This window comes from Chaetodon auriga, chromosome 2 (genome assembly GCF_051107435.1).
Source record: "Chaetodon auriga isolate fChaAug3 chromosome 2, fChaAug3.hap1, whole genome shotgun sequence".
Lineage (NCBI taxonomy): Eukaryota > Metazoa > Chordata > Actinopteri > Chaetodontiformes > Chaetodontidae > Chaetodon > Chaetodon auriga.
The window spans coordinates 8942146-9044097 of NC_135075.1; the positions used below are offsets into that span (position 1 = coordinate 8942146).

A 101952-nucleotide genomic window follows, 5' to 3' on the forward strand; every position below is an offset into this window, starting at 1 on the left:
AGCAGTGGAGAGCTCAGATCTGCAGGACTGCTTGAGGAGACCTGTGGTCAAGTAGGCAGCCTTGAAAGTTGGAGACAATCTGTCAGTCTAAGCATCAGGCCAGGTAAACTGTTGGTGCTGGGAAATAAAGCGCTCTCAGTGAGCTAAAAACATGTTTTTAGCTTTGCCATGGTGGTGGGCTTTAGTGAAACGAATGTGAGAGCAAATGCACGTGGCAAAAACAGAAAAAGCTCAATAGTGTGTCAGGCTGATGATGCTGATTTCAGTGGCTTGCTGTGGAGAGTGGTTTTCAGACAGCTGCTTAAGTGGCTAGCCTCAGGGTTTCAATTTGGCAGCATCATATTGCCAGTCCAGTTACTCTCATTTCTGCACTTCCATCTTCGCACGTCTTTCAGGACTGACAGTCCACTTCATCAGTCCCTCTATCTTTTAGGAGCCAGGCACTTTTAAACTCTTAACAGTCCAATTCTTTTGCAACATTTTTTTCCGACTGCTCCATCAAGCTCAATTAGTCTCCTCCTGCTACTACACACACACACGGGGAGAGAGAGAGTGAGAGAGAGAGAGAGAGAGAGATAGAGCGAGAGAGAGAGAGAGAGAGAGCGAGCGAGAGAGAGAGAGAGAGAGACTCTCCTTGCTGGGGGTTGGGGGGGTGCAGCCGATCAGAAGGCGATCAATCGAGGCATAACAGAGTATCATGTCGTAATGCTCGCACTACGCTCCAATCAATACACCAGCTGTGGTGAATGCTGAGGAGCCCCGGGCTGTTGATCCAGTATCTATTAGCTGCCTTGGATCTCTGGAGCCCAGGGCTCTTTCTACTTGCTGCCCTTGTGTGAGGCACCTACTTTCACCCACTGGAGCCCCCAGTGGGTGAAAGTTAAAGGGTGATACAGGAGTGAGATTTGTCTTCCCATGCTATCCCATCTTCATAACTGCCAACCCTGTTTCTATCAAACTGATCCCAATTCCACTTCAATCTAGAGTAATTACTTCCCTTGTTGAGCATTAAAGCACCTATTCATGGTACTTGGGTAAATCTAACTATGCTCTGCAATGCTTTTAAATGCTTAAGTGATTACATTGATAACTAATTAATTAGCAAGTGATGGTGCTGAGTTTATAGCACTGGACCTCATCACTTGTACTGACACCATTTTGTCAAAGCACGTTTATACACAGACACCTAAAAGGACTGATTTTCTACATTTACAGAGCAAATAATATACGCTATGACTCCATGCTGAATTGGCTGTGACATTTAAAACTAATTCTGCTCAGATAAATTCCTCCAGACTTGTGTACACTTCTGAGCCGTGGTTTCCCCTGCCCTGTCACTATCCCTATGACACAACATAGCCCTTCCCATGGGAATCTTGTGGATCCTTATAGTACCACTGGATTTCCACTCTGATGTCAACTAGTTGAAAATCATCAATTTGCTGCTGAGAAAGTGTGACAAAGAATTCAAGCTTTTGGGACACAGCTTCAACTACAAGAGAAAGCAGCAGCAAGGAAAGCTGCAATGATGACGTGTTCACCCACACATACCCCTTGTGAAAATATAAATCTAACCCACAGCCATGTGTAAACAGATTGTGAACACAAACAGCTTCCAACAGGACCAGAAATCACTTTGTCTGGCAGTGAGAGTTGTTAGCCAAGGAGGTGGTGAATGAGTGATTGATTGACTGATAAGCTGCACGCCTCTTTTGCCTGTTGCAGAGTTGGAGCTCTGGTCAGAGCCTGAGATTTGTGGTGGCAGAAGCAGCCCCGGTAGTTAAGTAGTGATTCAGTGCCAGCTGTAAGTCAGCCATGAGTTTTTGCTGGCATGATAGAGGCGCTGCTTTCTTTGCCACATTATTTATTTACTGACCACCCATCATGGTTTTGCACAGCAATGCTCTGTGGCTCGTCAACATGGCTGGAAATTCTGTATGACACTATATGTGTCACTTGCACATATTAAATAGTGGGGGTCCTGAAGAACTGGAAAAAGTCTGCCTCTGCTTAAAAATATGCTTCATATTTAAAATGAATTACAGTTCATATTTGAATAATCTGTCAGTGTTGTTGAGCATAGCATCCTAATTAAACTATGACATTGCTGAAAATGACTCTACATCTGAACCATATCAATTTGCAAACATCCAAATCAAATAAGAAACATCTAGATTTCGCAAGATGTACTGGAAATGATCCTGGGAGCACAACCAGGAGTGAACCCCAGGGTCCAATTGCAGAAATTGCTCCAACCTCCCACTGCTTCCAATATATTCCTGGGGAATCTGTATGTGTGTGTGTGTGTGTGTGACTGACTGAGTGTGTCAAGTGTGTAAAGCCTGCTGTCGAATCATGTCCCACTGTGAGGGCTCACAGCTTATTACCTCCCCTTCGCACAACAATAGGCCATGATTGACATCTCCTCCTATGCTTGCCCCTAAATTCCATCGTCTGGAGGAGGGAGGAGTGGGGAGACTCCCTCCACGGGATGCCCTGAAATAACTATCATCATGCTTAAAAGCTCCTAATTCAGTCAGACTGACACCCATAGTTAGACTGCTCCTCTCAGCCTGAACCATCTGAGACAGACACATCTCTGCTCAGCTGGTGCTCTCGCTGGCCAGGAGCAGCCGATACTGCAAGGGAAGAGCAAAGGCTGTAAATGCTGTTTCAGAGGGAACTCTTTCTAGAGAAAGCAAAAACAATGAGCCTGAGCATTTCATGGAGAGGCAGAGTAATGAAGGGAGTGAGCAAGCGATGGAGACTGTGATAGAGTGAGAGAGAGGCGCAGGAAAGCCCTCATTAACACAGCTCTTTTATTTGAAGTGCTGTGTGGAGGACAAGCAATTATTTCCTGCCAGGCTGAGTGAATGCTGTGGCGGACAGCTGAGCGAAGAGGAGAGAGAGAGTGAGACAGACAACAGTATTCTTCGACCATGGACAGCCCACTGAAGAGCTCAGACTATTTATCACCACCCACTCTCTCATTCAGACTTTGTTAATAACCACATCTACACAGCACGAACGGAACGTGGGCTCCTTGTCCTCAATGACGTACGAAGTTGCTGAGAAATATGAATCCTCAATTCATATGCATTCAGCAATGACCTGATTCCCCCCCCACACAGGACAGACAGACCATCACAGCCTCTGCCTGGAGCACCTCTCTCAGATGCAGCATGTGAGAATGCCGCAGGGCTTTAGTTTGATCACAGCACCTCCCTGTGACATGCTGGCAGCCATGTAATCAATGATCTACATGCACTCGTCTGTGTCAACACTTGCTGTATGCCTTGATCATTAGGTAGAAACACGTGATGCCCCCCTCCTTCTCCCCTACCAGTATGGTGGGTGGTGGAGCAGAGCCCAGAGCCGCCTGCCTGCGCTGCTACGAATTTGTGTACCAGCCAGTGGGTTCATATATCTGTATGCTCTATTGTTCTTTTGTTGAATATTGGACAATCTTTCACACAAAGACTTAAAGTATGTCTGGGAAGACCACCTCGTGGTCCCTGCCTAACCCAACTCACAGGTCTAACAACTGACAAAAGTTTTCCTGACTCGGCACAACAACAGACGTGTTCCCATCAATGTAGTTTATGAGCGTTTTGAAGTACAGCATTAGAAAAGTTTGATGGAAACAGTGAAAGTTGGAAAAAAAAGGAAAAAAACTGCCTCAACTTCCCAATGAGGGTTTTACACTCACTTGAGGTAGTTTTTACATTTTTTGGAGAAGAAGAAAAGGAAGAAGAAGAAGAAGAAGAAGAAGAAGAAGAAGAAGAAGAAGAAGAAGAAGAAGAAGATTTACAAGTTTGCTTCAGATTTGCTTGACAATTAGATGGAAACATAGCTAGTGCAAAAAAAAAAGTGTGACGGATGACTTCATGACTGCATCATTTTATCGTAAATTCACTATCAGTGTTGAATAGTAACACAACAAACAATTATTACATTTTAATCAATTTACAAAATTCCATCAGGAGCTTTTCGATAGCTGATAAGTCATTGTTTAACTGAAAGCTCTTATAACAAACAAAGTTTTTGGGTGGGTTTGGACTATAGGTCAGATAACAGCAATTTAAATGTGTCATCTTGGGCTTGGCAATATCAATTCATCTGTTAACTATTTTCTTCATTAATTGATTAGTCAAAAACAAGAAAATAATGTCAGAAAATAGTGAAAAATGTCCATCACAACTTCCCAGAGCCCAAGGTGACATCTTGAGATGTTTTGTTCAACCAACAGCCCAAAACCCCAAATATTGTGTTTATCATGATAATAAAACAGAGAAAAGCAGCAAATCTCCATATTCAGAAGTTGGGACCAGCAACTATTTTAATTTTGGTTTGATAAATGACTTGCTGACTCCTGCACAAATGAATCCAAATCCAGTCTAATTCTGTCATTTGCCTTTGGGCTCATCATGAGTTGCAGACCTCTATGTCTGGAGGCATAATCTTGTGATTCTTGTGATAACCATCCAAAGATTGAGACATCAATCTCAAACAAAATCTTTTCTAAACACACTCCCATCAGTGCACATGAACAAACCTATTCACTGTTTACTGGGATGTTAAATTGAAAAGTGACAAATACAAACACCACTGGAATGTGGGAGTTGTTCTTCCTGTGAGGAAGCTTGTGACCAGTCTGAGCCTGAAGTGACTGGAGCAGGGTTGTCTCCTCCAGCCATCGATGGGTTAAGTAATCTGTGTGAGTGTGTTGTGGAGGTTGAATAAGGATAGCACCTGAAGAGCACCCTGCAGCTATGGCGCTTCTCAATTCATTCCCACTGCCCACCAGAGGCACTGAGCATTCATCACGTCGCAAGTCCCTTCCAGTCAGGACTTTGAGGGCTTAATGTTGCTGTTACTGTTACTGTCACTGTCACCCCCCCCCCCCCCGACTCCTCTCCACCTTACACTCCATGTGGGGGTCTGCGGATCCCCAACATGGTCCAACATGGTTTCAATCATATTTCTTTAGGTGCTCTGTATGCACTGCAGGCTCCCAGAAAGCATCTACACCACACACATTTTCCTCAAACGGCAAAAGAGCTCAACAGTCAGGCATGACATTTAGTTCCCATGGTACAGAGTACTGACAATACTGGACAGAGAAAAGGAATTCAGGGAAATCTCTAAAAGATATCTTCTTTTCTGCAATAACTGTGAATCTTATGCACCATGCTGGCTGCCGGGGTGTCTGTTTTTCTGGCTCTCCTGACAGGCTAAAGGAGTCAGACAGTCTGACTTTCTGTGTTTTTGAGTGAGACAGGCATAAGCAAGAAGAAAAGGGGATCTATGACAGAAGAATTAAAAGAGGACACGTCTAAGTTTGTGCCTGCTCATGTGCAGAAGAGACTTCATCTTCACACTGACAAGTATTTCCATTCCATGACTGACCTTTCAGGCTATGAAGGACCTGGCATTGGGCAGACTGACAGCGAGTCATTGCAAAGGCACTAAGCACACATGAGCTTCTTCCATCAGCAGCAGCGTGTCACAATGCTTAGCATCACTCATCTGTTTTCCTCTTCTCCGTCATTCTCTCTTTGTTGTCTTCCCTGTTCTCTCTTCACTTTCTCCCTATGCATTCGGCCTGACCCCACCACCCACCCTTTTCCCCCCACTGGCTTTAAGTAGGTCTCTCTTCACACTTTTTCCTGCTTTTTGCTTATGGTGTGCGTAAGTGATCAGTAAGGCAGACCCAACCACCTCACCTTGCTGCTGTACCGACATCCTCTTCCCCATTTGCATTCGTATAAAGAAAGCGTGGTTTGAATTTGTTCAACAAATCATCAAGCAGAGCTGCCAAAAGAGACACTGCACCTTCACAGAGGGCTCTCATGTTCTATACAAGGGGAACAAAGTCAAGCAAGCAAACAAAACATCAAGTGAGGAAACCTGACACCAAGAGGTCAAACACGAAGCCTCCACTGTCTGCTGTAGCCACTATTCCAACCTAATAAAAACCATTTGATTTTGGGTATATAGCGTCTCAATAATGCTCAGACAAACCATGGCGTAACAGGATCAAAACCTTTGCCTCTAAGAATTCATTTTTCAAAAGTTACCTAGAGAAAGTGGTCAATTGTGATTTCACTCCTAATCTCATCTGTAGCGAATGTCAAACGCTCCTGTTCTTTCCCCATGCATGGATGGTGGCGCTGGTAGAAACAGAAGAGCCTGTCCAGTCTAGCTCTCTCCCTCCCTGGGTAATGATGTGCTTCGCTCTGCTGTAGCCCCTGGAGACTCTTGGTTGAGTGAGCACATCCCCCTTGCAGCCATCCATGCCCCCCTTCCTTCAACACACACAAATGTCCAGACGCTACACTCCTCTCTGTCCCTTCTCCGCCGTTTCTCCCCTTGTCCTCTCTTGCCCTCTTCTTCTCTTTACTCCTCAGTTTGATATGACTTCACAGTAACTCCCTCACTCCTTGTCCTCATATGCCTTTTTCCGAGACTCCTCACTCCCTCACTGTCACATTCATTTGCTCGCCTCATCTTTTTCCTGAGTGGGAGGAGCCCCGATTCAACAGCTCTCTCAACATTTCTGTTTTGTCAGATTGCCAAATTGGCTACTGTATTTAATCACTCACACTCTGCCAAATCCCATGAAGTAATTAAGAACTTTTAAATCCGGCAATTAACATGTAAAGATTAGGGCTACCCGCTCGTGTTGAGGGTTTTAGTGCAGATGCTGATAATGCTGGATAAGCAAAAGCAGTTTCCTCTTAGTGGGGGCTGCTGTGGGGGCATGGGGTGGGCGAGGAAGTGCAGATATAAATTGAGCGCCAGCATGTCCCTCTTATGTAATTCCATTGTCCTAGACAATTTGCCTTAATGTGACAGTGGTAGAATCCACGGATTATAATGAATCTTTTCCATCATTGTTAAAGACTGACACTCAACACACACAAACACACACTGCAATCATTTTCCAATAATTGTGCAGCCTCCGCACTTAAACAAAGACAGAAATGCATTTTTACTTTTTTAGCCCCACTACTCACTCATGGCTCTAGAGTCAGGCATCATTTAGAATTTATCCATTCTCATTCTACTTATCAGTCCTGCTTTATTTATCTATGTATTCCTGGGTTACCCATATGGTCTTTATGGCCACAGACTCAATGCAAAAACATTAACAATTAACATAAGTAAATATTTGCGAAGTCATGGACAAATGGCAGTAGGTGTCTATGGTGTACTCACACCAAAGTTTGCCAAAGTGATAAGGAAGATATCTTGTCACCTCAAAATCATTCACACCTGTGACAATATTTGCGGATGACATTAAATCAGTCATTACAAGTTACAGGTGACTGAAAAAAATGGACTTGTCATTTACAGCATGGTCCCACCTATCAACAGAGTACAATGTGGTTGCATACACACACAGAGAATATAAATTATGTGCAACAGATTGCCATGTGCTATATGATTTAGCCCAGATCAGCATTTTTTTTTTTAGGAGAAACACCTTTACGTCATATTTCAACTGCCAATCCACACATCTTTGATAGATCAGGCTTTGTCTCACTGACTAATCCGGACTCCACCCTTTGAGAACAGCTGGCAAAAAATGAAATCAGATCCATCCATTTTCTCTTTTAGCCCATCTACCTACATTCATTCTATCTTAAATCTAAAACTACACCACTGTGTGATCAAGTGGTAAATTATGTTTGCATAAACATTTATGAGTGGACATCCAAAACTGTAATATTGGCCTTATATCTGACAACTTTTATCTCACACTGCTGTATTCACAGTATGTCAGCTACAATGGTTCACGTTCTCTGTCCTTTCAGCAGCCTGTGCTTCAGATAAATTGGGAACCGTGTTAGTTTATTTCTAGTCAGAGCACTGAAATTTGCAATCAAGTGAGAGACACCCATGTGTTCTGTTTTATATAAAGCACAGATGGAAGCTACTTGAAATGGTTGACAACAGAGCAACAGTGCATAGATAACAGCACAGCAGTCAAAGACTGAGGTACCTCAAGACTTCCTGTGATCCCCACCATCAATCAACTTTAGAGGGCTCCTAATGGTTTCTCCCTAGGCCCCCGAGGCTGACAGAGGTGCATACCAAACACCACCACAAAGCAAACTGATGTACAGCAACACGGTGTCACGTTCACACAGCGATCAGGTTCAGATGCCAGAAACATTTAAATATGATAGCATTCCCCTAACAGGAGATGCTAATGCAAGTCCTTCTCCAATTACCAAAGAAGCAGCCACTGAATGCAGAGGCTGAACACTTGGGCTACTTGGACTTGTAGATTAGCGGTGAGGTCAGGTGCAAAAAGCGGAGTGCTCTCTTGTTTAAGAGTCAAGGTGGCAAAGGCTAGATTTAGCCTACTTGGGTATCATGTTACATCACTGAGCTGGACTGGGTCAACAGGTTCATTAGGCTGCGCTCAGATCGGGAGAACAGGCCTCTCCCTGCATGCTGATGCCACAGCCTCTTATTAACACACATTCTTGCCTCCATCTTCACAAATCAGAGATGCATGACACAAAGTTATCTGGGATACCCACTGTTGGCAGAGGACAAGGTGCAAGTCAAGCCTCACCAGAGTGTAAGCCACTATCTGTCAAGCAACATAGATCATGTTTATTGTGTATTCTTCATCAATACATGGAGAAACAGCTGGTGTCTCAATGACTCAGTGCAGACTGTGAGGGGTGGATGTAACACGCTCAAGGGGATGGAAACAGTCATGTGATCTTGAATTTCACTTTGGACAGGTAGGTATGACTCAAACTGCAGCTAGCAACCACTGCACTAATGCCTGCTGACTGGTACCTGTTGTACCAACAGCTTTTCAGGAATGGATGGACCTACGTGTGACTATATTTTAGCTGCATCCACCTTCTCTTTACTACACTGGAACACAGTCAATGCTGACTGACCTTTGTCTCAGGACACAGGGAAAGAAAGCTATATTTGGAGACTGTGACGACGAAGCGTGTGTAAAGCGGTAGCTTCCAGACATTCACACCACCTAAAACAAGCCATTTCAAACATAAAGAAAAATGCACACAATTATGTCACACCGATTGCACAAATCAGTACCTGAGTTCACTTCATCGGTAGTAACCGCAAGTTGAAGATCGAAATCGAGCTTCGACGTTGAGAAAAGAAGTGTTTTGACTCCTACCAGAAGTGAGGAACTATAATTAATGTCCTTCTGAATAAAAGCACATTCAAAGTAGAGCCCCAGATAAAAGCAACAAGACAAACATCCGCACATAGCCTTAAGTGTGAATCATTTAGCTAAGAGCATGTTGCTTCATCCCATGCTTTGCTGGAATACATCAAACGGTGAAGAAAAGACAGCTAATTAGTACTCATTAGAATAAGAGGCAGCCCCACAACTATACAACTGCATTAATCAAAGGTTAACTATTCAGATCAAACAGGAATGTGTGACAGCCACTCCTGTGATGTCATGTGCTCCCATTTACCAAATAGAGGCAACTGGGCTGTTGCCAAAGCACAGTGGCAGGATGGCTACAACACGCTTGTCTCTGCTTCCTGCATTTACACAGCAGGCTCAGTCTGCATCATCAGCTGTGGTCTTGAGCTACACGTTGCAAGGAAAAGATCATAGGGGGAGGGGAGCCAGACAATTAAGACTGAGCTCGATCTTTTGGATTCTCATCAAACCAGCGTCAGTGTGGTCTCCCCGTTTGTGGTGCGCCAGGGGTGTCAGCCGAGCCACTCATTGTAAAACCACAGCTGGAAAGGTTAGAGTGCAGGGGACTTGTCAACAAACCCACAAATGACTCATCTATCTCTCCATCTCATCATGCAACGGATGACACAAGTAAACAAACTCACACCGTGGCACACGGAACTTCTCATCAAAAACATTCCCCAGAACAGAAGGAGGAGGCGTCATCGTGCACAAAAGCGAAAGGGAATCCCGTCATGACACTGAAGTTACACTGTGATTTCATCTCCATTTCCTATAAGACACTGTCTTCTGCTGACATCACAAGATGTTTTCTGAATTAACCTCAGGGGAAATGTCTGGAACATACAAGCCTCTTACTATAAATGCTGCTGATGATGATTAATCTAGAGAAATTTTTCTGAGCGCAAACATGAGTGAATTCACTTGTCAACAGCTTCAGGAACAAAGCAAGTTTGTGGCAGGTTGAGTTTTGAAAATAATGTATCATAGATAAATGTGTGGACTGACATTTATAAAATTAAAACAAATGACTTCTTGAAAAACTGATGAATGTTCTCTTAACACAGTGTCACACCAGGTTGGGCATGAAACGACATTGGCTTAAACTACATTAAAGAAGGGAGGGGAGGGGGGTCTGATGGACAAAGAAATATGAAAATGCATCTCTGGGGATTTTCTCTAACCCTGATTACAACCACTTCTCTTAACCTAAGAAATATAACCATGTCCTTGCTGTACATCCACCTCGTGGACAATAAATCCGACTCGTTACAGCATTAAAGGAACCTCTGCAATCCTACAGGTAGGTGAAATGCACACACCTGTTTTGCTCCGTGGAAAAAAAAGCAGCCTTTTCGCTATTGCTCTGTTGATGCACTGTAGCTGTACAGCCATCGTGAAGTATGGTCCCTCTTCCCCACCCCATCCCCCCCTCTGGCTAGTGAAGCAGCCAGCCTACCTAGACGAATGCATAAAAGCAATGCAATGTCAGTCGCATAAAATGAGAAACCGCGGATAATCCAGACAACGGCAGGAGATGTTTGCGAGATTGTCCATCAACAAGTCCCCATTCGCTCACAGACAAATAGGCTGTCGATCAAAGTTGTCATTCCCATAAATTGCGATGCAATGCTGCTGCAGCCAGCCAAGCAGGGGAAAACGAGACGCTCAGACGAGAGGGAGAGAGAGAGGGAGCGCTACGTTACCTTGTGGATGTGCCCTTCCTCACATCGCAGATGCTGCATTTGAAAGCCTCGGCGGTGTTCCTGAAGGTGCAGACGCTACAGTCCCAGTAGCCGTCATCAGCGCTCTGTTTGGCTTGTCTTTTTGGCCTTACAAATTGGACAAATGTTAAGGTCAAGTTAGTTTTAGGAATACCACGAACACATTTCATCAATTAAGAAGAAAGGAGACCGTGACAAATGTAACACGGCGTGTAACACACAAGCTACTTAGTACGGCACAAATGGTGGTGGCGTTGTCATTAATATTGGGTTCGAATCCCGGCAAGTAGAGCTGCTTGATTAATCAATCCCCACAGTGGCGAAGCTCCACACCGTCCGATTGTATCGCCAGCTAACGCTCGGCTAGCAGGCAGGGAAGCATTGCTAAAAATTTCGGCATCGAAGCTTAGCATGTCGGCTAACAAAAGCAATATCAAACAATGTCCATTTCGACATTGACTCTCCAAAAGGCTTCATCGAGACGGAAGATCGTTTCGGGGAATGCCAGGCGTATCCTCTGAAAATTTTCCCTTTGTCTGTTAAGTGACTGGGTTATAGGGAGCGAGAAGCCGCCATAGTGACTGCACTATTCTAGCTAGCGGTGGCATACCAACTGAAAAAGGGAGAAACGATCCCTGTGTGAGGAAGACGCATCCAAATATCGAGCCCAAAACGCACAAAACAATTACAAATCGACAATGGGTGGTCGCATTACCTGGTAGGGCTCTTTTTGTCGCCCATGGTGAAGAATATTCCTCGGAAATAAGAAGAAAAAGGGGCCTCCTTTAATTGTCAGTGAGTGTAGTGGGTTCCAGATAGAGCCGCTGCTGAAGCTGTTGGCAGACAGGCTCCACTCAGCGCTGGCTCGAGGCACGGCACAGCGACTGACTGCACTACGCCACGTGACCGCCGCCGAGCCAATCAGAGCGCGAGTCGGTTTAAAAGTCTGGATGGATATTTGGAAGCTATTTTGATAACTACTAGGGAAATTTGACAGACCTCACCTCAACCCACGCACGTACATAAAGATTACGGTGCTGCGATATCGATATCATTCACAATGCCTGCAATAAAGCGTGTTATAGGATAGAAGAAGGAAAAAGAGTGAAAGAAAACAATAAACTAAAAGCAAAAAGAGTCAAATTAAGGAGGTAATAGAGAAAAATAAAAAAAAGAGGACAGGTTGTCAAAGGTCATTATATCAAAAAGAAAATCCTGTTACAAAAGTGGGAAAAGTACAAGGTCTTTAGACAAGTGAAGGCAGCACTCATGCTCATTTATGGTTAATAATAACACTATCATTAATAATAACAGTGTCACAGATGTATCCAGGATGGACCAACTGTTCTTGACTACAGTCGCCAGGAGTTACATTTGCACATGATGATCACAGGATGCATCATACTCTGCCTGTTGAGCCTCTCCCTGCATGCACTGGATGAAAGAGAGGGAAAATCTCTGGACAGTTCTCCACTCTATTACAGACTTTAAACGTGGCCAGACGGACACATTTGCACTCAATTTCACACATATGGGCAATTTAGAGTTCCAGGTTCACCAGAACTTGGAGAGGAAGTTAGAATAAACCCAGGAAACCTTGTGAGCATGCAAACCCCACACAATATACGTAGGCTGTGATCTAAACACGTATTCCTTTTATTGTGAATCAATGTTGAAGATCATTTAGGCAATGCATCCCACAGTTTAACTCCATATAAGAAGACCATGTTAATTTGTTGTGTACAAAAGTAGTGCACATTTGTACAGGATATCTATTGCGTTTCATTGTGAATAGTCCTACTCCAAATCATTAGCCATTAGACCTCAAGCAGTTTTTCCCCGCCAGTCTTCCGGGACATTGGGTTGAATGGGGAAGATACAGCCGTTCTGGACACACTGTTCTTCTCTGTTTACTGAAATAAATATTCAAGAGCCTTAATAAGACACAGAAGACCTTCATTCAGCCAGCATTGGCTAGAGAAACTTTTAATCGCCCCTTTTCCCTCCTGGCTCTGACAGGCTGCGTCATGGAATGTGTTGGAGCAAGCACTGCACCTCTTGCGCACCTCCGCTCTGCCCAGGACAAGGCTCTCAGTGGGGGAGACCAAGAGCGAATCGTGTAGGCTCATTAGCTGCTCTCCACGGCTCCAGGTCCTATTGTGAATCCCTCGCTTTTTCTGTTCAGAGTGAATATCCATGCCTCCACATAAGTCTGCCCTCCGCCCAGTGATTACCTCTGCTTAGCTCATAGCATGCTGCTCTAATTGAGCTTCATCACGGTGGCCTAGTGATAACTACAATTCAGTCAAAACAACATTAAGCCCTGCCTCGCTGGTTCTGTAATGAGTTCCTGGAAAACTGCTTTTTTTTTTTTTGTTTTAACTTGCAGTTCATACAGTATTGACATAGAATGTAGCGAGTGGAGCTCATTTGTATTCATAGCTAGGATGAGTCCTTGCAGCTACATATGTTTCTTTTTTTCTTTTATTTAGAAAGACCAAGATATCTGTGCAGACCCGGTTAATTCATTGATAAAACAGGGATGAACAATTGCTGAGAACAGCTGGCCTAAAGGCGAGAGGGGTGTACTTGTGGAGCAGATTCTCCACTCCCTCATCAACTACACCCTTGAGCAAGGCGCTTACGTTACTCGCAGACGACTTCACAAGACAAACAGTTAGCGCTCATTCATTATTTATGAGAGGTTCGTAGCCAGGTTTGAACAGCATGACACTAAGGTGGTGAAGCAAATCAAGGGTGAGGTATACTAAAAGAACTTTGAATAATTTCATCTGACACGAACGAGTATGACAGTCGTGCTTAATCATGTTTGTGCAAAAGTGCAAAAATTCATTCCAGTCGTAGAAAGCGAGAGTCACTGTCAGATTGTTGGTTTACCCACAACACAACACTGCTCAGACTGAATCTGACTGCATCCATTGTCTCAAACGGCACTTTGTCTGAAGTATGCAGCAGCCTTGAATTCCAATAACTCCAGAGGGCTGCTGAGAGCCTGACAGGAAAAGATTGAGGTTGTACTGCTTCTAACAACCGAGTAATGTCTCGTGTTTGGAGAAATCACCAATCTCTGCAGCAGCCACCGTGCCCATCAAACATCCTCATCGCAGTGTGACAGGACATAAGCAGACCAGTATCCCAGGCACTATGTCCATATTAGACAATTCCACACCTCTTGATTTACGTCCAATGCCAGCCTTGAGTGCCAATGCAGGAACAGGTGTGCGCTCTACGTACGCAGGGGGAATGTAAGGTTCAGGTTATGCTCGAAAAGAAGTAATTCAAAACGGCCACACTCAAAGGCAGCGTGAAAAGCCGGCCGTCATAGAGAGGGGAGGGGGAGGTGCTATATTGTTTAAATATGTGGATAATGCCCTGCAGAAAGCAAACTGAGTTCTGTAAGATGGAATATCTTAAATCGAGGCAATATGTGGTTGTTTTTTGCCAAACAAGATATATCTTCTTTAATAAATGTGGGTTGTTTCAGATATTTTAGATATTTTTACTTATTTTCAAAATCTTTGGAAGTTAATTTTTTTTGTTCTGCTATCAAAAATATTTGCTTATCTTCGGTAACATTTTGCCCATTTCATTGCTTGTTTCTCTTGTTTTTGCAGTGTGGTGCACAGTTCTCTCCGGGAGACATTCATTGTGCTGCATGATGGCAGTACTTGTGTAAAGAATTAAAAAAAGAGATCTTGAGAGAAAAGTTCACCCTTGCTCCTTTCCCACCTCTGCATGCCTGGCCAGTCACAGCTTGGGATGTGTGTGCATGTTGGATTGTCAGTTTCAGGAGGGGGTGTCCGAAGCCATTCTACCGCCCGACAAGCAGTTCTGATGAAGTATATTGGCAGCTTAAGGATGTGGAGGGCAGGATGGTGATTGGACGAGCAGCAATGTCAGGCTTTCATGCACAAGATCAGAGTTTGAATCCTGTCACAGACCTGCAGTTACTATTTACCTTTTATTAACCGTAACCTTTTATTAACCTGATGTTTCAGTGTGCTCAAACGGCACTACATGTTTATAGTTATTCAGGAACACTCACTGGCAAGATCTAAAGCCAGCAGTCAGTTCAGAATGTGTAGGGTGTAGCTTTAGGGTCAAGGTGGATGTGGCCCATGATGTAATGGTTGGAAGAAAGAAGCAAAAGCCAAGCTGTTGTGTCTTTGATCGTAGAATTTGATATAATGTGATTGAGACGAATTCATTCGATCCTAATGCTTTCTGTGCAGGGATCATAGTACATTTAAACGGGGATTAAAGTGTTCACAAGCAGGATCAAATTCTCGGCGCTGATGACTCTCTTGCAAACTTCACTGGCAGAACAAAAACACCATTTCCAAAAGGATCCTTTTCAAAGCTTGAGTAGTAAAAGATGAGAAACTCAAGAATGTGGCAAGTCAACTTTGTGAAGAATAAATCTGTTCAACATCTTAAACATAAGCCCTCTTGCTTCAAGTACTTTAGTTTGTATTGAGCATCCAACATTTGACCTGGATCTCAAAACTCCCCTGCAATTTCACCAGAAGAGCCCACTCTGTAATTTCAATATGCCACTGAATCATTTATGTGGGCACACAAAAAGATGCCGTGCCACGTATCTGCCTGGCGAGCACAACCACCCAGGAAAGGAGGCAAGACATCAGATTCTCAAATTCTCCATCTGGGCCATTTCACCGCGTTTACATTCAGAAACTGAGGAGTGGAGATAAGATGGAGAGAGCGTGGCAGAAGTGGGAGAATTGGCTGCTAAAAAGGCAGCAGGACAGGACAGGCTGAGGACACATCCTCTCTCTCTGGCACTGATCCATGCGCACAGAGGAGAAAAGTGACTTATGATTAATCATCTCTCACAGAATTCCCCAATAACATTCCCCAATCGATACGCCCCGCACACCAGCAGAGAAAGCATGGAGCTTCTAAACAAGATTTTAAATGATTTAAAGCGTTCTTTTCTCTGACTGAATTCCAAATTTTTGTTTGACTTTTGTTCAGAATAAGTCTCCCATGGTTTCTTCCCCGCCTTGCCTACTAATTACACAGCTGATTTTGTTCTCGCAGCGATGCTGCCTTTGTCATTAAGAGGACGAGTCATCTCTCAGCTCTGTCGTGACGACACCCCGGCTGCTGTTGCGTCTGTCCTAGTTCCACTTTGTTACCGTGATTAGACCTACTTGACCTTCCACCTGCAGATGATGCTCATGAGTGTGCCTCTGTGTTGTTCTGTCTTTCCGTATCTCACCACATTTATCAGAATTAACCGAGCCGCTTTGCCTCTCTTTTGGTAGATTTATCGCTTTTAGCCGGACCTGCCGTCTGGTTTCAGAGAGCCCCGCTGCAATGTTAAACAAATTTAGTCTTCTAACAGGCACATAACAGCCCTCCAGCTGCTCTCTTAGTACTCTTCACAGTGGTGTTTGCATTTCAACAAAAGCTTTCATGGATTTCCAAAGAAAAAAAAAAAAAGTACAGTAGAAGAACCTCTCCAACAACTTATGGACAAGTGTGGTGGATGAGCACACTAAAGAGAAGTCTTTCATTTCCGAGTTCCGCTCCAAAACCAAAATTTGGATGTGATGCCACATGATGATAAATGAGGTAGGATAAGCTGACGATAGATTTCTTTATAAGAGAAATGCTCAATTCTTTTTGTAGACTCTCCCTCTCTCTCTCATACATACCCATGCACACACACTCTGTCTCCCCCTCACACATAGTCACGCAAACACTCTTTCTCCCACTGTTGCTGTTTGTCTCTGTCTTTCTCACACACTCACAGCCTCACAGCTATCTTCATTTCCATGTCCATGGATGTGCTGAATGCCTGCAGTCTGTGCCCGCTCTTATGTGTCCGTGCATGTTTGCGTGTGTGTGTGTGTGCTGATTGTCCAGTGGTCAAGCCCCCGGAGGAGCTGTGTGGGATGTGTGGAAGCATCTAGGGGGGATTGGAAAAGAGGGGGAGGGCGGTTGAGGACACTGTTTCCTTCAGCGGTGGAATGTCTTCATGCGTGTTCCTGTTTGGAGAAGCTGCTCATGGCTCCCAGAAGTTGGCAGGAAACCACATGCTGCTTTACACTGGGGCCGATAAGGAGGAGGAGGAGGAGGAGGAGGGAGGAGAAGAAGTGGGGTTGTGGTGGGAAGGGAGGGAGGGAAGGGTGCTTTAGCAAACCTTCAGGAAGGTAGATTATCCCACGAAATGCTGGCAGAGCTTCAGTCTTTGTGCATGCCTGTGTGTGTGTGTGTGTGTGTGTGTGTGTGTGTGTGTGTGTGTGTGTGTGTGTGTGTGTGTGCGCATGTGCATGTGTGTGTTGAGTCAAGAATGAGGGTGTGTGACAAAAAGCAGCTCCTTCAGCTCTCTCAGCAGCGGAGAGTTTCAATGAATCCGGGGCAGGCTCCACAAAAGGCTGCAGAACAAAAGGCCCGCAAGCTGAGAATGTGCAGCGTAGAGGCACGGTCCAATCTCACGCTTTGTTAACTCTCAAACATAACACTGAATAAAGACTAAGACAATCATGCCTCACTTGTCAATTACCTGCCTGTTGATTACGAATCTGACAGCTCGACACCTCAGACTGCAGAATTCATACATGACTCCTGCTGCCCTGTCTTCCTGTACGCCGACTTTTCATTTTGGCTCCGATCCAATGGATAGGATGACCAGTCAGTAGGCAAACAGTTAAATGTATTCTGTATAGTTAGAGAGTATATAATCCGTCTTTGCTTGCTCAATTTAAATGATTCTTTGCCTGATAATAATATAAGAAAACAAAATACTTATGTTCTGGCAAAAAATACACAAATATAAGCACATAGACTTAAGCTTCTTGACTCATTATGATGCTATACTTTATTACACAGTTAATTACAGTGGATCAAATGAGATAATGAACCGAATCTTCATAACAGTCATGCATAAAGAGACGTGACAAATGGGATTGGATGAAAGGGTCATCACGGGTCGCCAAATTTGCTCTTCAAAACGTTGCTTTTAAGAGAGTGGATGGACCAAGAAAAATGGCAAAGACACACTGTTTAGTCCACTTTTGGATCATGGTTCTCTGAACGTATGAGCTTTTGTGCCCCACAACACAATTGCCTGGGCCGAGCCCAACATGTCAAACCACAGTCTATAGTAATTCCCCACACACACAATCCGGGGGATTATAAATCACAGGCTCTTGGGAAAGGTTTCAGATGACTACGGCTGGTGTTTATGGTTTTCTATGACTGAATCCAGCTGTTTGGAGCCGCACAGGGCTCCAAGAGGCGCAGTCAATTTGGCAGATTAGCGTATTGACAGATGGTGCGCCATCCATCCAGCAATCAATATGTTTTATTTTAATCCCTTCAAATTGTTTACGCAAGAATCTGGACTCAGAATGCCTCTGTCCCCAGGCTTCTGTGGCTATTATAAAGTATCTCTGTCCTCCCATTACACCACCTCCCTTCCCTCCTCCATCTTTTCTCTCCTGCTAGGAATGACTTTCGGACCATCCGCGCAAAAGCAACATTCTCCCCTCTCTCAGAAAGTGCAATGGGATATGCTCCCTCCTTCAAGTAGGGCAGCCAAATCGAGCAATCAGACAAGACATCCATCACTATCCTGTGGGGTGGAGTAAATGACCTTGATGCAGTCTTCACACTCAATTTCAGATACCCTTGGGCTCCATTATGAGGAGATTTAAGCAGCGAGAGCTCGGCCGGCCTTCACATTTGATTCTTATGATACTAGATGTGATAAGTGTGTGATGCCGCGCAGAGAAAGAGAGTAATACGGGAGGTGCAGGGGAGGAGGGTGGGAGATGGAGAGGGTGAGTCAGCAGGTGATGAAAGCGCAGAAGAAAATTAAGATGGAGTAAGAGGGCTCCGGGAGATGAGAAGCGGAGATGGTTGAAAAAATCTGGAAGATCGAGCAGCTAGAAGGTGGCTGTGGATGGAGGAGGATAGATTGCTTTTCAAGGATTTCTCTCACCCCCCCCCCCCCCCCCCCCGAAACAGAGCTCTACCTCAAAAACCAACAGTCCTCCAGGTAGAGTAGACACAATATAAGGGTCGTTTACAGACCGGAAAAAAAGATATGAAGAGTGATCCGTCACAGCGGCAGCACATGAGAGAATTTAAGCATCTGTGAATGTAAAAGGCTGGCGCTCTCTGTCTCTCTTCTCCAGCGGGTTGCAAAGAAAGCCTAGTCTATGAATGGGTAAGTGCTCCCCCTCCCCCACTGCTCAACTCTCACCGCTGGCTGGCGGGAGAAAAAAAACACACACACACACACACACACAGATGATGGCTCACAAATGAAAACATGTTTGCGTGTCAGCAATACACACAGGGATTTGGTGCAAGATATCAGATCCATTTTGACGAAGCAACGATAAAGTGACTCACCGAAAAAACAAAGCCAGCGCCCGCAGAGTATTGATGTCATTTGTATTTGAACAATGGTCTCCTTTTACTTTCACTTGTCTGATTGAGTGTGTGTTCTTCCTTTCCTACCAGTCAGGAGGAATGAGCTGCTTTCGCACAGCAGCGACGCACGGCGCTCCCCGGGGGTTTCATTTGAGAAACACCACCTGCAGGTTTGAGTGGCATCATTAACAAAGGTCAGATGTGCTCACTGTGAAATCATACACACATGAATTTCTCATTGACTTGTTAATACACCTGATTTCCCTGCCCAGGGTGACAGTTTGCCCTTTACTGCCTTCCGGAGAGTTGAATGAGAGTGCACCACATGGGCGCCATCCGTTTGATTTAATTAAGAGGCTGCTGATGACAGTTTACACTTGAGTTAAACAAGCATGTAAATAAAATCAACATCATTAACGAACCAAGCGGCAAAACAAATCAATATGGAGCATTTCGAATGTTCAGTGGAATGTGGCACCTTAATCTCTGTCTGAGGCTGCATGCTCTGTCCTTTCTGATCTGTCCTGAAATTAGGACAGTCAGTTGCTGTGCTTTGGAGTTCAGATCTTCAAATATAATCTCACAGTTTTGTTGTGATTTTTGTTCTAAGCCAAAAGGTGAAGTGATGCAAATTTTCTTTCTATAGCTGTTAAAACAGGGGTGTGTTCTTCAATGTGGATGAATTAACTCTGGTTTACAAGATATTTGTCGTGCCGTAGATTAACAGGTACATCATTCACCATGTTTTCCATCATAGTTTTCATAGCAGCCTAACAATGAACATCTGTACGAAATTTCATGGTAATCCATCAGGTAGTTGTCAAGACATTTCAATAAAACCCCAAAAATATCAACTTCATGGCAGGGCAGGAGGGAAAGTCGGGGGATCACCACCAAAGTCGTTAGGATTCATCCTCTGGGAACCATGAATGTCACTGCAAAGCATCATGGCAATCAATCCCAGAGCTATCGAGATATGATCATCTGAACCCAAATGTTGGACTGACTGACTGAACAATAAACCTACATCGCCAGATCATCCATAAAGCCTATAACTTGACTAAATAAACAGGTTTGTGTCAAATCAATAATCAAATCAAGTTAACTCTGGTAACCACATTCAAGGAACGGGACCCTGGATTCCTGCAGGGGCTGCTCCTGCTGATGTCATACAGGGTAAACACCAATAAAGTATTCACACATTTCTTATCACCAGAGAGGTCAAAGACACACTTCCAGCATCTCTCTAATGGCCCCACATAGCATGAACAGTTTGCGGTCATAACGCTGGGAGAAGGGCTGTCATGTGAGGAGAAACACACCATTAAGAGTCAAGCAGCTGTGTCAGATCAGACTTTTACACAGCCTGCTGCTTTGTCATGTCAGAGAGGGTTGCGGCTTGTCCTTGTCCACTGAAGCGAGTGTTTGCACAGTGGAAACAGGCCCAGGGCAGGTTGTGTGTGCTGCACTCATCCATGTAACTGTAACATATAAAACACTACACGGTGCTTCTTCTTTTCTGCCTTGTGAGTAAGTGTTACATGTGGAGGCTCGTGTGGGTGAGATGCAATCATGGTAACACAGTGGAACGGGGACAGATGCAACAGCGCTGCGTGCCATTGCAGCAAGCCTTGTGTTCAGCACATGAAATATGAGTTATCCTGCAATGACAAAGAGAGCACTGTCACAAAGGAGAAAAACTGCATCATTAGAAGATGTCATAACACTAGGAAAATATGGGCCATCATGTGAGAGCATTTAGGAACAGTGCTTTATTAATACAGGGTTTGGAGTCATCCCTGAAATCTCTGACCAGCTCGGTTGAGGGCATCGAGGAGTTACAGTTCAGGTCAGGTTAGGGTTCATTAGGGTCAGGATTATGGTCTGTCCACTCAGGTTTCCTGGAGGGCAGGATGTCTGTCCTGTAAACTGATCCAGTCTGAGCCCGACCAAATACGAAGCTTCCATACGTTACAACAGAATCAGAGAGCTTCGCATCCACCTTTCTAAAACTGGACATTCTGATCAGGAGTGGATTTACATTCTGTTTGTCTGTGGGTGTCACTGAGACCGGCAGTGTACCATGAACAAAAATGTGTTCACATAAGAGAAGGAAAGGGCTTGCAAACAGAATGATGTGTTGGCTTTGGCCTCACTTCTCTTAAATTACTTAAAAAAACGTTTGTTCATTATTGCAGTAATGTGATTGACTGTCTCAACAACTATTTCACGGACTGTACACGGACTCACTAAATTTTGTGCAGACATTCATGGTCCCCAGAGGACGAATCCCACTGACACTGGTCATCCCCTGATGTTTTTCCTCAAGTGCCTCCACAAAGTGCATTTGTGGTTTTCACTGTCATTTCTTGACACTTATTGGATAAATTGTCATTTGACACTGACAACATCCCCAGAATGAATTTTACTCACTTTGGAGGTCCCTCATTTTTTCCTCTTGCACCATCATCACGTCATAATGTTTCTTCTGCAATACTTTATGTGTTACTAATAAACTAATAACATCCCATCAGCCTCAGATGTACTTTGTGTTTACATTATATAAACACAGAACTGATTTGATGGATCAGTGAAGAAATCATCCGTTCCAAGTCAACAGACAGCTTCCAAATGTGTCATGTCTTACTAGATTCCTAATAAGAACCAGCCAAGTAGCCTGCCTAGTTACAGTATGTTACAAAGCTCCCACTGTGTCATTCTGACTCAACCTGCTATCACTTGTTGAAATCACTGAGAGGACTCAAATTCAGACACGCACGTCCATGATGAAAGTCTATAGAAAACATGGATATAAAGTAGGGCAGGGGACACAAATTGAGAGGCTTGAGCTATAGTTTGTGAGCTATAGTCACTGTGTGATTTTCAGTAAAACGTCCCTCGATTTGATTTAAGGTCACACAACATGAACAAACATGGAGCTTATATGTAGTAGTGATGCCGAACAGACATAACAATAGCTGACAAGTTGATAGCAGCGCAGCATTCTTTCCCAATTAGGTTCTAAATAGACATCATCTCATTGTTTGGAAGGTGACAAGATGCTCGTTTTCACTGGAAACTGCTGTACAGAATCGAAGTCTGTTCTCGATTAGAGCCTGTCACGACGCCTTCTGCCACATTCTTGCATCCTCCAACAGGCTGGATGGCTGTGAGACGGCCAAGCTGTACATTTCCAAGGATTAGGCTGTTGGCACTAGACTGTCTGCTAGGATATATGTTGTTCTCCATGTCTCTCTCTCTCCCTGAGATGAGCAGCGGGAATCATCAACTTTTTGATTTATTGACTGCAGCTTTCCTGACCCACCGAGAGAGGTGGAGTGTTTGAGTCAGTGTGAATACTGAGTGCTTGTCCAGCTCAAACCGTCTTGCCTGCTGTTGCAACTACACCCATTGAAGATTTTGGGAACTTTGCTTTGTTGCAGAGTGATAGATGAGTAGTTCAAGGCTCTAATGTCTGTACGCTCAACAGAAAGAATGCCAGCAGGGCAAACCACTGGCCCAACTGTTTAAACTTCAAAGAAAAAAACATCCGCCAATGCCACTCCCTCACTAGTTAGCATGCTATATCTTGGTTGTTTAATCCATAAGACCAAAATGTAAAAAAAAAAACCAAGTTGTGGTTTTATGGGGAGTTACACACTGTAGCTCTTTACACCCACTACAAGCTTTTATGCTAGGCTAAGCTAACCACCTGGAGGTTATAGCTGTAAAGTCAGCATACAGACATGACAGTGGTATCACCTAACTCTTGGCAAGAAGAGGAATAGGCCTAAAAGTTTTGGTGCTACTCACATGATACACTGAGAGGCACTTATTATGACTTCATTTGCATAAGTGGTTAATTTGTGGTATGTTGGACAGTTTCAGCTCAATGTGTTTTACTTGTCAACAACATAAAAGATTATCCCACTACACTACTTATTCTAATATATGAGGAGTAGTTTGTTCTGAATAAGAAGCATTTATAGTGAGCTACACTTGATCCTCTGAGGGCAAGTGATATATTATCTCATATTTCTGTACACTTGAGAAAGGTTCTGTTGTCTCCTGATAAGATTCATAACAGGACATGTAGACTAGTGTGTCCTGATGTTACCCTTGGGCTGAGGGGAGGTGTGAGGAAGCATGCTTTGTCGACACACGAGGAAATCCACAAGTAATGTTAACATCCCACAGATGTGCGCAGGCTGGAGTCTCCTGATTCAACCTCAGAGATGAACGTTGTGTGGGTGGGCGTGCGACTCATTGATTTTTGTGTTGGAGAGATTAGTGCGTGTAAGGGTTACGCACTCAGGGCTAGGACACATTAAAGATGAACATATGCTTTCAACCTGACTGCAAATTCCAGTCTTGTATCGATGCCGTTCTCTGTTCACTGAGATCAGAAGGTGGGCTGGACAAGGCTGAAAACCAATGTATTACCAAAATATGCATCTCAAGTGTTTTGATCGAAGAGTGGCTGTTTCCCTTTGTTCAAGGGAAAAAAATCTGGGATGAAATGAATGCATTATTCTGCAGAGTTTGGCAGGTTTGCACGCATTGCATGGGAACTCACCTCGCCCACAACTGTTGCACATGATCTCTTGAATCCATTTGATAGTGGAATGATCATCTACAGTATATTCTGCTTTGTTTCACAATATTGACACATGATTAGGAAACAGGTGGAAATAGAGTATGCGATCCCACAGGCACAAAACTCTCTAAGAAAAGCAAGATTTATGACAGAAGATGACATTGTATTGGAAGTTGGATGGGCATTTTCTGGGTGGTAATGTGTGCAATACTGACCTAAGAGGCAGCTTGAATCTGTGTAGAGTTAAGGGTTCAGTATGTTCCAAACAAAGTATTTCACACAAAGTGTTGTCAAGTGTTTATCTGTGAAGGGCAGAAATTGAACCCAAACGCAGCACAGCCGACACAGGAACTCCTCTTATGACAGGAAACCCAGACAGCAGTGTACCGTGCTCAGTTAGTTTGAAACCCAGACAGATTTACTCTGTCAGTGCAGGAACTTGACCAGAAGCCACTGAAAGACTTGGATCGAAGCGGACCAAACACTGTGTAAGAAATAAGCTCTTTAACTTGTGGTGGGTGCATTGATCTGTACACCGACAGACCGGAGAGAGTCTGCAGGACTTTAACAGACAGACAGAGTGTGGATGCAGGAGAGCAGAGCAGGTCAGGAACAGGTAAGGTTTAAACCAGGAGATCAGTCTGAAGGTGAGTGCTGGAAAGTCTTGCACAACCACAGAGAACAATCAGGCAAAGAGCCTGATATAAGCCAGAGCTTATATACTCACTTAAAGAGTGACAAGACACAGGTGTGCAGCTCAGGTGAAGGGAGGAGGGTGTGGCTAGGGAGAGCAGGTAGCAGGTAAGGTGTGGAGTGGGTGTGATGTTATGTGTTAAAAAATGTCCACAGCAAGGTAAGGTGAAAAAATTGTAGAAATGGGCATGAGGACACACACTTTCAGAAAGTCTGGGCTCAAAGGAGTTCATGGGGTTTCACTTGGACAGAAGTAGTTGTGTGATGATTGAAAAAAAGAGTGCTTGAGACAGAAGTTCACATCCTGCCTACTTCATCAGCTCTGCACAACTGGCCAAACACTGTGTGAGATGGGCATTATTGTCAGTTTTGTAAAGTTATAAATGTTGTCAGGTGCACCCCCCCCACACAGTTCTGATGTAGCATATGTGTGGAGCGATCAGCCCTTTGTTGAAGCATACTGATGCCTTTACAGTAGATGACAGTGATTGTTCATATCAGCATTCTGAGGCATATGAGCAGACACTGAAACCACCAAACAACCTGTTAAATAATACCTGACTAAATCATGTAGCATACCTTCAGAGAGATCAAAGTCCCCACTCAGCACACACAGGTATTCCATAATCATCACGTGCCATTTGGAGCAGCTAAAGGTCAGTTAAAGCCGCCACTCTGCCAGGGTTCAAAGGTCAACAGCCTCCTTGTGTACAAGTAACCGGATCCACCAACCTTATCAACACGTATCCAAGCGCAAGCTCATTATCTGATAGCTTCCTTTCTCTTCTAAAGTGCAGTCACTCAGCTCACAGCCAGCCAGCAGATTCCACATTTTATTCCACATTATCACTTCTTATCTGATCTGACACCGTTCCCACCGCTTGACACGGTATTAACATACGACATGTGTATTTCATTGCTCTGATGTCAGCAAAACCCACCGAGCTGCCAGTCATGTTACAGCAGATGTCGTCAGAGCTGAGGCCCCACACTCTGTAAACTTAATGACAGTAGTCATTTTCTGCTTTTTACCCCTTGTTAACGTGCTTGTTGGAATGTTTCTTTAGCCTCGAGTCTGGTTCTTTGATGAGAAGCAGCACAAGTCTTTCTATGAAACTAGAAATACACTGTGAGCAGCAAGTACAGACAGCCACCTTTGAAACGGTGTGCTACACTGACAGTGGTGTTCCTCTCTTCTCTCCCTCAGCCCCCGTTTTTTTACCCTCTCCGCTGATGCTGTGTGTCAGCTGGGAGGCACGGCGCTGTACCATGCAGATGTAATCTACACCTCTCCGTGCCAGAGAACAGCGATTGAATCGCGGCGGGTAGCAGATCCGTGACATGCTGACAGGATCGACATAGCGACATGTGTGGGTATCTGCTTTCATGCAACACATCCCGAGAGGGAGGAATATGGTCAGAGGCCAACTCTTGTGATGTGTGTAAGGGCGAAAATGAGAGTTACTGGAGGCGTTGCACGACATCTGGGTGGGACGTACGCGGGTTAGCTGACACGATGTTAAAGAGATCAGGAAAAAGAGTGAGTTTAAGCTGAGTGGAGATAAGAAAGAGGGCCGCGAGTGAGAGGGTGAGGGCGTGTGTGTGTGTGTGTAAGAGACAGAGCATGAAATAAAGAAAGCAGGTTAAAGGAAGTGCCAGGGAAGAAACATGGCAGTCGTGTTTTGCTCCAGCAGCTGTGATCAGGCTGGAAAGTCTGTGTGTTTGTTTGCTTAGCGAATGTCAATGGAAGCACCAGAACTGACACTGCTGAGCAAATTCAGAAGAGGAGAGGAGTGTGTTTCTGTGTTTATGCGCAAGCAGAAGCTTTTATCTGTGTCAAGATCCTGTGTTGGTAATGTCAGGGGAGCTTGTCTGCAGAGCGCTCGGGGAGTGCGAGCACGATAAACCTTTGTTCACTGTCTGGTTGCAACATACTAACATCCGTGAGGCATCATTAGTCTGAGGCTCAGCCTGCTCTACTCCAAGTCAAGAGGGGCAGAAACGTGGACTTCACATGAAAACTAAAGGGCACCGTCCCGTGGACATAACGCAGAGCAAACACAGACACTGCCTCGCAGCCTGAGCTCAGAGGCTTCCTCTGTTCCTCCTCTGACGAAGCTCTGATCCGCTTGCCTCTGAAAGGGAAATATCAAAGAGCACGCACGATGATTGTTCAATCTACCACGGCTTGAAATGAAGTGATACATCAACAGTTCGCTGACACCAACCAGGAGAGCCGTACCCAGTTTATTTTGATTTCCATCCTGCGCCGCTTTGTTTCAGAAGTCATAAAAGAGCTGCTCGGTTCCATGAAAGCAGGGCAGGATAGCGGCGAATATATACAGCAGACACAGCCGTAGAGGGAGAACGCCAGAAAGCAACAGTGTCGGTTTGTTGTTTCCAACTCCCGTAGCACTTAGAGGTTCCCTCCAGCACAGTCTCTCACTGAAATATTAATCGTGTTTGACAGCTGTTTTAGCTATGAAAACAAACACAAGACCGGAGCTTTTTTGGAAAGCGCAGAGACATACGCTCGAGCATGGACTGGCTCAGATAAGGAACAACTGTTGTGGACAAAAGGAGAACAGGCTAGAGACAGCACAATGTGGAAGCAGCCTCATTAGAAATGTGCTGTTGTTTAGCAGTGTGAAAATTTGACAAGCTGTACTGCATCTCAGCTGTCATGTCCTGAGGGGAAGAGCTGTAATGTACTAAGTGGAGGAGTGTAGAGTTTAAAATGTACATTCAGATAGAAGCAGGTCAGAATTTGAAGAAGTCGAGCCTCATTCGTGTCCATTCTTCGAGTTGACTCTCTTCTACCTTAACACTTACCAACATCCCTGCAACCCTAACGCACTTAACAAGGTGCTATAACGATGAGAAGCTTTCCCTGCTCACGCTCTTTCACACACACACACACACACACACACACACACACACACGGCTCTAGGATGGCAGAGGCAATTTGCAGCATTAAGCTGCCTGATAGCACATGTCCACAGAGAGTTAGGGAGTGATTTAACGGACATTGCTCACACCAATTAGAGTGAATCAGCCAGGCAACGCTACAGACGACAAGTGGATGCCGGCGCTGTCAACACGCAGCCACACACATATACGCTTCCACACGCTGCGGAAAGCGGGTATTTCACTGTTTCTTTTGTGATTAAGAGCATGAAAATAGCCCATTTAGATAATCCCTCCCTGTCAGCACTGTCAGCCCGAGAGACACTGACACATCCCATGCACTCATTCCCTCATTACCATATGCCAGTCATTTCAAGAGGACTGACTACAAAGCTCAAAGAATGAGCTGAGGGGAACGGCCACCTGCTTCTCCTTTCGTGAGCGCCGGAGCCGCTCCTCGTCTCTTCGGCGGCCAAGCCTGGAGCGACATGACACAGTACGAAGGCCACAAAAGGGAGAGCCACACCAGGCGACACAGCCGCCAGGGAAAGAAGGTGCACAAAAGGATTTCTATTTGCACGCCCATTGGAGGGGTCAGGCCCTGGAGAGCACCTGATTCATTTCTTCTTGAGGGCTATTAATCTTTTCAAGCACCAGAATCACTTTGCCTCTCAGGAACGGGAGAGGAGATTGAGTTTTCTATTACAATCAACCAGAGGCAGTGTGTCTCAGGGAGAGAGGGCAGTGACAACACTGCCCTTGCTGCTGCCTTTCCCATTTAAAACAAAAACAAGGGAGGGAATGCATTATCACATTAGTGAGATAATTTCTACTCAGGGTGCAAGCAAGGTCACAGTAAATGCAATGCTGTCATAGAGCTTCTTTATATCAAAGGGCCAGTAATTTCACTCAATATTCACAGACATAAAACCTGAAAATAAACACAATTTTTTCTCTATACATACAACAGATGACACTTTAAGTCTGAGGCCATCTCTGCATTCCTTGTGCAGAATGGCTAATGCAATTAAGCACATGGTTTCACGGATATTCTGTGCTTCATAAGAATTCCATATGTTGGAGGTTAACTTAAAAAAAACTGAAAAAAAAATAGCGAATGGAAGCAGATTTAAAGGACCAGTGTGTAGGACTTAGTGGCGTCTACCTATCCATCACGGTGAGGTTGACCAACTGAAAACCCCTCGCCTCACGTCTCCCTTTCCAAGCATGCAGCTTGGACATATGAGACTTGTGAAAGGTCTCCAGAGCCACTGTTGGTTCGTCTGCTCTCGGCTACATGCGAAACTCGTAACAAGCTCATATTCTGCCAATAGATGCCTTCAATCCACATGCTGGTCCATTGAAGGCATACTTTGAAAGAAAGCTTCTTTGCTTTCTTTCTTGATGAGAGATACATGGGAAGATTAATGCTATTCTCATATATGCCTCTAAAATATGATAATGAGATGCTTAGCTTAGCTTAGCATTAAGAGTCGAAACAAGGGAATCAGCTAGCCTAACTGTGTCCACTGTGTCCGGTTTAATGAAATCAATGAGTTTAGAAATATGAGTGATATTGATATATGCCAACAATTTGAATTACTCCTCCATAAGATTTTGTCAAACTACCATTTCCAAGGTCAACAATGAGTGTCCTAGTTTTTTTTTTTTATAGTTTTTTTTTAAATTGTGCATAATCAAAAATCCTGAGCTGCCCCCAAATGATTTGACTTTTTTATTCTCCAGGTAAATATAAAGTGTGCAGGTAAGCATATGAACACGCTGCAGTCATTTGTCTATGCGTATGCGCTGGTAAAAGCAAGTATATCACGAGCCTTAGAAGACTTACATTATGCGACATGTGCTGTTGCTAATGGGCTAATTACCACGATGGCCCACGAGTCCTGAATGCATTACTCCACTTTCTCAGACCCCCGACGGTCAAAGGGCACGTTCACTACACGAGTAAGGGGCTGATTTATCAAATCTAAGTCAAAACAGAGCATGGACATCACATTAATTACTGCCTTGTATAATTCATCAGCTACCGTCATTAAACCAGTCTCTTGAAAAATGTCCGTCGGCGAGGAGTAATAATTGCAGAAGAACCTACTGAAGTGCAGAGCTTGGCCACGGATCCCCCGGTCAGGCTCCGAGACGGCTGCACTAATGGGAGAATATGGAGGCCACTTTAAAATGAAAAACGGCAACAGAGCCTGGTGTCACTTAATCAATGTGAAACCCCTGTGGGGAGAGGGAACCACCGCCTGCAGGGGCCGCGCAGTCCCCGGACTCATGTCCCCAGAACGAAGGGGTTTTAAATGGGCCGACTTTCACAGCGTAACTCATCTCAGTCACAGAAATGATGGCACTCGCTCCCAATGGGGGTGTTGCAAGGAGGATGTCTCTTCTTGGGGGGTGCTTAACAACACCATCCATCTTGGTAACACAATACCACAGACACTGCCTACCTAAGGAGCTATCATCACCGGTGGCTCCAGAGCTGCCTTCATTCTTATACAGGATGAAATTCACCTTGAGAGAAGCTTGAGGCAACACTGTGTTTGTGCCCCATCAATCACTCCCTCAGCCAGTTATGACCCATCAGGATCACAAAACCTATTTAAAAAAAAAAGCTAATTTGGCTCCTCTCTGCATCCCATCTTTCTCTCTCAGTTACAGTAATCAACCCACTCAGGGGACATGAATTAAGCTGTATGTTCTTGCAGGGTAGGCGGATATGGTTGCTGCCATTTCATCCATTTCATGTGGACGCTTGAGCTGGCCAGACTGTCAGTTCATCTCTGCTGGCCCTCTGACGGCCCCCTGCTCCTCTATCTCGCGGCTGCCTCGGGCCCCGGGGTGCTCTTATCTCTCCAACAAACGGTTCCCGCGCCGCAGCCCCGCTCGCAGCTCTCATCTATCTGTCTGACATGTGCTTCCTTGTTTGTTTTCTCTCGCCTGCTAGACGCTGCCGATGATATTGAGCTGTGTTGACGGCGCTCCTCCATTCATGCCAGATGAATCAATCACTCCTGCCTGCTCTGCAGCCCTGTTTAGTGCCGGCAGAGTCTTTTCCACTTCCATCAGTGCTGGGGTTTTAGGAAGGGGTTAGCGCTTTTCCTACTATTTATCAGGAAGAGAACAGCTCTCTAAAAGAAGCTCTGCCAGGCACTTTGGCTGAGTGATTTACTACAACGAACAATGACAAATGTTTTGTCGCTTTCCTGGAATGACATTCTGATTTTGTTTATTTGAGTCCAACATAGATATACAGGTTGAATTTGTTAACACGGCTATGGAAATCTAAATTGACAGTAAAGAAGTTTGACACTATTAGCAGACGTCAGTGAATAAAATCAAACAGTGTTGAGTTACTTTCAGCAATTAAAAAGGAGCAGAAATAACGAAGCTACACTCAAACACAGTATGTGCAGAGAGAAAATACAAACATATATCTGCACAGCACACAGGGCGGCTTAGATGACAGAGCGGCAGTCACAGGAAAGTCAGATAACAAGGCAAGACAAAAGAAGAAGAAAGCTGAGCTGCGTCTTCATCCCTCCTTCCTTTGATGAAATGAATACGCGTGCTCATTAAAAACCACACAAATGTGAAATAAGGATTTTAATGGCTTAGCAAGTTGATAAATTAAGAAAATATCATTCTATGTAAAATAATAAAGCACTCCGAGTCAGATCTTGGTATTACAGCAGTAAAAATGAAATCGTTAAAAGCCAAATAATCAAAGGTACTTTCTTACATCACTTACACAGAGTTAACAGTTCAAAAAGTGGCTTTCATGTTCCACAATATGTCCTGTCAGCAGATCCAGTCACTCTCATCAGGATCTTCCTGCGTTTGGACGATGAGCAGAGGGTTTCTGCGAGGATTCTCTAACTCTAAGAGAATCCCACTGCTGCTTCTCCCAGATGTTCCTTCACTTTTTGCTGCAGCGCTGTTGGGCTGTGAACAGCTTCTCTCTGCTTTGTAGATGGAGTCTTGTGAGATTTTCAGCTCCTCTGTCACCCGCTCCCCCAGCTCCTGGATCAGCTGCCTGGAGCCTTCTGAGGCTGAGGGGAGGGCGTCTACGTTTCCCTCCGCTGAGGAGAGCGCGCTCATGGGCTCCTGGGGGATGGGAGAAGCAGCGGAGCTCGGTCGGGGCTGCAGAGGGTTGTCCTTAGACGTCTCTCCTCCTCCTCCCTCGGTGGAGTCGGTGCAGCCTTGCCCCTCAGCTTCAGATTCCTCACTCTCATCAGAGGAGTCACTGCTGCTGCTGCTGCTGCTGCTGTCACTGGAAGCGCTGCTGCTGTCACCGTGGGATATCGCAGCACTCGCTGAAGCTCCCTGCTCCTCTTCTTCTTCTTCTTCCTCTGCCACCATTGTCGCTGCCTCCTCTAGCTCCTCAAGTTCCAGCTCCAAGTCTTTTTTCTGCACAGAGGCTTTTTGTAATGTTGCTGCCAAGGCTGTCATCTTCTTGGACCTGTGAAGATGAAAGAGGGACACGAGTAAGAAAACAAAAAGTTGTCGGGCTCTCTTCCATAAACCTGCTGTATGACTATGCAAAGCGGAGAAAAAATTATATATCCAGCTACAACTTCATCAGTGGTACCCGAGAGAGAGAGAGGCACGACGGCTGACTGATCGACCGGCTCTGCGTACTAAAGACATAGCCACGGGATAACCATCTACAAATCTAATACCCATTAACCATATCCCATTCTCATCTGAATGCTAAGTAGACCACAATTTGCTGAGGCGTGGGGGGCTCAATGAAATATGGAAATATGGATGTTTAATAATGTAGGGAGATGAGCGGCACTGATACACGGAGCTCGGGCTCTTCTCCTCCCCCACTGCTGCTCTCCCTGCGTGAGGTGATAAGAGACTGAGAAGGATTACAGAGAAGCGGACCCCTCCTCCTCCTCCTCCACCTCGGCCCGCACATGCAAACACACGCACACTTTCACCTCCGCCTTCTGAGAGGCTACGCCAACAGTTAGAGGCTGCAGACGAGGCGAGGGGAAAGGTAGCTGCGACTTGTGACGATCAGACAAACGCTTGCGGAGGATGAGAGCATGCGGAGGGACGTTTCACACCACACAAAATGTGATTTTTACAATCTAAAGAATACATCTGCGCTCTTTTTTAATGATTTCAAGAGCTGCCAACAATTCCTGAGAATCTTATTTGATGCACGCCAGAGAGAGAGAGAGGAAAAAAAGAGCCTTATAGTCCGATTTGAATTTTAAACTGGATATTTTACCCAACAATCAGGCTGCAGAGGGAACGAACAGAAAGGACCCAAACACACTGTGAGAATAAATCCTGCAGAATAGAAGCAGCGTAACCCTGAATGGCCCGACAGACGGCAAAGTCTGACTGCAATACAGTCAATAAAAGTCTGGACAGAGAATGGCTCCAAGCTGCAGCCCCACAGCTGAATGTCTCCAAAGATAAAGAGTAAGAGAATGCCCTCATAAAGCAGCACATTAAACAATGCTCCCGTGCGGTAGCTTCACTTTTATAGTTGTGTCGCCACAGAAGACACAACAGACTCCGTGAAGAGAGAGAAGGTGTTTTATTGCTGATGAATGTCCTCCTACAAGGCCCCATTTGTGTAAAGCCATCAGATTGTTGGGAGGCCCCCGCCTGCACATTATTCACGCCGGGAATGCCTGCCATGCTGCCAAAAACTTAAGTGGTTGCTATTCGTCCCCCGATGCGGTTAGGGCGTGTGTGCTGCCCCCATTGCCATGGTGATTACAGGTTGACCTCCGCGGGTCACTGCGATTCAGACTATGTCCATTCAGGGTGGGATAAAGTGTGTGTGTTGTGTGTGTGGAGGGGCTACTCTTCCGCTGCCATTCACATTTTCACACTGGGCTCCTGGTGCCCTCTCTGGCCCATTTAACCCACTGCTGAGCACCAGGATGGCTCCTCATTACCGCGCAGTCCTAATGAGCTCGCCATTCTGGAGAGTTGTGTGTTTATGGAAGCAGCATGCAGGGGCTGTGCATCCATTTCAGACCTCAGGAGGGACTTTGTAAGCAGATCTTATAGCTGTGCTGCATCATATGGACACACATTCTGGGGAATGGGGGGGTGGTGGTGGAGGTGTGCAGAGACAGAATGCCCTTTCAACACATGCGCCTTGTTTCTGGCAGTTTTCTCTGTCACAACGTGGCGGAATTTGAAAACAGCAGTCGATTTCCCTGCTAAGATGTTTGGGCAAGCTGCCAGCTCACAATGTAGGAAAGGTCGAGAAAAACCTTCCCCTGTGCTTTGGGTCATGGAGCTGTGAGTGCCAATGAAACGTACGACTTTCTCAAGCTACAAAAACGATAAATCCGATCAAATGTGCCAAGCTGTTGAAGGGAATTATTTAAACAATAAAATAAATGCTTTTGACCTGTGTTTAAAGATTTACATCTCCAGCAGGAATCAAAGAGCTTGAGGCTGAATGTCAAAGACAGAAAGCACTGAGAGACAGGCTAACTGTCTTTGGCCTGTCATATATTACATGTAAGTGCATGCTACCGGTGGATTCATTTGAAACATGAATATTGTATTTCTTTGTCATCACGACAAAAGACAAAATAATTGCTGCTTCTGAAAGTCTTCAGATTCAAAGATCTCAAGCTGGACCTGCTACTTGAAGGAACACACTCCAACCAACACACTGTTTTAACACGGGGCTGATTTTTATCTGAACACCCACTTAGGCACAGCCATACTTTGGGCTAAACACCACCATCAGAGAGCAGGTAAAGATATTAGTGTGCCAGATTCACATCCCCCCACCCCTTCCCCTTGGTTGCTGATTGGCTGGGACAGTGCTCTGTGGCTCGGTCCGACCCACTTTGTTTCCAATTTACAGAGCCAGGGCTGTGTACGCTAACACTGTGTACCAAAAATATTCCATAAAACGCCCAGGACGCACACAGAATGGACCAGAATGGACAGCTATCACAGTAGATACTTGCTGAATTTCAAATTCAGCAAAAATCAAAATGTATAACAATTTATCCTGAGGGGAGCATGAATCCATGGCAATCCATCCCATCGTCAGGACATTTCACTCATTGTCAACCCTGTGGTGGCACTAGAGGAAACAAAGCCACTTGGATACATTCTCCCGGCACCACAGCTATCTGGAGCAAATTTGGTCAGCCGACCAACATCCCTTCATCTGCTTAATGTCTGTGCAGGGGAAGCAGATTTTCCAATTTATTCTGGAGCACATAAAAGAGCCACGCTGGCAGAGTTTCCAAATCAATCTGTGCATTGCAAACTGAACACGAGTGCTGGAGACACCTCGTCTGGCGTGAGCACTGGTTCATCTCCACAAACAATCATGTCCACACATAAGAAGCCTGAAGAGGTGACTTATGTGTGAGCAACAAAAAACCGCTGCATTCCTGGGATGACTGAGTGCAGCGATTTTGTGGTCTCCAACGATGGGAGTCACTAAAGACTGGCACAACTTCAGCCAAGATCGCCAAGTCCTTATTTTTAACAATACCTACAAACTTTTTCCAAAAATGACCACGGGACATCAAGACGTTAATGTAACCCCGGCCGATGGCGACGAGTGTGTGCGGGCTGCACCGAGCCTGTGTAGGTCCCAGGCTCTATAAGCCCACGTGAGAGCTTCCTGTAGTGAGGCTGGAGCAGAAGAGCCTCCTGCAGCACAGCCACTTCAAAGACTGGCCCGTATTCTCTTTCCCCCGTGGGAAGTCATTATTGAGTTAGCATTGGGGAGGCGCGCTTGTTTTCTCTCCCCTCCCTTGCTCTGTGGTGGGAGAAGCTCGGCCTGCGGTGAATACAAAGGCTCTGTCCAGGAGGGGGAGGGATAATGTTGTACACAATCCAGTCATTACCGCACCGCTGTTGTGGTTTGCCTTCATTAAACTGAGGAGGGGTGGCTTTTTCAAGGTTGGAAAACTTCTGGTGAGACAAAGACGCTTCCATCTGCCAAAGTCTTTCCGCGAGAAGGGAAGAGAGAGGATGTGTGTGTGCGTGTGTGTGTGTGTGTGTGTGTGTGTGTGTGTGTGTGTGTGTGTGTGTGTGTGTGTGTGTGTGTGTGTGTGTGTGTGTGTGGTGTCTGTGTCTGTGAAAGAGCCGAGCTAAATTACAATCTGACATTTCTTTCATCAGGCCCGTGTTCATTGAAAGGGCAACTCATTCAGCATGTCTGTGCTCTTCAAAACATCTCAGATAAAGCTTGTCTTCAGATGCATAAATCTGTGTAATATGAGCACCAGATTTCCTCAGTGTAACTCACAAAATGCATCATTCACTAGCTGAGGGGGATAAAAGCTGACACCGGGAGATGTGATCCGTCACTGTGACTGAACGCTGGAACGGTCCGAGGCACTGGATGCCACTTCGATTCCAGCAACGAGAAACGCAGATGTATTTATTCGAAACGTCAATGTTCAGACTTATAGCTGCCGAGGAAAGATTTACTGTCCTGTACAAACACTGATACACTGTATCACAGATATCTGCTGACTGTCAGGACTCAGGAAATGTATTTTATTTGATTTTTACAACCTGAATTGTCATTAACTCAGCAACTTTAATGCTGATGTTGCACGCAGCTTTTTCGCCATGCTAGCTGCGTGGCTCTAGGGACGACAGTCTCATGTTTGGATGGACTGCTGTGAAATTTTGGACAGACATTCATGGTCCCCTGAGGATAAATTGTAATAAAATTTGATGATCTCTCAACTCTTCCTCTCACACCAGCAGGGGGCCAATACTTTGGTTTTAGCTCAAATAAAACTAAAAAAAATAAAAGGACATTCCCATCAGCCTCAGCAGCGCTTTAATGCTAATTTAGCATGCTAACTGAACTATGATGGTAAGCAGTCTATAGACTTTAAATCTTGCTTTAAACAATGAGGGTTTATGTTCCTGGCCTGTTGGACTCTGTTGACGGGATGTTTCCAGGTCTCAACTCTTACCTTGGTGAGTAAAATATCATCGTAACCAATAGAAAGAATGAACAAATGTACAAAAACCGCACTCGGTTTTCCTTTAAGGCTTTTGTGGGTTTGGAGGAGCAGAAGAAGGAATGTGGGAAAATTCTTAAAACGCCTCAAGTGACAAGGCTGCGTTGTATTTCCCACACCATCATTTATGTTTAAAAGTGGAGTTGAAATTTTTATCAACATGCAGCATACAACATATTTCTTCTCCACTGCAGGCTTTGGTTTGGTCTGTGCTCAAAAAGTCAAAGCCCTCAGGCTCCAAAGTGCTGAAAGTTGTTTTTTTTTCGAACACTGCAGCTTGCAAAAGTTAAAATTTTCAGGTCAGAGTTTCACTCTATCGTTGGAATTGTCGAATCTTTACAACCAACCATGTTCAGCTCTTTACTATCTGATTTTACTGTCTCCTCTCTCACCTTGTGATTTATGTAATCCTCAGGCATTAAAGCCCTATAATTTTATTAATAGTTATTCAGTCTGTCTATGTCATATTCAGCTCTTAACATCTCTTCTTTCTATCTCTAAAAGTGACAAATTATGATGTTAGGAGCAGTTGTTTAATCAGAACATGTCTTTCTGCACAGGCCTTAGAGGCTGTGCAGAAAGACAAAATCCCTCCACTATAATCGATAGTAATAACTAGCGCGGCCACTCCAAACACGGAAAGAGGAAATTATGCAAAGTCTGTGTTTAAGATGAGCCTGTGTACTCAAGAGAAAGAAGTAGAGTGGCCTCATGCTGGGAGGAAATCTGTACTACTTATCCCTGTTAGCTGGGAGACATTTGTGTCTTTGTTCTCCCCAGCAGGGCCTCCAGGATCTCCTTCAGTACTGAGGCTACCATCAGATAGAGCGGCTCCATTATCTGTTTCAAAGCCTGCAGGACAGGCGTTTGACAGTTGTCTGACGCTGCCTGGCGGGTTCCAGGGAAGTCCTCCCCAGCAAACATCTGGTTGTCACATCAGCTGTGTGGTTGGGGGGGGGGGGACACCAGGAAGCTGCCAGGCTCAGAGACAGAACAATTCCCCATTTTCTTACACATGAGATGCATTGCGCCACAGAAACCACCTAACTTCGATTTTCTAGGAAAAACTCCTGAGCACAAGTAAAACGAAAACATTTATCATGCTAAATAGCTGATGGGAAAGTCGAGGCGATAAGTGCTGCGTGCTCTGCAAATGCACAGAGGTGAACCGGCCAGCTGCGCTCCACGGGGGGTGCTGGTGGTTAACGCCACGCACAAGTGCACTTTCAAGGCGTCTGACCGCAGGTCTCGGCTGACACGCCGACCCCATGCTTGACCTCGTTGCCCTGAGACTTTCCCAGTTGCTGGAGCCACAGATGCTTTTTCCTGTGGGGGAGCTGCTGTCTGAGCTGCGAAATGGCCATTGTCATGAACACAATGCCAAATGAGACAAGAGAGGAAGAGTCTATGGAGAGACTGCGAGGGCTGCTCCGTCCTCCAAAACAAAAGGATGGTCTCAGGGAAAAGAATGTACACAAATTCATTTCTGGCAGTCTCCTTTGTAGCTGTCACGCAGTGCTTCGTTGTACTCCTTTTCTTCAGTGAAAACAACACCCATGTTTTTTGGGACCCGCTCAATTCACACCTACCATTCACAATTATTTGAGTCTGTCCATTCAGCTGTTATGGTGCGAGGCTCGGTTTATCCCTACACCACTTCTTGTCAATTTTCCAGTCTCTGGAGCAACGTGTGATTGTCCAATTCACACGTCTTATAGACAAGTCACAAATTCACTCCACAAAAGAAAAAAAACCCCACACAGAACCAGGTTTTTCCTTTCCTCTAATGCCTTCATATGGAAACATGAGTCTCACCTCACTTCCCGCCTCTCAGAGGAACCCTGGAGCACGCCATTTTTTTTACAATGCCATGTTGTTTTCTGATAGAATCTAATTGACCCAATTAATGAGGGTGGGTGGTTGCACGTGAACCAGTGCTGAAAAAAGGAAGTTGGAGCACTTCTGATTTAACTGAGGTAATGTAACACAACACCAGGCTTATAAGCTTTGTCTGTGCTGGCTGCCGTGAATCTATGTTGGCCTCTCTCCAAGCTTTTTGATAAAGGGAAGGACGACAAAGAGAGAGAAAGTGAGGCGACTCGCTTTTTCTTTGCAGCCCAGCAGCTCTGCAGGGGCTTTGGCATCTGAGGAGCTTCAAAAGCATACCCTGAAACTAATGGACTGGAGAGGCCGCTGCTCCATTTGGAATAATACTCTCTGCTAACAATTCGGATATAATTGGGATTGGGTGTGTGTATGAGGGAGAAGTTTAAACAGTTTCCACAAAGGAAGCGTGTGTTAAATTCTGGAACAGTGACCACACTGTGGCCAAAAAGAAGTTACACATCACTGAGACAATGTGAGGAGAAATTTGCTTTGAGGTTGTGCTCTTGATTCCAATACGCAGGGTTCTGCTCCGACTGTGTGTGAGAGTAAAGGGGAGCGCCTGCCCTGTGGCTTAAATCACAGTGAAGTCTTTACGAGGCTGTAAATTTGAGACCGATGCCTCGGGCAGTCAGAGGAACTTTAGGAGTAGAAATGCATGTGGGACAGCGGTGAGATTAAATAAATCAAGCCTCCAGCCAGCAAACATCCATTAATCGCCGTGTCCATCATGCGTAGCTGATCGCGTATGCCGTGTCGGCTGCGAGGACTGACAAGATACAGGCACTGCACCGGGGGTACAGATTACATCTCATCTTACCGCTTGGCTCCCAGAGACGACTCACTTAGCGGAGGATGACAAATTCCACGCAGGGGAATATCTCACAGTGAAGAGAACAATGCCTACAAGAGCTGTCATCAAACCTGTCAGATGACACAAAGGGCTGCCACAACAAACTGCATGTATGATGGGAGAGGCTGGTCTGTGCAACGCAGGACCTCAGAGAACAGGACTGGAATCTCCTGTGCTGCTTTGCCTTTGGACTGTTGGCTCCGTCTAATATTATACTCCAAACATGAGAACATAGTTTCAGAAACCACAAGTGAAGACTGTACAGACTTCTATTGTGTGTGAACCAGAAGACCTTATGTGACTACAAGACGGTCACTCAGACCCAAACCACCGCGACATGCCAACCCGAGATCCCTGTCGAATACTGTCTGCAGCACAGAACTAAAGAACTGATACTGGTGCTGAAAAAGATCCTGCAGAAATTTGGAAGAGAGAGGAATGTACCCCCCTGCTTCAAGAAAAGGCGATTTGGATCCTGACACCATCCCCTGCAGAACTCAGGCTACAATGCAAGAGAGGCCATAGAAATGACTAATCACAAACCAAAGCGAGAGCATTGGCCACACCGGTCCCACACCCACTGAGAAGCGGAGGAAAAATCTCCCGGGAGATAACCGGAGCTACAGGAAGTCAGAACCAAACCACGCACCGTGACGGAGCTCGGGAAAAACTCTGCAGAGAATCCGCTGAGCCCCAGCGGACGCCGCAGACGACAACTGAGGCCTCAGTGAGTGAGAGGATGGCTGAGTGACAATGATAAACTCTGCTGAGCCTTTCCTGAACAGTCTACCGGGGAACGGTAACTCCTGATGGATTTAAAAACTGCTCCATGTTCAGAGTGTACTCAGATAATTCACAAATGACAATGGAGAGGCTCAGTGTTTGTGTGTTGTTTCTGTTCCTATGAGGGAAACTGTTCAGCTGCACTAAGGGGGTAAAAACTGGAGACCATAATCCACATAATGTTACATTTATCAAGTCTAGGAGTCAATTAAAGTATCAAACTGATATATGGGATGCTGCTTCAGCAGGAAGCAGAGGGACAATGCTTCACAAAAAACAGAAACGCAGAATTTACTGGACCAATTAAAATATTTAGAAAGCAAATACACGGAACTCAATGAGCCCCATAGATAAATACAATAAAACAAAAGTCAGATAAAATATATGATAGCCGAGTGGAGACGAACACAAAATCCATTCAAGGTATTATGAGAATGGACTGAGAGCCAAAAAATGCAAAAGAAGCTGAAAGGTCCAGCCATAAAATTAAAGATGAGCAAGCTGGGCCATAAATTAGAAGAAATACAGCATTCCTTTGAAAAATACTGCACAGCAAAGAGACAGTGAACCTTCAGCTGATTTACCGTCAATTAGAATCGAAGAAAACAAAGTGATGACAGGAGAGATGGCCAAAGAGGAGAGTGCCAAGACTTCAAACAAAGCACTGGGGTTAGACGGGCATCCAGTGGAGTGCTATGACATTTAGAGACTTACTGACACCAACTTCCTGAAATGCTTCAACTACACACACCTGAGTACGAGGAGAGCTCAGCAGCTACTGTGAGATCGACACAGGACCGGGTGATGAAACAATCTTGGTAGCGGATCATGATAAAATTTACGTTGAAACAATAAACTCTCGACGTTTTTACTCGATATGGATAGATCTAACAGCCTGATATAAACCCAGCAGTTTTTGGCCTGCGTGTTAATGCACACGCCCATTTCATACCTCACTGGAAACAGCATTGTTTGAGCTAACGATGAAGGAAGTGGATGTGAGTGCGAATGTCCTCTGGAAAAGAATCGAGGGGCACAAAGGCGACTTTAGCCTCTCTGTCGCTGCCTGTTAGCTCGAGGGCGAGGCTGAGCACCTCTCACACACACACACACACACACACACACACACACACACACACACACACACACACACACACACACACACAGTGGACAGCAGCTTAACTTCAGAGTACACAGCAGAGGGAATGAAACTGACTTCAGGATACACTTTACTAGAGTCACAGTGACAATGTTCATTATCCATAAGTGAAACAAAAGGGCGGCAGTAGAGAATTTGCCAAACACCTGTTGAACAGGCAGAAATGAGTCATCTGCAGGGACTCTGCCTGTAGAACCTTACTGCCCCCTATTAATCCAGCTTAACAGAGCCAAACTTTATGTTAAAGTGCTCTAAATAAACTCACATCATCCTCCAAAGCTGAGGAAACTGTTGACAAAGAAGGCAACATGACATCAATTATATGGAAATGGTTTGGATATCTCAAAAGAGACAGCAAAGCGCTAACCCCGCGTGGAGACCGAAAACTAGGCCTGTACCGAAGTTCAAAGCTTCAAAGCTTCATTTCTGATGCTGACATTCGAACTCGTGTGGTGGTATCGCAGGGCTTAGCAGAGCGTTGTGTGGGGGGGGGGGGGTCCAGGGCGAAGTGGCTGCTGAGAGCATGGAGCTGTGGAGGAGAGAGCCGGGGGCAGACCAAACTGTGCTCTGATCTGCAGCCGGCTGGAGAGCGAGCTCACAGTTTACTCTTTCAACTTCAGGGATTCAACGGTGGATTTATCTCCTCTTCTACCTGTTTGCAGCAGCAAACCGCAGAGGTGCTGACCTGTACTGTAATCAGTGCCTCTTCGTTGACTGTTTACTGGAGGGGAAATGTACTTCACGTCATGAAGGTACGGAGAGAAAAGGGGAAGAAGAAAAGAGAGTGAAAGAAGTGGAGTCTGGTGAGTACGGAGTTCAGTCAGAGGCTGAACTGAAAACACACACAGACACACACACACCCTCAATGCCTGCAGTTGCTACCTCAGGGCTAATGTACAGTATTCTGGCTCTTTGGGACGAATACACACAAAAGATCCCACTGAGCTCCAACTTGCATGAGTAATGTGTGGCAAGTTTGATTTATTTTCCTCTGGGGGATGACGACAGAAAAACACGATGACAGATTCTTTATTTCAGAAACCAGTGAGTTATGGACCACATTGCTGTCCTGTTTGCACTGGTTGTACCATTTCCATTCAACAAGTAAAGAGCTTAAATCCAGCCGATGACTGTTCTCCAACCTGTCGTGGTCAATTTTCCAACAAACCAGTTTCAGGGATCCAATTCAAACAAGTTATGTACCTAATTTATGTGCACTCGTTTCATTTAAGCTCAGTATGAGAGTCTTTAGTGCATTTGCGGTCCCACTCGTTTCTCCTACAGCTGTTAGCACCCAGCGACCACATCATTATTTTAGTAAGTGCCGCAGCAAGCTAACTTATATTGTTCCGTTAAGGCAGGCATGGCGTGTTTAGAAAGCTAAAGGTTTAAATTTAGATGCTATTCAATCTATTCTTTATCACAAAACGTTAAAAGTTTACATTATGGTCTATTCTTTATATTAAACTATATTCTAAAGTTGAACTAATGGTTGAAACTGATGGTTTCTTCATGCTTCAATCTGGATACCCGAGTTCTCAGCATTTCCTCTTCCCATCAAGAATATCATCATCCAGAAACACCCTGAAACATGGTGATATTATTTGAGTGCCATATCGCCCACCCTGAATGTAGATCACAGATTATATGCCTCAATAACTGCAAAAAGACTGGAGAGTAAAATTTCATATTTCAGATCTGACTGATACAGACCACAGACAAACAGACAGACAAGACAATGTGAGACATGCTTTACACCTGGTGGAGTGTAAGAGAGGGATAATGCAAAGCCTATTACTGTCAGCCTTGAGGCAGAAAGGCTTTGACTCAGTAGGTTGGGTACACCTGCACTTGGTGCGGCAACATTTTGGCTTTAACAGTGCAGCACTTACATTGTTTGTATCACCCTCCCAGTGCCAGGATTTAAACAGTCTTGCCAGATCAGTCTCACCTGAAAGATGATGCCACCCAAAATCTGCCCCACATGACCACTGACATGCGCTGAGCATGCACATGCTGGTGCAAACAGGAAGCAGATTGTTTACTGTAGTACTATTGAGCCAGTCTACACCTGCACAGCTTAGAGCAGGCTCACAGCTCTCATATACCAGCTAACCTTTAAAGTGAATCAATCTGAATATCATTTACACAAACACAGCTTACTTTCTTTCAGTCCCACAAAACTTGAGCATCATTCTAAAGAAATAAAATGTTGTTTCCTAGAATAACTTCCTGTAACAGAAAGTCTTGTTTGGTACTTAACCTCTGATCTACCTCTGTCTTTCTCACACAAGCACTCTCACTCAGAGATGAATTCAGTGGAAAAAAAAAAATCTTTTTTTCCTGAACACAGTTACAGAAAAGTGGTTTCATTTCCAATAGCCACCAACTATGATAGTGTAATACTACCAGGCTGCTGCCGGGTTACAACAGCCATGAACTGCTCTCTCTCTCTCTCAAACACACACATCAAATCTACTTTCTTTTCTTTCTTTTTTACTACATTAAGGGTCAAGAAATGTGGTCACCACACGCCTCACTTGTTGTCCATTGGTTTCAGGGTTGTCTGGAGGTCCCTGTTGCATTGGAGAGCAGCAGTTATGCTTTATTTAGTTACCTTGTGAACTTAGTTGTGCAGAACAAACCAAGCATGCAGTAGAGGACAAAAGAAAGATCCTCCTTGTTTTATGTCCATCGCCCTCCTCTAAGGTACAAAGCATGCCTTCAAACATCTGCATGAACATTGGATCAACATGCCTGCCTTGCAAAATGACGGCCTGTAAGACTGCTCCTGAGGGGTAACTCGGCCACTGGGGTATTCCTTCATGAGGTACAGCATCAGGGGATAAACCGGATCAGCCAGAAGAAGAAAATGCAGAATTTATCTGCTGCTAGCAACATAGGTCAGCAGCATTTTCAAAATTCTCAGTTGTGGGGGATCGATCTGAAACACCCAAGTGGTGTGGATGCTGGGTATAAAGGCAGCAAAAGTTATGTGTTTTCAAATGAGGACGTATTAGTGTGGGTGCAGCCTTACTGTATTGAACTGCTCGCACAGGCAATCAGAGAAGACAGGGAAATAACAGGGATTGTTCTTTTTTTTGCTTTCACTGAACAGTACAGTTACAGAGTGGAAAGACAGGAGAGAGAGTTGAAGACATGCAGCGAAGAGACACGAGTGAGAATCAAAGCCAGGCTGCTGCAGGAAGGACAGAGCTTTAGTGCACGGGGCGTATGCTCTATCAGGTGAGCATCCTGAAGCCCCCAATAGTGGGATTCTGGTTTGAGAAACGGAATACCAGATGTTTGTACCTGGATGTACCTTCGAAGTCTCAATGACCCCTGACCAAGACAGCCTTAAGTCTGTCTGAGTTAACGTCTCATCTTAAACTATTTGGTTCCAACTCAGGGGAGGAATTAATCAACATAAAACACAAACCATCTCTTCTAATTACTCCCCCCAACATTTACACAGAAACAACGTGATACGTATAATACTCAGAGTTCCAAATACCACAAGACTTATCCACTATTTACACAATAAATTCGTCCCCTATCACAAAGGAAATGAAAGCTGATTTGCGAAGATGGGCTTTATTAGCACTGGACATGCAGAACTGAACAGATACAATAAAGATCAACATTTTACCACACTTTCTTTTTCAATGCTTGTCTATAGAAATACCTCGTAAGTAGTTTAATAAGTGGAAAAGAATGATTTCTATGAATGATTTATATGGAAAGGTCCAAAACCTAGGGTCAAATGTAGAACTCCACGGTCACCTGAGGGGGAAGGTCTCTTCCACGTCTGGAGGATTATTACGAATCAGCACAGCTAAGATATTTGGTGAACTGGTGCAACCCACGTTATATTGCAAAACGGAAAGATTTGGATTCTTGAGGATCTCCTAAGATAAAATCATAAAAAAATGCTCAAGTTGTACAATGTGACATGACAGAGACTTCAAACCTGCACAGCTGGATGGGAGGTTTAAGTAATGGCTGTTTATATGTAAGGAGAAAGAAGGCAGTCTAACTATCACAGTAAGACTACTAGAGAATTCATATTGAAGAATACAACAGTTACTGTGCGGTCAGTGCTGGAGGAAGTGTGGGAACTCTGTGGCTGATCACTTTCACATCTTTTGGGACTGCACTGTAATTGGACCTCACTGGCTCAGAGTAGCAGCAGAGATTAGTGGTGTAAAGGAACGCAGCTGATCTGTGATTCCCCACCCCAGCGGATTTGGACATCATGGATTCTGATGTGTGTCTAATCACGCTGTTACCGTACCAGTGCTTGGGGAGGCCAAAAAGAGCCAAAGACTCGCAGCTATTTGACACAAAGTGAGGCTCCAAGAACCCATTTTGTTTTATGTCTGTGCCTGTTCTTGTTGTTTTACCAATCCAAACGTCTTCTTCACAGCTTACATGAGAGGCTAAAAAAAACTTAAACTTCACTTCCTTTATTGAGCGAAAACGAAAAAAAAACTACAGAAAATGGAAATGTAACAATTCAATCGCAGGTCAGCGCTACGAGAGCACGAGCTAATCCATTTAATGATCGATGCAGGGTGTAGTAGGTGTCAGCATGTTAGGTCAAGCTGACATTTAGCTCCAGCGAACAGCAGAGGAAAAGAGAGGAGGAGCAGGGAGGGGAGGCAGAGCTCCGGCGCTCCTCCGCTGATAAGAGACTGATTGAGTTTTCAGTGATTTGACAGAGCGTCAAAAGCTCCATGTCATTATGCAGGAAGATGGAGAGCCTTTTAAAGCACAAGTGTGTCTCCTCTCTGGTCAGAAAAAGATCCCGCTAACCCTAAACTAAGCTATCGATTTTTCCCACCCATTAAGATCCAAGCATCTGCAGCATTTTTAAGAGAAGAATTCAAGAGTTCTGCTGGAAAAATGTAGAAGAAAGAGAGAATGGGGGGGGGGGCACTAAATCCCTGCAGACCTTTTATCGTGTCTGCATCTGGGCGCCGAGCCTACAACATCAGGCACACATTTTTCAACTGGGCTTTTTCCAGACGAGCACACCACTTGGCTGAACCCTGGCCAAGAGTAAAACAGAGCTCATTACTGAGTAATGTGCTTGCAGGCTCACATTTGAAATGTGTAAGTAATTGTAAAATATGTCCGAGGAGGAGGAGAGAGTCATCAAACCTATATCACTTTGGAGAAAAAGTGCAGATTCTGCATGTTTGGCTTGCGATGCCAGTGGAAGGCTACACCCAGAGAAGACATGAGACGCCCCGGCGCACACATGTGCGCTCTTCAAACTTTCATACAGAGTGAATCCGCTGAGTGCAGCTGCCTCTTTTCAGACTCACTGATGGTGCTTTTGATACATGATAATGGAGACAAGGGAGACTGCATCTCTCGCTGGCTTGGTCATTCAATTGGCCCTGCTGTGACAAATGACTCGTCCAATCCTCTCCTCTAAAGCGCTGATGCATCATGGGGGCTGAGTGGCACTTCCCTCGGCTCTGAAGGTAATTCTCTGAAGATGAAGGCCCCTGACGTGTGCGTGCGCGGCTTTACGAGTGTGTGTTGGTGAACTTACTTGACCCTCTGGATCCAGATGCAATAGTCTGTGATGTACAGATCGTTGAGTATGTAGGCCGGGTCGTTCCCTCTGAAGACTTTGTGAATATCCAGCAGGCATTTGAGGACACAGGCTCTCCCTGGGCACAGGAACACACCGTGGCAGGCAAATGGAAAAACAGTGTTATTCACGCTTAGTATTAAGGATGACAATGCACTCCAGCGCCTGGCAGACACAGCATGCATCTAAAAGCTTGCAGTCATTGTTCCATACATAAAAGCCAAGGTACAGGATCAGAGGAAAATCCCAGCGAGCTGCAGAGTAATTTGATCCATACGGTTTAAGAAGAGTTCCTGGTTAAGAAGTGGTTCTTCTGAGACAAAAGAGCCACAGAAGACAACTCTATTTTTGGCATTCGTTCTGTCAATTTAATGGCGGCTCTGCTCAGGCTTTCTGTCAGAAATGTGTTTGCCTTGATCTGTCAAAAATAGCGCTGAATGTTTCTGATGACTTTCCCCCTCGACAGCCATTCAAGCCTGCCCATTCAGCTATTGCACAGCATCATTACAGTCCTCATCTGAATCCATTTTGCTTGTGATCTGACAAACGTGAAGGGCCTGATTTAACATTTTACAGACATCGATGATTCAATCCAGCAAGATAAGGAACTGCGCATGGCACCAAGTCGAACACAGGCCACGTAACCACACAGCCTGGTGCTTTAAAATCTCTTTTTCTTGACTAGCGTTCGAGGAAGTCAGTTTCTGAAAATCCTGTCTGCTTTTAGTATCAGGTTGTCAAAGCTCTCAAGCCCCAAAGTCTGTTTTTTGCATACAACACTGCTGCAGTCTTATCATGAATGTATGGATTTGCCACCCAATCTGATTTACAGCTTAATCCTTTGAACTGTTAGAATACATTTCATTTTTCCACTTCTCTACTGTGACTCAAAACTGGCTTAGAATTGGTATGTGGTCTAAAATATGGACACAACTACTGTGTTGAAGCCTGCTATTTGAATTATCCATTGCAGAACTTTGGAAATTCCCCAGCCGGAGAAACACTGATGCTACTGGGCTTATGCTCGAGCTCGACTCGTGATTTTGACTCCCACTAATGACTCGTGATGCTGTAACGGCAATAATTAGAGTCTAAAAAACAAAAGAGTTGGAGAGATAACTTTGTTCCCTCACCCTCAGGCTGAATGCAAATGTCTCCTGCCAATGAAGATGTTTTTATGTGTTTTATGAAACTCCTTTTTGTGTTGCTTTGAGCACCGTAAACAAACCTCCATGGAGCTGGGGTGGAGGAAGCAGAAATCAAGATGAATATTTCAAAACCTTGGCGCATGAAACTGCAATTCTCTGCAGAGTTAGATACCACATACATGTTAGTGAGGAAATATGTGCTTTTTGGGAGCAACTGTCCACCCACCAGAAGCACACACCACTCCATGTGTAGAGGATATCGTTCAGCATGTGATGCATTGCAGAAAATTGGATCTTAATCACGATTTAAATAAATCATCAGCCAGCCAAAGTATGCAAACTATCAAGCGTGTTTATCTATTAAATGGTGGGAGTTTTCTGTTACAATGCAGATGACGTGGCTCATGGTCGACACCTGCGCTTTGGAAATAGGTTGGAGAACATTTTAGACAGTATGCTGCAGCTTTCAACACCACCAGAGCACCACACTGAATCTCCATTTGTTATTCTGGCAAATCACTTTTCCCTGAAGTATACAACATGCCAAACTGTCACAGCACTTCTCCGTCCAATCAGGCATATAAATAGCCTTATGATGAGGCCAACAATCCACAGTGGGCAAGAGAAAATGCTCCTCTCCACCTCCGCAGAGCTGGTTGGCATTGTCCAGAGACATTCCAGGTCAATCAAAATAAACAGCGCACTCGCAGCGAGGAAAACCTTAAACAAACATTTGGTTCTCGTTTGAGCATGAGATCGTATGCAGGGAACTCTGCCCTCAAAATTCAGGACTTGGATCATGTGAGGCAAAAACACACTCACATCCAAGATTTGACTTCTTTTTCACAGGGAAGATTCATGAGTTGTTTGGAGAGAATCAGGGGAAAGGTTGCTCTCTGCACCAGTTCAACATTGATCTTGGAGAGTTGGGGTGGGGTGGAGGGAATCGATTCGGAGCTGCATCGCGATTCTCTCTCTCTCTCTAAAGATTATGTCTCAATGCAGAAAAGTAAATAATTGGAACACTGACATTTAATGGATTCAAACTGTTATTGGGAAACATTCGTTAAATCAATGATCGTGACTCAGGTGCTTCTGGAGAATGCTCCTGGCAACATGTGAGATGTGAGTTTGGCTCACTGGTTAGCAGCTGCTACCCCCCCCCCCCCCCCCCCCCGTGTGATCTGTTATTCCAACAGTTGAATCTGTACCGGAGGAAAATGAAGTGGTTTAACATTAGAAAGATGCTGTTTCTTCTTGATGTGAGCAAGGTTGATTTGGCAAGAGCAGGTTGTCCAATAAGAGGGGGAAGAACATGCAATCCAAATGGACAACAGCAGTTCTTTCATGTCCGCTGGACGAGCAGGCTTGCATAGATGTAGTGGTGGGTGTGAAGGGCACCCAAAACAAAGCCTGCTGTGTCTTCTGCACAAAAATGTGGAGATTACAAAACCTGCAGAGGCAGCAAAGATAATGTACGGCGATCGATACATAAGAAATGAGAAGAGTGCATCAACATTCAAGTTTGTTCAGCTTGGACTCTGTATCATATTATGGACATTTTTCAGCCTTGCACTAAAAATCTACCACATATGTTAGTTTATATTGTCTAACAGAAAAATGTGAGGATGATATCTGTTTCAGAGGGAAAGCAGTTCCAACTCCCCGTTCTATTTCAAACCATGGAATCGATTTATCATCAGTGAACCGCCTTAATAAAGGACAAACATGTAAGGCGAAGCATATAGTTTCATGAACTGCCAAATTTCCACTCTTTTCCCTTGCTGTTAAGTTTTCATTTTCATTTTGGGATGTGTTCATTTCCATATGAACTGAGAGATTATTTTATGCAAATGTTCCCAGCACTTGGGCAGAAGGGACAAAGATAACATGGAACTGTGAAAATCTATTCTAGGTAGAACATTCATATTAATTATTGAAATTCTGGCTGATAGAGAATCTGTCTGCACAATCTATCCTGATGTCTTTGGACAGCGTTCATTATTTCAGCAGAGTTCTTTCTCACAGTTTCTTTTCTAAAGAGAAATATTTGTCTTTCCCAAGACATAAAAAAATAAGAAATGACTGGAATATCGTGGTTCACACCAGCATCACGCAGATTTTCTTCCTTTGACTTTGTAACTTGAGAGGAAGCTTAACTTCTTGAAAATCTCGATAATACCAAAAAAAGATGCTGTAAATCATTAGAAGAATGACTTAGTATTTAAAAATAATGAGAAATTATCAAAATAATGACTTAGTATTACAAAATATTTACCACATCTCAATATAACGACCATGTTTGAGAAAGTTTCTCATTATTTTGATATACTACATCATTATTTCAATATTTTCATCATTTTGAGAACGTTTCTCATTATAATGGCTGACATGATCTTCACAATGGCACAAATGGGCTTCCATAGAGAAAGACTGTTGAACCTCGGACAAAAATAAAAGTACATCATCTGCAAAAAGAGAAACGCGGTGACGAATAGACTCTGTTGTTATTGGTTTGATGGCTGAACACTGCCTCACTGCGTGGGCTGAGGGTAACACTGATGAAAGAAACAACACAGGGCACAGGGGATTGTGCTTTCAGGAAATGTGAGAGCAAAAGATTTTGAGACTCAGATGAACTCCATTTTTTTTAAAGAACACTACGAATTCTGTGTTCTCCTTTTTCAGTTTTTGAGAGTGAGACCAGAGGCACTTTCAGAAAACAGGAAAAGCAGCAGGAACTGTTCTGCCTTTGTCTGATTTTGCCTCCGATGACGATGATGATGATGATGAGCTTGAAAGGCACGAGAGGTACATCCTGATCCAGTTTCAGGTCCAATGTGCCAATGCAATTCAGCCATGACAGTTGAACACTTCAGTTGTGCAGTTTGGTACATCTAGTTCAAATGAACATACAGTAGTGTAGCATTCAATCTCAGCACTGTACTTCATACTTTGCCTCTTTCCTTTTCCCCTCTCGTCACAAATGCACACACACAATCCATGCATCTCATCCAATAAAGGACCATCAGTCACTTGAACCTGAAGTGTTCACACCATGTCCTGGTAATAAAATGTCATCACTCCTCCTTGATTTGCCACACTCGGTCAGAGTGCTTATTTGGCCTAAAATGTGACTTCCACATATTAAATTCCCCAAATTTCCTTGCCCTCCCTCTCAGATTGCCCAAACAAAATGCCATGACCAGTGCAAAATGTGCCTGAATGAATGAGAGCAGAGGTGCATGGAGGATGGATCTGTAACAGGGGACCACATCTGGCATTTTCTTGTCTTGTCCTGTCAGTTCAATCATGAAAGCAGCACGACCAGAGGCCCCCCTCCACACATCCCAACTCTTGCTCCCCCCGCCCCCCGCTTGTCTTTACCTGCCCTGTAGCTCTTTAGTTACAGCTACTTAGGAGGCAGGTGGAGGAGCTCCTTGAGAATACTCGCCATGCTGCCAGAGGGCTGTTCAAATATTTACCCCCGGATAACATTTCCTCGGAGGACTTAACCTGTGCGCTGCCATTAATGGGTTTGTTTTGCTAATACCAATGAATGTTTGCTTTCACAGCCACTTAACTGAAGTGCCTCAAACATGCAGCATGCATTTCCATTTGCTTTATCCTGACAAATTAATTAGCGTGTAAAGTTATGCTGGGAGGAAACACACCCTCAGACACACGCCAGGCCAAATTACTGGAGTGTTACAGTTCATTAAGGAAAAGCCCTATTACTCATACTTCCCTAATGCTGGCAAATAATGACGGTTATGAGTTGTGAGTGAACCATACACTCTTTCAATGTATTCAGGAAAAAAGGCTGATTATGTCACTACTATTTTGCATAATGTTTACTCCACAGACTGTATAAAAGAAGTGGACGTAGCCACCATGACATCACCCATGGGCTTGTGGGTCATTGTTTTGAAGCCTTGAGTTTGGCATGATGGCCGGCGCGCCTTGGTTTGACATATTCTTACAGCTGCATTTACACATCTACAAATTGTTAACTAGATAAAATGAGACGTTCACTCAGGAACTGATGAACAAATTCTCTGGTGTAACATTAATGTGTGAACTGAGCAGCAACAACACACAATGCTCTCTGCACGCTCTCTCGTTGCCATCTGGGACAGGATCACGGTGAATGATCTCCAGCTACACTGAATATTAACGTCACTAACGATTTGTTGATGAACAAAACGTTTATTCCAAAATACAAACGTTAAACTCTATAATGTATTGTAGCCTCTTAATAACACAAGCTGGCAGGGTTCAACTACATTTGTCCAAGGACCAAAATGTTTCAAAGCAGACACTGTGAGGGCTTGACTTTTAAATAACACATACACATGTATATATGTATAATATATTTAGGCCTAACTAGCCTATTATTGTTGAATTCTTTCACTTCTTGACAAAATGAATGTTATTTTCATGAGCCGATGTCAGTGTGAACAGACTCCAAAAATCATGGAGAATAAAAATGCTCTCAGACCTCCAAGGACGCAGTCAGTGCTCAGTCCAACTATCAATGAAAGGAGACCTCATCTCAACAAAAACCTCCTCTTCAGGGTCCCAGGAAGCAAACAAAAATACTTGCTTTGCGACTCAATACAACAATTGGCCAACAGAAATAAACCCAAGTGCTGCCTCTTGCATCTAACAAACAAGCTCCGTAGAGCGGGTGAACTGCGAATTATGGACCTTTTGGCTCGTTGCCAGGGGTTGGCATGCTAACTGACGATCATCTCAGGACGGACTGGGCCTCTTCTACTGGTGAATAATGTTAGATGACGCATTTGACCCGCGGGCTGCTAGTTGATCCAGAGGTCCAGACTTTAAGAAGTCCCGTCTTAAAGCATACCCTGCTTTACTGTTGACTTCACTTTCCGAACATGCTGTTGTATTATAAAGACTTGAATCTAGCAACTGAGATCACAAATTCATTCAGAAAAAGTTTACGGAGGGTCAGTTTCTCATAGACTTCTATGCACTTGGACTTCTTTTTGCAATCAGTGAAGTCACCATTAGTAGCTGGCCATTAGAAATCACCATCACTTTCTTATATACAGTCTATGGAGTGAACATTATGGAAAATAACAGTGAAATACTAGTTTTTTCTCCCATAATACACTGAAACAAAAAAGCAGAGCCTCTTATCGGTTGCTTATTTTAGCACAAAGAGGAACCAGAGTATGACGTTATATGAGCTGTCAGTAAGCACTGGAACAATTTCCAGGCTCACAACGAACATGAGAAATCTCATTACGGCAGAACAAGAGTGTCTGAGGTAAGAGAAAGAAAGGTGAGAGGAAAGAGTGGCTCCAACTGCCATTTCCATGGCTCTTCTGATCAACTCATCTTCCTACTTAATGAGGCGCAGAAATGCTAATCTGGAGCTTAAAAGGCCTTTAATTTGCTGTCATTTACCAGCATTAAAATCATCACAAGCTGGATAATCTTAGCCCTCACACATCCTGAGTGTGTTTACACTGCACAGTTTCATCTGGCCGCAGGGGATTTTGATTTAAAGATTACTCTGGGCTTTGAGATATCAAAGTCAACAGTCCGTTCTCAACTAATCCACATTTCTCTCCCAGAAGAGGTGGGAGTCGGGCCACTCTCTATCTGAGCTGGAGGAATATTACTTTCAAACACACGGCGTAGAATGAGCAGCATGAACCACTTTCTCCAAACCGTGTGTGTCCAGCGGTCAGCTTCTGCACGAGATCGTACCACGAAAGCATGCTGACTGTCTTTTTCGGCTTACTCTGACAATGTGTGTGTGGGAGTTGGTGGTTCTTGGGGACTCACCTGACTGCAAAATCTTCGTTGTGTCACGAGCAGCCGCACAGACCATGGCAAAGTGTCTGTAGAGCGGGTAGCACAAAACCCTGCGTCCAAATGACACCAGCACATCTTTCAAGGAGCTGTATGTCTGCAGAACAGAGTACGTGAAACTTAGAACAGCGTCCAGCACAAGAACAGACCGTGTTTTTACGCAACAAGGGAAGGAAATGGAAATAGACAAACCGATGCAACAGTCGAGTGTTCAACCACATGTTTTCCACCCAGTTTTCCTTCACCCTTAGGTTGAAGACTGGCTCTCATTGGTGTGCATTGCAGTCACTGGTGCGCTAATTACTCCTAACAACCCCTCATTTATAGAGCTGGCAAAACAGGGGCTCACAACTCTTAAACACCTCTGCAGCCTTAGCTTGTTAATTGCTGCTTCTCTTTAATCACTGCCTTAACTCTCAGATTTTCTCTGTGCTAATGGACACACAGCCGGCAGACAGAAACAGAGATTTTTATCCTGCCTTTCTTTTCTCTTCTCTTCTTTGGGGCTTGTTAGGGATGTGTTGCGAGCTTGCAAGTGCGTGTCATCGGGGATCATGCTTTCCCTTGGGCTTGTTTAGCAAGAGAGTAAATAAGGTCTGCTGCTGCGGGGGGAGGAACCACAGTCACACCAGCGCAGTCGACTGAGGACAAGTAAACATGCAGCAGATGGAGGGAGGAGGGGAGAGGGGATGGCAGCGGGATAAGGTGGTGGGGGGAAAGCAGAATGTTCAGCATAAGTGAGGCGAGAGAGACAGACAGCGAGTGCAGAAAAAAGCGATGGCAGAGAGGGAGAATGGAGTCAGGAAGCAGAGCTGATTTCAGCTGTGACACACAGACACACAGTCAAAGACAGAGAGGAATCTATTGTAGAGCACAAGGTGAAGAGAGGAGGAGGAGAAGGAGGAGGAGGAGGAAGGGGAGACAGGGAGTGAGGGATTGAGCGAGGTGGCCTGTCAATAGGAGCTGACAGCTCTGCTGACTGACTGACGAGCAGCACAGGGCTGCCAGGCAGGTGAAGACTGTTCTTTACTCCACTGCCACCACAACAGGAAAACTACTACCTCTCAGACTGCGGTCACGGTCTCGGCAACCAAGCTCCTCCGAGCAGCCTCGTCGACTTGTTTATAATTAGCTACGGCACGCGTCTCGGGCGATTCGATCACAAGTGCCGAGCATGTGTGCATGTCCAACACCTAATGAGGACACCGTGGGATCTTATCGCTCAAGAAATATTTGAAGGTGCCCTGGGACGCACTTACCACCTCTGTAGTGTCGTGTGAATTAATGTGTCCCTGACATTAATGAAGGATCTTCTATTCAACGGCATCATCTGTCTTGGCAGATGTGTTCGTGCACAACTGTCAGCTGAGATTTAAGCTTGATTTATGGTTGTTCATTAAGGGGTTACATTGGAGTGGATGTGCACCTGCTTAAAAATGACTACACTTCAGGCTACCATGGCTGCGGAGACAGAGCTGTGAGGTGGAAAGAGGTATTTTGCACACCCCTGGTATTAACACGTAAAGGTCCCATTCATTTTTGCTGTAGACAATGTCATGTGACTCACGGTTGGACCACTTCCATGGTATGAAACTCTTCCCAGTTAAAGCATGAGTTCAAAAGATTAACAACTGATGAACATCACATTCCATTTCTGCCACATTCTGTCAACAGGCCCCCTTATCTTACACACTGATCCTTTAAATCAATTTACTTTAATTTCAATTTCTTTATGAACTGAAAACCTCCTGCTCAACACCATCATTGCTCTGTAACACAGAGAGTGAAGGAAAATAAATACAGTGATGCAAGAGAGCCGTCTCCTCGTCAGTAATGAGACAAAGCGATGTCTCATTACTGACTGGATGTAATTCCAATTATACAAGTACGTGCACAGCGCACCATCAGTGTACATCACAAAGCTCAGTGACACACAGTTACTGTGGGAACAGCAGGACAAGGCCTAATCATGTTGGGTACATTAGTCTAGTCTTATGCCATCAATGTGACATAAACACGTGAACTAAAAGGCAAAACATACGCCATGAGCATCATGGTGGGCCTCCCATTAATCCCTTGCGTCAACTATAAATCCAGCTTTACATGAAATGCATTTAGATTTAAACCAAAAGCCTACATGTAATCTGGGCATATGTGGATGCGGATGTGAACGGGGCCTTTGTCAGGTTTATTTGGACCAGCGTGGTGATCGGGGGCTACCGCTTCCTCCGGCAATGCCCACATTGCTGCAAATACACGGTTTCCTCTACAATCTGAGCTCCACACTAAGCCTCCTGAAGTGGAGAAATCTGAAGCAACAGCCCGGCGATGCAGAACAGACAGAAAACCTCAATGTTTGACAAAACCACACCTGCAAAGATACAAAAATCACAGAAACGTTCAAAGCCAAACTTCTACCATTTCAGCCAACATCCCCGTCATTGATCATTCTGTCTGTCGATGCATTGTTCTCACAACGCAGAGGCCTCTTCCAAGAAGCTTTTTACAGAGTAATCTCAATAACTTCGCTGAGTAAAATGTGAAACCTCCTCAAATCTGGAAAAGGTCTGATGTAAGAAGACCTATTCCAGGTCAGGTTTTACTCAGTTTAGTTACTGGATTACTCAGTGAACCTGCTTCTTGGAACAGAACGTCAAAACTGACTATGACTTACTGACTATGTTTACACTGAAAAATCAACCTAAATCACTGCTTTCTACTTAACAGTAATCTAAACTGGAACGAGAACACCTGAACTTTGTGTTTGACTATTTGGAAATACTAAAATAAGAAATAACGGAGAGCAGGAAACACTAGAATAAAGGTGTAATGAGCCTAGACCAGACTGTGATCTGTCTGTCAAAATGGAGCATGCTTCCTTCGGCTGCTCACATTGGACTGGATGCAGCCATCATCAGCTCCAGGAGGAGGGAGAGGTTTAGCCATTTCCTGTTGTTATAGCAAACTTAACAATTCGGCATGAACGGACCCCAATCTGACACAATAACAATTCTAAAAAGGAGTCCTTTTACCATGGACGTGGGCTAAGATGTTAGACGGCATAAGCGAACTCCTATTAAGTATATATTAAGTATAAGTATTTTCCACAAAGTTTGTTTCTAAGTCTGAAATCCAAACTGAGGAAAATAATGGCAGAATAACGTAGGCAACTGTTTGTCCTTTGGTTTTAACAATGTTTTCTTTTCTAGTTTGAGAAAAGAAGATATACGTACATCATTAAACAACCTGGACCTGCCAGCATACATCTAACCTGAAGGAGAAAAGAACTGCCTCTGTGAGCATGCAATCATTAAGATAAAGAGCAAAGCTGAGCTGAATCTGAACTCTGTTTCACTTACAAAAATCTTACATATGGTGCTGACGAGGCCACATTTCAATGGAAATCATGCCCTTTTCCCACAATGATGCATATGTTTTGGTCTAAATTTACATATCTACTTTTACGGCCCTGTCTATTTGCTGGCTAGCTGAATGCAGGGATGGGAACGTAATGGATCTTTATTGGGTGCTTTTTTAATTTGAGTAATTAAGTAAAGTAAAGCTTTCAACAACACTTGCTTATAGAATAAGCCCAGTTTTCCACATACTGGTGTCACACCATGCTGCAATGTTGTTGGCAAGCGGGACACAAACAGCAAGAACGGTTGATGAAGACACTCCAGACGTGGTTGGGTGGTCAGGAACAGCAGCATTCCAGCTCTCAGCTGGCAACAAGACCTGCCAACATGTTCTCTAAATACACATCTGTTGCTTGATGGAAACCAGTTTCATCTGTTAATGGGTCTCACCTCGCCCACAGACAATTTAAAAAGCACAAGTGGTTAAGGATGCAAGTCAGCTGCATGAAAAAAACAGGAAGAAATATTTAGAGGGGGCATAAATAAAGAAGTCACAGCAGGGGAATGTGAGCAGAGGAAAATGGAACGAGATGCAGAAGAACCAGAGATGTCAGCTTTAATTCGACATTTTCCTCTTCATTGTCAAAACCTACAGTACTCACAATTCACCCTGACCGTCAAGAGTTTGGTTGGAGATTTCAAGCAGAGATGAAGAGCGGGCAACAGAGGTCTGGTGAGCTCACTTCTTTCTCGCTCTACACCTGATATTTTTCTTTTCAAACTCATAGTTTTCAGGCCCAACCAGTGCTGACTCAGGTGACATCACTCAGACTTGGCACAGCTCCCTTTGCTGCCACTAAAGGCTTTCTACAACTTTTTCACATAAGCAATACAGTACATGCTTCCCCAGAACTGTAAACAGATCTGGAAGTGTAAAAGCAAAGGAGGTGAAGAGTCCGTGGACATCTGACCAGGAAGAGCAGATAAAAAAGAGCCACTTGACCAGTCTTTGACGGGCTGTCTAGTGCATTGTCCATATTAAATAAATGAGGAAGTACATGAGAGTAAATCATTCACTCAAAGTTCATCTTATTTCCTTGCGTAATAAGTGACTCACCTCCAGCCAGCAGAGAGTCCCGCTGAGCTTTCTGATTGTCCATGGTGACTCTACCTGCAGGGATGAAGAGGACCACTTACCACAACGGGAACAGACAGGAAATACAACAAAGACATACAGTACAATTAATTCTGCTTTGGCACAAATCAAAGCAGCTGCTCAGATTTCTGCTCTCAGCAAAGATCAGGCTACAATGGAACTGAAATAAAGAAGGGGACTTGTTCGAAACTCTCCGTATTAAAACATCCCACATGGAAATGAAAATGCTCACATGTGATAGAATTTGTTTTCATAGCTGGGCTTTAATCCAACATTGCGCCTTATCAAATACTTCTCGTATTTGATTCACGCATGCTCTGAACTGTCTTTTAACAATGAAATCAGCCTCGCTCACCTTACCGCTCTGCAGCTACCTTAGAGGAGTGACACAAAGAGGCCTGGACTGAGCTCTTGGATCTGCTGGTAATCTCTTAAGGCTCTGAATGAAATGGAAGGGGGTCTAAAGGATTTGAGGATAGAGGGCTTTGTCATCCAAGACTAAGTGCTGCTCAGAGGAGTTGCCTCTTCACACATACACACACTCACTCACATTGTGCTCTCCCTCTGTAGAGCGCACTTCATAGGAATAAGCCAGCAGGATGTCCACGAGGCTGAGCCACACTTGGTGAAGAGACGTCTTGTCTAGTAGGTGGGAGCGGTTGGTGAATTTTCTCAGCTGCTCCTTTTCATCGTCGGTGAATGACACAGCTGCACAAGAACATGGATTTCACAGGGAAGGTTTTTAATTTCAGGACACCACCAGTCTTTTGTAAGCACTGTGTTTATTTTTGATAAAAATAGCTTAATAAATTGGGTTTAGTGTCCACACTAAGCAGCTCAATGTGAAAATGCATCACTCAGTTTTGGCCTTCCGCTCACACTAATCATGTGATTTCACACCCAAAAATGATCTTTTTGAAAACAATTTCAGGACTGTATCAGACTGAAAACAGAGGCCGAGTGTTTGAGTGTGAACAGGGAAAACACATAACTTTTAAAAAACAACGACATGATTTGGCTGAAGGCTCTGGACTGAGAGTTTGGTTTTTCCTATGAATTCTCACCAAAATGTACAGGAAGCCTTGATATTTAGCCTGACAACTACAGAACAAATGTGAGGTCCACCACAAGAACATCGCAGAGGAGGAAAGAAGGCGCAGAGGGTACGTTTGTTTTTCAGCCAATTCAACTGTGTAAAAAGGGTTTTAACTGCATTTTAATTGATTCCCAGTTCAAATGGAACATGTTTATCTGGGAATGCCTGTGTGTTCACAAACTGCAGACTGCAATATGCAACGACACAGATGCCCAAATCTCATGAATGCTAACCACACAAGTGTCATGGTGTCACAGCCCAACCTTGAAATGTCATTGTTGTGGTAATATAAAAGGATCGACTGTGCAGCTGCAGCTGATTTTCATTCTAAAGCGGCAGCTTACAGTCCGGCTGTGTGGCAAAATGAAGTGGGTGGCAAAACGTGGCCAGCTGAAGCGCAACATGACAGGAGCTGATGAGAGGCAAAGTAGGCCAAAGAGGCCGACATTAAATTAGCTCAATTAGTAAAGCCGCTCCCATTTAGATGTGTACGAAGGCTGAACAGCTTTGCATTTAGAAAACATAAAGTTCCATCATATGAAAATATCTCAAAACCTCCGCGTCCCTGCTCTCTGCAAATTCACTAACTGTTGCCTTTTGAAAGAGGCATCTGCTTAATGGGGATCTGTGGCAAGCCTAATGGGGCGGCACAAACAGACTTCAATCCCATTTAAGCTATCTGAATCGTTCGGTATTGAAAGGCGCGCTGAATGTCTGCAGGAACACGCTGTAACTCAACAGTCTTTTTTCTTTCTTCCAGCAGCTTATAAAACAGCTGAAAGCAATTCCTCTCTCTGCATGAGGAGAGGAGAGTCCCTGCACTGAGCCCCTGATGCGCACGAAGCGCTGGTGTGTATTAGCTGCAGCGTGTGCACAAATACACAAACTCACACGCTCAGCCTCGATGTACATATACACACGAGCACGTGCGGCGCACACACACGCGGCGCTTCACAATGATCTCTGTGGCTGCAGTGGGAACTTGGCTCTGCTGGGATGGAGATTCCTGCTGCATTACGTCAGGTTTTAGCTCCCTGCAGACGCTACCTGAGTCCCTCATCAGTGCAGCTGCAGAGCACAGCCGAGCAGAACACACACAGACGGACACAAAGGGCCACGTGCGTGTGCGCCTGCGTCTGCACACACTCTTCTTCAAACAAAGACACACACTGAGAGACGGGATGATATATATGTATTAAAAAAAAACAGATTTAAAACACTGACTTGCAGTCACAAGTAACAGATATGCACTCAGTGTGTCTCAAACACGCGCGCACACACATGGTAGACAAATGGCAGGATGCACAGGCGCTTGAAGAATAAAATATATGAGCGAAGACGTACCTAGTACACAGACGCTGACATAACGCAGTGTGTCTGGAGGTGTTTTCGTGGATCTTCATTTACACGAGGATAAAAGTGCAGCCTGTTCTGATAAAAGATGCTGCACAACACGTCGAGGCTTTGCAATTAAAAGCTGACATTCGCAATAACTAAACACAAACTCTGAATGGTAACAGAACCCCGACTCGCTCGCACGTCGGACCCAGCAGCCTGATGATGTTGATATATTTTCTATTAGTTTTGCAGCCAAAGCGGTGAGGCGAGGTGAGCAGACCTGATTGATTTACCCAACACCACATTCATTCATCTCCGCTGTGGAGCCAATCAGTTCTAATGGGCATTAGTACACAGTGTATGAGGGCTTCTGCTGATTGCAAATTAATTTCTGACCTAATTCCTCCAGTTGGAACGGCAGCCTGGCTCTTCACTGCTCTCTACAGGTCCAGATGGCCTGATGGCATGGAGTAAATATGCTTTGTTGAAACACTGCTGAGGGTTGGAAAACGATTCCAGAATTTCACAAATGTACGAGGCCGACATGTGACCTTGGATGGCAGATATGGTTAATGTTGCGCATAAACACACTGTGATCAGGTCAAGTATGAAATCAAAGGGACATTTAATGACAGTCTGCTCAAACTGTAAACTTGGGCAGAGTGGTAGTACTGTCTTAGTTGGTCAAAGGTCACATTTCTGCACCCAGCCATAACAAAGTGCAGCAGGTAGCGAGAGGCTGAGCTGTCAGGACCACTTAGCTGGACCAGTGTGTGTGAATGAAGGCCTCCAGTGGACAGCTGTGGCCTGTCAGTGTGCTGGCCCCGACACCGGAGAGCACAGAGGGGCCAGTTTCTACTTCATTAGCACTTGTGTCCACATCCATCTGTCAGGCGACATTTATGTCAGGCTAAGTGGAGGTGAAGGAGGGAAAAAGGCGAAAAAACGCACGCGGACGAGTTGCATTCGGCATTTGAAATATACGGCGAATAGTTAAAATCATGAGCATGCTTTCAAGATTTGACGGTAAGACGCTTAAATCTCCTGACCGACCGCCATTCTTCACACTCAGCTGAGGCTAATGCTATTCTACCTGTCAATCAAGCCATTAAGTTTAATTTGGCCCATTTATCTACGCCCGGGCTCCCGACTGAGCCACTCTGTCTTAGAATGCAGAATGAGGCGAGGGTGCCTGCGGGGCTGCAGGGACCCATAATGTTCTTCGGAGGCTAAACTAATGGCCTTTGCGTTTGCTGACTGATGGCTGCTCGTCAGCGATCGGGCCCTCGCGCCGGCGGAGACGAGACCGGCAGCACTCCCTCCTGCGATAATGCTATCAGTTTAATCTAAATCCTCTCTCAAGAGTTCGACACCCATGCACTACATGTAAGCTGTGGCTGTGAGCCACACGCCTGCTTAAACAGTGGAAGTGCTGGAATTAGCAGGCTGTTAAGAGGAGCCGGATGGCACAATTAAACAGCCTCTCGCATTGCCGAGGATTCACGAGCTATCACTCCCATGCAAGAGGCTGAGCGGAGAAATGAAGCTGGGAGGCTCCAGCCAACAAGCTGCACGTCTCAATCTAAGTAAATGAGCCATTGATTTGAAATGGATGGGAACTGATTACGAAAAGAAAACTGAAGAAAACACAGTACAAATGCCGAGCTTGAGTTGTCACACTCTAACTGAGCAGATGTTCTTGTTTAAATTGGTCAACAGGCAGCTGAAAGATGTAGTGATTAGGGAAGGTCCAAGTTCAATCTCTCATAATGGCAAATGTCTTTCCTGCTGAAGAGCCCCGAGGCACTCTGGCAGGGAGTGCAGCTCTGTAGCAGCTCTCCAGCTGACCTTCCACTAGAAGGGGGCAGCGAAAAGACTCATGTGTCCTTTGGGGATTAATATATTGTCAGAGAACAATGTCAGTGCCTTCCAGGCGCAAGTCCCAGCCAATAGATTCCCGTTTGAAACTATGCACACGCACTGTTTCAATGCTATTAATGGAAGCTGTGGAATAGCACCACTGGGGGAAAGTGAAAACGGTCATCAGGGGTATTTTAATTTAGTCAAATAATATTAACTAACAATGATTGCACTCTCAATTTTTGCAACTTCATGCCACCTTCTGGTCACCTTCAGTCACTACTTTGTTGGTTACTTTCAGTTGCTAGAAGAACTCAAATGATTCACTTCTACAGAAATCTGATAAGGTCTCACTGCAAGGGGAGAAAATTGCTCTGATGTAAAGGATTAGTTGTAGTATTTGAGCAGAACGGTGCAAAATCAGGGTGGCAAACTTCAATTAAAGTGCAAATTCACATGCACTCCATGTCTACACTGCATACAGCATCTTTACCTGAGTTTGTATTTTGCATTAATTGTTTCAAAGCAAAAAAAATGCTTGAACTCACCAGCTTCTCCCTCCTGCTCTGCAGAGGGACTCAGCTTTGCCCACCACGGCCTAAACTTCAGCAGCCCCTTTATCTCATCATCTTCAAACAAATCAGCCCTGCAATGACACATGGAAGTCACAGGCAGCACGGGGGCGTCATGGTTTCACTGGTGTCACGAGGATTTGACTTTGATGAACTCACAGGTAATGGTCAGGAGAAAAAGCAGACGCCTCCGCTTCCAGCCGGGCCTGCCTCCTCTGCGCTGCTGTCGTTCCGTCTGGGTTCTTGACATCAATCACGTCGCCCAGCTCCTCCTGTCAGGACGGGCCCAACGTGTCAAATCTTGCTGTGTCATCTTCAGAAAGTCCTACTCAGCAGCTTTGCCTCATCACATTCAGAAACGGCTTCACAGACGGAGGAAGTGATCATCATCCGTGACCTCACCTGTAATCGTGCAAACACTCCAGACCTCTGACTGCCAAAGCCGTATGTCTGCAGGCCTCTCAGCTCCTCCTCAGAGCTCTCCTTGTAGACCTCCTGCTCAACCTGCCAGTCAAATTCTTCCTCGTCTTCATCTTCATCATCTCCCATGCTTTCACTGCATTCTTTTGAGACATTAAGAAGTTATGGTTAGCTAGATTAATACTGCACAACTGACACTGGTCAGGCTGTGCAAAACAAGCTCAGCTGATGTAAAGACTCCACTCACCTGTGCTTAAGTCCTCCACCAGTGGTTTTGCTGAACGGGAACCTTTTGGGGCGAGGAGACTCGTCAGCATCTGAAGTCCTTCGAAGTGCTCTCCAGCGGTTTCCTTAGGGACCCGAAGAGTGAAGAGACCTACAGCAAGATAGGACATGAAGTGAGGGATGTTTAACCAGTGCAAAGCGCCTTTTTAGTAGCATCACTCCACTCAACCCAGTGATGAAACAATGAAATGACTGACGAGAAATCAAGCCCAGCTATAATTATGACGACCAATTACTGCTTCATTTACCAAATGTCAAGGAGCAGCACAGATGGCTTGGTGGCTACAGTGGCTCAAATGGGAGGATTTGTTTGCTTTTAAGTATTAAGAACTCAATATCTTTATTGTGACAGGATGCTCATCATCTGAGTTAGCTTTGACATTTTATGCTCAACTTAATTTAAAAACAATGCAAAAAAAATCAACTTTGAGTTGAGAAGTTACGTTAATCAAAAAAATGACTAAATGCTCTTTAAAAGCTTGCATGTGATATGAAGTCAGTTTGATGACAGACTGCTTTCAATCGGAAAGACTAAAGACAGTGTGATTGATCACGTTTGGTACATAGATTGAAATGTGAAGAACAAACAGCGGCCGATCAATCTGGCCACCTGTGCGTGCAATACTTCAAATCTAAACAGTTTCTTTGCATGTGCTATTAAAAGAAGACAGGCAATCCATGACTGATGAATCAGACTGATTTGGCCACACAACAGATATAATCTGACGGCCGCCTAAAGACCTCATAAAGCTCCAATGCACCCAAGTGTTAAAGCTTAGATGTGCTTTACGAGGGAAGCCGACTAATTGCTTGAGTTACAGGTCTTGCAGAATAGAGAGCCTGGAAGAGGGATCTTAATGATTGCTCATTATAAGTCTAAACAAGGACACTCATTAGCGGAGCTTTATTAGCAGATGTTACAGGCTTATTTGGACACAGCGTGTTAACTGGGACCATGCTGACAGACGGGCAATGAGGTGTCAGAGTCCATAAGGCAGACGCCTCCGTAAAGACAACTTCATTAGAAATGATTATGTGCAACAGAAAGTCAAAGACAGATCACGGTGACAGAGAGCGGTGTTTAGACGCTGGTAAACGTCGCCCAAATTGTTGTTAGAATATTTCATTTGCTTGCTTTATACTTAAAGGACAGTCCTACTCTCTCTGCCACAGTCACTGTGGATAGAGATATTACAGTCAGCCTGCAGGCTGCAATCATTATGACATTACAGATGGTTCCAGTGGCCTTTTAAATGGGATGAAATCAGGGGGATCATTTACACTGGCTGATTGACTGAAGAACAAATTAAAGACACCCCGGGGATCAATCACTGGCTGCTACTAGAACAATGTCAATCAGTGCCTTGTGAGAGAGTGTGACTCCTCAAATATAATGCAAAGCAAGCGTATGTATGTTCTTATGAGGACCACAATGCCTTAAGTTTCCGACTGCAACAATTAGATTTTCATTTTCAATAAATATTTATGAATCTACATCAGCACTGCGCTTGCAAAGCCAGAATAACATGCAGATCGCACACCTGCACACCACCTGACATGTCCCAGTTACAGACCACGGTGAGACTCACTCTCGACATGGTGTCATTGTTAACTGTAAAATAAATGTGAGCCTTCAACTTCTTGTAAGTTGCCCTCTAGTGAAGAAAAGGTGGTTTGACTGGTGGTGTGCATGCTAAGTTTGTGCTGCTACTTACATAAATTGCATAAATTGGGCTCAATTTGATGCAACAGCTGCCTGTGCTTTAACCATACAATGGACATGTCACACTGTCTGACCTCCACTGTGTGTTATCATCATATAACAATGGGACGTACCTTTATCAATGTCAAATTTGGCCTTTTCTCTCCCATCCTCCACTATTCTTCCCGGAAGAGATAATCTGGAAATAACATTCATGCACACAGATGGTTACAGTCACTATAAACAAACACCCCACAGTATTCAATTGATATTGAGACCAACACCATGGTCAGAAAACAAATCACAGCAAATTTAAGTCTGAGATCGGAGAAGCTGTTAATTGACTGCTTTCATCGCCCCCTCTTGCATCCAACCTCAGTTTAACAGCGGCGGCATCTGATTGTGTGCATTGGTAAACTCACCTGAGAAAGTAGGGCTTGGCATAGAACTTGAAATCTGTTCCATCAATGTGAAGGTCAAACTCTGATGTTCTGGTGTAGGGCACGCGGATGTTGAGGATCAGGTACTCGGGATCTTGGCTTAGGTCAAACGCAGGAGTTATCATTATGAATACGGATGTAATGCAGACCTGTAACATCAATGAGAGGAAGGATCTTAAGTTCCAGTTGTAATACATAGGATCTCAATGCACAGCAGTCTCCCAGGCTGGTAGAATGAATGACTGCCCAGCTGACTACAGCATGCCACCTTGTGGTTGACTCAAATGTTGTTTGGTTGCGATCAGCAGCCCACGTGTGTCACACTGATGGAGAGAACTGTACACAGAGCTGGTGAACAACACAACCACTGGTTTCCCACTGCAGCAAGATACAAGAAGCGTCTTAACTTAGCCGTTACACTAGCTCGTACACCGGTCCCTCCGTTCTCTCTTGTCAGACAGATCGTCATAACGAACTGCATTCGGAAATCTGGACATTTAAACAGATCTTACGTCCTGACAGACGTGTGTGTTTCAGAACATTGTTGAACACGTTTTACCTCATTATTATGGTCTATAATTATGTCCGGCATAACCAACATCTACCAGAAAGCTATTTTAAAGGGTTAACTTACATCTTTTCTATTTCATCTGTCCAGCTCTGTCAGCGAAGGAAGTTGTGGACTTAAAACGCATAAGAATTCTCCAGGTCTACTTGTGTGTAAAAGAAGCTTTTTATTGGGCGACATGCATCCCAATCTGACGACAGACTTTAAAAATGAAAAGACATTAAGTGGTGATCTATGAGGAGACCACATTTGACGATGTCACACTGAACTGACGTGTTTTTCAGATGAAGTTTCAGATTATTAGCTCGCTATTAGCCTGAGAGCTGAGCTAACACATGATAGTTCTCCTCGTGTTTCGGCTAACAACATAGCATAGCAGAGCAGCAGCAGCGCTAGCTGCCAGATTACGCTGCTTCACACTTGGAAATGGACTGTTTCAATCACTTCAGCGACAGTCACTAAAACAAAGCATCATATGGGATACAGTTAACAAGCATAAGCACTGCACTCACCAGAGAAACGCTGAATTATCCCAACAAGCTTCACAGGCAGCTCTTAGATGTAGCGTCCATGTTTTACCGTATAACACAGTGTAAACCGGCAGTAGAAATGTTCTGGCAAAACTCTCAGTTTCTCACAAGGCAGATGCATTCATGGACAATACAGGTTTATCAGGAGCTAAAATGGCATGCACTTGTTTGCAAACGGAGGTCCAGGGCCTCATACAGGTCCTTGGGGAGATGACAGGTAGACAAAATCAAAATGTATTTCAAAATGATTTTGCTTGCTTTCACAAGTTCATGCATGGCTTTGAAATACTGAAAAACAAGACAAACATACAAGCAAAATAAAGGAAAGTCCTTTACCAGCTGTGGTGTTGGAATGTCACTGTACATTTACTCAGTGACTGTACTTGAATACAATTTTGAAGTACTACGTGATGCTTTACTTTATGTCTACCTTAGAAAAATTCAGCCACTGTAGTTTTCCCTCTGTTGCATGTATTGAACAGCTATAGTTGCTGGTTACTTTGACTTGATTTGGTGATTGTTCAGTCATTCGCTAACAAAACCTAATGGGAGTTAATAAAATATGAAGCATCGTTGTACATTGAACTACCAAACAGTAGAACGAGTTGAAATGAGGAACACCTCCACTAGCTACAACATGAAAATCCAGCTGATCTGCCTCAGTAATATTTATGATAATACTGCCACAGACCATTCTGCTGCACAATGCACACTTTAAATTTAGATAATTAGATCATTTCAGCTCTAGTATTGTTTAATGTTGCACTGTGTTTACATACTTACTGTTTTGCACGGTCTTGCATGACTGTGTGTCATCCATGCAATATCCTGTGCGATATTACATATTTTCTTCAATATTACATGTTTTTTTTAATCTTTTTCATACAAGTCTATGCATATACATATGTTTTTGTATACTGTGTCACATATCATGTTATCTAATGTGCAATAGTGAAAAACAAAATCTATTATGTATTTTTTATTCCCTTCTATGTCTCCTTTTATTTTCCTGAAACTGTGTCTTCTTTTATCTTACCTCTCATCTTAAAGCACACTTCGCTGGTAATGCTTGTGTACTTTTAGTTAAGCAGGATTTTGAATGCAAGACCTTAATTTTTGTTCACTGTAGCATGGATACATGGAGCCCAAGGCACCAGGGGTTCCTAAATCTGAGCAAAGTTACTGTTAAGACTCCTTATCGGAAATACAAGGGCAAAACTTTATTATGAAAAACTGAAGAAATATCCTGAACATTCCCTTTGAAAAGACAACACAAGGGTCATTATGATGCCTTCAATGTGAGTGTTTATCACCTCAAGGTTTATGTGAGTTGCACCAGAAGAAATAACACATCTGCTATTCAGCAAAGATGGTGAGGAGGGCCTTTAAAGCATATCAGTGTCCAGGGGCCCATCATTTTAATAATTTCTCCACACATTGTGGTATTGCTATTTTTATTGAAACTAAAAGATCCAAATATGTGTTTGGCCACTGGATCACAGATGGATGGCTTATTGAGTAGTGTTGAGTAGGTGGCTGATGTAATGTGTGGTGTGAATCAATATTGTTTGGTGATAATTTGGACAAATCACTAGTTGCTAGCTCAATTTAAGATATGAATAAGATGATAATAACGTCTTAATGAATGAAAACTGATTTTATTGTATTTATATGAAGTTCCCTTAAAAAACTCACTATGGCAAAATAAATGTTTACATGAACACCTCTTACCACGGAGCTCTTTTCACTCTTACATAGTTATTACAGCATCACTGCGCGGCAGCACTGCCATCATTACGGTAATGCCGGAGAGGCCACGCCTCCGCGGTGTAGTCCTCCATGGACGGTGAGAAAGCTCTCCTCCGCTCTCCATCATCATCTGCAGAAAAATGCGAGCGGGGAGCGGTAACAAAATGTCAACTCGGGCCGCTCTCCGTCACCCGCAGACATGAGCGGAGCCCCGTGTGCCTCTTCCAGCCGCAACAAGTCGCTCTCATCATGCGGATCCACGGCAAAGTAGTTGTGATCGCCGTGTGCTTCGGAGTTTTCCTACTTTTGTACTTTTTGGGGGGCAACGCCGCCGACGATCCGCTGTTGAAAGAAGTTGTTCAGGAGGAGGAGGAGGAGGACGGCAACTCTTCCCCGTCGCCCTCGGAGCTCGGACGCGATGTTGCAGCAAAGTTTGCGAAGAAAGCCTCCGGTGGAGGCGGCGCGCGTGCGGAGGAGCTCCTCAAGAGACGGCAAGAGGAGAGGGCGAGCAACAGAGGGGCCAGAGAGACCGCAAAGAGGTGAGTTTGTTTCTCTCTCCTGTCGACAGACGTGCAGCCTGGATGAGCCTTTTCCTCCACACAAAAGCATCAGTAAGTGCTCGGTGTCTTTCCCGTCGTCAGGAAGTTGAAGAGTGAACGTGTCAGCGTTTAATCCCGCTGTGGAGCAGACGTCTCCCTCCATCAAACAGCCCACATTGTGCTCAAGGACGCTGGCTCCACAATAGGCTGATCTGTCAAGGGACACCTCCAACATGCGTATGGGCATCTGCTTGGCTGCGTTTTAATGTCCATTAGTTTTCTGTTTTTTCTTTCTTTCTCATTTATTGGACTGTGAATCACGCTGTAGTAATCAGGGGCAGCTCAAATAACTGCCTGAAATGTGAGTGTGGAGCATGACTAACGTGATTATGTGGAAATGTTGGCAGTGTTTGCTTAGAGGACGTCAAACAGGCGCACAGCGCAATGAGAAATCGTTACCTGACCTCTAAACCTCCATCATTTGACCCTTGAGGTTTTTTTGAGGCCTTTAATTCAAACCTCAGCTTCTATCACAGGGATTAAAGGTCACCTTGAACGACATAAACTGCAATCAATAAGGAATAGAAATGAGCACGGAGTGGTTTGGGTTGCCAGAATAGTTGCAGTGCAGCCCTGGTGAGATATTAGTGGAAATGACAGAGAAGGGAAACCCATCCTGTTGACCGCTCTCGTGTCAAAGTCTGCCAAAACAATCCATGTGGGAGTCCGAGCTTGTAAGGTGTGATTTTCCTCTTCTCCTGGCGGATGATCTGATTAAGTCACCATCTCTTTGTGGCCTCTTAAATGTAGACAAAAGGCAGAGTTTGTCAGTTGCTATTTCTGTTCAAGGACGGGCGCGTTTTTATTATGTCTTCCAGCTCTCTAATTCCAGCCTCATCCATCCCTCGTGCTTCCTCCTGGCTTGAATGCCAGCGATGCCATAATGGCCGCGATGTGGCCGAGGAGATACCGGCTCCGCCGTCAGGCAATTATTCTACTCCAGAGCCAGACTGGAGGTTTAGGACACTGTTTGGTAGATAACAGCCATCAAGGCGTTGCATTGAGAAAAGACCTTTGCGTCCTCCCAGAACCCACACTCCTCCATGCGTGCTCAGCGCTGATAAGGGAGATGGGGTGGAAGGGGTCACCGGTGGCCGTAAAAAAAAAACACTAACAGGTTTGGAAAAGGCTCAAGACTGACTGCTGCGATTAGGGAGAAACACGCTGAGCATCTGGCCAAAGCCTTCCAAAAAAACTTTCTTCGATTAAATTGCATGAGCTAATCCGGTTTGGAAGGAAGAATAAAAGCCAGAAGGCTCTGATGTCGCTTTCATGGAACACACAAACACGCCTTGGCTGTTAATGCGGTTCATAGGGACAACAAGGACATACGTGCACACAGAGGCCTGAAGAACTGATTTCAGGGCAGAACATCCGTCATGTGCCAGGCCTGTCCATCTGTAGCTCCCCTTTACTTTTCTTTATCTGCTGTTCAACACTCTACTCGTGTGTAAATCTGAGCGGCGGACAGATTTCCTGTGCAGCATGCCTAATAGACAAACATCCCTGTTTTTCCTAATCATATCATTTCCTCTTGACACATCACACTGCTTCCTGTGGCCAAAAATAGAGAGAAGGACACCATGCACGTAGCGTACGCCGTGTTTGAGACAGACATCTTTAGCTGGGGAATCATTAATCACCATTTATCGAGTGAAAACAGCGCACACGTGCAGGTTCCAGGTGGTCAAATGTGAGATTTTGCTGCTTTTCTCCGTTTTTCAGTTGTTCAGACTTGAATAAATTTGGGGTTTGGACTGGCTCTAGAAAAGCCTGATGGGAATTTTTCACTACTTTCAAACATTTTCCACACTGAACGATGAACCAGTTGATGAAAAACATCATAAACCTAAAAACCTGTGGCTTCTAATCCTCACAGCAGAGCCTGCACCTGTAAGTCACACTTTCCTGCAGTCTGATCTCTTTATTGCCTCCAGTATCCGTGTCAGATGCAGAACAACACAAATGGAGCCCCCCGTCTCCTTTGTTACGTTGAATTAAGGTCTGCATCTCCAGGATTAGATGTGTGTCGATACTTTGTGTTGAAACAAATCCCTCGCCCTGTCGCCTCAGATATAGTTAAGCTGTGTTCCTTGCAGTAAAGAAGTCACTCTCTCGCAGTGGCATTATGCATAGCTATAAAAATGTCATCTCGCATGACTGAACACTCTTCCTGCTGGGGGTGTTTGGAAATCTCCCTCCTTGCCTGCGTTGCCTCACGCGGTTGGAGAGGGTGCTCGAGTGAGTCCCGTCGGGGCGCTTCAGTCTGTTAGATGGGCGAACTCGCTTTTAGGTTACAGGTGAATGAGTCATAGAGGGCGTGGACGGAGAAACTACAGAGACAGAAAGGCTCGCATAAAATCCAACATTTCTGAGCACCCTGGAAGGACAAGGGCGATCCTGTATTAGCAGTTACTGATCCAGCAAATGCTGAAGCAATGAGTAGTTTCATTGATTAGCTGATCAACAGAAGCTTAATCGAGACATTATAACAACACCAATACAAACAGAGCAGGAGGCTGTGATTCATGCTACTCCTTAGCGAGCCTCTCCAAACCAAGATTCAGCGGGAGCTAACAAGCTTACGTGTTATCTGTGCTTTGAGCTGTGCTAGTTGAGCTAGTTCAGCACAAAGTCACACGTTTTGTTGCTCTGGTTGGTTTTGGGTCCAGAGGCATTTTGGTCTGCCATCTGCTCTCAGAATGCGTGCACAACCTCTGGCATTTGACGTTGTGCATGCATGCATGCTGAAGGCAGCTAGCTAACTGTTGTGATGTGAATGTGCTGTGGGACTAATTGACTGAACCAACAACAGGTGTGTGTGTAATTGCATGTTGAGCAGGAGAGACGCTGGGTTTTAAACACGTAAAGTAGTGGTGTGCCATGCCGTTCACGTCACACTATAGTATCTGCTCATCAGCTATTTGAGAACAGGAAGTTTTTGTTATCGCTTTAGCAACATACCATTCCGTTGTGTTAATGACAGCTGGCCTCTCTACCAAATATTATATATTTGTGGAGAAATATTATAGTTTGTGGAGCAGCCACAGAAAGGAAAGCATCCTGCACAACCTGCAGAAAGGAGATCGAGCTGTCTGAAGGGCGAAACGACAAGTAAAAATGCAGCTTTTTGGCACATGCATAGTGTACGGTACAGTGCATTTTAAGTTGGGCAGCTGCTTGATCATTTAGCATCTTGCTAGCTGAAAACGCACATTGGCACGTGGCATGAATTACGGTGTACATCGATGAATACAGTAATTCATGCCACATGACCTAATGCAACTGAAGCCTCAGTGATAGAGACAATCAACATGTTATACAGTATAACCCCAATAATGTCTATTATCAGGGATATATAATGAAACATTAAGCCTTTTTAATGGTCGCTTGCAAGACTGGCACCATCCTCTGCAGAAGGAACATAAGGGTTAGGGTTAGCAAGTATTAAATAAGCGCGATCAAAACAAAGTTAATCTGAAGAGCTGGTAACATCAAGCGACAATACATTTATTGACTGTAAGTGAATGTAAATTTCATTTTTCATGGTAAAAGCTTGAAGTGCTTCAGCAGTGCTTCAGATCTACTCTGAAAAATCTGTACCAACTCTGACATTTGTTCAAGTTCCTGAAGTTTCTTTGCTTTGCTCTGTCTTGGCAACTTGTTGAGCAAAGCGCAAGTTAGTCATGAATCCAGTTCATCGGTCTGAAGAAGTATCTGTCTCTCCATTGGTCAGATATTTTGCGCCTGTTTTGAAGAGCTGAATTCTGTTCTGTCCTCCCTGTGGAATGACGGGAACATGTTCATCTTCATACCTTTGATACACTCTGGCTCGAACCAAAGAGAACATATTGGATACAACTCCACCGAATGACCCAGTTACAGTCTCTGCTGATTAATTAAATGCCTTCAAGGTGTTCTTTGGTGTAGTTTTTACTGTGGCTCTTCACTTTGTACACACCCGTTTTTCTTTGACAGTATCTTTGAAGGTGCTGCTTTTTTTTCTTTCCTTACATGATTTGAAAGGGCTGGCTGTGCTGCTTTGTAGGCAGAGGGCTCCTCTTATGCTCGCTCTGCAGCCAGTAATGAATTCAATCCTTTTGTACCACTTCTGTGCTTTCTGACTGCTTCCAGATGTGGGGAACAGTGCCATGACACAAAACATCATGTGTGCAGCCCGTGCTTTGTGCAACAAAGACATTTTTTGGAGGGTTTTGTTTTGTCATCCCGTTTTGTCATTGCAGGGGCATTTATTTTGCAGGGCTAAGTGCAATGTAGTTACGCTTGTGTAGGAGATATGGCTTGCGTTTTCTGCGGGGAAAAAAAGGAATGTGTGTTCGACAACCTTGACAGAGCGTCAGCCTTTGAAGCGTGGCAGACAGATTTCTCAGCACCTTCTCATTCTTCCTAATCTGCGGTTCATCATTGTCCCTCAGCCATGCAGAAAACGAAGTGTCACGCTTGGAGACTGCCCTGCAACCCACCTGTCAAATTTCACTCTTGTCCCTTCCCATCAGCAGACTCTTTGCTTCCTCCTGGCTCGGAGCAAACCCACACCTTTCGGTAGATGCAGTGTTCAGTCGTAAAAGCGCTTGCCTTCCACAGCTCTCCCAAACAACGCTACGTGCTGAAGAAAGGCTTCCTATGTTCTTTTTCCACTCTTATGTCTCTGGCAGCATTTATGTTGAACATGTTATTACAGCAAGCCCATGCAGTGTGAGCGCGTGGGGGACAACTACAAGATGTCGGCCCTAGCTTCAGGCTCCCGCGTTGTACAAATGTTTGCTTATCGTAGTGGGAGATACTGCACGGCTCAGTGTGTTTTCGCTCTACAGCAGCACCAGCTCCGCAGAGAGAGCGAATTCTTACACCAGATAAACGACCTCCTCGCCTTTGAGCGTGGCAGAACAAAGTAGGAACAGAGCCACAGAAGAAAAGAACTGGCTGTGCATAATGTGCGGCGGTCTGCGGAGGCAGCGTTGAACACTAGACGAAGGCACAGATGTCACGTCTTTGAGGAGAGCGGTCGACGTCGCACCTTGTCTGTCTGATGGGAGGATGGGTGTGGCGATGGGCTGATGTCGTGAATGCTTTTTCTTCCTTCAACTGTCGATCTCACCAGCTGTACTGAGGAACCGGCCAGTCAGCTGTACCCAATTACCATGAATTCCATGAGGTGTAGTGTTACGTGTACTTATACTACTTACAGTATTTACACTCAGCTGAAGACTGAAGCACCACTCTGTCGTATTTTGAAGAGTGAAATGAGTGGACTGGTCTTTTTTTTGCCCGATCATAGCAGTGGATAGTGAACAGTGCTTTCCCTGTTCTGGCTAAACCTTCAAGCATATATTGTCATTGTTTTAAGTGGATCATTTTCAGATGTCTGAATCATGACCTGCAGCGTTAGTTGCTGTGAAGCAGCTGGTCCTGTCAGTCTCTGAACACAAACTAACGTGAGCTCGAGCTGACACAGAGACAGTGAGATAAGCTAACGTTGTCAGACATGACTTACGAGGCAACTATGGAGCTGTTCTGAAAATACCTATGTATAGATTTTGTATTATTGGGTAATATCAAGTGTACTGCTAACATACATTTGTGATTGTTTGGTTGTATTGTGTAGGCCACCAACACAGACCCTGGGTTTAATCTTAGTATTGGTTTGAAAGAAGCATATTTGAGAAAACTTGCTGGAATAGTTCTGCCCTGCTGCTTTCTTTGTAGCTCTGCCACTGAGTCTGTAATTACAAATGCATGAAGAGCTTTGTTCACTAAAGCTAAAATTGTCAGTTGTCACATTGTCATTGAAATATGCCAGGCTGAATGTGTGCAGAAGCGATGCACAACACATCATTTTCCATTTGATGGAATCATGCAATCAGAAAAAGTGGAAAGTGGCGTCTTGGATTTGAATGCTATCTTTAGCACGAGCCTGATACCGCTGCAGTGAAGCGGATAAATGTTTCTGTGCGGTGAAAAAAGGATCTCTGTTTAACATTTTGAAGCAAAAGGCAATTTTGATGGGAATTTTAGAGAGCAGGAGGTTAGTAATTACCCCAGTAGGAGGGTTTAAGATGTTCAAATGCTGTTTTATAGGCTTTTCAAAGTGTAGGGAGAAGTGCTGAATTGCTGTATGATTTGGAGGATTTTTGGATAAAAGTAGTCAAGGGCACATGTGTGTAGGTATCAAATATTACCACAAAGTATTTTTGGCCTAAATAAATCAGATACATGGGTATCATCCTTCAAAATTCCGTGCTGCTCAGTCCAGTTCAGTACATCTGCTGTGGAGAACACATTGTTCATCACAGGCCAGCTTACGGGCGACGAGTGAGAGAAACGAGCTTTGTGAACTCAGTGATTGTCAGCAGATCCACTCTCTCACCACATGGCGTGGACCCATTTAGATCTGAAGAGAAACTGCTCATGGTGCACATTTGTTCAACCGATGTCCCGAAAACATGCTGTACCAGTTCACCGGTGTTCAGTTTAAACCACGACTCCTGCATTTTCTTTTCTTTTCCGTACACTTTTCACCCCTGTCCTTTGTATGTCTTTAGTAAACCCCGGGGTCGTGTGGCCCGACCTGTGACCAAGCGCAGACGGGCGGAGGAGGTCATGCACCTGGCTGTGGTGGCTTGTGGGAATCGTCTGGACGAGACCCTCACCATGGTCAAATCAGCCCTCCTGTTCAGCCTCAAGAGGATCACGTTTCACATTTTTGCCGAGGACCCTTTGGCCCCACAGTTTGAAGAACGGGTAAGGATCCTCCGGTGGGCGGACGCCCAGAGGCATGCGGTGCAGGCTTCCAGATGTGGCACTGCCGAAGCTCTTTACCTATAAGCTTCGCTCTTTTTGGTTGTGTATGCTTATTCAGTGGCTTCTGATTTAATCCAGCGCATGTTAAACATCCCTTCTCTCTTTGTGATAGATGACATCAAGATCAGAGCAGTTTTAACTCTGCCTCTCTGACTCACTCACAGACCCCTTTTATCTCCAGGCTGGGCTGTAATATATCACCAGGACACCCTGCCTTTTCTGCAGGTCTGTGCATGGCTTCAAAGTCACCTTTACAGAGGTGCATGGCATGATTTTGATCACTTCCACTGATTGTAACTAACAGTCTATTAACATCACTTAGACAGCTTTAAATCCAAACCCATGAGCTTGAATGAACGTACGCAGTGTTGAATCATGGCCACACTGCCATCTCTACCTGTGTGTGACGGCTGCCTTGCTGAGCTGCTGCAATGCTATTGCTGCCAGCCCTATATGTGCACTGTAAATTGAGTTTGCCTTCGATAATGGCCATCATTAATAGAATTTTTTATTGCGGTCGTGTCCACAGAAAAGCTAGAGGGCTTTTAATCTGAAATGGAGAGAAGAGTGTTGAGTAAATGTTTGAGAAATATTCTACAGATATAAACACTGAAACTGGAACGAAAGGTGTAATATTGCTGGTATGATGTCAGTATAACTGTCAGCAGATCACCGTCACCTTTTCGCTGAGAACCACCTGCGTAACATGTAAAAAATAGGCGACATGCAGGATGTCTAGTTGATGTGTCGCTGGTGCTCTAACCTGCTGGCATGAGCCCTGAAATGAAAAGCAAGAGGTTCCACAACACACACATACGCTGCTCGGGGAGGCAGTGTTTCCCGGCCGTAATGTAGTACATATGCTTGGTATGTGCAAAGAGGAGCTGTGTCCAGCCGCAGTGTTAAGAGACATGGTGAATGTGTGTTGAGGGACTTGGAAATGTTGTCTCTCCTTTGGTTTCTTGTCCTCGTCTGCACGAGCTCTGCCAATTGCTCGCGGCGCTCTCACTCTTTTCAGGGCCAAACTGTTAAACTGATGATTACACAAGGACTTGGCGCCTAACGCGTCGGATAACACGAGCTTTAGCGATACACTCTGGACTTAAAGAGGGTGCCTTCCCTTGTTTAGACTGTAGCTTTTTAATAAAACAACAGCTGGCGGCTGCATGTGTTCCAAGCAGAACTGCGCGGCACCACGAGACGTGACTTCACTGTTTTAATGGCCGTCTTTACGAGCCAGTTTATGTCGCTAAGTCTGTGAAAAGAGAGAGATTAGCTTTCAGAATAAGGGTTGTTTAGAATTTCTCACACTCCTAGTAAGACGTCCATGAGATGCTTCCTCTTTATAATACGTGATGTGTTGCTTTTTCTTGCAGCTGAAGCAGTGGCCTCCCTCCATCTCAGCCAAGTTCCAGTACAGCATCTACCCCATCACCTTCTCTGTGGGGAATGCTGACGAGTGGAAGAAGCTCTTCAAGCCCTGTGCTGCTCAGAGACTCTTCCTCCCTGTAAGGCGGCAGCTCTTATCTCCTCTCATATCCTCGCCATGCATAATGTCATTAACCAGTGTGAGGAAAAACGGCATTAATCCATTTCATTTCTACTTGAACAGCATTTTCCTTGCGTTCATTTTATCCCGCCGCATGGCACAAATTAATTACTTGTGCGATTATTGACGATTTCACACCTTTTCTGCAGCATTTACTTAACAAATGAGCTGTCTCCAGAGACTCAATCCAGTAATTTCATCAAGTGAAGCTCTGCTTGGCTATTGATTTTCTTTTTCTGCTGGTGTTCATTGAAATAACCGCCAGCTTACTTACCATGTAATGAACATATTGCAGGTCACACAGATCCATAGGTGTTTTCTCATGCTGAAAGCTTGCAATGACTATTCACTATTGAGTGTTAGGAATACCTTTTGAGAACCTTGTAGGGGTCTTTCTGCCTCTGTAACAGCCTGAATTATGTAAAGACTGCATTGGTCCATGCTGACACAGAACCGTCATGTTGATGTTTTGGCAGTTACATCCACCAGGTTAGGGTTAGGTTAGGGTTAGGGTGCCTCCTCTGCCTGATTTGGATGGTAAAGTAGCAGGTGAGTCCACAGATTTGTTGTTTTTGCACAAGGTTGCTGCTCATCTTTATTTTTTTCGTTGACTAAGGTGTAGAACCTCAGATATTTCCGCACACCACTCGAGATGCTTCGGTGTCTCGATTATCAGCGCGGCTCCGCTCTCTGCTGTCCTCCTCCATTTTTATGTAATAGCTTAGTTTGCCGCTCAATAGGCCACGCAGTAGGTCAGGCTGATTGAATTGTAAGAACACCCTCTGCTGGACCACAAGGAAAGCTACTTCAAAAGGTCTGTCTTGCTCTAGCTAGACTTTGAATTTTGAATTGAGTCTTCACCTGCACCTCCTCATGCTCTGAGTCAGGCGAGACTCCAGCAGCAGGCTGGTTTGATGGTTACTTAACAGAGAGAGAGAGTGGTGTCCCAAGGGACTCTCCAGGCTCTGGAGGTCTGCACATTTGGCCTAGCATGTGAAGCTGGGTCACCTTTTCAGTTAATGCATAATCAAGACTCTCCAGTATATAAAAGTCAGTGGCACAAGGCAGAACACTTCAGCCGAACAGTGATGTGGAAATACTTCTGGCCAGTCGTTAATCGGATGAATAGAAGAAGAAAAACTTGTTCAGCTCAAGTTTATTACAACACAAGTCTGACATCAGAGAAGAAATAGGTGAAGCATTCATATGTCACACCACAAAGTAACAGTAACATCACATTTACTCAGCTTTATACAGTATGTCCTGCATCATACAGTCTGCTCACATACGCCACGCGTGAAGGACAGTGAGCTCCTCTCAGCGCTCTCCTGCAGACAGGGTCTTTAAGGTTCCGCTCATGGGAAGCTTCAGGCTAAGTTCATTTGGTAGAAAAATGTCTATAGGTTGCCTGACCTGGTTTTCATACAGCTCAGAACAGAGAGGAGCTCACTTCATTTTGATAACAGCTTTCTGTTTAACCGACAACACTAAGCTGCTTTAGTCGTTTTGGGTGTGTTTTACAATGCTCCCCACACAATAGATACACAGGATTTACTCATTTCAGGTCATCGTGGATACGAGCTATAAGAGAAAAGTGTGATCGTAATTATGTGGGCAGCCTGTGTGTTTTTGTGGGTTGTAGTCCGGTAAGAGTGTAACCGCACCATTTGCAGCACACCATTCACACTGACAGCGAAGTTTGTGTTTCCCCGCTCAGGGAGTCTCGTCCACAGTGGCTATTAGTGCATAGCTGTGGATATACACGCTGAAATGAGGCTGCTGAAACAGTGGGTTACTGCTCTGCTCAGGCTTGATGGTATTGATTGCTGCTTTGTCACAACATAATAAAGAGCGCAGGCACAGTCAGTCCATGGTCAAACACTGCAAATAGGCTTCTTACTGGCACCCAGCTCTGCCCACTGGCTTTGACTGGTCCTGTCTGTATTGACTACGCACCTCAGCCTCTACCATGCCAACCAGCAGTGCTGTAACTCTGCCGCAGCGGCAGCCTGAACAGTATATTGTGACTGCGACACGAACACTTTGTGACAGCATGTGCTAAACAGTGAAGTCATGCATAACGTAGTCTGTCCTCATGATATGCGGCTAAGTCACTTTGGCTGTCTGAAATCTAGTTTAACCGCTCAGCCCTGAAGTCTGGCTGGTGTGAAGACACAGAACCAAATCTTATCTCAGCCAAACTGGCCCTGTAGTCTTTCTGCCATGCACTGACAGCACAGTTCATCAGTGGATTCAGGACGTAATTATCTCATCTTTAACTCTGTGTATTGTTCTGAGCAGAAAGTGGAAGTCAGTGTTTGCTTTTTCTCCCAGTAAACTGTATTCAGAGCCCTTTAAAACACTCTTTTTCCACATATTTAGTTGATCTGATCTGGACTGATACTCTTGATGCCGTCTGCATGGTTCAAGTGTTCTTTTATCAGATGCACAGATATAGAATTTCATCTTAATAATCTTAATTTATGTTCTAACATGTGACTAATTAATACCAAAAGTATTACAGAAACTTCGTCTAGCAACATTACTTCATGGTTAAACCCTTGGATTCACGTATGTCTGTGTCCCTTTTGCAGTAACAGCTGCCTAACGGCTCTTTGGCATCATTCATCCTCTCCTCTGATCTCCACCGTGTGTGTGCGTGTGTGTGTATGTGTGTCCACTGGACCTAATTACTGGCTGAAATTCCATTATTGGAGCAATGAAAGTAATTTAATTTTCATACTTGTCAGCCACCGATATGTCATGCATCTCTTATTAATATGTGAGAGAATCAGTGTCTTGGAGAGCGAGCTGTTTGTGCAAACAGGGAGGTATACCATGACACTGTCAGACAATATCTATGTCGTTTTTTTGTATTAAGCATTTAAGACCATATAACAACAGCTTTTACTGTTTCAGCTACATTTTTAGCCAAGCTAGCAGTCAGTCCGTCTCTTCGATCCAGGCTGAAATGTGTCTGACCGCACTTGCCTGTACTGTGGTGATATTTCACAAGCGCCAACATGACGTGTTTGGTTTTGAGTCAGATGTTTTGATAACTCCTGAATGGATCACCATGAGCTGTATTTGGTCTGGTGGTCCCTTAACTTTTCATCTAGCGCCATCATCAGGTCAAAACTTTCATTTGTCCAGCACTTTGGTTTAAGACCAAATACATCAGCCTCTTTTGTCCTTTGTGTTTTGCTCTGTTTAGCATATGTTACTATGCTAACAAGCTAAACGGGGATGTTAGTAATGTCATTGTGAGCTTGTTAGCATGCTGATGCTAGCATTGTAAAGCCTCGCAGAGCTGCTAGCCTGGCTGTAGACATGTACCTTTGATGCCTAACCCAACTTTTTCCCCACTCAGACATTGAGTTGATCTGATCTGAACCGAACCTCTCGACGCTTTCTGCATACTTTATATTTATGGTTTATTAAAATGTGAGTCGGTGTCTGGGAGTGCATGCTGTCTGTGCAAAAGGAGGTGGTGCACTCGACATGCTGGAGACAGTGTAGTCTAACACTGTGAGAAAATATGTGTTTTTTCCACGTAACAAGGTTAATGAGTATTGCGGCCAGAAATACCGTAGTATGGAAACTATGATGGCAATATCTGCAATTGTGTCCTCCCAGGTTATCCTAAAAGACGTGGATTCGTTACTCTACGTAGACACGGATGTGCTGTTCCTGCGGCCCATGGATGATATCTGGAGTCTCCTCAAGTCCTTCAACAGCACCCAGCTGGCAGCAATGGCCCCAGAGCACGAGGTCCCGAAGATTGGCTGGTACAGCCGCTTTGCACGCCACCCTTTCTATGGAGTCACAGGGGTCAACTCTGGTGTCATGCTGATGAATCTCACAAGGATCCGCAGCACAATGTTCAGAGTAAGGTCAAAACGTCGCCGTGTTTCCACACACTCTGGTGTAAAGTGAGCTGTGATTTTCCCTTTTGCATTCTGAAGTGTTTTTTTTCTCTGAGCCCAAGTCACAGGCTGAGTGCTCTGAGTGGGCTGTGATTGAAGCTTTCTGATTTCCACGCTAGCATCACAGACTTCTGCCCTCAGAACTCAATTTAGCAGCTCTCCAGCTCTTAATGCTGCCAGCAGATTGCAAATGGAAATGGGAATGTAAATGTGCTCCTCCTTTGATGATGTGTCATGGGGGGGGCTGCTCTTGAGCTGTTTGTGAGTGAACGTTGTTTGGTATTTCAGAACAGTATGATCCCCAGTGGCCTGTCATGGGAGGACCTTTTACATCCACTCTATCAGAAGTACAAGAACCACATCACCTGGGGAGACCAGGACCTCCTCAATATTATCTTCCACTACAACCCAGGTACAGTCCTTTCCACCTGTGTACTCACAACATCTGCAACCATCATAACACATATTCCGATCACACTGAAGACACATTATTTATCCCCAGAAGAGGCTTTCAAATGCTCTATTAAAGCATAACCGGAATATTAAACTGTGTATACAAATGTATTTTGAATTACTCGTCTGCGCGCTTTCAACGCGGCCGTTTCACACTCTCATCATGTCCACATAAATTGTGTCTTATTGCCCTGTTAATAAACCAGTCCACATTATGAATCTGGATCAGTAAACACATGAGGCTGTGGCTGTAGGCAACAGACAGAGTTCCAGCTGCAGCGGCCAGATGTGGGCATTAAGTGCTCAGAGCCGCCGGTCGGGCTGGCATCGCCAGTGTTTGCTTGAAAACACAGCCAGTGAAGTGTTTGTTTTACATTGTACGGTTTGGAGCTCTCTGCTCTCTCCAGAGAAATACTCCTGTTAAGTCTGTAATGTTCTGCGTTCTCTTTGCTTGTTCTGTAACCAGGAAACAAGACAGTGATCTCTCTTCAGATCATGACAACGGGATTGAAATAGAGCTGATGATTTCATTGTTTTACGTAAAAATGCAAGAAAATGGCTGCATATTTGTATATTATTAACATTTCTTTTTAACCTGGACCTATACATCCCATACAAACACCAAACCTTACACTGCTGGATACTGATGTCACTATATGCTTCTTTTTATATTTAATGTTTGTGCATACAGTGCGTCCACATTCCCATCATGCAGCTGTAGTGTAAGATTACCGGCCCTCCTGTGGCACACTCAAGCAACCCACAACAAGAGCATGCTCAGACCTGCTAACAGCATCTCTTCTGACTCGTTGCAAGTTTTAAACAGAGAATACCATCTTCTGCCCCTCCAACAGGCGATTTAGAGTCCGTCCATTTAAACATAACAGGCTGAAGAATTCTTTTAGAAATCAGTCTATTCTGTTGTTCAATCAGAATCAGCGTGCTGCCACCTGAGATCTGAATCCAGAGGATATAATGTAATGTGATAGGTAGAATCGTCATCTGTGTGTGAATCTCTTTAACGGAGCTGCCTGCGGATGCTAAATGAATTTCACTGTCAACTGACAATAAAGTGATATTGTAATAAGCATCAGCCACTGAGCTGCTGTGCTGGAGCAGCTGGAGTTTGATTGGTCTGCTCAAGCGTACCTCGCAGTGTAAACAATTTAGTGTGTTTTCAGAAGACTTTGCTTTGGTGCAAATAACAGACAGATAGATGGGAGGAAAGAGGCAATCAGACTGGCGGTCTGCACAGTGTGCAAGAGGATGAGGACATTTTCCTCACTCTGTTCCCAGACAGTCCAACTTTCACGAGTTACTGTGCACACTGTGTCCTGTGTGTGTACATGAGACGCAGTGTTTGCTGTAATATGTAATGACGTGTGTGTCATTTTTTCCAGAGTCTCTGTTCATCTTTCCCTGCCAGTGGAACTACAGGCCAGATCACTGTATGTATGGGAGTAACTGTAAAGGGGCTGAAGAGGAGGGCGTCTCCATCCTCCATGGCAACCGTGGAGTGTATCACGATGACAAGCAGCCGGCGTTTAAGGTCGTCTATGATGCAATACGGGATGTAAGTATCCCTGTGGTCCGTTCAGGCTTCACTGACACAGTATGGGATGATAGAAAATGTCAGTCCTTGTGCCCAATTCATTTCCATAAGTCATTCACACCTATTTAGCGTAGATGGGAAACCCTCGTTGTGTGTAATGATCAAAATGACGAAAGTGAGGTAAGAGATTTAGCCCAAAAGAGGGGCTGGAATAATAGAGCATTTCACAGCAGACATTTTGAAATGTTATAGCAGGAAAACAGAGGCGTAATCACATTAACGACGGCTGCCTTCCATTCAAGTGTGTCAGGTTCCAGGACCCTGTGTTATTCATTGTTAATGTTATTAGTTTCACCTGTGCTTTTGCTGCTGTGGCACTACAAAACATCTGCTGTGAATGAGATCGACTAAGGTTATGCACTATACTGGAAGGATAATACAATGAATATTAATAGTATTTATGTGTTTGTGTTTATATACATAGAATATAGAGGAACAAATGCACTAATATATTGGTAAATATACTTGTTCACTATTTAACCAGAGTCTGGGTAAAAACAATGCTCAATGGAAAATTCAACTCTGTGCTTCCTAATAGAGTCTGACACCTTTAGCCTAGCATAGCACTGAGACTAAAAACAAGCAGTTCGCCAACACCTGAAAAGCTGTTGATATCAGTCCTGTCATCTGACTTTTTTTCCAAAAATGTGGGACTGTTCCTTTAATGACTTGAGAAAAAGAGCAACTTTAAGTATTTTCTCTGTGATACAAATTCACTCTTGCTTGCATTAAACAATCTGGGTCAGTTTTTAAATTTAGAATTTGTTTTCTCCGGCAGCAGAGTCAGTCCCCCCCTGCTCTGCCGAGATAAGCCTCTTAAAGACGAGCCGGGTCGTAATTTATGATTAGAGCACCACCACCTCACCCCACCCCAACCGACTCACTTTGTAAATACCATTTAGCGTGCGATACACTCCATCGGAAAGTGATCAAACATCTTTGGGATCAATGTCTCTGTTCCTGCAGTTTCCCTTTGAGGACAACATGTTCCAGTCGCTGTTCTACCCCATCCAGACCAAGTTCCTGGACACGGTCAACACGCTGTGTGGTCGCATTCCTCAAGTCTTCCTGAAGCAGATAGAAAAGACCATGAGGAAGGTGTTTGAGGAGAAAGTGGTCCGACACGTCAGACCGCACAAATAACTGACGGAGAAACTGACTCCGTGTTTTTTATCTGACAACACAGTGGACCGAGCTGCTGTGGATTATGTGTCACACCAGCATCTCCCAGACTGAACTGCCGGCTCTGCGTTTGCAGTACTTCAGCACATAACGCTTCCTGGAATAGTCTTATGAACATGATGATCATCCGGCGATGGGGTGGGGAACAGGCCCACGTATACGGAGAAGCATACAGTGCTGGTCAGTGATGCTGTAGAATAGGTTTGCCTTATTGTCGTCTTAAACCTTTCACATCGCAGCCATGAGATGTTGGAAAGATACAGAGAGGGGGAAAAAAAGACTGCATGAATTCTGTGTATGTCAAGAATTATGAAAATATCAGCTCTTCATCTCAAGTGTCGGTTAAAAGCAATATTGCAGGCATATTTGTGTCGATGGAGTGTTTAAGAAAAGTATCTACCTTCTTTATTGTTGCTCATGAACATGGTATACGCCACACAAAGTCAGCTTTGGACTTTGGGAAGCTTTACTACTTGAGGTAGTAGATTCATAAACCACTCCTCTAAAATCATGTGAATGTTTTACCAGCAAATAACTTGAACTGTGAGTCTGTGTGAATGAGAAGAGCTGCCAGCTCTTGGCCTGTTCTGCAGTTGCCAGATGCCACTGACAGTATTAACTCCAGCACAACAGAGGAAATATGGTCTTTTACGTTCCATAGCGAATATTAAAATGCACTTTCAGAATGATATTAGAACTGGATGGTTGTTTGTACGCAACATGTCCACATTAGATGCTACGCTGTCCCGGTGAATCAAAACCAAAAGTGCTGCCATTTAAAGACAGTGACACACTCCAGCTGAATATGTGCCATATGAATATTCATGTCTGCCATGTTTACTATTACAAGAAAAGACGTGTGTGTTTGAGGCGGTATCTTAGTTTGTGATATGATGTATGGTCTGTTGTGAACATGTGTCATATGTTTTAGCAGCACCACTTTCAATGTGATGTCATGATTTAAATACATCATTCAAACTGGAAACTGAAAATGGCTGTACAGTCAACATGTGTTTCTAAATAAAACGATGCAATGTACCGACTCTCATTTAATGTAATAAGCATACCAAAGCAATACCAATGGAGGAAATGCATTCTTCTCAGAAGTGTGTGTTATGCAGTGAGGTGAGACATGTTTTAGGTCCAAGCTGATGCCTGACCAACAGTGAATGTATTCGTTTGATGCTAAACTTGATGTGATAACATAATTAGCTTGTTTTGAAGCTGGACTTTACCTGAACGCACCACCGTATGTGCTGCACCAATGGCTCATAGCAGTTTTTTCAAGTCTTGGTTGTTTGAGGAAGAAGATTACAGGTTTGGGGTCCCCCAATTCTCCATGCAGATTAGCAAAACCAATCTAACAGGGCAATAATCTCACTCTGCCATTAGCTGCAGTTTGTCGCTCCAGGACAAACATTTGTTCAGCTGCACAGTAATATTCAGCACACTATCATTGCTCCATTTTTATCAAATCAGTACACGTTTGTAGTTCTGATCTTGAATGAATTAATCGAAGATATGCAGTAATGTAATACATAATAGATGATTTTCCAAACCTGCTGACCAAAAGGATACCAGTGGTCAAAATGGACAGAATAAGTCCTGATTGTTTAAACTTGTTCCACAAAAACATAAAACCCATAAGTTTGAATGTGTGTGTGTGTGTGTGTGTGTGTGTGTGTTAAACTATGTCACATGGTCAGGTAGACAGATGTTGAAGGGTGCACATTCGTGTACAGATGTGTCAATATAGTCCTGAATGTAGATAGGTCAAACATACTGTGATATATAAAAAAGGGCTTAATGTGTTTACATTTAATCGTATTTCAACAGAACTTTTAATCACGCATGATGCATTGCTATAATATTCTTTATTCTTATTAGATAACAAGCAAATATTACTCTATTTTATTTTAGGGGTAATTATTCCGTATGGTGTCAGAGCACATCTGGTCCCTCCGCCGCTCTGTTGCTCTTCCTGTGTGCTGCCTTGTCTGTTGCTGAGCAGGCAGTGACCTCACGGCGCCATATTAAAATGCTCCCTCCGCTTTGCCTGTGAGATCGTAGCTTAGCAGCAGCAGCTAGCCGCCAGTCTGCTTTTTACATCCACAAGGCTGACAGAGGGCAACGACGTGATGGAAATTGACTCGCTTCAAGAGGCGCTCAGAGGTCACTTCAGCTTATTTCGATAGTTTTTGTGTTCATCGAAACCACGTGTTAGACGTGCGCTTCTGTAATTGTCATATTATTAAAAAATAAACGGATTAGCTTCTTCTCAGGACGAGCTAACGCTAACGCTACGAGCGGTTACACGGAAATGGTTAGCTGTCGTCCAATTCATTAGCCAGACAAGAAAGCTAACTATAATATAATGCTTTTCTTAATCCGTATTTCTTAACTTATGTGTGTTTCCCTCAGTATTTGACTAGTTACTGAAAGATATTTTTTGCCTGAGATGAAGTAACTCGGCAGTGTCACCGGCTCTTGGTACACTACTGTTTGCCGGCTACGCTGTTGCCGCTAACTTAACATGCTAGCCAGTGCGCTAAACTTAAACCAGTTGCAGGTAGCAGGCGACCCAGCTAGCTAGATAGCTTCTATTAGCCCGCTAACGCTACGTTATGTAAATAGCTAACGTTAATTGGGAAAAGTGTCATCAGAGACCAGCTAGTAAGCTTCATTTAGTTGGCTCAAGTAGGGAATCATTGCAGGTAGCCAAAACACACATGCTTTATGGCAGAGTTATCACATCTGAAGGGTGAGATAGGTTAGCTAAATCCAAGCCTGTTCATCTCTGATCAGGCCAGTACAGAATGTAATGTCAGTGTATGTTTAACGTTATTTACGCCGTGTTTTTTATCTCCTCAGATTTTGAGAAGAAAGCAAAGAAGGAGGCATGTCCTCTGCTGGAACAGTTTCTATGTCATATTGCCAAGACTGGAGAGACCATGTAAGTTGCATTGCAGGCCTGATAAATTCCCCTTCATAACTCTTCACAGCACACACAACCACACGTCATTATTTTGTTGAGGAATACGTAAAGGGACTTTAAATGTTTTCATTATGTTTGTATATGTGCAGTCCAGGAATAATTTTATATAGAGTTTGCAGAATCATTCTTCTGTGTTGTTGCATATCCTTGATGTCAGTGTAACTGTAGTTTCATGTTTTCTCTTAATCTAAATGTTACCATAGCCTATGCAGCATCCAACCACTGTATTCTTTTGATCAGTTTTTCCTATATTCTCATGCGTTATGGCAAATGTGTTGAGCCTTCTTCTGTTACCGATTTCTTCTAGGGTTCAATGGTCTCAATTTAAGAACTACTTCCTGTTTAAATTGGAGAAGGTGATGGATGACTTTAGAGCCTCAGCACCTGAACAAAGAGGTCCTGCGAATCCCAACGTGGAGTCAATCCCATTTGAAGATATGAAGGAGAGAATCCTGAAGATTGTGAAGGGGTACAATGGGTAGGTGACCAGCTCAAGTAGCACATTTCCACGGCAGTGATAGTGGCAGGCTGATTAGATGGATGGAGAAGCCAGATTGAGCATGTCTGGTTCCCCATGACCAACACGCACCATATGTGTCCTCTAACTCACCTCATTTGTGACACATATCTGTAGTCAATATCAGTTTCATGGCTTTCCTTATCATGTGTTACAATAGTAAGGGCAAGAGTAATGCAGATTTTATCGCTTATGCAGAGTAGCATCATGTTTTGAGGCTGTTCATGGTGTCCCAAGTTGTTGTGTGTTGTCATGTACATTGGATTTTTCTGTGTGGGATAAAGACCGGGGATGTATCTGGAATCACTCCCACTTTACTATGTTGTCCACTATATTTATTCAGTTTAGTTTTGAGTGTCCAAATTCTTACTGTGAAATTCATGCCCCGTATACTGCCATCCAAAAGTCTGACAATCGAGCTGCAAACTAATCACAAGGCAATGTGTTGCATTTTACAGTGTTACACATCTCACTTTGCTTAAGCTCACTCTAAACTTTTGAGTGTCTATTATATAGGCCAGGCAGGAGGGAGTGGATGAATGAGGAGGTGATTTTGGACACAGGCTAGGTCCCAGGAACTTGAAGGGACTTTTTCTCCATCTTTGTTTCACTCTGGTCATATTTAGGCAAAACTGTCAGGATTTGAATATTAGGATACGTGAGACTAGAACTCTTCAAGGGTGCAAGATGTTGCATTTGATGAAAACAGATTGTGTAATTCAAATCCAATGTGCATACATCAATTTCACAATAAAAAAATACCTCATCCAAAAGAGACCTGAGGACAGACACACCTGGTTCAAAGAGAGGTGACCAAAAATGTGGCCAGTTTGCACCCAATTGGCAAGAAAACACCACTACTAGTAGCAGCAGCAGCAGCATGGTGTGTCAGAAATTAAAGGGAAACTTTGCCAATTTTCAGTCATCTTTGTATCATTACAATCTGGAAAATATATGCAAATGAGCTGTGTTAAACTTCCCTCCATGTTGCCTGCTTATTTTCTAGCGAAAGTCTGCTGGATGACGGTACAGACTGTGTGCTTGCCCATACAGACTCAGAGAGTATAGAAGTCAGAGAGACCCCACCCGCCCTCTGTCTGATTGACAGAGGGGCAGCTCACGACACAGAGGCAGTGCTGATCAGATATGAATCAAGATTCTGTTACTGCATCGCCTGTTTCTTCCCACAACTGTTTTCAGAAACATATTGTAGTGTACAGTTTAGCTGTAAAACAACAAAGTTAGTGACAAAGACGCCATTGCCTAAAACTGGACAAGCTAAAATCAAGCACCGCCCAATCTCACCCACCCATTGTGGTTTGGTGCATTTTGGTTGTAGGTTTTCTACCTTTTGAGCAAAAGAGAACACCACAGCCCTTTTTTCTCTGGTCATATTGCACCAATTTCAAAAATGTTAGCATCTTTCTACGGCACAAACAGTCGGGTTTTATGAAAAGACCTTGTTTCCAGTGGCAAAATGCACCTTTAATGAGTGATAAAGAGATTGTCAAAAGAGAAATTTGCTGCTTTTCTGTGTTTTTATGATAGTAAACTGAATACCTTTAGGTTCTGGAGCGTACAAAGTAAAATATTTGAAGATGACTCTTCAGGCTCTGTGAAAGTGTGTCACTTTTCACTCTGAGTGATATGTTAAATGGGTATAAAGTACTCAAAACACAATTATTTGACAACTGTCCTGTCTTCTTGCTACAGTAATATACTTAATATCATTCTAGTGATGTTGATGTACAACTTGGCTGAAACTGACTTCTCCTCATGCTCCCAGTATCCCTGAGTACTCAGCAGACGGACCAAATAAAAGACTGAGACAGAATGTTAGGACAGTTCTTTATAAAAGACCACCTGAATGACACATTTTCTTGTTACTGTATACTGAGCGCTGTCTTTGTTTCTCTCTCTCGTAGAATTCCATTTACGATCCAGCGTTTGTGCGAGCTGCTCACAGAACCCAAGAGGAATTACACAGGAACAGATAAGTTTCTCCGGGGGGTGGAGAAGGTATGTCCTAAGCAGCACAGCCTTTTTCTATCATTTGTAAACCTGCTGACGCCTTATTTCACTCACTTGGGAATTCTTGTTTCCCTCTAGAATGTAATGGTGGTAAGCTGTGTGCACCCGACCTCAGAGTAAGTGTCATGTCCAAATCAACATTTTTTGGAAGAGCCACATAATGTATGGTTATGTAATAATAACATTATGGCAATTATATTTTCCACTGGATAAAGAGTTTTGTTTTTCTGAACTTGCTTTTGCAGGAAAAATGGATGCAGTGCTGTCAATAGAATGAATGGAGTGATGCTTCCTGGGAACACATCTGCTTTTACAGAGAGGTTGTACAGGGGACACATTTAGTCCTTGATTCTGAAATTCACATAAATGAAACTGCAACAGCTAATAGTTTTCATTATTGTAAAAAAGCTTTTTTTCCCATTCCCTTTTCTTTCATTTATTTATGTTTTTACTTTATTTTTGCTTGGCTTTTCATTAGGAAAGTGAACGGTCCTGGAACTCCTCGACCGCTGAACCGACCGAAGGTGTCCCTGGCCAACTCGCTAGCAGCTAATGGCCTGCCAGACAGCACAGACAACAAAGACCTCAGCACAGAGCAAGAAGACGATAAAGACTCCACGTATGTCGGAAGCTGTAACACGCCACAAAATCTATTCTCCATGTTCCACTTAAACCCGCTGGAATCACATCTCGATCTCCTGTTTCTCTTTTGCTTGTCAGCGAGGTTTCAGCGTCGGGAGGTTCCCTGGGGAGCTCGGTGAAGAACAAACACCCCGATGCAGAAGAGGACATGGAAGCTGAGCAGCAGGAGGTGAAGAGACTTAAGTTCAGCAAGGATGAGGAGGAAGAGGAAGATGAAGAGGATGACGAGGAAGAGCAGGAGGTGGACACACTGAGGCCTTTACATGCCACCTGCCTCTCAAAAGAGGCAGAGGCCATGGTCCAAGAGGAGGAGGAGAAGGTCGGGTACAGCCAGGAGAATGAAGCCTCCAGCAGCGCTGCTGCCACTGAAGACCAAGGTAGAGTTTTTCTTATGTGCCGTGTGTTGATTGGTAAGTGGTTTCTTCATGGTGTGATGAGGGGAAGTTATATCATGGGCTGTTCAGGCACATTCTTGAAAAGCGTTCACACAGGTAGTTTATGGTAAATGAGCTTTAATGGCTGCATATTACACTCAACTGTGAGTTCATTAGACACAGTCAGCAAAAATTAATGGAGTCTTATACAGCAGGCCTGCAGTAGTGTTCCATTCAACTTTATGGTCATTTTGGAGGTTATACTTTGTGGTGCTATTGAGTTTTACTGCCTTATGCTGAGTAATGATTCTGTTATTTTGTGTGGGTAGGCTAAATAACAAACACCTCTCTGAACAACAGCACAGCTCAACAGGACTGCAAACTGCAGCCCCCTAAATGACTGTAAAGCTGAATCAACGCCTCTCTAAAACAATTTTAACACGAACTGAACAGTATTAGCTTATGAAGGCAGGATTTATTGCACGGCTGTTGTATTAGACGGCGAAAGTTCTAACCAGGCATCCCTCATAAACCGGTGGTGAAAATATGGGAGCTGTATGTCAGCTTTGTTACACCATCTCATCTGAAAATCACATCTGCATAATTAGATTTTTCACTTGCTCAGAAGTTTTCTCTCATTATTTCCTCCAGTTTGTAAACACGCATCAGAACATTCCCACGGGAGCACCGCTGAAGGGACCGGAACATTACTTGAGCTTGTTTGCAGCGAGTTCCAAAGAAAATGTCATGCACCATTTTATTGTTACACTTCATTACCAGTTGGGCTGAAGAATTGGATTTCATTTAAATGATCATTAACGTCCTTTACTGATGGTGGATGAGTACGTCAGTACTGAAGGGTTTTCCCGACATTTCTTAAGTGTGAATCAGGGGACGAGTCATGACTTCATGGTGTTTCAGATTGCTGTGGTGACGTTCATGTGTCACATGGACCAAATCCCTCGTCAGTCTCTGGCTGCTACTTCCAGTGTGAATCGCTCAGCTGCGGTTGAGGACAGGCTCATTCCAACCAGTGCTTTCAGTGTTTTAACATACAGCTTCAGCTTGATTTGCTCTGTCAAAACAAGTTCAGCTGTCACTGTGGTTTTCTCAACTTTCATGAGGAAAATGTCGGAACATCAGCAAAGACGTTCGTGTCAGATGGGAGTTGGTAGCTGGTTGATCAGGTGCATGTGACGTCCTATAGGGAGAGAATCGGGTTGTGCAAAAAGTCTTGTGATTTTCTTGACTTAATACACTGTACTGTAAATTTAATCCAGATTCTGTGCAGTAATGACAGGAAACATTGAATCCATTTTGTATGCTTATGTGAGCAAATGCGGCAAGTTCTGTTGAATGACAAATTAAGTAGTGTGTGTGAAGGCAAGCGAGCCAGTCATTCATCTCTCTGAAGCTGTCTGGAAAGATTTGGGTCATTTCACAGTCTGAGGAGGCCTAAACCATCACATAGAACATACTCTGTGGCGTATATTAACATCTGTTTCCACTTTTTCACCGCAGAACCAACGAGCAGCACCCAGGCCGAGGTGTGTGCAGGCTCCGCTCAGGAGGCCGAGCAGGCTGAGAGGGAAGTGCCGTGCGGCTCCCAGGAGGAGGGCAGTGACATGGATCAGACCGAGCAGCAGGCACCCGCCGGCGTCCTAGAGAGCCCTGAGACCAGCAGGGACAGTGAGGAGAGCAATAGTGACCCAGTCAGCAGCAGCAGCAGCAGCAGCAGTAGCAGTGGTAGCAGCTGTAGCATAGAGGAGAGTGCAGAAGCAGCCAGAGAAGACGTAGCTCTCGCTCCCTCCAGCAGTACGACTGAACCTCCTACAGAGGGCGCCATGGAAAGTGCCACCTTGAACACTGGGACCACTGAGGAGCCCATGGAGCAGGACTAGACTGAAGGCCTCCTTACAGCCACGTGTGACCATAAACCAGCTTGTCCTTGAATCCAGCTTGACTGTCACTGGGAATGAGGATAACTGCACCTCGTACACAAGGCGAACGCCTCGTCCCGCTTCTGGACACTCCTCCAAAATGGCTACCTGGCATTGATGTGGGCATACAAATAAATTTTCATTTGAAGTTTTTTTTTTTGTTTTGTTTTTTTGACTGGAATATTTTATTGATCTTCTTAGCCTCTATTTTTAAGTTTCCCTTAAAGGGGTTGGTTTCAGCTATCTTGACTTTCTTGGCTGGATTTTTTTTTTTTTTTCCTTTTTGTGGGCAGTGGGGTTGTTCGGATACCGGGGTGGTCTCTTGTTTTTTTCTTATGCCACTCACGCCAACCATTTGGACATTGTCACAAGATTGGTAGTCTATGTTGTGTACCCTTTAAGCCACACTACCAGGGTCAGAACAGAGCCACGCCAGCCCCTCATTATTTATGAAACAATGAGCTGCCACCACCGTTTCTGTTCCTGACTGAAGCTCATGTACAAATGTTTTTTAGTCCAGCAGTGACCTGAACACCCCACCACCACTTTGTTGTTACTCCACCAAGTTCCACCTGACTATTGGGAACATGCGTTGTTTTAAAATCAATGTCTCCATCATAATGAGATGGGAGACATATTTTTTTCCATTGTGTCCTTATATTATTTTAACCATATTTTGCAATGATACACTACCAATCCCACTGAACAATACTATGACATGCTACCTTGTCGAGGAGTCTTCTGTAAAATGATATATTTTGGATGCATAAAACCACCATAATTTATATGATCATTTCAATTCAGTGAGTTCTTTTGGAGTATGTTTTTGTTTCGTCTGCCAGTTGTAGTTTCCAAAACCAGCTGTAAGTACAAAGATGACTTCCGCTTTCTTTGTATCGTGATGTCACCATGTTGTCTCACCGACCGATATCCAGAGCAGTTTCTGGTTCCAGTTCTACACCTGTTTCTGCAGCTGTACTTTTTGATATTTAGAATTTTAAATTTCTGTAAAGTAGATTTTTGTAGATTGTAATACAGTATGTGTTCACTGCCTTTGTGAAACCATATATTATTGTATAATTTCTGTGTATACTCTGAATGCTTTTGCTTTCAGTGCGGTATTCAGAAACAGCAATAAATGTTAACATTTTTATGCGAGGTGGTCTTGCTTACTTTCACACAGCACCTCATTTACTCTGTTCATTTATTGCTAACGTGCACGATGTCCGGTCGACCGTTTTCACAGCAGACGTTGTTACAGCAGGGAAACACAGCTGTAATTAATACGTTTAATTTAAAGTCAGCTCCAGGGTGCTGGTACAGCAGCTGGAACATTTAACAGCGCTGGTCTGTCAGTGTCATCAGTTACAGCTTTGCCTTTCTTGCTATGACAGGTCAAAATGTCTGCCATGAAAACATATTTTCTGGACTACTATTTTGGATATTGCACAGAAACCTCCTCTGTGGCCCGGCTCCACACTGCTCACTAATTGCTTATAGTTTGCACCAGTGTACTGGTTAACAGTGTTAATGCCAGCTGACATCAAGCTGTGACTTCAGAGCGCTAATGCCAATCAACAGATCTTAGAAGAAAAAGCAGTATACTTTTACCAGACTGCTCCTGTTCCTGTTAATTGTAACCCGGGTCTGTTTTGGACTCTGATTGGTTGGCTGCAAGCTATCTGGGTCCTGAGCAGCAGAAAAGATGTTGACACGCTTTGACTTGTCATATCCGGAAAAGCACTGGTGTAACTAATAACAATAATGATGGCTGTATTTCACTAAGCCATTTACCCAGCATGCACAGCGCCGGGATCACAGGAATGACCTAAAAATGAAATATTAATGTTTACACCTGTGTTTGATGAGTTATTTTGCCGTATTAATCCTTGTGTCTCCTGTCTGTCAGGTGTTCCTACATTTAATATCCACAAGCACGTTATTCAGGCAGCAATGGTGCTAAAAAAGCAGGAACATTTGGTGGCATTTTAAAAAAATGTGGTAAGATTTTGAGTGTATCTGATTCTTTGCTCATCATTGCAAGTAATGAACCCATCAGTTGTCTCGTCCCTGTGTGTCACATGTCAGAGGGCACGTGAAGCATGATTAGAAAATGATGATTTGGGTGGTTTTTAGGAGACGGTGAAACCGCACAGGACGTGTTTAGCAGGCTCCCTCCGTAGAGGCTCCCCGTCTGTTATGGGGCCGTGGTCATAATCAAAATACACAGAGCAGCGAACCTTTGCCCCTTAAATAAAGACAACTTTTCATGTCAATTTGTTCAGCAAAGCTCTAAGATGCGTTCCTTTGGGTCAGTTCACAATATGGTCCGTCACTGCTGCCTTTTGACAGCTGAAATTTGCCCAGGCTCCCTGAGGAAATAAAACTGCATTCATCCATGCGGCACTGTTTAAACGGAGGGCTTTTAAGACTTGTCTCCAGGGAAACAAATGCCAGGGCAGGAGGGATATTAAAAGCAGCTTGACACCAAATGATTTTTAATCTGACCCCAGCTTTCTGAATGGCAGATGATATGCACAGAGGAAGATAACGGCTTGAAGAGTTCACAGACTTTTGAATCTTTTCAGCCAGTCGCCTGCATAAATGTCTCCTCAGACTCGTAACACAGTTGTTTCTGTATCTTAGGCACTCCTCAGTTCATGTGTCATTACTGCACTTGCAGATATTGCTTCGGACCTCAAATGATATCTTTGCTGTCTTGTGTGTCTGCAGGCATGGGGAGCAGGACTCTATTAGCAAGGGATGAAACTTTTGAAAGGTAAATACAGCAGCCTGTCGTCTGCAATGACAAAGGCTGCCTCTGGCCTCCCTGAGAAGAAAAAAAATCAAATTAAAGTGAGAATGAAAGAAAACACACTGCAGGGATATATCTTGGAAGTGCTGCAGCATCACTTTTCTTTGCATTCCAGTTTTTTCAGAAAAAAAAAAAAAAAAACGCATACAAACTTTGGATGTTGGTGTCACACATTTACCTTTAGAAACCCTGCACTGCAGGCCCTACAAGCTAATTCACTGTAATTCTGTATGAAGGTATAATTATGATAGTGACAGCTGTGGTGAGTAGAACGAAGCCTTTGATCTGACTCATCTGTAAAATAACTGTGAAATTAAACCCTTCCACATTTTACTTCTGACCCCGCCTGGAGCCCCCTTTTGGACCCCTGGGGGCCTCTGGACTAAACTTGAAACCCACCGGGCTGCTGTTCTGAGCTTCATGCTTCACCACCTGCCTCAAGAGAAGAACTTTTAAATGGATCTGTGATCAGTAGCAGTGCATGCCAAATCAAGCTAATTGTCATCATGTTGAGGGAAGCGCTTCAGTGCTGGACACACTCGCTGACACTGACGGGATTAAAGCAAGAAATGCAGCAAGTCTGAACAAAGTCATTATAACATAGGAGTCAGTCTTTTAGTTGAAGTGCGTCACTTGTGCGATGTGAGCGCACTGAGTGGTTCAACAGCACTGAATGTTCACAGATGGAGCTGCAGCAGCATCTCCACCACCGGTCATGTCCTGTCCGACGGACGCCACCACACGCAATCTCCGTGCAATCCAACAGAGGGTACTGTTTAGTTTCTGAGCCAGACCAAACATGCTCAGCCTGCCCTGAAATCAGAATGCAGACCCAGTCCTCCCACTGCTCATCACTGCAGGCTGTGACACATTCAATATGCTTTCTTATACGCTGCCTTGAATCGCCTGAAAAAGCACACACAGACATCACGACCTCCTTCAGCTCCATCCTGCGCCGTCCGCACGCCTGTCTAATTTTGTCCCTGCTTGTGGATGAACATGAGATGACTTAACCATCTTTTTTCTTTACTGTCCACATGCCAGTTAGAGTGTTGCTTTGTGCAGCTGCTTGGTCCAACCTGTGACACATTTAGGATGCTTTTCAAAAACCACAGATGTGCAATCAGCTCACGCGTGTCTCATTTCTCATGGGGGAGAACAAAGCTTTTAACAGAATCATCTGGAATGCGCTGCTTGTAACCACTAGCTTCTTATCATGAGGCAAAGTGGAAGTCACGCAGTAGCTGTGAAGAAAGTAAACAAGGTGAGACACTGATGGTCTCTGCATTGCCTAATTTGTTTTAGTGTCTCTGTTGGAGGACTACAGGCACAAGCAGGTCCAGGATCAGGTGGGGGGTTGGTGTCAGTGTCAAGCTACATTATTTGGCACACAGCAGGGTCAAACATTCTGAACCACTCTGACAAAATGGCAAACACCAGCCGTGGGTGGGATGCTGTTCAGTGTGTTGGCAGGCTAAAACATTTATTTTCCCCCCACTTCAAGAATAAGAAGCGCATCTAAAAATGGAGTCAGCAGGGAGTCTCCACCGCAGGAGGCCTCCAGACAGACTTCACAAGCACTGCTTAGCAAAGAGGGCACAGTGAGAAATACTATCTAATGTTCTGAAATGGTCAGCGGAGACAAAGGTAGAGATTCAATTATTCTGATGTCCAGGCTCCAGTGGGTTTGAGGAGTGGTTTTTCTGCCGCTCAGTGTGGGGGTGGCACGCTTGGCGGGCACCAACCTCATGAGGCTGCTGTTTGAATTTCCACATCTCTGTCAGAATGGCATCATCGCAGAAGGACAGACAGGGAGTGGAAGAAGCGCTTTCATTCAGCCCGTCTATTTGTGCCACTGCCCATCAGCCTCTGCTTCCAGATCGCCTTCAAGTCCCGTCAAAAATGCCAAGTTGGAAAATTCGAAGACATCACACAGAACATAAAGTGGTGATATTTATGGGTGGCAATAAAGTGCTGTCTGTAAGCCCGGCTGGGGAACGCAATTCAGTGTTAAAAGATCTGTATACAAAGGAGTGAGTGGGAGTTTGACTGCTACAGAAGCATTTAACCTTGTGTTTCCACCTGTGTCTCACAGACACATTAAAGAGTTAGTCCTTTTCTCAATAAATGCATGATTATTCATAAAAATCACATTAATTAGCTCCATACCTCAGTAACCCCTCAGCTCTGGTATACAAATCATTCTTCCCCCATGAAAATAATGACCTGATCAAGTGACGTCACAGAACATTGTTTCATGTAACAGAGTCATTGAGCTCGATGACCATAATATCACAATCTAAATGACTGAAAGTCTATAAAAGAAGGCAGGAACTTGCCTGTTTGTGCACCAAGCCAGAAAACTATTAAACTGCTAAAATATCTTTGTTATTTCACCAAAGTGTATGTGATCTCTTAATCTCATGCATGCCAAGTGCTCTCTTGTTATACACAACATGTAGAGCAGTGGCCATCGTGAGCAAAAAAATCACACCCCTGTCACTTGTTTGATCAAAACGAGGTTGTGAGATTGTGTGAATTATTACATTTCATCAACATTCTTAGACCACATCCATACGTTGAATGTAATAATGTCCATGCTAAAGTGTGTGTGTGTGTGTGTGTGTGTGTGAGTGTGCAATCATCCATGTGTGGGCATGCTTGTGTGCATGTGCCTGTGTGTGTTAGTGAAGTGTATCGTATTATCCCTTTATGAATACAGTCATAATACGCTTACTAGAATTATGTAATTGGAAAGGCTTTTCTGTTCTTGTCACAAAGTTTCTGCCCAGATTTTATTGTGCACGCCTCAAAACTGATCCTGAAAGAGAGGAGGAATACTTGCAGTGTGAACAGCAGAAACGGAGACTTAAAGGATCGCAAAGACTTTTGTGAATCTGTTCGATACTTTGGTGTTTGCACCAATACCTGCAAATCTGATGACCTCAGTCTTTTGCCTGCTAAACATGATTATGGACGCTTGCATTGCCTTTGTGAGGATGCTAGCGTTTAGCTGAAAGTGCAGCTGTGCCAAAGTACATCCTCACAGAGATGCTGCCTTTTAGAAATTTACATTTTATTCATGCCCATACTAAAATATCCATCTAAAAGAGGAAGCATTTCCAGTATTCATCAGATTATGGCCTTTCTGCAAGTTTACAACATTCTAATGAAGTACACTAATTGACTTTACTAACCATGCTGGCAGCACCAGGCCTGCTGCCCCCCCCCCAAGCCACTCCGTCTAATGGCACTGAAGGGTCTTGTTTATAGCAGCCCGATGCTTTTAGAGGCCATTTCCAGAGATGCGACCTGCTCTTTGCGCCCGGTTGTAAAAAGTGTGAATGGGAGACTAATAAAGGTGCAATTACAGCAATTGTGTGTGTGTGTGTGTGTGTGTGTGTGTGTGTGTGTGCGCGCGTGTGATACCCCTGTTGAGTGGGATTGCATGTGCATCCTGCAGCTGAGGACGTGGGTTGCTTGGATGCTTTATGATGATGATAATGGATTGTTCAGCCACACTGGAGAGTCTCTGTCTGAACTGCTGCTACCTGTCCGAGCAAACGCTGACACGTATTCTAGTAGTTCTTCAGGTCTGTGGTTCAAGTATGTCTGACAGCGGAGACATAAGGAAATAAGAAAGTGACTGGACTGGCCACTTGAACTCCTTACAGTAAATACAATCAGCCTTTATTTATTTGAGCCCTTCAAAACCAGCTTAATGAAATAGACTCTTCTGAGATGGACACTTAAGACGTATTGATTTGACTTTCAGCTGGAGGAACATAAAGTTGAAATGTGGCCTGTGAGAACATGCCATGGATGGTTGAGGACTGCTGCCAGAAAAATCATGTGTCATAAGCACAGTCCATTCACAACAACGCAGCCTTTGTCACTTTTAGAGCTGCTTGTTGTATTCTAAATCAATAGGCGGGAAATAAGAATTAATGATGGAGCCTGTCACACAGCAAAGAGGTCTAGAGCCCGGCTACGTCATGGCACATGCATTATAAATGAACAAGCGAGGTGGAGATTGTAAATATCAAAAGGTTGACATCTAAATTGTAAGAATTGTAGGAAGAATGAGCCTTACCTCATGCTCTCCGGGGATATTAATGAACGCTAATGTTCAAGAAAAGCTCATATACACATGCAGCCATGCACACACAAAGTTACTGTGAGCACAAATACACACAACGCCTTTCTGGTTCGCACAAACGCAATACACGCGCACAGCTTCTGTCCTTTAATGTATGAATTTCGGAAGATAGTGTTCATTTTATCAAAATCACTGATGTTTTTTCATAATTAGACGGCAGCTGGAGCACGTTTTTCTTTCAGCTACTAAGTCTTTCAATTACAGCTTGTATCATGTGGAGATTATAATTCCTTACTCCAGTGGTTCTCAAAGTGGAGCCCTTTGGGGGGATCCTTTGAAAATGAGGAACAGTTTAATTTTCCCATCATTTCATTTAGCACATCACATCGTTAACTTGTAGGACTCTCAGAGGTGCAGACTGAAAGTCAAACACGAATATAATCCTTAGATTAAAAAGAAGTTTGACATGGCCAGATGAATCATCTGGGGCCCTGAAAGGCTTAAAGCTGCATGTGCTTAAAACCTAACCTTGGACTAGGAGCAAAATGTACTTTAGGCAAAGTCCATGTAAGGAAAAGACTGTTGTGCTGCTCCACTTAGTGCATTAAGATGATGAAATGGGGTATTTTTTTTGCTCGTAGCAACATTAGAAGTATACAGGCTTGCTAACCGCAAAAGGCTGCAATGTCTTTTTAATTAATAATTTCTTTTGTCTTTATTTGTCCTCGTTGTGCTGTATGTCCTTCTTTTCGAAGGACATTGTCAATTGTGAGATGGAACCACCAACACACTGACAGTTCAGCAATTCAGAATAGTCCTGAGGGAGGTGAACAGAGAGGCCAAGAGATCATTAAAGGAATTGTTTGATATTTGAAACTGCACTTGATCACTTTCCTGCCAAGGGTTAGATGAGACGATCAATACCACTCTCATGTCTTGGCATTAAGAACGCAACTGTGGCCATGAGGCAGTTAGCCTGGCTTAACATAAAGACTGGAGACCCCGGCAAGCTTGGCTCTGTCCAAAGTTAATTAAAAAAAAAAAAAAAACTACACCTACCAATACTTCTAATGTTCACTCATTAATATATTGCATTTTCTTGTATGAATCCCATATATTTACAGACTCAGTAAACACAACAAGCTGTGGTTTCTAGGCATTTTCCCAAAATGTCAAACAAAATCTTTTATGCCCTTAGTATGAAAAGTTAGAAAAGGATGTCTTTAGTTGCGCCCACTTGTCCAGCAGTGTGTAGGTCACCATTAAAGATGCACTGTTTTCCAAGATGCCAGGAAGGTCAAGTTTGGCTCTATGAATGTTCATACTGTGTTTCATAGCAATCTAGCCAGCAGCTGTTGAGCCGTCCTGCTCCAAGTTGAAGGTTTCAGTCTGACAGTCATCTATCCAGACCTTCAAATGATGCTAAATCTTTTATATGATTTCAGGGAAAACAA

At 44.3% G+C, this 101952-nt stretch overlaps 4 protein-coding genes across 4 annotated transcripts in view; 2 read left to right on the plus strand and 2 right to left on the minus strand.

The window, feature by feature from the left end:
* Positions 1–11803, minus strand: part of rybpb (RING1 and YY1 binding protein b) — a 15573-nt gene extending 3770 nt beyond the window's left edge. The window contains exons 1-2 of the mRNA XM_076752831.1: positions 11657–11803; positions 10924–11049 (exon numbers count right to left, since the gene is read on the minus strand). Of these exons, the coding sequence (XP_076608946.1) occupies positions 10924–11049; positions 11657–11682 (152 nt within the window). The 5' untranslated portion in view covers positions 11683–11803. The remainder of the gene's footprint in view (positions 1–10923; positions 11050–11656) is intronic.
* Positions 11804–30786: 18983 nt separating this feature from the next.
* Positions 30787–67257, minus strand: shq1 (SHQ1, H/ACA ribonucleoprotein assembly factor). Its single transcript, XM_076745380.1, has 12 exons — positions 67176–67257; positions 66078–66244; positions 65790–65854; positions 63916–64044; positions 63651–63811; positions 63408–63520; positions 63225–63322; positions 58933–59090; positions 58344–58397; positions 53841–53964; positions 46831–46951; positions 30787–32051 (listed from the first exon to the last, which is right to left on the minus strand). The coding sequence occupies exons 2-12, from the start codon at positions 66218–66220 to the stop codon at positions 31391–31393; spliced, it is 1827 nt and encodes a 608-aa protein (XP_076601495.1). The 5' UTR covers positions 66221–66244; positions 67176–67257; the 3' UTR covers positions 30787–31390.
* Positions 67258–69028: 1771 nt separating this feature from the next.
* Positions 69029–86124, plus strand: gxylt2 (glucoside xylosyltransferase 2). Its single transcript, XM_076745874.1, has 7 exons — positions 69029–69481; positions 76105–76303; positions 77740–77871; positions 81549–81800; positions 82127–82250; positions 83692–83864; positions 84870–86124. The coding sequence occupies exons 1-7, from the start codon at positions 69033–69035 to the stop codon at positions 85044–85046; spliced, it is 1506 nt and encodes a 501-aa protein (XP_076601989.1). The 5' UTR covers positions 69029–69032; the 3' UTR covers positions 85047–86124.
* A 996-nt stretch (positions 86125–87120) lies between these two features.
* Positions 87121–94742, plus strand: ppp4r2b (protein phosphatase 4, regulatory subunit 2b). The gene is made up of 9 exons (XM_076752846.1): positions 87121–87257; positions 87957–88038; positions 88388–88558; positions 90523–90616; positions 90707–90744; positions 90874–90948; positions 91107–91247; positions 91349–91647; positions 93166–94742. The coding sequence occupies exons 1-9, from the start codon at positions 87224–87226 to the stop codon at positions 93543–93545; spliced, it is 1314 nt and encodes a 437-aa protein (XP_076608961.1). The 5' UTR covers positions 87121–87223; the 3' UTR covers positions 93546–94742.
* The last annotated feature ends 7210 nt before the right edge of the window (positions 94743–101952 follow it).

Coding starts and splice junctions, on each gene's coding strand:
- shq1 (XM_076745380.1), bottom strand. CDS start 66,220: ATGATAACTCCTGCGTTTGACCTAAGCCAAGATCCCGAGTACCTGATC. Junction 64,045..65,789: donor CAAATTTGACATTGATAAAG/GTACGTCCCATT, acceptor ATCTTGCTGTAG/GTCTCTTCACTCTTCGGGTC. Junction 53,965..58,343: donor GGACTCTCTGCTGGCTGGAG/GTGAGTCACTTA, acceptor TCTGTTCTGCAG/ACATACAGCTCCTTGAAAGA.
- gxylt2 (XM_076745874.1), top strand. CDS start 69,033: ATGGACGGTGAGAAAGCTCTCCTCCGCTCTCCATCATCATCTGCAGAA. Junction 77,872..81,548: donor CTCAGAGACTCTTCCTCCCT/GTAAGGCGGCAG, acceptor GTGTCCTCCCAG/GTTATCCTAAAAGACGTGGA. Junction 83,865..84,869: donor TCTATGATGCAATACGGGAT/GTAAGTATCCCT, acceptor CTGTTCCTGCAG/TTTCCCTTTGAGGACAACAT.
- ppp4r2b (XM_076752846.1), top strand. CDS start 87,224: ATGGAAATTGACTCGCTTCAAGAGGCGCTCAGAG. Junction 90,949..91,106: donor ACATCTGCTTTTACAGAGAG/GTTGTACAGGGG, acceptor GCTTTTCATTAG/GAAAGTGAACGGTCCTGGAA. Junction 91,648..93,165: donor TGCTGCCACTGAAGACCAAG/GTAGAGTTTTTC, acceptor TTTTCACCGCAG/AACCAACGAGCAGCACCCAG.